Consider the following 144,179-nt stretch of genomic DNA (forward strand, 5'->3'; position numbering starts at 1 on the left):
ATCCTGTATTATACGTAATATTCGAACGTTTCCTATTTCATTTTTTAGATTTAAAAAATAACTATAAAATAACTTTTGTGGTAGTTTAGCCACTAAACTCTAAGCCGTCAATTTCCGGAAGAGGTTTTTATATCATCATTTCCTGTTAAACCTTTTTCATTATACACCAACGAGCTCAGTAGAAAATGTCGTTGAATGGACCTCATTCACCAAACGTAAACAAACAACATTTAGCCACGTGGTTCTCTATCTCTTCTATACAAATTACGTAATACACACAGGCTGTCACGTGACCGTTTTTTTTCATTGTTTTATCAATACTATCACGTAGCTAAATGTTGTTTCTTTACGATTGGTGAATGAGGTCCATTCGCAGCATGCTATGACACCAGATGTAAAATGTGTGAATTCAATAACAGCAAGAGGATTAAACAGAGCAGAATTCATAGAAGCCTGGGAACTGATCGATGTGGAATATGGTGATCTCATCCTTCAGTGCGAGTTGGGCTGACGTTCTAGAGGCACGTTCAAACTTGGATTTATAATAATAATGACAATAAAAGTTTGTTCCCCTCTCCCATTTTTTCAGGTCATCTCGCCCCCCCCCCCCCCTTGAGTAGAAGGGGGCGAGGCTCCACAGGTTGAGAAACGTTGTCGTATACTGTTAAAAAGCATTCAAAGTGGATCTAAAACTATTTCTTCTAGGAAAATGAATGCATGTCACACAAAGTTAATGAAAAGTACATCTTTCAGCCTAGTATATAATTACTACGAGTAATAATATAAAACATTCACGTTAAAACTAACGATATGTATACTAACCATAGACTATATATTACATGGACTGCCAACACTAAGGAAACTAAGCATAAGTTCCATTCACCGAGGCGTCCTTGGTTGCGTGGTAAATTGACTTCCGGTAGAATTTGTTACTATATAAAGAAACTATTCCCGAAGATTTTTACCATCACTTTTACAGCAAATCATAAATGGAAACTTAATTGTCATATACGATGTTACAGAGGTAAGTGTGCACAAATCAATTTGTGACTTAGATCTATGACTATAAAGCTTTGTAACTGATGTTCTTAGCCAATATAGATAATTAGCCAAGCCTGTATTTCGTGTATTCTTGTTTACGACATTAATTGTCTGCTAATTGGTGCTGCCAGTTTGGATTATTTGTTTTTCTTTTTTTTTCATCACATTTGATAATTATTATCATTATTTTTACAATGTATATTTTAAATGTGATAAGCGATTTACTGAAAGAGTCAATACATTTCTGAGAGTGTCATTTATTAATTTTGTATATAATGGGTGATATAGGCCTAAGTTAAGTCTGTGAATGAGTCAGTCTAAATAAAATAACAATATAGTGAGTCAATAAGCCTACAATCTTACATCTTTATCAACTTTTGTTCAGATCTACAAATATTTTTTTTATTCAATTTGATTTTAATGTCAAGATAATGTGCATTTTTATCTATAGTAATGGAAAATCAACCATAAAAAAAAATCAACGATGTATGTATGACTAACTGAAAAATCTGCATAAAAATTTCGGCCTTCAAGTTTTTAGTGTTTTTTTTTTTAACTAACTAGAATCCCAAATAACATCCAATTCTTCTAAAAGCTATAAAAAAATCTGATATTGTTTCGAATATATTCGCCCAATAAAATTTTAGAATCATTAGGCTCTACTTCACTAGAAAGTGATTGTACACATAAACATGTAGACTTTCACCCAGATGTAGTGACCTATGGCTATAAACTTTATCTACAAATACGAACTTACACACAACACACTACTACACTACTATATTAGTCTATATATATAATAGAACACTAAACACTATTTATGTAAATGCCCATTTTTAAGTTTGTAAAATAATAATTTGTTTTTATAAAAAATCTGGCTATGCCTATAGTACTCTTAACAAAATTATGACTAAAAATATTATGAACGTCGAGTCTCTAGATTCATCATCTTTGTGTGTCTGATAAACCCAGAGAATGAAGATATAGAATCTATATAGGCCCCCTATTATATAGAATCTAGCTCTAGTTGACTCTAGACTAGATCTAGGATAATTTCAGGTCTAGATGTTCAGCTTCATCTTACCTTGATCATGATGATTAATTTTAATCTGACTTCCTGACTTGTTAACTTAAACTTCGTCTTACTTAGCCTTAGGCGCCTTAGCCTTAGCTTCTTCATATGTGAATCATGAATGGAAGTGCTTGTCTCACAGTGTCACAGATCGTTCTTTAAACTATTTGAAGATCTACTTTATCTTTACTAACGACTCTAATCTATATCTAGTTTATATCTATATTTTATATGATAATAATAGACCTAGACTCTTATACTTATAATAAAGACAAAGTTATCATCAGTAGGTAGTTCGATAAAAAATTCAAACTCACAATATACTAATAAAACCTATATGGTTGAATAGGGCTTGAAAAAATATTTCCAACCATATTAAATTTATCATTGTATGACAAGTGGAAGGGGAGATATTAATTTTTATTTGAGAGGGGGAAAGTCTTGATTTTTTAGATCCATGTCATTTCTGTTCACTACCGGAAGTTGAATCAAACTGGGAAATAGGTCAAGAGTATTTTTTTGTTTGTGCTGCCAATTTATCTAATTTTGTGACAAGAATGATCCTCAATTTTTTTCTAATTTTGTTTTGAGTTTCTCTTTATTGCATGTAACATTGAATCAATTTTGAATGTATTGATAGGATTAATAATTATTATTTAAAGAAATATAAGTGTACTCTTAATGAATATATAGTAAAACACTATTTGTAATTGAAAAGTACTTATGTTTGTTAAAAATTCATTTTGAAAGATTTAAATCTTGAAATCATTTTTTATTTAAGTGTCTGGTATCTATACTTTTAAAGTATGAATTAATTATTATGCTGAAAATATTATTTAAAAAATTGAAAAGTAATGCTTTGATTTTAAGTAATTTTTGAAGAATGAAGTAAATTATTTTTAAATCTATATCAAATTTGCAACACAAGTTAATGAAGAACATAATTAATATTATGAAAAGAATAGATGCATTCTAAATATTAATACCTAATGCATGATTTTATATAAGAAAATGTCTAGATATTCTATTTTATGGGTTGATTATTAATCAAAATAGATTTTTTTTTATTGCAACAAATGTTTGTCGTTGTTTTTTTGGAAATAAAATAGCATATTTACAATCATAACAGACATCAGCAAATCAATCAAATAAAATTAAAATACATTTAAGGAAATGTAAAATAGTATCACAATTAAAGAATAATTATAATCTCAACATCATCCATAATTCCATAATTTTTCTAATAGGCTATTATGGGTAATCTCACAGATTCTTAGATTATTTGCTGTTGTAAACAATATATTTTATTTAAGAATAGGCACACCAACATCTTTCAAAGCAGCTTTTATTTCATTTGCCATTTCATTTCTTGCTCATCTGTCCACACTAAATTAATTAATCCATAATAATTTCCCCACATCTTTTTCTTGGTAAACAAAAAGAAAATTTATCTCTTGCTCATTTCTTTTTTAGTGCAAAGATAATGCAAGCGTTGTTGCCATTGACTTTTGTCTTACCATCTAAAAATAGCCATTTTAGCATTTGGTGCTTTTCATGATAATAAATTAAAAAACCTAAGATTCTTTCAGCCCAAGTATTGTGGTGAAGCACATTTTTTTATACATACTAATGGGCCTGATAAATCCCTTTGTAATGAGAAACTCATTAATATGCCCAGTGTAGACTGAGGTATAGTTTGATTTAAAAATTGAGTGGAGTTTACTAACAGTAGAGATATCATGATTTGATAATTAATTTAGAGGACAACTAAAAGCATTAATCTGAGAGTTAAATAGAAACTCTGGTGCATCTAGCAATTTTTAATGCAGTGTAAAGTGTCCTTGATGTTTCACCTAAATGTGAAAAACAAACCTTAGTATTGCCTTTAAAAATGTAATTCAATTTCTTATATTTTTGTATTTAACAATAATAGCTATATAATATTTTAATCAAAAAATCTTAAAATTAATAGTAATAAAATATAATAATAATAATAGTAAAAAAAAATTATAGTGAAATAATAATAACCTAACTAGAGTAGTTGATAATTATATGATGCAAACAAAGCTTAAATTCTATGAACATTACCAACGACTAGTGGTACAAACTTATTTAAAAGATAACTAAGAATTTTTTAAAATTGTATAGATTACATTAAATCATATATTGTATTGAATTGGAATAATTAGAAAATTATTTAACCTTATGTAAAAATAATTAATTTTATATTTAGATTAATCAATTGCTTTTAAAAAGAAATTATTCAAATCATAGATGGTTATAAATAGGGGGCCGATTGAGATGGATTTAAATACGTACTGACAGTGATGGATGTATATATGTTTTAGCAAAGCTCTTGTTTTCATGGATAATTTTGTTTCTGCCAACTTGTCCAAAAATATAGTGTTCAGTGCTGAAAAATGTCAACTATCGATAATTGGTCACATATTTGAGTGAATCGAGAGGACTTCACTCGAAGACGTTTTTCTAATTAAATCTGATTGAAAATATGCTTCTAAGTTATCAATTACGAATCTTTAAGTAATTACCCAGATGAGCCTCTTTTAAAAAGGATGAAACACGGATTATTTCAATTGACAAACATAAAAACAAAAATATGCAGTCATTTGATCTTCATTTTAATAAAAACAAGCCAACACTGGAATAATCGGGACATGCCATTTGAAAATATTAACATTCTAGAGCACATTGAGCACAAATTGTGTACAAAAAAAAAATAAAAATGTAATTTTACTATGAAATTCAAAATACCAACGTTTATGGACTTATGCAGGTTTTATATGAAAAATGGAATACTACTTCCGGTGTTTATACGCGGATTTCGAACTCACTATTATAAGATCTAGAATCTGTATCTAGATCTATTCCCATTTGTCATGATTTGTGATTTATACACTGATTATACACTACAGATTTAATGTTTCTGATGAGCAATACTACTATCTACAGCCATGCCCATTAACATAGGCCCTACTCGTGTACTAGATCTAGCTCTTTTGATCACAACTCATATCTTGCCTAGATATAAACAACTGTACTAGATTGGACTAGACATTCTAATCGGTTCTATTTTCGTTTTTCATTATTCTCACATATTCTAGTAGGCAATAGGTACCAAATTGTGCTATTTATTCACTGTAGATCTAGAATCTAGATCTTAACTTTTCTCTTAACTACCAAAGAAGTACACAAAGGATGTTGAAAGGTACCCAAAGGGCTCTAATTGCTACCATTCAATGTGTGGAATCAAGTATTTACCCAGATACTGCCACAATATGCTCTTATTGTTTTCAAAGGAGTTTTCACACAGTGCCAGAAGCTGTATAATTACATTTAACAGTAAGTTTTTAAGTAATTAATCATTTATTTTTAAACGTTATGTAAGTCTATTTTAATTGTAAGAATCCATGTGCTATTTTATTTAAAGCTAACTTATAGGTGAATATTTACACAATATTGTTGTTATGTTGTAAATAAAACATATTATATTCCCTCCAGCCTGTGCAGGGTATTTCTAAAGTGATAATTTTCTCATGCAGGCCAATACCACTCTTTTGTTATCTAAGGTGTTTTCCTTCAAATTATACTTTCTTGCATAAGAATTAAATATATTATGCAACAATTCTCAATTAGAAGTACAGATTAACCAGTTATCTTGGTGGAAAAGGATGTCAGATGAGTTGAGAAAATGCTTAAAGAAAGTCTTTAAATAATTCTTTGAACTAAGTCACTATAAATATTTTGGAGATTTTTTAAATTTAATTAGAATTTTATTATTGCTCACATTAAAAGCAATTGTTCTTTTCTTTTCCGCAGATGTATATTTCAAGAAGAAATGATGCTTTCTTATTTCTAAGAGTTTATCAATAGGATGAATGCCACAAAACTCACTTGTTATGCCAGAAACTCTTCCTACGAAACTTCCAGTAAGTAAAAAAAAAAGTAAAGTTTCCCTTTCAGACCTTGTGATCGATAGGGCAGATGATGTAAAGATCATCTGTTTCTGACCATTCTGTTGCCTACGGTTAACGAGGGTGTCATGTGGCCAGCACAGTGACCAACCGCCATTACTTTCCCCAACTAATGTCAGGTACCCATTAGAGCTGAGTGGACTCAGACTCAAATTAAAAATTCCAGTCTTCACCAGGATTTGAACCCCGGTCCCCGGTTCGGAAGCCAAGTGCTTTACCGCTAAGCCACCAGGCCTCCTTCCAGTAAGTAGGGCAGCTTAAAATTTAATACTTTTATCTTAGTGCAAAAAGAATAAAAGCTGTCTTCAAATTCTCCCTTTAAATTTGCAAAGATATGTTTATAATTTAATGTATGCAGTAAAAAATTATGTTTCAAACACTCAGTACAATATTCAATGACTCTCTTTATTTGGGTTACCTCAGCATGCTTGTGCAGAAAATTTCCTGAATTTTTTAAAAAATCTGTTCCCTTCACTTTCAAGTGCATTTAATCATTCATTAAATTTTCATAATATTACTGAATATAATGTCAAAGATTAAATATTGTTATTATTATACTATTCCTTTTTTTTGTAATATTTTAGTTTCATAATATGTTCCCATAGCATTTTTTGTGTAAAACCTCTAATATACTTTACTATACTCCTAATATACTTTTTAAGGAACTGTTTTGTTAGATGTTTTCAGAATTGATTTTATCCGTAAAGGACTTGAACATATGGAAGTTTGGTACTATATGAAACTAAGATTGAATTGGTGACTTGTTATGAATTTAATGTATGTTGTTTCTATTCCATCAACAGTACTAGAATTTGTCCAGTGCCTGTGATCCTCTGAGTTGAAGGAGAATGTGCTCCATAATACCTACTAGGAGCTTGCTGATAGCTGGAAGTTCATGAATACTATGTTGTCCTTGATTTGATGATTCTGAAAACTACCATTTCTGAAGACTTGAGCATTATTTCTATAATTTAAAAAAATCTTTTCAGGAAATATTGTGTTTATAATATTAAGAAAGTGAAGATAATATTGTTCTTACTAATATTATTGACTTATTAAAATAGAAAGCACATCATTACCAATATTCACTTGTCAATAAATGTTAGCATTATTCAATTTTTAGTTACATGTTCAGACTATTAAATTTTATTATTTAAATTATAGCAACTTTCTCTTTCAGTCCAGCTTAAGATACATTCCTGTAAAAAGTCTATGATAATAAGTTAATGTCGATGTAGTATTGTTCAGACACTTACAAGTTTAATCATCTATACTTCACAAAAAAAAAGTGTTTGAATGGTTTTCATTTGTTTGTACATCAAATATGTATTAATATAATTATCATTTTTAGATGAAACATTAAATACTGAAGATGACCATTTCAATTTCTGATGTAGGCCTATTCTCATTTCATGAAATAAACAGAATATTATCTGAAATTTCATCCCTTCATGGTAACTGTAACTGGCTTCATAAAAAAATGGAGTGATGACTGGGTTGACTATACATTTTTGTATAAATAATGCATCAATGAATGTAGCTTATACTGTTCTTTTCCTCATCTGAAATGTGTGGACTGATAATTAGCTGTTGCATGATACTCTAAATGACAAATATCTTCTACTCATTACAATAGCATATTTCCATGCTGTTTGGCTAAGTGGAAGCAGATAAAATTTGTTCCTCTATTAGCTGTAAAATCTCGAAATTCATGAGCAGCTGAGAAAAAAAGAAAAGAAATTCAAACTAGTTTAGACATGTTATAAATATATATATTTGCTAATTAAAAAATGTAAGACTACTTTATGTTACAACAATGGACAGCATCTTTAAAGTTGATTTCAATGCAATCACAAGAAATAATTTTTTCTCTACAATTAGGCCTGCTTTAATGATTTTTTTTATGTAAATAAATTTTATGCATAGGATTAAATATAACATGTACTTAAGGAGATTTTTTACCTATTATTTCACAATTACAAGTAATTTAAAGTGATACATGTATTGATAACACAATGTTATCTCACTTGTAGTAGATCCCCTTCAATTTGAAAGTTAGTGACAATCAAATCAGGTTTGTGGAAGTAGTATGCTCCTTAAGTAAAAAAAACAAAAACAACGAAAAATGCATTATAAAAAGTTTTCGCTTTAAATAAAATTTCTCTTGGGTGACGAGTAGAAAGTAATAGAAATATGAACTTCATTTAGCAATATGCTCACACTAAGCAGAAGTGGTTTTTACTAGTGAAAATTGTCTGTCCAAATAAGCTATTGAAACTACTGTTAGCTTCACATGATATGAACTGTAAAGTTTGACAGTTCTTCCTCTAAGACTTTTAGGTACCGGTATTATCTATCAAGAGCAGGGTAAAACAAGGATGGGTTTTGGCCATCAACACTATTCGGAATTGTTTCGTCTGTACTCTCATAGCGCCTTGGAAGATGGAGTAGGCCCTATATATCCACAGTAGATCGGATGGAAGGCTTCTTAAACTGGCTTGACCAAAACGAGGAAACTACATAACCTGATTAGGGAACTGATGTTTGACGACGATGCTGCTCTCACTATCTTTCGCAGTAATTATTACAAAGGCTAGTCAATACTTCGACAGCTGCAGGTCAATAGTTCAGTCTTACAATAACTCTCACCAAGACAGAAAAAAGGGCAAAAAAAGTCAACATCATCAAACTCCATTTGAGTGAGGGCTTGAGAGGCTCAAATCTTCTCTTGCAAAAGCCCTGGACAGAAACCCTGCTGTATTGCGTAGTGCATACATGTCACCATACAGATCGAGAATTTTTGGTTCTGACCTGTTGAGACGGAGATCAGCAAGTCTGGGGCAGTCAAACAGAAAATGAGGCACGGGGGCACCAGGATTCGAAATTTGGCCATAGCCGTGAGAAACATGAGGCAACAGGACAGTGGCCTGTCCTGCACTGTGTTATAATAACTTGCCATAAAACATCACAGAATGTACCTTTTCTATTTTATCAACGACAGCATCTAAATGCCAAACATATTTTTCTTACATTTTTCAACTCGGAGAAAACTTTACATCTAGACTTATTACTTTTACTTTAGGCCTACACATAATATAGGACTTTTTTACAACTTATAAACGAAAGGTCATTTTAGCCTATTATAGTAAGAGCATATAGATCTAAATTTACCGGGTTATCCTTCTGAATAAGTCTTACTATTTGGTTTATATATATATATATATATATATATATATATATATATATATATATATATATATAGGCTATGCTCTCACAAGAACCTCAATTCAATCAATGTCGTAAACAAGAAAATACACGAAATACAGGCTTGGCTAATTAGTCTATATTGGCTAAGAAAATCAGCTATAAAGCTTTACAGTTATAGATCTAAGTCAGAAATTGATTTGTGCACACTTACCTCTGTAACATCTTCTTTAACAATTCAGTTTCCATTCATGATTTGCTGTAAAAGTGGTGGTAAAAATCTTCGAGAATGGTTTCTTTATACGTAAAAAAAAAATCTACCGGAAGTCAATTTACCACGCAACCAAGGACGCCTCCGTGAACGGGACTTGTTTATTGAAAAATATAGGCTTAGTGCGTAGAGTTGGCAGTCCATGTAATATATAGTCTATGATACTAACTAATGATGCTGAAATTGATGTATCACGCACACAGAAAGTCGATCTATTTTTGGCCCAGTAGTTCCACGTAATTTAATATTGAAAGGAAAAGAAAACAAACAAAGGCGCATACTGTTCTAGTGCAAAGCGTTAACACTAACGATGTGTATGCTAACTAATGATGCTGAATAAGATGTGTCACGCATACGATCTATTTTTAGCCCAGTAGTTCCACGCAATCTAATATTGAAGAAAAAAAAATCAACAAGGCTCATACTGTTCTAGTGAAAAGCGCATGCAACAGATCGAGTCATAAAGCTTTCAAAATGTGTACCGGTACTTTCTTGGTTCAGAACGGTCAAAGTTCTTCCTCCGAGTAATTACCTTGTTCAGTTAAAGCTTTTTACGTAAACAATAAGAAACTCTGCCATTTGTCTTTCAGTCAAGCCCATTACAAGCAGACAAGCAAAACCTACTCAACTGCCTCGAATATATTTCATAATTATGTATCATTCCATCCCGCCCTTTCTAAATTGAACTTTGACTAAGAGAAATAGTGTGGTACCGGTATAGACTAGAGATGGGAATCAAACCCAACATTTAAAGTTCGGGTTCGGTTCGGTTCAGTCAAGTCTAAATTTCGGGTTCGGTTTGATGTTATGAAATTAGGTAATATCAAAATTAGGTACATGTAATAATGTTTAATTCAATTATTAATTTGATAAAACAGCGGAATGAAATCTTATTCGGCTGGTGGGCCATTTTAATTTCCAACATTCGTGTAGCGGGCCAATAACAGAAAAGGTACAAAAATACCATTTTTTTTAAATCACTATTATTAAAAACCCGTTGATATAATAAAAAAAAAGTTTCGCTTTCAAACCTTACGATCAATAGGGCAGATGATGTAAAGGTCATCTTTTTTCTGTTTTTCAGGGTTAAAGAGAGTGTCATGTGACCAACACAACAACCAAACTCCTTTACTTTTCCCCAACTAACGTCAGTTTATCATTAAAGCTTGGTGGACTAGATATGACCCGAAATTAAAAATCTCAGTATTCACCAGGATTGGAACCAAGGACCCTTCGGATCGCAAGCCAAGCCCCGCCGCCTCCCACGTGAATATAATATTTACACTAATTTATGGGATGTGAATAGTTTATCCAAAACCAACTTCTGTAGATCCCACTGCATTGATAAGACACCAGGTTGAACCACTGAATCTAGATGCTCGTCTGTGAGGCGATTATGCCACATTGGTTTCGCCCCTTTCCGCCTGCCAAATGAAGAGTTGCTATTTCGTTTAGAATGCGCATTTAAAAAAAAAGGCCATGCGCAAGGAGCGCATCAATCTGATTTTGGTGTCGAGGGCTATGCCTTTGTCTTTCTATATTGCTTTGAGTTTAGCTGCTGTGGACTGTGGAATTCGGGTCAGTAGTTCAGGTTTGGTTCCCTCATCTGAGACAATAACTTCGAGGTTTTTAAAACTACCGATAACTGCTTTTTAACGCCAATCCCGATGCCCATTTTAAAGCCCATTTGACTATTGGTTAAAATTTGAGTTTTTCGGCATTTATTTGCATCACTATGCTGCAGAAGTCTTGTCTATGTGCATCACCAAGTCAGCTAGTTCCTCTCCTATCCATGCTAGACCATGTATGTCATGTGCGGAGCGCAAGTTAGTAATTCTTTTTCCTCCAATGCTTACAGTACCTTCGTAGCCATCGAGAGCACCCTCCATTATCCTTTCAGGAAATTGTCGAAAAGAGTTAGTACGAGAAGACAGCCTTGTCTTACTACAACTGTGGATTTAAACCAGTCCCAAATGCTATTGTTAAAGTACACCGCCTTAGTGGCCTCCTTGTAAAGGTTCTGAATTACTTTTATAAATTTTTTTTTTATTTATGTTGTAATTTTCCATTTTCGCCCAGAGTGCCCCATACCATACACTGTCGAAAGCTATCTCGAAATCAATAAAGACATTGAAAAGATTCTCTTGGTGTTGGAGATATTTTTCTCAGAGTATTCTGAGGTTTAGGATTTGTTCTGTTGTGCTACGACCTTGTCTAAAACCCGCTTGTCCTTCTGATATAATTTTGTCTGCTATAGGTTTTAGCCGGTGTAGCATAACTGTTAACAGGACTCTGCTGGGATGGCTTATGAGACAGATGGTGCAGTAGTTTTGAAAGAGTTATAAATTGACTTTCTTTGGAAAAGTGATGATGATTGATTGGGTCCAAGGTTTGGTCCATTTTTTTATTTATTTTTATTGTCATTCCTGTTTGGTCCCTGTTCAATTTCTTGACACTTATTCTCTATCCACTTTTTCTTCGCTTCTTTCATCTTATGTTTAACCCTTGTGTTGACACTTTTGTATTCGTGGACATATTTTGAGTTGGGTGGGCGGAGCTTCCCTAGTACTTCCAGGGCTGTATCTGTGACATCTGTGTTTAGCATATTGACTTGTGTACCAATATCCTGGTCATTGGAGTCCAAGATATTGAGGGCTGAAAAGCGTTCTCCTACTCGTGCCTCAAAGCTGGCATCTATTTGGGGATCTTTCAGTTTATCCAGGTCAAATTTTATCCTGGTAGGTCATTGTTTTGTTTTGTTACCTTTAGATATAATTTAAAGTTCCTCATTACAAAGGTCATGGTTGCTTTCAAGGTCAGCTCCAGTTTACAATACCTCTATTAAACTCATAGCTTAATGGAGCCTTGGTGGGTGGGAAAAAAACAAGACACGGATCTCGAAAAAGGCTCTTACGATTTTCCTAGAAATTTGGCAGTTGAATTTCCTAGAACTTTGACAGTTGCTTTATATCGTTGGGAAAAGAATTAATAGCTCCTTTGCCACAGAGGCGTAGTGAGCCTATCTGGCTCCCGGTGCATGGCACTTTATTGGCGCCCCCCTCCACGCCGTTTTCCAGAAACATCCATTAATTAAGTAGGCCTACATATAAAACGTATTTTAAAATAAAAATACATTACAAATAACAATATAGTGTACTACCGAAATAAAATATCTACAATATACATGCATTGAAAGCGACAATCGATTGCAAGGTGGCCACACTTTGTCATCAGTGTATATATAACAATGAGATGCCCTTGTACCTTAGCGAACTAATTACTCCATATGTCCCCCAGAGAGTCCTGCGCTCAATGGACTCAACGCTTTTAGTAGTGCCACGTTTCTCCCTCAAAAGCTACGGTCTGCGGGCTTTTTCAGTGCACGTTTCAAAGGTTTGTAACTCACTCCCCATTGATCTCAGACAGACAACATGCTTAAAAAAATCTTCAAGATGCCTACAAATGTTGGACATTGTTACTCTTAGTTTAATGTGATCACCTACTACCAGCTCATTTTTTAAATGTCAAAGACCTTTTCCAAGAAGTTTCAGACATCATGGAGGTTACTTTCCTTTGGGAGATATTGGTTGGAGTGGCTACGTGATATCAGCAGAAGTCTGTCTGGATGACAGAGCGAACTGACAGCAAGAGTTAAGAGAATTGTCAAGTCAACCTGAATTTCTGTGGCGATTGCAGAGCTAGAGAGGAGAATCCCAATAGAACTGAGATGTTACAGAAGGATCATAGGTATTGCATTTAAAGACCGCATCACAAACAAAGAGGTTTGAAACTGGGTTACTACAGCGATTGGACCCCACGATGATTTGCTAACTATCGTAAAAAAAAAACGCAAACTAAAATTATGGCTATATTAAAAGGTCTTCAGAGCTCCAAAGACCTTTCTACTGGCAAAAAAGAAGAGGCAGACAGATAAAGTGATGGGAAGACAACATAAAAGAATGGACTGGCATTCAATTGAAAGTAGTCATATCGACAAATCTTGTGTGGTGCCCCAACGGTTCAACAAATGGTTTTGACTATAAAACTTCCCCTTTCGATATAAAATCTAAAGCAAACTACATTTAACAGAGTATGTATTGACAAAGTTCACCACCATAGTTTGCTTTAAAAATTAGAATATTTTGACATTGATGGTCCATCCCATCAGTGGATTCAGGATTTTCTGATAGGGATAGAACAAACTGTAATAATAAATGGCTCTAAATCAACACCAATAACAGTAAACTCAGGTTTACCTCAAGGAACAGTTTTAGGTCCACTACTGTTTTAAATTTACACAAAAGATTTACCAAACTGCATTAGTTCAGGAACAAAAGTCAAATTATTTGCAGACGATTGCATAATATATAGAACAATAATAACAACACACGATACAGAAATTTTACAAAGAGAATAAGATGAATTACAGAAATGGGAATCAAATTGGTGAATGTCTTTCCATCCAGAAAAATGCCAGCTATTATGAATAAAAAAAAAACAACAACATCCGTGTTAAAATGGTAACACAGACTAAAAACGCAAAATACCTAGGTGTTATAATAAATGAAAAACTGTCATGGAATCCACATATTGATGAAACTATAAAAAATCAAACAAGACATTAGGGTTTATTAAAAGAAATTTCTATAAATCAAATAAAAACATAAAACTAAAATGTTATTTAACCTTGGTTAGGCCAATATTAGATATTCTGTTTGGAACCCCTCAACTCAAGAAAACATTAAGAAACTGGAACAGACACAAAATAGAGCAGTGAGATTCATAACAAACGATATTCACATTTGACTAGAGTAACACCTTTAGTAAAATCACTTAATTTTAGAAAGCCTTCAGGACAGAAGACTCAAAAGTAAAGTAGCAATTATACATAAAACACTGAACCATAATCTTCAAATACAAAAACAAAATTTAATAAATACTCAGACACAAAGATAAAGGCACATTTCTCGTTCCATATGCTAGGACAAATTTGTGCAAGTGCTCCTTCTTCCCTAGTGCTATTAGAGCATGGAATGGGTTGCTTGAGCTAGCCAGGAAAACCAGTGACTTGGCAGAATTTAAGTCATTGGTTAATATGCATGACTAAATGCATGACGCGTAGGAAGTAATCATCTTTTTTTGAAGTAACGTCTGTATTATAGGCTATAAGATAAGAAGATAAAATAGTGGCGTATGCTACGCCGTGGGTCGACTAGTCATACACAAAACACTGACCCATAACATGAACCATAACCTTCAAATACAAAAACTAAACCTAATAAAATACTAGAATGACACAAAAGTTTGGGAAAATTCCATATGCTAGGACAAATTTGTAAAAACGCTCTTTCTTCCCTAGTGCTGTTAGAGCATATGGGTTGCCTGACCAAGCATGTTATTGGTTAACATGCATGACTATACTATATTGACCTAGGAACACGCGTAGGACGTAATTATCTTCTTTTTTGAAGTAACGTCTGTATTTTATAAGATAAGAAGATAGAGTATAAAATTTTTTTAAGATCTATATCTATGTCAGTGAATGCAAGGCAATTTAGGGATAGAAAATTTATAGTTCAGTGAAGGAAACACGTTTCTTTTTTTAAACTTCTTAAATGTCTTCAATATAATCATAATGGATAGTTTCGATAAAACTGAAAAACAAGCAGAAAAGGTTGGTTTTAAATTAAAAATTAGATCTTTTTTGAGACTTTACTTGTGTCCGCATTAAAGTGTAATAGAAATCTAGATACAGTGTCTCTAAGCTTATTATTAGATCTAGGATGGCTGCCTACTCGTGTGGTAAAATGGTCACTAATTCAACTAGTAATTGTCACTATTGTGACTAATCTTGAAACTAGATTTAGAATTTAGTCAATTTAGATCTATTAATCAAGTCTAAACTCTAAACTGTCAAGAAATAGTTCAAATACTAGTAGATCTAGATCTAAGTCTTAACTAAGTCTTAGACTTATAGACTAGAGTTACTCTAAGTTATGTTGAAATCAATATGATACGTATATTGACATTGAGAATGAATATATTTTATTTTTATTATTTATGATAATTTATCAATTATTGAAATCTAGATATCTGATATCTAGATCTACTTGTAACTTGATCTAGATTCTAGATCTATAGTAAAGTGCGAAGTTCAAAATTATTAAGCCCGCAGGCAGCAATTTTCACGTTTGGATTTTTATAGCACCGTAACGGTCTGACCTATGAAAAAACTGATTCAATGTGTATAGTGTATCTCTGGATTCCTCGTCCTTTTTTCTATAAAAATAGATCGAATTTAATGTATCACTAGGCTAGGTTAAAGTTAAAATTAAATATGAGTTCAAAGAGGTAGGGTAGGTATCGCCAAGCGTACTTTACCTCGAGCGGATTTTTCCCCAGTTATTAAGCTCGAATGGGTTGATGGAAGGTTCGAACAGATCAAAGAAAAATCTAAAAACATGTTTTAATATTTAATTTTCACTATAAAGTCATTTTCTTTTTACTTCAGTGCAAGAACACCATCCATTGCACCATTTCCCACCCTCCACAACTTCAAATAGTCTCTTTAAGCTGATGAGCAATCAGACTTTAAAAATAGCCTTAAGCCCATTACCCATTTCCTTCACTACCGGGTAGTAAAAAGAATAATTCCACACTTCCTGAGTTTGACCTCACCATGAACTTAGCCTTTACAAGGAAAAGGAAATAGTATGTGTCGGAAGTAAAGAAAAAAGGTGCATGCACAGTAGCAATATAGTAGTAATTTGGTAAACATTCAAATAAAAAAGTTTTAGCATTAAAAAGTGAACTGTTTGAACCTCTTGACAAATCGGGACTGATCGAACTTCGCACTTTACTCTAGGTCTATTATCATTTGAATTTTTATTTTAATTTGGCCATTTTGGCATGATTTGGGGTTTAATAATAACTTTAAAACAAAAAGGTTAATCAATGATTCACAATGTCATGTCAATCATAATTATTTCATAATAATTGTAATGAAATAATGTTATGTCTATGTTCAAAAATGAAATAGATCTATAGTATTACTTTCGACTGTGTCAAGTGTGTCACTGTTGTAGTGTTGACACTGTGAGTGTTGAGAATTTAACTTTAAATATTTTCACTCAAGAATTAGTATAATATATATATATATATACTTTATATAGTCACCTATTAGTGACAGTTGTGACATATATTTGATGGCCTGTAGTATTTAATATTTATCTAGAATAATCTAGATCTATGCTTGTTTTTTTAATTATCTTTAGAATATATGCAGAAAGTAAGGTGTATGTATGTATTATGTATGTATATCCCAAATAAAAATCAAAACCTTTTGACCAATAGTGATAAAACTTGGCATAAATGTTCCTTAGATCATGGCAGAGACCACAGTGTATGTTTAATGTACCTTTAGAATTGTATCAACACAGACTATCATTCTACTGCTGACTATTTAGCTCATTTCTGAGATGTTGAAGATGTTACTTTAAATGTTCTAAATAAACCATTGTGTTTCCTAGTTGGAAGAATTATAATAATGTAATATTGCTTGATCATTAGTCAGAACGACCTATTGAGTTTTTTTTTTACTAGATGAATAATCAAGTCTAGCCACACAGTCGTCAGCTAATTAGCTAAACTGCTGAAATATTTGATTTGCCTTGAAACAGAATAGTAAAGTAGAGGGGAAGGCCGCATAGTCTTTTTACACTGCCTAGAATTGAATAAACAACTAGTGATTAAAATACATTATTATTTTGAGCACAAAACAAGCCACAAGTCAGACAATATTATTTTTTTAAATAATTTATTTTATTATTAATAATAATACTGGAGAGATCTTGAAAAAAGATATTTCAAGGATTTATATAATTCACAAAATCAATACTAAAAACACTGCTGTGCAAAGATTTCTTTTCGGTAACTATTATAGTAGAAAACATTTTTGTTTGTTTTACAGCTAGTTATGGCAGTAACGTTGTTTAAATGTTTTTTTAACTCAGGATTTTAATTGATTTTATACATATCTAGAAATTAATTTTATTCCAAACAAAAAACAAAACAACTGAATGGTGTCTTGACAAGTTGGATGAACATTTCTGTACTGACAAGTCTTTTTATTTATATTTGTGCATTGTGCATATTTATTTATTTGTTTAAGCCAATTAGCATTGGTTTTTTTTTTTTTTTTTTTTTCTTTTGACAGACTAAAATCAGATACTTTGTTCCCAGGGAACCTGATCCTAATGGAGGAGGGAAATTCAGCTTTGTGCGACGATCAAAAGTAAATTTTTTAAAAATTCTTAAACTATTTATTGATATGTACTTAATTAACACACATGCTGAAAAACTAGATTGAAGTAAATTTGAATATAATCACTAGGAAGTGATTCAAGAGAAACCAGTTCCTAAAGAGAAATTGAAGAAATGGAGGAAAAATGAATCTCTAAAAGTAAGTTGTGCTCAGATTTTGTTAATTAGGTCATTGTTATAAAAAAAAAATGTTGCAGTACAAAAGTCTAGTCTTGCTATAAAGAATGCTGTAGTATTCAGAGTCCAATAAAATGTAGTTTGTCTTTGTTGTACACTGGGGCAGGTCTAGTACTGGAAGATAACTGCTGGGATAACTATGTAGTGTAACAATGGACAAAGAATTTGTTCTTATAATGACATAGTCTTTTTGTAAAGTAGACTATTTTAAAAGCTCAAACTTGTTTTTATTAATATTTTAAAAATTAATAAACTTTTTTACCTATAAATTAATTACAATTCGCTATATGTAATAATTACAACTGAACTAATCTGACTGAAGGGCAAGACAAGGACAAAGTTTCATACCCAGAAGCTCAAAGATAAAAAGAAAGTTCTAGATAATGTGATTGAGAAGTCTGCTAGAAGTGAGTTTCTGCGTACTGAAGAAGCTGGGTAAGTACCACTCTCTGCTTCTAGACAAGTATGACATCTTTAAATACATTTAGAATAGCTGTTTAATGCTCAGTTATAAGTATGATGTATAATACTAGTGATATAAAGTGTATTTGTAATAGCTGTTTGATGCTTATTTAAAGGTTGTTGAACTGATTCAGATCTTATAAAGTGGTTATGACGATAAAAGTTGTTAGAGAATTAGCCTGCTTTCATTGCATTTCACTCTTGGAAAAGAAATTTTACTTTGGACTTTGTTGAGTTGACGCAGTGTTGAGTAGGTTGACAAGATTTAGAAAAGTTTCCACGTGCCTTAAGAAAGTCTGTTGGAGAAACTGACTAATAAATCTTTAGGTCTTGAAGGAAAACTTAGTCTTTGAACTAATTTTAAGTCAGTTTTACTGCCTGTATTTCAAAGCTTGGCTGATCTTTTAGAGGTTGTGTTCAGTTGGAAAGAATTAATATCTTGTAAATACTATTTTCATTTCTTGACTTTTTTTTCTTCTAACTAGCATTTTTCACTCAACTGCTCTGTTGTAATACCAAGTTATGAAAGGACCATTCTTAACACCACTTACCAGACTTGATTATAAGTGACTATTGAAGAAATAAAACTTTTGGTTACAATCTAATAATTAATAGTTTTCTTTCTTAAAACTACTTTTATGACATAGTATCCTTTTTGTGTGTGTGTGTGTGCATTATTTCTACATGTTACAGTTACAATGACTTAGTAGAATGTTTTGTCCATTTTGTTTTTGACTGTAGAGAGATTGTTGGAGAAAATGTCTATCAAGTAACACAGAATGATATCAAGGAGAAGGCAGACGAAGCAACTCAGCAGAAAATATTTGATCTAAGACTTAATCAGTTTGGTCCTTACAGAATAGACTACACACGCAATGGAAGGTTATTATTTTTTGCTTTATTGTACTAGTGTTTGTTTTTTGTTATTGTGTGGAGCTGCACAAAAATGTACACTTTTGATTATGTGATATTTAACTCTTTATCTCCATAATTATTTTCCACATTCTAACAATTTTTAATTTTTCACATTTTACCCTTTTATGATTAAACTTCAATAACATTTTGTTTGAAATCAAAAAACGTTACTTTTGCTATAGAATTATAGGAGAATGCCTGATCTTTTTATATAACACAAATACACGTTTATGAAACCAAAAATTAATTCATTTGGGTAAAATCAACTATGGTTTTGCTAATTAGGAGAGAAGATTTAACTAGATATGAATGAAGCTTGAAGTTTCTATATTTTTAAAATTAATTTTTATTTACTTTCATAATGTTTAACATATTCTATAGAATTACCTTTCATCTTTTATTGTCTCTTTTTGTATGCCTGGCTGTAATATTAATGTATGTAAAAAAAAAATACTAGTGTGTATATCTCTCTCTGGCAAAATATGGATTTAAATGCATTCTTTCACTGGCCCAAGTAATAAAATAGTAAACACTCTGGATTTATATTTTATGAAAAAAGATTTTTTTATGTTATTTTTTCTTTATCAATTTCTTTTGTTCTAAAACTATTTCAGACATTTGGTTATTGGTGGGGCTAAAGGTCATGTTGCAGCTTTTGACTGGCAAACCAAAAAACTTCATTGTGAGATCAATGTCATGGAGACAGTAGCAGACGTCAAGTAAGTGTGTGATTGTAACATATTTGTGTTGTCTGTGCCTTTACATTTGTCCTATTTGTACAAAGAATTATTTTTTCATTGAAGAGCTAAAAAGGGAGGGTAAGGATTGGCTGCTGTTTAATATGTCTCTTGTTAGAGTTAAGGAAAAATTAAACTTGATCTTACTGGAGATTTTTACTTTTATCCCTACAAGTATCACCTCTAGTACTCTAAGATATTCTTTTGTATTGAAGTTTTTATAAGATAGAGTACACTTGCTTAAATAATAACAATGTTCTGGCCCTCTGCTAACTTTCTACAGATGTTAATGCTTTCACTTTATGATCTCATGAGTAAAACTTCAGTAGGTACAAAAAGAAAGCAAAGTACTCACACACACACACACACACACATTTGACAAGTTTATCTGTAGTTCTTGCTTAAAGAAAAATATTTAAAAAAAAAAAAAAAAAATTTTACTTTGATACTTAACAATTTCTGGTATAGAACTGTTCTTGTGTTTTTATAGTTAATCTACACAATTGTCAACCAATATTTCATTTATTCAACTTACCAAAGCATGCTGATGTGATTAAGACTATAATGACTTATTTCAGATGGCTCCATCAGGAGACTTTGTTTGCTGTGGCTCAGAAGAAATGGGTTTATGTTTATGACAATCAAGGAATAGAAGTTCATTGCTTGAAACATTTGGACTCTGTCTTGAGATTAGAATTTTTACCATACCACTTTCTGTTGTGTTCTTCTGTAAGTTGTTTGTAGTAGTTTTACCGTAACACTTTCTGTTGTGTTCCTCTGTTTATTACAAATCATATACATCAGTTTCTACAATTTTGTTTTTCTTGGTGTGGTGGCTTACTGGTAAAGTGCTCAGCTTCAGAACTGAAGGCTATGAGTTAGAATTAAGGCAGAGGCTAGGACAGATAAATTAAGATAATCCTGTTTACTTGTCTTTGTTTTATACTTGATATTTGCCAGGATATTTCAATGGCCTTTTACAGGATATCTATGTAATTTGTTAGTAACTCTTATTGGCATGATAATGTTAAGTCTTTGGTTGAATTTTACATAATTGGTATATTTCTATTTCAGAGTTCAAAAGGTTATCTGTCCTATTTAGATGTGTCTATTGGTAAAGAAGTCTCTGGTATTTGTACAAAACAAGGTCGTCTAGATGTCATGGGGCTCAATCCACAGTCAGCTGTTGTCTATTTAGGACATCCTAATGGTAAGAGAAGTCACAATACATTATGCCTTGGAATAAGCTGGAGAGCTAGAATTACTTTCTCTGAGCTGAAAGTTCTCAAGTCTCTTAACATCCTTGTACCCAGTGAATGAATGTTTAATGACTTCACAGATTCAAAACTTGTGTATTCATTAGGCTCAGATCAGCTTGAGTTCTGCAGTCAAAATGTAATCATTTTAGTCCATGCATAGTAACAAAGATATTCTTAAAAAAAAGTGGAATCCCAAGAATGACAAAAAGAAACAGTAATGGTCCATCATTCTGAAGGAGGATTGGCAATCAATAGATTTTATTTAAAGTATTTCTGACACGGTTTTATCATACAATAAACTCAGCATATTGCCAGAAATAACATAATTTATTACTTTACATATCTGCATTGAGCATATTTTTTGTATGCCTTATAGTTGGTGTATGAATGCAGTGGTAAAGTCTCTGATTTATTTCAACAAAAGTTTAAATTAAAAGTTCTAACTTTTTCTCTCTACAGGAACTGTCTCACTGTGGACACCCAGCAGTAAAGAACCTGCTGCCAAGATCTTGTGTCATGGAAGTGCTGTCAGGGATGTTGCCATTGATTCCTCTGGAGTGTAAGTTGTACACCTTTGGTCTCTTTAATATGTAAACATTAGATCTTGACGTGATAGACATTGTTACACCTTTGTTTACTACAGCTACCCTCTTTTAATTTTTTTTAAAAAATCAGATACATGGCTACCAGTGGAATGGACAGGCGTATTAAGATCTTTGATTTGAGAATGTATAAGGAACTGAGTAAATACCAGTACCACCATAAACAGTGTCCTGGTTTGTTAGACTTCAGTCAGAAGGGACTGCTGGCTGTTACCAGAGACAATGTGGTGGAGGTATGGAAACACTTGCATACAAATCTGTTTGTTTTATTTTGTCTAAGGTTAATATACTTTGATCTAATCATGAGTAAAGTTCTTTCTGGAGGTCAATGAGCCAGAGGATTTGATGTTGACCTGCTGCTGTGGCTAACAGTTGACAATGGTGTTAAAAAAAAAAGTTATGTCTATTAAATTTGGATCGGCTCCAATATGGCTGAATAAATTAGATGGATTTGATCCTTGATATAAGAGCCTAACACTTAACCACTCACATTCCATGTTCCGAGCAATGTTTGACCATAGTACATTCAACTTCTTCACTAACTCTTCTGTAACATAAAAAAGGTTACATAAATAGGCCTACATCTGAGATGAACTGCAAGCTGGTTTCGAGGGCAAGCAAATTATTTTTCAATTGGGAATGCTAGTGGATCTACTTAAGATAGTCTTGACTACTTTGGTGTTTCATGTCATGCTTACATGTAGCTTAAGATTGAATGATCTGCCAGTTCTCCTGCCCTCCATTATTAAATCACCATAGAGTGTGTCCTTTGGAAGTCAGACTGTGTCAGTGTACATGTCCAAGCCAGCCAAAGAATCTAGTGCTGATACCAGTTGCAGATGTCATGGCGCCTTGCTCTTGACAGGACTTCCTCCCAAATTAGCTTCTTGTCCAAATGTGTATTAAATATTTCTGCATAATACTGCATATAAAATCAACTCTAGTGTCTGAAAAAGCTTTTTGATTTGTGTTTTAAGAATGTCACTATATCACTGTACCCAGGTGTTTAAAGACTTTACCTCACAAGCTTACAGACCTGAAAAGCCTTACCTTTACCACAGGTGTGAGAGACTTATATATGATGTGAAGTTTTGTCCATATGAAGATGTTCTTGGCATTGGTTATCAGTTGGGATTTTCTAGTATTGTTATACCAGGTAAGATCTTATCAAACATTTGTTTCTCTGGATTTTTAAATTATAATTTATACAGCCAATTTTTTTTATATGATTACTTTAATTATGAGTGTCTAAGTGTGTTTATTAAATATACAAATCAAACTTTGTATAGTAACAGATCATTAGTTTCTCAAAAAAATTTCGAGAAAATTTAAGCAAGCACATCCTAAGTTTGAGTTTATTTTTTTTTTAGCATTTTTTTTTTTTTTTTTTTTTTTGTAAGGGTTTATTATTATCAAGAGGTTTTATTTCAGACTTCTTCAGGGGATAGAACTTGTGCATAATAAAGCACTTTGATGCAGGGCGCTTTGGTTTTGGGTTATTGTATACATCAGGATATTTATTCAAAATTTGAAAATAACTTGGGCTCATTAAGTATAAGTACCTGACATTTGTTAGTAACAGCTAATATGGTTACTTTTTGTAATGGTAACATAACAAAATCATTTCAAGATGTAATGGTACTCTACTCTGTCAAGCTGTTTAACACTCAGCACATTAGCTTTAGAGTTATTCAAAGTTTTTATCAGGTTCAAACAATGCTTTGATGCTTTAGACAATCACTCATGTTCTAAATGTTGTCCAGGTGCTGGGGAAGCCAACTTTGATGCCTATGAAGCTAACCCATACCAGTCTAAAGCTCAGAGGAAACAAGGGGAAGTCAGATTGTTGCTGGATAAAGTAAGTCACATTTTCTATGGATGTTTGTGTAGTGAACTTGGTGAAGAAAGATTTACTTGTTGAAGAGAGACATTTTAGTGAAGTGAGATCATCTTGTTATTGGTTCCTCCTTGTTATCAAGTCTGACACTGCAATACATTTCCTCATTAACTTAGCATGCCATCTTAAGTTGATATTTCATTGCTGTTTGTATATTGTTTTGTAATTACATGTAGAAATAAATCATTAGATTGGCTAACTTTAAAAAAAAAAAATGATTCACCAATTATTGCTGCATGAATAGCATTTGTATTCTAAATTGTGTTGTATTTCAATCACAAATATTTATGGTACCTACTTTCTCCATTCAGGTTAAACCAGAAATGATAACAGTTGACACCAACATAACAAATGTTGACTTAGAAACTGCCAAAGAGTTGCAGGCAGAAAGAGAGAAGAAAAAGGTAACTATTTTTTTGTATTTTATATAAAATGCTTTATTTGTAATTGTGAAGTTCTCTCTTTATTCAAACCTAGAAAGCAGATTACACACTATCATGGTCTGTGGTTCAGCATCATTGATTAATAGGCAATACTTAAGGGAAAAACAAAATTTTGTCATTTACTTTCTAACACTTTTGAATAGTTTTTTTTTATATGTAACTGTAAACAAGAGGTCAGTAGCAGAGATTAGTTTATTATGAGTCAGCTATTGTCTTTGAATTATCAAACCCATATTTTTATTTTTAAATTAGCTTCTGGGTAAATAAATCCTCCTTAAGATTTTATTCTATATTAATATTTAATACTTGAACAATATAATGTCATTTAGATTGGTTCTGTATAGACAAGTCAAATATATATCTGCATTTTTTTTTAATAGTATTTGAAGCCCAGCAAGATTGATTTCACCCCCAAACACAAAATGAAAGGAGGCAGTAGCGGAGTTAAGCTTATTCAGCGTATTAAAGGTGTGCAAGAGCAAAACTTGAGGCAGGCTGTGAGAACCATTGTAAGGACCAAACAAGTTGAAGGCAAACTGGACAGTCACAACCAAAACAGAAAAGGGTTACAGAAGTCTGCATTGGATAGATTTAAGAAGAAAAATTAACAAAATTGTTTACTGCTTTATTGTAATTTTATGAAATAAATCACAAATGTTGAAAATGTTTTGTCATGATTTTAAAATTTTACTTGGCCTTTGGATTTATTTATTTTTGTACTAACATTACTAATCATTCAAGTCGTACTAACACAAGATTACAAACAAGATTAGTTCTGCCAGCATCTTATTGATGTTATCTCTGTTAAAATAAATAATTACAATACCTTCTATTAACTATCTCTTCAGGGTTGTAAACTGGAAGCTGTATTTCAAAAACAACGGAACAATTTTCTATGAAATAAGACAGTAAATGTATATCTTTGGGAAGCTAGTTGACCACATAAGAAAAACTATGTCTGTGTAATGTTTCAAAATATAATCATCTTAAAAATTAAATTTGGCTTACAATGGTTTCAGCAGGAATTACTGCACTCAACGAAATGTTTTTATATTCAGTAATGGGTTGAATAAATAGACATACACATATATGAATATTTTGAAAAGCAATTCACTTGAAGAAGAAATAAAAAGAATGAGGTATTATAGACCATCTTGGGCTTACAGGAATTGATTTTTCAAATAAAAAGTTTGTGGAGTCCAAATGTAATGGTGAATAAAATGTCAATGACTATAATCATACAATAGAATTCATATATGGTGGATCTTGCTAAGTTATTTATGTAAACCTTCACATTTTGATGTATTGGTTTTAATCAGTACCGGTATCTAAGAGATTTAATGTATTGATGGCTTTTTTTTTTCCATACATTATAATGATCAGGGAAGTACTTTATAGCTTTTGATAAATATTTGTAAACAAAGTTCATAGAATGAACTTGAAAACAAAGAAATAAAATTAAGTAGCAATGGTACTTATACCCAATAACATGTAGGGAACAAATCTAATAGCTTAAGGGATTTGGTTAGAATGTATGCAAATTTATAAAGGTTTTGTTGTGATAGCTATTGAGAACAAGGTAGGAAATAACTTTGTAAAATTTTCATTTCTAAATATTTAATACAAGATGTTTAAATATAATTGAAATTATTTTTTACTTAAAACAAATCCCAATTTTCACATACATTTCCTTTAGTAGAGCTAAGAAACAGCCTGTGTAGTGTTCTGTGAGACCTCATCAATAAATTATTTGACAAACAACAAAGTGAAAAGTAAACTGTGAAGAACACGTTTGTAGCAAGATACATTTTATTTTCCAGCCATTCATTAGAATTATCAACAAGCTCTGAATACATTACGTCAATTTCACTACACTTGATTGTGATGAAGAAAATCATGAAATATGGTCACATCAAAGCATGTCATCTAATTTAAACATTTTTATTACAACATATTCCATTTTGTCAATAACAGGTATACATACTGAATTGATACACAATACTAAATGCTACCCACAAATGCTTATATTACATAATTACATGTGTGTCAACAATATGAGACAAATAAATTAAATGAAAGAAAGGATAAGCTAATATGTACACACGAAAAAAGACCAGCAATTTTTGACCATGACAAAAAACTTTTCCTATAATCAAACAATAATCTAACCCAGCCGCACTATGCCTCCATTTGTACAACTCATCTCAAAAAGGAGAAAAAAATTACTTCCCTTTGAAGTGCATATATAATGTATCAGGAATTTAAAACAGAAATGTCGAGTGTGAAAAAAAAAAAGTTACACAGGAATTTATCACAAAACCAAACCATTTCTACAGGAATGGATTCAACTTAGTGAACAAGTTAAAATGTAGGTTTGTATTTCTTCACTTCTACCATCACATGGTGAATGTTAATGAGCTCATGTTTGATCTGCAAGTTGCGGAACACTGGCTGGGAGAGAATTTTCTGGAACCGGTGATAATACTGGATGAGTAAGGTCAGAGCTCCCTGTTGATAGAAAATCACAGGATTTAAAATACATGGCAAAATATATTGGGTTTCAGTTTTATTACAACATTAATCATTTTAAAAGACTAGATTTGTAATAATTCATTAGAGAGGGTTAGACAAGAAAAGCTCATCTAATGTGGAGTTTTGTCATTTCTGTGATTAACAAATTAGGAGAGAAATACATATTTGCATTCTATAATTCTGAAGTGGGGGCATGGTGGTTGAGTGGTCAAGTGCTTGGCTTCCGAAACTGGGTCCCGGGTTCAAATATTGGTGAAACTGGACTTTGAATTTCAGGATTTTTAGGATGACCCTGAGTCCACCCAACTCTAATGGGTACCTTGGGAAAATTAAAGGCAGTTGGTCATTGTCCTGGCCACATGACACCCTGCTCATTAACCGTTGGCCTAAGAAACAGATGACCTTAACATCATCTGCCCTTTAGGTGGCAAGGTCTGAAAGGGGAACTTTACTTTTTTTAATTTTTTTATTCTGAATTAAAACACAGACTTTAGATGTTTACATTGTTACCTGCAGTATTTGAGTGCCATTTTTAAAATTAGTAAAAGCTCTCATGACATCTTGGTTGATATTCTCTAGAGCCCTCTTCCAGTCATTGTTAAATCCTCTCACGATTTGTAGAACTCTTTCTGGAAACAATATGGACAATGAATTAGTTCACCACAGACATTATTCCCATATTGATATATTCTGACTAGTTAACAATTCAATCAGTACAAGTTGACACAAGACAGATGTGTTATTTAACAGTACACTAGGTCTTGTATGAATATTTAGGAGGATACTAATCTGGTATGATTATATAGATTCATCTGGGACCCACATACTTTGAGTTTTGATAAAAATTTGGATTCAATGTTGCTATATGTATTATTGTATTACTGTCACATCAAGTGGATAGATTTCAAACAAATAGAGTTGCAGGCAATATCCAGGGAGAATACAAAAATAAAGAGTGTTTAAAAGGACATGATTACTGACTTTCTTCTGCCTGGAGCTTGTCAGCTTGGTTTCTTTCCAAATAAACTTCTGAATCTTTGACAAACGTAATCAGTCCACCAAAGTGAGGGGCCAGGATTTCTTCCACAAACTCCTGAGTCCGAGCTGCCAGAAGGTCTCGATACATCTCAGCTTCTTTGGAATCATCACTTGTACGCTCCTAGAGATAGACAAAATAGAATTACAAAACCTGCCTTTCATTTTAATGTCTTTTAGAAATCTAAGCATTCATGGTAATAAAATGACATAATTTAAGTAATAGTATTGTATTGAAAACTCAAAGGTTTGATCTCAGATGTCTTATAACTTACAGGTAAGTCTTACTGTCTTCATGAAGTTAACAATCACTTTGAACCTACCACTAAAACTCCCAGCATCATGTCATAGTTGTTGATGAGAAAGATGAGCTGCTCCTTCCGCTGGGGAAACTCTGCTGCCATTTTGAGGATAAAATTTTCCACTTCTGCTTGAAGCTGACCAAGGACACGATTCACCCGATCATTTGGAAATGAAGCATTGATGCCAACTATTGCAGCTGAGAACTCAGCAAATCTACGAGTAATCTATAAAAGAATAATAGAGAATAAAGAATTATAGAGAATCTTAAAAGATGCACAAGAACATTTATTTACTTTTTGTGATAAAAGCTAAATGCTAAAGAGGATTTTAAAATTTGATCAACCAAAATTTCTACATCATAACAGGATGAAATTACATTGGTTTAGATCTAAGTTCAAAGGTGACTGGTTATCAAATCAGGTCAGTGTGAATACTAGGATCTATAGGATGTAATTATCTTCAAATATGAAGGAACATCCAAAACATGTACAACAAAAAAAAAACAACAAGAAAACTGGGGCCTATTGTAAATGTGACCTAGTTTATTTACATAGTGGGGTATATTGTCAATGTGACCTAGTTTACTTACATAGTGGGGTCTATTGTCAATGTGACCTAGTTTACTTACATAGTGGGGTCTATTGTCAATGTGACCTAGTTTACTTACATAGTGGGGTCTATTGTCAATGTGACCTAGTTTACTTACATAGTGGGGTCTATTGTCAATGTGACCTAGTTTACTGGGCTCACATTCTCTTACACTCTGGATATTCATAGACACAATGTACTCAAACCTTGGCCATAACAAATTCAAGATGGTGTCCCAGTATCTGAAACATAAGCAGCAAGAAAACTGTCATGGTCTCCCTTAACAAAGAAACACACCCAAAAAAAAAAAGGCATTTATAATGGTGTTCTTTACCCTAGCCATAAAATATATTTGGAGAAAAAAATTTGCTTCTTGTCTTAACATCTCCAAAAGCAGCTAAAGTCTGCGAGAGAAATGAAATCAAACAAGTCGAACCTGTTCAGAGCAGGAACATTTCTCTTTGACATGATGCTTTGATATCTGTAGACAACATGTGCAGATAAAAATATTCCAATGGAGTCGTAAGAGTCTTGAATATTTTCTTCCATTAATTTCTGAAACAAACAAGTGCATGTTGTTGATTTATTTTATTTAGTATAAATATTTTTTTTACTAAACAGTAGGGATAAATATGGTTATTTTTTTATAAAAACCAATAGTCACAGTAGAAATAGGTAGCACTGTTGAGTTGACAATCCTAAACTTACAATAAATGTGGCCAAAGTTTTTCCCATGATGCTCTCAAACAGATTTTGTGCTCCACTTCCTGACACCATAAAAAAGTCTGACAAAAACAAATACTCTCTACAACAATTGTCCATCAAAGCAAACTGAAGGCTGCGGAATATACTCTCAAAGGAATACTGGAAGAAAGCAATAAAGACCCATTAGTTTCAGCAGGAAACTTTTAACTAAACTATTACAGTAGAACTTTAACATTTTAAAGAAAGCATTACTCTTGTTTCATTTTTAGCAGCAGCATGAGGAACAATGACTGGGGCCTCTAGCTCTGCTGTTAAAATTTCCCCTCTGTTACCAAGTGTAAACACTGTTGATCTATTCTTCAATGTTGGTTTGGAAGAGAAAAAACTTAACAAAAGTTAAGGAAAAACAAATTCAAATATCACTTGTATTCAGTAATGATACAGATGAAAACGAAAGTAATATTTTGATTGTAAAATTTTTTACTCTAGGTTTCACTGTTTTATTTGTGGTTATGTTTTTTTTTTTTTTTTTATAACTATTAAAGTTTAGTTGTTTTGTTGCCATTTTTAACAGAGGCTTCATAGAAAAACATATTATTGAAATAAATAACACCACTTATAGATTCTGTTTGAAAAATACAAATTTAAATAAAAGTATAACTAGAATTTTAAAATATTAAATTAGGAATAAGGAAAAGTCATATATTTATATTTTGATGTGTGAAGTTAGGTATAAGGTAAAGAAAACATTTGATACAAAGTCATGTATATGTAAATTTTAGTATGTATACAATAGATGTTAAGGATATTTTTCTTGGCTGTATCTTCCACTCCCATCAAATCATCTCGGGCTGCAGCTTCTTCAAACTAAAACATAAGAAAACAAATACATCAGGATGTAATTTAATTTGTTACAGTACAAACATACCATCATACATAGAAGGTAACAATAACAATATAATAACAACAGACAAAACTAATTTAAAACATACTGCTAGTTTCCTTTAACTTAAAAAGTTAATATTCTTTATGTGAAAATCTCAAAGCATTGCCATAAGCTAGTAGGATTTTTACTGTTCCATAAAATATTTGCAAGTTGAAACCTATATATTATTTGTATGAAGTTTATTCTTATGTGCTTACTCTGTAGTGATGAAATCCAAAGACAAAAGTAAAATAATACAAAGAAAATAATACAGAGCTTAAGTACCATTTATCTCATGGGCGAAAATTCATGAATAAAGCTTGTAACATAGACGTCTACACAAAACAATGTCAACTGCATAACAAGCCATGCATGTAAGAAACCAAGAAGCAAAACACCCAGATAAAGTAAATAAAACTTCTTTCACTATGTACAGCACGACAACTAAGTCTTACCCTTCATGAAACATTAATTTACACACCAAAAACATGATACTTTAGACAGTGTGACAAGAAATCAAAAGGTAAGGAAGAGGGTTGGTTTGACAAGAACAAAAAACCTAGAATAAACCCATGCAAGATAAACATCACCAACAGCAAGTAAAACATTTCCAGGCTTCGAGAAGTTGGTTTAGTTTTTAGTCAAATCAATTTTTTAGCTGACTATTTTGTAAGGCAATTAAAAAGAAAACAATGGTTTTAAAATTTACCAATTTGGATAACTCTTTCTGAATAAAATAAAAAAAAAATAAGCATCATGATAGTTATGATAAAAGACTACATTGAATACAAATGATAAATAATCTAATCTTATTTAATAAAACTTCAATGGAACCAACTAAAACTGTTTAATAGAGCAGATGAATGGCTATGGCAGAACAAAGACCAAACTTAAATACAATAGAGTTCAACAGGGCCTACAGAAAAACAAGTAATATAATACTTCTATGTAACAAAGTTCTTCATAATTTAGTTTCACAAGTTGCTATATTTCTGACAATACTATTTTTTGTATGCTTTCAAAATTCTTAGCATTAATATAAAGTCGTAAACTCCATCTATCAAAACAAACTCAAATGTATTCTTCCTTGTCCTCAGTTGTCCCCAAAGTTGTTCTATCAATCAAGCTTTTGCTAAACATGGAGGATTTTTTCCTTTCATTATGACTGGTCTAAACCACAGTCCGTTTGGAATGAGGACGTCACTGCAACAGTGCAGCACACCCTTTGGAAACAACTGTTCTAAATAAACTATTTCTGATAACAATGCACTACTATAAAGTAGATATAAAAGTAAAAATATCCAGCATAAGGTATATAGAAACAAGACACCTGGATCCAAGCTGCAGTATTTGTTCAATGAAAATAAAAAGATTTCTAGATAACACGCCAAAGCAAAAAAAAAAATGAAACAAAAAATCAGATGTGCCATCCTGTCAAATCAAAATTCCCTCTTTGGCATTCATTTGTGTTTACCACTTTGGAAATGTATCTGGCACGGACTGAAAAACAATGCCCCAATTTAGTTCCCATAGTCTGCTTGGTCTCCTCACTAGGAACCTGAAATTGAGCAGTACTGTAAACCAGTTCTTAGATGACAATCAAAATCATGCTCAAAAGAAATGAGAAAGTAACAAAGAACGAAACAAAATATTTACTTGGGTCCAACATTTAATGTATTTGTGATAAAGAACAGTGGTTCTCAACAATTTTAGACTCTTCCAATTAATAATATATGAAGACTATCACATACAAATTTTATAATTATGCTTTACTTATGGATTTTACTTGCAGAACATAAAGGAATTGGTAACAGAGTAAAATTTGAGAAACACTGTTACATAGAATACATTGAGAGTGTTTTGATGAATGTGAGAAACACTGTTATATACAATAAATTGACACTGTGTTGATCAATGTGAGAAAGACTGTTATATAGAATACATTGAGGCTGTTTTGATGAATGGGTGTTTTGAATTTTTATGAAATGGAAATTATAGCCTAGCGATGTCCCTTTTAATTCACTACAAAACTTATTGATTACTACAGAGCTAACTAGAACTCAAAGAACTATGATGTTTATTTTAACCATACTTAATATATGCTTGTCATTTTTATAAGTATTGCTTTTTAACTGAAATAAATGTTAGTAATATAGATATTGCTCTTTAATTAAAATAGATGTATTCAAAAAAAAAAAATGTCATCTGCCCCAGTACTTGAAGAGATCAAAATATTTAACTTTTCTTTGATAGTAATGATGAGAGTAATTTCCAAAGTAGTTCAACTAAACAATATCCAGAAAAAAACAAAAGGATCTAGCTACCCAATAAAACATCTAAGTGGAGCATATGAACACATACTTACAATCTTACACGATAGTTGGGAGCAAGAAAGTTTTTTGTGTTTGACATTGAATTATTGTTTTGTATTGGAATATTTGCTTCAAAATTTAAAAACAACCCCAGAAAACCCCCAGTTTAAAATTACATAAAAAACTTGGTGAAACATTGGCTCTAATGCAAATAGTAAACTAAACAAACAACTAATTTATTAAGGGGCAATAGCACAAAGTGATTTGTTGGGCATACAAAAAATAAAAATATTATTTTGAAAGGATTAATTCTGAATGAGTTTTTATAACGGTTCAAAACATTGTATAACTATACAGCTAAATTACTTTGGCTAAATATTAAATGAATTGAACTTTGTTATAAATCATTCATTAAAACATGATCATAATTGTAAATGGTAGAAACTTTACTATCATATTATTTAATCTAAAATTGTGATCAAAGATTAAATTGGCCCTATCTTAATTAGCTCTGTAAAACAAAAATGCAGCAAGTCCAATTTAAAAACAAAAATAAATAAAAACAAAGTCAAAAAAAAAAAATTTGAAAAAAAAAAAAGTCTTATTGAGTCAAATTCATCTTAGTTTCAACATAGTCGATTTTCATGTAGTTTCAAATTTGTCTTAACAAGTCTAATATAGTTTCAATTTAGTCCACTTTTAATCAGAAATGCTAGAAATGCCTTGTCCTATACCAGCAATCATAAAGGAAGAGTGTCACATGTATCCACAATAAAATAAATGACTGACAGCATTGCTTTAACTAAACCCCAAACAGCATACTAAACCAAAAACATCGCAGCTCTTATCAAACTAATACCGAACTTCCAACCAAATACAGACATCTAGGTGCACAACCCCTTTTTTTAAATCCCAAAAGGTGAAACTCTTACAGAGTCTCAAATTATACATCCTAAAATCTCCAATCACTCAAACTAGAAGATATTATTTTATTTGTCCAAACAAATGTAAATTCAGTTTGACTACAATAGTCCACCTAAATATCACTACTATAGCACTAAGTCATGGAGCTGTTTCTTGAAGTCATCGTGTTGAATCTCAAAATGAATAGTCTTTACTGAGCTTTCATGAAACTTTAAGGAGCCACACATTAGAGCAGACTAGGTTATGATCAAGGAACTTTGTACACAAAACTTTCTTAGACATGCACAGAGTTAGCACACTAGTCAGTAGTCACACTACACATTAGTCAGTAAAAGGGATTTTTTTTATGAGCCTTTCCCAAACAGGAATGTTCAAAGACAAAACTTCTATGGCCCAGTACAATTTTATGACTGAACAAAAAAAAAAAAGCCTTGATGCTAGATATGAAAAAGCAATATATTATTTACAAAATGGTTAATTAAACTAGAAGGTCTTTAATGAGGTGGTTATTTTATAGTTATCCTAATGAATTAGATTCTTATGACACTAAGCCTTGTGTTATTTAATGTGAAAAGTCAGGCTAATTGCAAAGTTAAGTACTATAAGTCATTGTTCTTCAACCAGTTTGAAAGCATTCCATTGAGCAATTTGCAAAAGGTTCATTCAGATTAGGTGAAAGCATATAATAATTGAGACAATATTTTTTTTTACCTGAAGTTTGGTCAAGCGGCTGGAGTAGCCTTTGAAGTAGGAATAATAAATTTTACTCATAGTATCTATGTACTCATCTCTCACTTCCTTAGCAACATGCCTCTCATTGGCCATCAGGAATTCATTAAAAATCCTGGTTGGAAAAAAAATGTAATTCATTTTTTCACAAAGTGTTTAAAAAAATAAAAAATAAATTGAACGAAATTGTTAAAACTAATATTAAACAAGGGATATCAAAATAAGAGTACCTAAACTTGAGCAACGTATTCTGAGGAATTTGATAATTGCTCATGGGCTTTCTGAATGCATAAATCTTTTGAAGTAAAAATTCTCTGATTTTGGAAATGGCCTAAAAAAAAAGGTATATAAATTTAAAATACAGATATTTATAATTAAAATAAAATCTTGTTTTTACAACTTAACTAAATACTTTTCAGTGATGTACTAAATCATAACAAGGCAAATGTTGCTGTGGTAAATCATATAGCTCCAGGACATCCCTGAGTTTTAATAGTTTTCGACACATGCGTGTTTATTATGTCAAGCTTGAGGGCATACAATCACAGACCAGCCGAAAGTCAAATGCCCTTACTTATTCAGGTCACATTAGGTGTGTGTGGGAAAATAAAGCAGATTTTTCTGGACAACCTTGATTGCGTAAACTAGTTAAAGGCTCAATGGGGCAGCCTGGGAAGGTGATGATTTTCAATGATAAGCTATCAAAGGCAGGTTCATCTATGGAACAACCAGATAGACCTGTTAACTACCTCACCCTAAGGCCAATGTTAGTCAACAATCAGAAAGAGGAGTGGCTCAACCAATGGGCATCAGGAAACACAGGTAGAGCCATGTACAAAGAAATGACTATGCCTAACAAACTGGACAGTATTAACTTCCTCCCCTGCAAAGAACAATCTACTAAGAACAGGACACACACCACTATTAAATTACCATCTGAACAAAATAAACTCCACACAACTCTCCCTTTGTAGACGCTGCGCCCACCCTTATGAAACCGTAAACCATATCCTCTTTGAATGCCCCTTCCTAACCCTCCTTAGGCAGACCCTACTTCCACTACAGCCCAACATAACCAACACCCTGTACGGCAGTGCTGAACAACTGAAGAAAACAGCACACTTTTTTTCCTTGGCACAGTCTGCAAAAGAGCTCACAGCTCGGCAGCAATAAAGTTGACTAGAAGAAGAAGAAGAAGAAGAAAGAAGGTGATCATAAAGATCAATATATAAGGAATCTGAAATGAGCTATCAGGGTTGCTAGTCTTTGGCCATTATCCATTGTTTCATGTGAACTATTTAGTGTGCTCATTCTTTATTGAGTTACTGTTTGATCATCTGTATTTCACAGTGTATTATTTCGACTAGAGTATTTTATTTCAGTCAAGTCATTGTACAAGCAAAACCTATATTTTGAGTGACTTGTTTTATTCTTAACTGAGTTTAAGGGCATTGAACTCAAGAAATTATTTCCAGGGCTGTGTTTCTTCAGTGTATCAAAGCAGCAAGTTGTAATAGATTTTAAAGCACCTCCAAATCTGCACAAGTCATGGAGTTGTGGAGACAAATACAAAGCCCTCTCTTTAAAAAAATCATGACATTTATAATAGATTAACTGACATTTTGTTGCAGGTGTTCTGCTCTTCAAATGACACGCTTAGCCAAAGGCCACAGAAAAAGATCAAATTACACACCTTTCCTCAATCACTGCTAGGTTCATTCAATTTTTTGGGAAATAAAATTTTGGTTACTTTATCTTTACAAGAATTAAAGTTTTCTTTGTATGACTAAGAAAATATGTCAAAAGTTTATTCAAAGAATAACTTTGTGTTGGTACTTACTTTGATTTTGAGTTTTTCTAAAATATCTTTCACATCAAGACAAGCTCTGGCATCTCTAAAGGACTGCTCTTTGACAAAGTTTATTTTGTGGTTTAACTCATGGAGCTGTTCCTTGAAATCATCTTCCGTCACTGGACACTCTAGAATGGACCTGATGGAAAATATACACATGTAGTTTAATGGTATTGGCAATGGCAGTATGAAACTAGTGAAATGCTATGCTGCAAGTTGCCTCAGGGTAGACTCCCGAAGCCTTTACCATGTTTGGGAATAGCCGCAAGGTAGTAGTGGCTTAAATTCATAGTTTTCCCTTCCCCTCTTAACTAGTATTTTCTGCCTGAAGTTAAGTGGTTTAGGCACCACTTGCCCACCTTTGCCCCTTCTCCTGACGGTAATAACCATTCCCACGACCCAATATCTGAGCCACCCAATACCTGCATCTGAACTTGTGATCGTTATATTGGGAGATTTACCAAAATATCAATCAAACATATATACGTTCACTTTTTTTTAAGAGACTATAACCCATGAATTAAACAAGTAGCATAGAAAGAAATGCAGATTAAGAGAAAGAAAAGCTAGATACATGATAAGCAATCATAGTGACTAGATCAAAGTCTTTTTTCTTCTTCTTCCTCTGTGTTAGGTTGGAAGGTTTAGATAACTAGTCAAATATCTGAGGTCAACTGCGCAGTGGTTTCCAATCCTGATCAGGCAGCTCTCCACACAGTTTTAAAATAATTTTGAAATTAGATCAACGATTGTATTCTAAAAGGTAATGGTACTAACTTGATCATAGTTTCTGGAATGACCATCTCATCAACATACTGACTTAATTCACCACGTATCGACTGTAAAGAAAAAATCAAATTGATCAACCCTACTTTCAATTTTTTAATGTATGTAAAATACATTATAGACATAACTAAATCTAGAACAGTAGTAGATAAAGAACTATCAAAATTGTATTCATCAAATGTCAACCTAATGATAAAATGTCAAACTCAAACTCTGACCATCAATAACTACAATTATGGACACATTCATGAGTTTCTATACGCCCCATGTCACGGATGAATGTGTGTATGTATGTATAATCTATTTTTACATTCTGCGCGAATGACCGGAAGTGTGTTTTGTTGTCAGAGGTTGATCAGACAGAGACCAGCGTGTGTGATATGCAGTAAAGCTGATTAGACGTATCGAGACCTAAGGTAGAGGCTATCGAGTTATAATTATAAATATAATAGGAAAGCTGTGACACCCCACATCATTCTACTTAAATATGAAGCACTTAACAAGAGAGAGAGCAAACAGTACGGGTAATTAGTGACCTCAAGAGACAAGAGATGTTAGGTTTAGTTAACAGTGCTAGGTTGGGGAAATCCATAAGATCAACAGCCTCTACTTACTTCAGCGGATGTGGAAACTAATTATAGCTAGACAGAAATAGAAGTGTCTTTAAATGTTTACAACTGATTTTTTGATAGTCTGATCCTTAATAATCTGGCACACTCTGTAATCAGACAAAAGATGAAGTATGCATCAGACACAACATGCATGCCTCACCTCTTTCCAATTATTTCTTACTGTGTTAAACTGTGATATGTTCTTAAGTGTCTTTCTGTGATTACTACCTATACATATTTTTTAGAGTCGAAGTTTTGTTATGTCTTGTATGATACCAAACAAATTGGCAAAAAAAAAAAGAAGTTAGTTTTACATATTTCGGATGTTCCTTCAGAGTTGAAGATAATTTACTTCCTAGACCAAGCCTCCCACAGGATGATGGGAGATGGCAGGGGGCAGAGTATGAACTCGGGACCATGGAGAAGTCTGAACAACTGTCCAGCACGCATACTGCATGACCAAGCAGATATTGAAAATGACACCAAGAGAAAAAAATCCAAAATCTAGTAAATATTCCCAATATGATAAAGCTCTTTCTCATCTATTGTTGAAAGTCTAAGAGAATATCTTTTTACATCATAATCAGGCCTATACCATTTAATATCTTTGAAGTATTTAAAGTTAACTTTTGGTAATCTGACATTTTCTGTAACACCCACTCATTCCAGTAACCATTGGACTATCAAGAGTCAACTATATTATTATATAATGAAAAAATGTTTAACCTCCACTGGGATTTAAATCAAGATTTTGGTAAAAATACCACATAGCACACAATACTTTTGTCATACAGTTAATAATGCAAAATAGTTTTAAAATAATAATTGAACAAATAGAGAAATTCCACAAGAATATTCTATTTGTTCTCATGCTGACTTGATGATATACAGAGGGAAAAATGTTTGTTCTATGTAATAATGCAATAAAAATGCACTTGCTCAGGAAGACCTTACAGAGTCATTAATAAAAGTAAAATTGATTACTTGTCTGTTTTTCAGTTTGACATTCATGGCTATAGACTGATCTTGTAAGGACTGTATCTCTGTGCTGATGCTGCTCAGATCACCTTGGAAACCATTCAACATCTGTTCCATTCTCTAAAGAAAACACAAATATACAACAGCATTGAAATAATGTATCAACATTAATTTAGAGCAATTAATATATGATTAAATATATTTATTTATTTATATAGAATCAAAATATTTATATTTTATACAATTCAAGTCAAAGTTTGTAACTATAAAGAAATGTATGTTTTTTATTATTCTGTAAAATCTGACTTTTAAATATCTTATCAACTGAATACATGAAACCTAGATACATTCTCAAGCCTTAAAAATACAAGAGGTAAGCTAAGTTGGATGTGTGGCTAAGTGCATTAGTGATTTAACTACCAATCAAGGGGGCTCAAGTTCAAATCCTGACTTGTGTTTGTTGAACAGACAGCACAGAAACTGTCTATCACATACCTGCCCCCCCCCCCACCTCCACATGTCCAAAAAAAGATATTTGACCATAGCCCACAAACAAGGCTATATGCTATAAATTTATATTCATGTTTCACTGCCCAATGATATTCCTGGCCAGCACAAGGACCCAACACCTTTACTTTAATGCAATGATAAATTAGTCGTGTATGGCTTATCTTTTATAACATTCCTAGAAAGAAAACATGTTAGCTAAGTAACATCAAACTGACCTCCAAAATGGTGTCACAGGCTGCTATCTGTCTGTGTAGACTTGCAATATTCTGACTTTCTTTAATATCTTGAATATCTTTGTAAGAAAAACTTATAGCTATATTATCAAAATGCATTCCAAACATAATACAAACAAGCTTGGTCTTAATTGTACAGTTAATGACTAGAAAATATGTTGGATACAATCTTGCACAGATTCATTTTCAACTTTCAGCAGTTCTTGTTCTATTTCTTTAGAATAGTGTCGCAAGTCCACTCCCTAAAAAGAAATTAAAACATGGATACAGTATTTATGTGCAAGAAAAGAATAAAAATAGAGATATATACTCAAGATTTTATTAGAGACCTGAAATATGTATAGAGTTCTTAATTTCAACAAAATCTACACATGAAATGATGTAGTTAGAAGAAAAACAAAACTGATTGAAGCTTTCAAAATTCATCCATTCAAGAAAACATTTTTTAAAATTGAAAATAATAATAATAATAATAATTTTATTTATAAAGCGCTGTTAACAAACAAAATGTAGGCTCAAGGCGCTGTAACAACATTACAAACAAAAACACAACAGCTAAAATGACAGTTAATCTAAAAAAGTTTTAAACACGTAGGTCTTAATGTTCTTCTTAAAAGTGGTGTAGCATGTTGTCTGTCTGAGATCAATGGGGAGTGCGTTCCAAGCCTTTGGTCCGTGAACTGAAAAAGCCCACAGACCGTAGCTTTTGAGGGAGAAACGTGGCACTACTAAAAGCGCTGAGTCCATTGAGGGCAGGAAAAAGTTTTATTTTATTTTTTTCAATAGCATGTTGAATGTTTTCATCAGACATTTTTTTTTTCTGTTTACCTTTTTTAAAGCTTCTTTCACTATTTCATCTTCCAGATTCTCTTGTATATGTACTGAAATTTACAAACCAATAATCATTAGTTTTTATAGACAACATAATAACATACTTCAAAACTGTGTCATTATACTTATTGCAACCATATTTTGTTAGTTGTACTGTTACTTAATGCATCTCAGAGTTTGGCCTCAATCAGCAGTAATAATTAGCTACTTCCACAAAGCTGACCAGCACATCACAAGACATAAAATCTGATTTCAATTCAGTTGTTACTATCACAGAAAATTTACTACTTATGTTGACCAAACTAACTAATTAAAACAAAGGTTTAATGTCATGGGACGCTAATCAAAGAAAAATTTAAAAGTCATGGGCTGCTAATTGACGACATTTGTTCATCTTTATAAGCCATGTGTGATGGGTGGCAGCCTCTGTAGGTGGTATGCACTTTGCACTCTTTTCCTGATAGTCCAAGTTTGATTCCTGACATGATCCTTAGTACATACTATTTTACTAAAGGAAAGTCAGAATGTTATATAAAACAAAAGAAGACAGTTTTTTTATATAAAAAGTTTCTACCATTCTTCTTCTGCTACAGTGCAACAGTAGAATTTAAGAAAAGCAACATAAATTGTAATTATCATTTTACATTACCATCCACTTCATCCAGCAAGAAGTCTTCTGATGTGAAGTCTAGCTCTCCAAGTTGAAGGTTGACATCAGTCTAGACACGCACACATAAAAGAAAAGGAAAAAAGAAAAGAAAATAATAGAAGAACAAAATGGATGCAATAAATTTTGTTTAAATAATGTTTAAGACTGTAGACTAATCAAAATACAAATTTTTAACTTTCTCTATTAGTTTCAGTGCTTTTTCTTTGCTCAACCTATAAAACTCTGCCCATTAACTATATCATAAATTAAAAATCAAGATTGTAATTTTTTAATTATTACTTTTTTTGCAACAAAATTGAAGAGGTAGCTTTTATTTCCATAATCTTATAAAAATTAAATATAATAAATAGTAAATGAAAGTAAGGAATTTCTGATAAATAAAATCTTTTAAGTTTACAGTTTTGTGGTTGATAAAATACTCATTTTTAAAAAAATCACAAAGAAAAAACATTGATGCAAGTTCTTTTTTTTTTTTTATATTTTTATAGCTTTAATTAAAATTTTTTTTTGATCTATTATTTTTAAGTATGGTGAGTAGGACAATATAATTATTTATGTTGATAGAAAATGCCTCTAAATGCATTTTTCAAGCCCTTTTGGTTGGTTAGGAAATTTTATTCACTATTCACAAGGCTTATAATGATTAACATTCTATTGCTCTAATTGAATAGTCATTGAGACATTTTGGATTTCAATTTGCAATTTAAGTAATTTTTTTTTTACATTTTGCTATTTGCAATGAAAGTTAACTTTAAAAAAAAGTGCTCTTCATGTGATAGTCATAAGACTATCTTCAAGTTATGTAACACATCTTTTGTTGACTTTTTAAATACAACATAACGTTGGACAAATAATTTGTGACATATTCTGACATATGAAAGTCTAATGATCTAGTTGCAGTCTAGACACTAGATTCTCTAAACATTATCTAGAATCTTAATTCAAACACTTATTTAACAGTACATCAAGTAGAAGTATGGTAGTGCTATGATTTTAGTTGAAGAGAGACGTGCTTAGTATTTCCTCCAAATGTGGATATGGAGATGCTGTAATTATAGTTCAAACCACTTTGAGAAAGAATGACAACAGTGATGACATACTTTTCTTGAGTTTAATGCCTTTAAACAATGTCATAAAACACAGCTTATGCACAAAGTAGATACAGTATACAATAATAATGATAGATAAACTAACCAGCTTTTTAATTAAAACTAGTGACATCTAGAACCAACTTTCTAAGCAAATAACTCCAAGCTCACGCTCTCTAACTAAGAGTCTGTCATCTTTTAAACCTCTTTCATAGAATTTTAGATTCTAGATCCATATATTATTACTATAAATTATTACTTTTAACTGTGTCAGTGTGTGTGGTTGCAAATTGTTTATATGTATTATTAGATCTCTAGATCTATAATATAGACAAGTTATATGGTAATTTCCCACTTATGAACAGGTTAAGCGCTGCCGCCGCAATTTTTGCGTTTGAATTTTTATAGCTCCTTAATGGTTAGTCCTAGGAAAAAACTACAAACATCTATAAATTTGTCATTCATTTGTCAATAAAAATAGCTATATATTTATATATTGTTTTGTTACTCTATGCATAATTACAATAAAAAATTATATTGAAGAGGGTCAGGTCAATGAGGTCCAGCGCAACATTAACGAACACCATTCTCCGCTATGTACACTAACGAACACAATTTGTACACTAACGAACACTTCATGTTATTTTATTTAAAAATAATATTATCTTCAATTTTTTTTATTTCAATATCAATTTATTTTTAAACCAACTCAAGATCGACAGATTAGTGTCACTTTTCCCACTTTTCATTGCTCCCTTCTCTGCTAAACCCTCAACTTTACAAAGGGCCATAGACTGTGACCTACCTAGATCTAGTTGACCCAAAAAAAACAGAACAAACAAAAACTGTGCGACCCGGCGCGTCTAGCCCGCTCACTCCACTCAGTGAATGTGACCTAATTTGGTACCTGATTGATCAATAATTGTCCCTCCCACTACTTGTTTTTTCTGGTACTGTGTAGATGATACCATGCTAGATACCTATCTAGGCTGGTCAACCAATAATTAGAGTGACAAGGATGAAAAAAGAGAGAGAGAGCAGGATTGTGCCACTCATTAAAACATTACTTTTTCATTCACACTATACCCAACTCTCCCTCATAAGCACTATGTTTCGCGATATTCCCTTTCTTTTTACTCATTCACATAAAACTTGGTTTAACATCTAAAACAAAAGCAAAATTAAGTAAGAAAATGTTAGACCTATACAAAATAAATCAAAGAAATCTCCATTTCCCGGCCTTGAGTTACATCCCTTTGATATGCATTTTCAACATTAAAATAGCGTTCGTTAGTGTCATTGATAGTGATAAAGACCGTTTGTTAGTGTCATTGATTGTGACAAATGAATATTATGGAACACCCCATATTTACTCAAAGACTATGACGTGTGTTTTAGGCCTATTTAGATCTAGATGCATTTTAGATAGTTAGATACTTAATCTTCACTCCGGACCTACCCTCCTTCTGTCCTAGAAGAAAACAACTTGCATCGTCCTACCAGTGCTGTGAGTGCTTTTTGAACCTGTGTAAAACCCTTGTCCTTGTTTTTCAGAGTAAAGGAAACTAGAAATGTCAGAAAATAGGGGGTGTTCCCTAGATGAAAATTACTCTACTTACTACTTCGTTCTTATTTATGAAAGTTAAATTTAAGTCATTTAAGTTATTTCAATTAAAAAAAAATCAATCGTTGACCATGTGACCCATGTCAGTCGCATCGGCATCGTTTAGGCCATTTAGGGGGAGTTTAGTGACATAATAGTTACCTGTAAGTAACAGTATACTATAATAGTGAGTAGTTTAGAGTTTTAAAGTTTAGTGATTAGTCATTTTTAGTGACACTGACACTGTGACAGTGACACTTGACAGTCATCACAGTCTGACTCGTCACTCTGAGAGTGACAGAGTGTGAGTCTCTAAAACTTAGTCGACTTAGAGACTTACTTAGACTTCTTTAGTTCTTATCGTACTCGACTCGTAGTTGTTTGAACTATAATTACAGCACCTGAAAATCCGCATATCTCACATAATTTTGTATAGACTACGTAAGTCTCTCTTCAAATAATAATCGTGACATATTTGGCACTTTATTCATAGCAACATACATCATGTTCATAGTTAGTAGGGGACACGTCCAATAGTTCTGCCATTTTTGTTATTGTTTTTATATCAAGATCTAGATTAGTACAAAGCTGGTTTGGAAACAAAAATAAAATATTGATATATTCTAGAATATAGATCTAGACTTCTAGATCTACATTTCTGGATTAGTTTTAGTGTTAAATGTATAAATATGTAAAAAAAAAATAAGTACGGAATTCTTTATTTCAATACAGTAATTATTTTTTTCTTTCTATACATTTATTAATTTTATTAGAATTTTCAGGTAAAAAGTGTCCATATCTTTATTTTTTCTGCTTCCGGTTTGGAACTTCCTTTTTGCTTCAGCAGATAAAAATGGTAGGTTCTGAAAACATTTTGTTATCTATTTTTATCGTGTAATCATTTACTTCCTATGTGTCTTTTCGAAAATTTATATACTAAAATAAACACTTTAAAGAAACATTGAAACTCTTATTGTTTTTAATTGAAAATGGTAACAATATTTCTGAATCAAATATTATTTATGATAGGCTAAAACTTTTAGATTCTAGATCTATCTACTTATCTAGATTTTATTCTATTTATGGTACTTTTTTGCAGTAGTACAATATTAGAATATAGTATAGTTATAAGCATTCTGTCAAGCTTGTGTACGTTTAACTGTTATTTCATTGGTATTTTTTAATAAACTTTTTATCTTTATTTAGTCTCTAGTTCTGCCTGAAAAGTTTCAACACATTCTTCGTGTTATGAACACGAACATCGATGGACGAAGAAAGATTTCCTTTGCCATCACATCCATTAGGGTAAGTTATAAGAATTTTTGACTAATGTGATATTCTGATAGACCTATTAATATTAAAGACCAACTGAAGAGGTTTTGGGGTCAATCACAGAAACCGTTTTAATACTTGTTTTCTGTAATATAATGCTTAAAAAAACGTGTATGCAAAATATTTTCTATAACTTTTCAGCCGTTAATGAGATATTAGCGTTTTAATGTGGGTTTTAGGGACACTAAAAAGTCTTCGTCTCGTAGCCATTCGAGATGTCTTTCTCCCTCACTACACTGGTCCGTGACGTCATAGTATGGAAACTAGGTCACGCTACTAAATTTAGAGGTAAGCGAATTAATGTTCGCCGGATTAGCCTAGATCCAATCAAGCGTACTAGTATCGAGTTTTAGTCCACCGTACAACGTGGATCAGTCTACTATATCTCTTGTTAAAGTCCACGTGTGGTTTTTTATGACTATGAGTGTAAGCTAATCACAATTAGCAAGCCGGTTTAACTTAGATCCATTCATGCGTACCCAGTATTTGACCACAACACAGTGTTTCTGTCCACCATATCGTGCAGTACACCTGCAATTTTTTTGTATCACCAATTCTTTCAATTACCGGTATTTTTCGTTCTGATAACGATGATAGTAAAATAATAATAATCTTTATTATCCGTAAGGAAATTTGTCTAACAATTTGTGCATTACACCAAACAAAAAACATTATAACTATAAGAAACCAAAGTGTACATTCACACCAGACTCACTCATAATTTACATGTGACAAAGTAGATCTATATGCTAGAAACTAAGGTTGCAGAAACAGCTCCTTGACTAATGGAATTCACTTATTCAAATGCCCTTGGAATGATAATGTGTGTAATTGTGTGTAGAGATGGGGTGGGGGAGAAACAAGTCAAAGCTTGATAGTTACTTACACACTAAGTACAAATTGAGCTTCCTTAACTTATATGATTTAAAAATTTAAGAGTAATCCCCATATTGGAAGCAGTTAGCTCAATGAAAAGCTGATAGCAATGAAGAGCTCAATTTGTTTTTCCTAATTCTGTTATAAAGCAGAATTGCTAACTAATAGTTCACTTTTACTTTTTCTTATATTAACATATTTTCAAAGTAATAATAATAATAATCTTTATTGTCCAAACAAAAAACATTATGACTATTAGAATATTATCAGAATACTTTAATTTAAATAAGATAATAAGAGCAGAAACAGCTGAGGTAATATATTTGATCAGTTAGGTTCAAGCTATTAAATATTTCAAGTTCTAATATTAAATTATTTATCTGGCTAAATAACTTTTGGGTGCTAAATTTTCTTTAAAATATCTTTGTAAACAGTGTCTTACTGGAAATATTTACATTTCATTAACTAATTTATAAATATAAACAAACTATGCATTCCGCATTTATAATAATTTAATTTTTTTTCGTCGTCTGCGTCTGTCTTTAGCAAGCTCGTCAGAGCTTTTCAGCTGTTTCTTTCAAATGCAATCTGCTTTCCTATATGCCATAGAAACCACTGGTTTGTCTGTATAATGAATTAGATATGACAAAATATACAAGTTGCAACTGGGTTTGTGTGATCAAGAGAAATGCTGCATTCATCCTTAATCTTTGGAATCAAAGATAATGCCTTATAACTTTATGTTTGCATTAAATATAAAGGGCATGTCCCACAAAGTTGAAATTTATCCAAAAGAATATTTTTTCACTTTTGAGTATTTATAAAGAAAATGTAACAAATTTGTTAATTCTAAAAATTTAAGACAACGTTAGCTTAAAACAAACCAACTGAAAATATGATAATAATAATAATAATCTTTATTGTCCTTGTATAAGACTTATTTATTAAAGATTATTGTCATAACCATATAAAACTGACAGGATTTCTTCTAAGCCATTGAGTGTCATAGCATCAGCTTTTAGATTCGTAAGTAAAAGATGCTCAACAGTCTTATAAAATAACAGTCCAGCTGGCATAACACACAATCAGGCAGCCATCCACTGTTGGATGCGTCAGATCATCTTTTAGTCAATGTCAGGTTTCTACAATAAAATAAAATAAAATATATTTATATATATATTTAGTAATAGATACATAATAGATACATAAATGAAAAATTAAGTAATATTAAATGAATATTGGTGGGAAGCGTGGTCGAGAGGTTAAGTGCGCTTGAACTTGGCTACCTAGAAGGGGGCTCGAGGTTCGACACCGGACTCGGGCGGAGTTGCGTTTACTGAGTGCCTAAAGGCAGCACGGAAAAGCAACTCCTAGATTCCCCCTCCCCCCCTCCCACCGGTCCACAAATGAGATTGGACCAAAGCGCTCTGAGCATGTTATAAGCATGAAAGTAGCGCTATATAAAAGCTATAATAATAATAAATAATATGAACATTAATATCAGCCTAGAGGAATCTAGTGCTACTTTACCAGAATATAACTAGATTATATACTATAAAGGTCTATAGTAGATCTATCTTAATTCTTATAATTCTTGGAGTCTAATGATGAAAGAGTTTAGTAAGTCTAGATTTTATTAATTTATAAATCTAGATCTATACCTTCCTTAGATGATATGTAAAAATTATATATGCTTTCTAAAAACTATTGTTACTATAGACACTATAGTGACTATAAGTGATAATAGTCTTCTAAATCTTGTAGTAGGCCCTATTATACTACAAAACAAGAATAGACTTTTAATACTTTTTTTTATAGACCAACTAAAGATTTAGACAGAACCTTCCCCAGGACATAGAATCTATAATACTATATATATTAATATTACAGACCACTAGTTAAGTGACCTAGCCCTATAGCCTAGGCTAGTCACTATATAAGTCATAAGACTATATTTTTATATTCCTATATTATTGTTTTTTGTATTTATTTTTATAGTAATTTATTTAATTTATTTATACTAAATTAGATTTAGATCTACGACTAGATTTAGAATAATTTAGATCTAGAATCTAGATCTAGATTTCTAGATCTAGATCTAAATATTCTAAACTAAGACTAGTAAAAAAAATATATCTAGCTAAAAATCTATTATTAGATATCTAAATCCATATCTAGTTACAATCTAGTAATAAGACTAAATTGTCTACGTTAAGCTGGTCTTAATAACAAAAAACAAGATCTAGACTCCTCTAGGCGGTCTAGCTAGATCTAGTGTCTTGAGCTCGACATTTTCCCGTGATTTCCATACTATAACGTCACTTCCGCTTTCGGCCATGACAGAGCCATTTCAAATCTCGTTAATTTTTTTACACTTTCAAATGACTTTTTCTAGTATAAATATGTATTTCTTTTAACTCAAATTTTTAGGATCTATATTTGATACCATCTACTATCATAATCAATAGTTATCTCAATTTCGATAAAAACCTCTTCAGTTGGTCTTTAAGTGTAAGCGTGTATAGTATACTTTTTTTAGCAATAAAATGTTGCTTGTTACATTATGTTTGAAGATGTTTTTTTAAATTGCAGGGTGTTGGTCGTAGATTTGCAACAGTTGTGTGCAAAAAGGCTAATGTAGATATCAGAAAAAGGGCAGGAGAGTTGACAGAAGAAGAGGTAGAATATATTTATTTTCTTTAACAATCTAAAATCCTAAATAGATGTAGAACCACGGCCAAGGTTTATTAATTAATTTTAAAGGGAAACTCCGATGGTTTTGACAATTTTTGATATAATATGTGTTTTGATTTACAGTTAATGAATATATTCTTTTTTTTTTTAATTTGCAATAATAACTTAGTAATTGATGTTTTTCCGACGTAATTTTCCTGCGCATCCAAAACAATCAGACTTTCGCCAGGTTTCTATGTGACGTCACAAAGGTGTTTTAATCTACTGACTTATTGCATAACAGGAGACCATACAGCAAAGTTTACATTCTCGTAAAAGAAATATATCTTTGTCTATGCAGTTAGATCTAGGATCTTGTAAGCAACGAAAAAATGCGTATTAAAAGTATATTTACATGCTTGACTAATCACGGCAGTGTGTATTTTCTCGCCAGACCACTCAACACACAACAAACACTATCGCTTGGTTGTCTTGTCATGACCGACTACACGTAGTCTCGACTAGCCTTACACTGACCAGCTTGTTCGAATCATTCAGACACACGATCTATTTACTTCTTGGGATAGGGAGAGGCTTAGATGAAAATGTAACTTTTTTTTCTCGAGTTGGTTATCATAATGCTTTTGGATCTATCTATACATGTTTATATATAACTGTATCATAGCTCTGGACTAGGCCGTCACTAAGCCTAACAGCTACTGTAAGAATGAAGCGATACGATTGGTTAAATCAAGTTTCTCTTTCAGTATTGTTTAGGGAAGTGACGCATGAAATAACTTAAAACAAAATCTCGCAGAACCCCGTTTTTTGGGGGGGGGGCGTGAAGAATTTTCTGTCTAATTTATTAAATATAAAATTTTCTGAGCATTTAAATAAAAAATGATATAATGTTTACTATTTCAACTTTTTACGCAGAATTTAAATAAGTAAATAACTAAAATTTGAAAAACTATCGGAGTTTCCTTTAATAAGTAAAAATTAAGTTATTATGCGTATGCATTTAAGATTATCTGCCTAATCCTAATTGAAATCATGTGATTTCTAATAATTGTTAAATTACAATGGCTCTTTGCCATCTTTGATGTAAATAGTCTGCAAGCATTGATTTTGATAGATCTAGTTGGCATTGGCTTCTTTTAAAGGGAAACTCTGATGGTTGTGACAATTTTTTATATAATATGTGTTTTGATTTATAGATAGTGAATGTATTATTCTTTTTTCTTTTAATTTGCAATAATAACTTAGTAATTAATGTCTTTCTGGTGTAATTTTCCTATGCAACCAAAGCGTTCAGATTTTCACCGAATTTCTGTGATGTGACACTAACCTATTAATTTAATTTATAGACTTATTGTATAACGGGAGACCATAAAGTAAAGTTTACATTCTCGTAAAAGAATTATATCTTCGTCTATGCAGTTAGATCTAGATCTTCTAAGCAAAGAAAAAAATGCATGTTGAAAGTAGATTTACATGCATGACTAACCATGGCAGTGTATATTTTCTCGCCTGACCACTTAACACACATAAACACTATCGCTTAGTTGTCTTGTCAAGACCGACTACACATATTCTAGACTAGCCTTATACTGGCCAGTTTGTTAGAATCAGTCAGACACATGATCTATTTACTTTTTAGGACAGGAATGGGCTTAGACGAAAATGTTACCCTTTTCTTCAGTTGGTTATGCTTTTAGATCTCTCTCTCTATATATATATACCATAGCTTTGGACTAGGCAATCACTAAGCCTAAAGGCTACAGAAACAATGCAGCGATACGAATGTCAGTAACTCAAATTTGAAAAACCATCGGAGTTTCCCTTTAAACACAACTTGCTTATGCTTAATGGCATAAGAAGCCTTAATTTTTATTCACCAAATTAAATTCTTTATGATTGAGTTCAAATGTTAGATGCATACCATTCTTCTTATCTTATATAATATAGACTTTACTTCAAAAAAGAAGATGCATCTAGTCATGCATGTTATCCAATGACTTAAATTCCTTACTCGTCTACTTATTCTGACAAATAACATCTTTGCTTCATTTGATGTTTTCATTTTTTTTGCCCTTTAGGTTGAACGCATTGTGACAGTCATGACCAATCCCAGACAGTACAAAATTCCAGACTGGTTCCTGAACAGACAAAAGGATATTAAAGATGGTCGTTTTAGTCAGGTTCTTAGCAACGGTTTGGATAACAAACTTCGTGAGGATCTTGAAAGGTTAAAGAAAATCCGTGCTCATAGAGGTCTCAGACACTATTGGGGGTAAGTTTTCATTTTTAAGCTTGGAATCATTTGAGCCTAGCTTTTTATTTTTGAAATCTGGAACTGAAGTATTTGAATAACATTCCACTACCAGTACAAAATTAGGTACTTTGACAAAAAATTCAAAATAAATATATATGAACAGAAGCTATTTAGTTATGTAGAGCTTGCTGAGAGGGTTACAATGATACCACATTTATCGTTCTATGTTATATAGGAGCAAAGTTATGCCGTTTTATGTGTAGAAAAATGGACTATAGAAAATGTCCAAAAATCTGTGATCGAAAAAATGAATTTTCGTCTTTATCTCATTATAACTTTATAACCATAATAGATAAAAGCTTGAAATTTGGAACACAGCTACCCCATTATATGATTTTGAATTTGAATGTTTCATCTCACATGTAGCTAACATTCATTCACAGCTAATCCAATAGTTTGAAAATTGACTTCGATCCTTTTTCTAGAATGCCGTTTGGTAGAAAATTCCTCAGCTTTATAATATTTATAAATATAATGTAAAATAACACCTTGATAGCATTCTCTCCACTAGGTTGATCAAAGATAAGCTGTTAAACAATGCATAAATCATTTAATTTCATATTATCTGCAAGAATTACTAATGTCTGGCGCCACATGTCGCTGCATCATGGAGTGACTTCATTTAACATCGTCAGGATGGACCCAAACTTGCCTTAATTAGCTGATTTCCTTTTATATTTTGTGTACCTAAATATAGAAAAAAAATATTTCTAACACTACTCTATAATAAAAATATTGATTGTGATACTATAGTCATAGATTGTTATGGTAGTTATAATTTTTCCATGTACCCATTTCAAAAAATAGCCTAATTTGGCATCATTTATAGCATGTTGGGGGGAGTTTTTTTAATTTTTGAGGACAAAATTTCATAAAAAGATAATGGAATAACAAACTTTAAGCATAAATCTAGGTCTAAATTCAATAAAAAAATTCCAAGCTTGCTTAAAAATTATATTAAATGCAAAATCATTCTTACCTATGACTTAACTGTAAATTTTCTAAATAAATACGACTTTCAGTTGTTGACAATGTGGTATCATTGAAAAGCTCAGGAATCCTCCTTTAAGATTAGCATGAGGGTTTTTAAAACATGAAGCAAATGTAAAAACAACAATCAATCAACTAACACCATGGTTTTGGAAGTCTAGCCATGGTGTTTCAAAACTATATAGCAGCTAGTCTAGCAGTTTATAGGTCAGTGGAGTAGGGATGTCAAAGTACCTAACAAAATAGTGAATGCATTTGATGTTCCCTTGCACACATGTAGACCAGTTTTCACTTATTTGTGTTGCTCTTTAAAAAAAAAACACCTATAAAACAATATTTAGCAGATTATGTTTCATTCCAATCTCCAGACAATCTATACTGGATCTAGCATCAATTTTTTTTCTTCTTCACTATCTTATCTAATTCACTTTCTCCAATCATTATTTCCTTAATCTACAGCTTAAACATTTAAATAATATTGAATTATAGCATAATCAATGGCTTAATTGTTCCTTTTTTTTTGTTGGCTATAAAAAAACAACAACCTTATGTTTCAAAATATAAAAAATCCATTTCAACATGCAATACCAAATAAACCTAAAAAAAAGATTCTTTGTCACTCTCTTAGGTCATAGTTAATAAAGGTATAGTTATTTAAAAACTAGCAGTGAATATACAACTCTGCCTCTTTTACAATTGTAAGGGTTTGACATTTCTGTTTTGTAATTACTTGATTAACTTTTCTATATTTATTATATGAAACACTTCTCCAAATTAGATATGAGGGATAATGTGAAAATCTGATTGAACATAGCTGTAAGTAGCGGTTGGCTTTGTAGGAGTGTCTATGGTAGGGTTTTTGAAATCTGATGTGTCATACAGGCAATCATTTATTGATACTCCAACTTGTAATATATATGTGAACCCTCAATCACTAGTTGAATTTTGGAGTTCAAATGTGGTTTGGTAGCTTTCTTGATGACACATTAAAATTGCACCAACAAAAAAAAAGTAATGTTTGAAATTATTAATAGTACCCATATAGCTGTATTCCATAATTTTTCTTCTATCATATTTAGTTGTAGAGGAAACTTGATTACAGCCACAGTAATGTCTTCCTTCACACTTGTAACTTTCATTATAAAGTTAGAGGGTCAGATGAAGACTACATGACAAATGTTAATGTTTAACCGAATGTTGACAGAATTGATAATGATTCATTGTTTTAATTTCATTTCAATTTTTTTTTTCAGCCTCCGTGTTAGAGGTCAACACACTAAGACTACAGGTCGCAGAGGTAGAACTGTGGGTGTGGCCAAGAAGAAGTAATTTTTTCAATGAGTACTTTGTTGCAGTAATAAATCTGTGAATTATAATTTCATTGCTTAATTATTTTTACTTGTGTGTCTTGTTTGGATTGTAGTTTTCTGGAGCAATACCATTTTAAAAAAACAGCACTTTTACTACTGGCAAGTTTATTCAAAGTGAAAAAAATGAAATAATGGAGAAGATAAAAATTTTAAGTTGAATGGTTAAAATTTCATATTGATGTTGGTGTCTACAATTCTTTTATTAACCATCTTTTGTAAAATTATGAGCTAGTCTACTTAAGTCAATTTTAAAAAGTTAAAACTCTAAAAGCACCTAGCTCTTGATGGCCTTCCGGGGGAAGTGTTACAAATTGGCCTATTCACAATATGGTAAAAATTTAAGTTGTATTCTGACCTTCCAAGTATATCTTTATAAATGGGAGGGCTGAGAGCAAGTAGTATGATACTAAATTTTAGGACTGGCAGAAGTAGATCCAACATGATTTTTATCCTCCAAGGAAGATAGTCACCTAAACATTCTAGAAGTGCAATGGCTTCTTCAAGATTTAACGCCAACTCTAGAAATATGATAATCCAAGATGAAAATGCTACCGGTATTTATCAAGAATACTATTTTTTTTTATTGTATACTATAGACATATAAATAATATACCAACAGATTTGTCTTTAATTTTAAGAATAGTATCCTACTATGGACTACATTTCATGACTAGATGTTGCAGCCAAGTGAGCTACCGAGACTTTTCATCTTATAAATTACAGATTGTCTATAAAAATATAAAGATAATTATATCCTATGCATACCGTTTATCTAATGTTGCATGTTACACCTACTGTTTGGTGGTGAACAGTAAAGTATTGTAATAAACTCATAAAGACAACAGTTAATTTAACCAAAAAATCATTTCAAAGTTTTATTAGAACATCATCACATTGACATGTATCATTGGATAAAGTTGCCGGTTAAGACTGCATGTAAGGACACTTTGATGTTGAAACTATCCACAAATCTATTGCACAAGACAACTTTTTCTATTTCACTGCTTTGATCTAAAAACATGGAGTTTCACAAATTTTTCAGGATTAAAAATAAAATGCCAAATTTAACACATTAGAAGTACATTTATGTATCTACTTTGGATTCAATAAATATGATACAATAAATAAATCTGTATTTTTAACTAAACTTTCTAACACAGTTTTAAATATACATGTGTAAACATAAATATTTCATTCGTTTTTTTTTTTTAATGTAATCCTGAGATTCACAGGCCAACATGAATATTTATCTGCAAGATAAAAAACGCAATGCACCCATCTTGAGAACAATTCAACATCAAGCATTTGCTTATCAATGATAGAGTTAGGGTGAAACTTTTGAATGAAGGAAAAGATTCATTGGTGATGAAAATGTACATTTGAACCAAAATTTCTCAGCCATGTTAGCTCTGCTGAAATTTGTCAAATGTCTCAAGATAGAAAATATGTAGACATTAAAAAGGTGTTGCACTAAAAGCATTCATCCTCATATGTTCTGCGAAAAATGAGCAGATTCAACAATCACACTGCTGCTTAGATCTAGATACAGTACTACTTGATAACTCATGGCAGTGAAACAATCAAATTCGGAATGTAATGTATCTCATGCAGGGATTAACTATGATTTACAATAACCATACAACATTCATTTAGATGCAAAATAGTGTAGAAATCGTCAAACTAGAAAGCAACAAAAAAATGTTTTCAAAAAAAGTTAAGATCAAATTGAAGCTTAAAACTGATTATTATTTAAATTATTATCAGTATCATTTGTAACAAATGAGCGATAAATATAAAAATAATATGTACCAAATATGAGAATCAAAGAATATCTACAGTCATTTCATTTACTCAGTGCATTTGAAACATTGTACAGTATCTACAATTTCAGTAGATAATTTTAAAAAGTGATAACCATAACTAAGTTTCTAATCCCTTTGGCAGCATTCAATGATAGTGAAAGCTCTTAATGGAGAAGTGCTATGAACCTCCACTAAAATCACAAACCAATCCAGATAAAGTCTAGATTTGTATAGAGAGTACAGCATCAAATATAAATAAAACACACAATACAAAAATAGTGTCAACAGTCTGTTAAAAATCAATATTTTGCCAGATTTCTAAATACATTATTTGGCAAACCAACTTCGACTTATGTCATGTACCACATACTATACCAATGTTAGTACATTTTATTTTTACTAAGCATATGACATTTCAACAGCTTGTTTGTATGAACTGCCAAATAGTGAGGAACAAAGAATGAATCCCTCCGTGAAAGTAATCTCGTTACTTCATTTCTACTAGCACAATTTGACAATATTGGTACAAACATGAACTTCAAGAGGAAAAAATTAAGTGTTAATATCTGACAAACATTTTTTTTAAATATTAAAAAAATAAACACCAAGTGCATTAATAGTGAAAATATTTTGAGAGACATTGAACAATAATAAAAAAAAATATTCAAAAAAAAAAGCATATGGCTTACAGACAATAAATCCACATGAATAAAACATAGCACTTAAACCCATCAATGACACAAGTAAAGTCATAGTTTATAAAACAACTCTCATTTATGTACAAATAGAAAATCAGCCAGATAAGGGTGAGCCCTGGTTTAAAAAAAAAGTCATTATGCATTTTCTCCGGCTAGTTTATTTATTTGATCTTTGAAGTTTTTCCCAGTACTTCTCGGACTTGCGACCCTGTGGGCGTGTGCCATTGTTACTGGCTGGCTTCTCTTGGCCACTCTCAAAAGCAGTTGAATTGAAAACGGATTTTTCTGGAAAGACAGAGCGCTGTACCTGGATCAGATTTGTGTTGAGTATCTCGCAATCTATCTGCATCATTCCAACACTATCCCGAGAATCACCAGAACTACCTGAAGAATAAATATAAAACATGGTCACTTATGTACTTCAATAGGCTCTCAAAAATATTACAGGGAGTCAAATCAACAGCATTTTGAAGATATTGAGATTTTGTGACTGAGAAGCGAAGCAGCTGACATTTCAAAAGTTAAAAGTTGAAGCCTAATACAACCTGTCAGAATTTGAATCAGACAGAACATCGTTCTCAGCAATCAACTGGTGCACTATTTAGGAACTAGTCTAATGCAAAGAGAAAAAAAAATTAAAGTTAATTTATAAAACTTTAACCTTACCATTGACTAAAGGTGTGACCACTGGCATTAACAATGACATCCGAGGTCTCATGGTTTTATTATGGGCTGTGGCTGGCACTAGGAAATAATCCTGAGCAAGAAAGTAATTGATTAAATATTTTTATAACTTTTTGTTTGTTATTAGAAAATGACTGATTTAGTATACTTTTATATACCACAAATTAATGCTAATAAAACAATAAATTACCGGTATTTAGTATTAATGTATAAAAATGAAAACTGTGAAAAAAGTCTCCAGGAACTAGACCAGATATAGGAAAAATTTTAATATCCAAATTGGGGAAAAACATTTTTTTAATATTTATCCATATTGTCACAAAACTTTATACATACAATAGACAAAAAGGAAAATCTTGAACTTGCTACCATAAACAATGATAACTCTTAGCTGTAGGATAATTATAAGTGATTTTAAAAAATTATTTAAATTATGATATTTATTCATAAAACTTTATGAATAACATTAAAAAACACCTAAAATGATAGTTTTGAGATCATCCCACATTGCTAGTATCGGGATAAATATAGGATAAGCAACACACACACAAAAGTGTATGTGATGTAGGAATAAACTGAACATGGAACCAATGTAACTTTAGACAAATATTTACAAGTCTTTAAATGTTTAATTAAAGAAAAAGCATTTTACTTACGGTGCTGAAAGAGAGTACATAGAAAGTATCATTACGCCTGTGTATAGCATTCAACAATCGCTGCCTGGAATCATAAGCTCCACTGAACACTTGAATCGGATATGTGTTACTGTTCACTGCTGGCCCATTGACCTCACTGTTGGGAACTGACTGTGTGTACCTCCCGAAGGAATTGCTTCCGAAATGTTTCACTGGAGGGTAGTTTTTTCTTCTTTTTGTGCTTCTTTTCTTTGTTTTTCTTCTTCTCTTCTTCTTGGCTAATCATCCAACCTCGAAGTTGTTCAGCAAGCCTGGAATTAAGTCAAATGTAGCTCTTGTCATTTTTGTTTCAGACATATATATATAGGTTCTAACTAAATGCTTTCAATTTCAAGCTGAATAGGACCTTAAAAGTAAAAAAACTTTTATTATTGCTTCAACTCAATTTGGGTGAGGGCTTTAGAGGTTCAAACCCTAACCTTTAAAGTTATAATTCATAAAACCAATAGACAACCTCAATAATTTAAAATGTGATGAAAGATTAAGTGACCACCATGAAGTCTATGGCGACTATTGATCATCTCATGGAAATGAGATGAATGCCTGGGCATTAGCTGTGGTCAGAATGATGTTGCTCACACATCAGTTCCCCCCCCCCCCCCTCTCCACACAGACCCTACTTCCACTACATCCAAAGGAACGGCAGTACCGATACAGTTTGGGGTCAGCGGCATTGAAAGTTCTACCAGGGTGTAGCATTGGGTGCTACAAAATGCCTTAGGGTCACCAGCTCCTGATTTTTCCTCAGGGTTGACTCCTGAAGCCTTTCCCATGATTGGGTATAGCTGCAAGGTAACAGGTTTGAATTCAGAGTTTTCCTTCACCTAGGTGGGTAGCCCCTCCTGCCCAAAGCTTACTGGGTAAGGCGACAGTTTCTTGCCTTTGCCCCTTCTCCTGTTAGTGAGAACAGTTTCTGGAACACACATGAAGTGGCGCTGCTTAAATCCAGACATACAACTTTCCTGCAAACAAAGAGCATTAAGTACAGCAGCTTGAATTACACATGTGTATCCATGTCCTAGGCAGGCTCTTTTATTTCATTTTAAATGAGTGACTTCCCCTGCTTTGTTTTCTATCCACAGTTATTTACAAGCATATGTCTCCTAAGGAAATCATTGGAGTATTTTTTAACTACCATTGTTACTGTACTTCTTAATTCTATTGAACTGCACCTCAATGAAAGAGTCTAGCATCACTTTCAGTTCAAATGTCATTGGTTTATTGAACTGTTGGGTTGCCATAACTGCTCCATTGACCTGTTTTCACTTCTTGTTCAAGTAGTTCCATCTTTTTTTTTTACTTCCTTTCCTCTTTTACTTTATCATGTAATACTTTCTTATCTTCTTCTTCCTTTTATCATGTAATACTATCTTATCTTCTTCTTCCTATATAAAACAGATGTTACTTCAAAAAAGAAGATGATTACGTCCTACACGTCATGCATATTAACCAATGACTTAAAATTCTGCTAAGTCATTGGCTTTCCTGGCTGGCTCAGGCAACCCATTCCATGCTCTAATAGCACTAGCATTTGTACAAATTTGTCTTAGCATATGGAACGAGGAATGTGCCTTTATTTTTGTGTCTTTCGGAGTATTTTATTAGGTTTTGTTTTTGTATTTGAAGATTTTGGTTCATTGTTTTATGTATAATTGCTACTTTACTTGTAAGTCTTTGTCTTTTTATCTAGGTATAACTGAATGTGCTCTACCAATTGTGTTGAGAGTTAATAGTTATGGGCCTTAATGTTTTATTTGTATTATCACTTAGCTAGTTTCACTTTAATAGAACAAAGTTTGTAAAAATTAAAACCTATGGTTATTATTACCTAACAGACTCTGTAGAGTTAAAAAACATTGGACACATATTGCCTATCCTGTCAGTTAAATTGAGACGTTCAGCCAACAGGCTCAGCTCCTCATCAAACCTCAGCAAACTGGGATGATAGTTTTCACTTCTGCCGCCACCACTTCTAAAAACAACCCTATCTGGATCTCCATCATCTGGTACTGACAACAGGTGGCGTCCAGAAAAACCTCCAGGTGAACGTAAATATTGGGCAGAGTTCAACGTGTTGACATTATTTAGAATACTGTAGACAAGAAAAAAGCAACCATAATAAAAAAAAAAAAATGATTAAAAAAACAATTCTGCTAATATGTAAATTTATGTTTGTAAGACAGCATGTGATTATGAAATGCTGTGGTATAAAAGGTATCTGCATTTATTTTTTTTGTGGAGGGAATGTGTTCCCCAACACCACTCATGATAAACCAATATTCACGAAGTACAGGAAATATATATTTTTGTGTTCATCAAATATTAAGATTTTCTTCTTCTTCTTCTTCTTCTAGCCAGCTTTATTGCTGCTGAGCTGTGAGCTCTTTTGCAGACTGTGCCAAGGAAAAAAAGTGTGCTGTTTTCTTCAGTTGTTCAGCACTGTACAGGGTGTTGGCTATGTTGGGCTGTAGTGGAAGTAGGGTCTGCCTAATGTGGATTTGGGAGGTGCATTCAAAGAGGATATAGTTTACAGTTTCAAAGGGGTGGGGGCAGTGTCTGCAAATGGGGAGTTGTGTGGAGTTTATTTTATTCAGATGGTAATTTAGCAACTGTTTATAACCCAAACCTTGCATTTAACAGTCCTTCTGTGATGTTTTCAGCTGGAACTAAATGTGATACCCTACCAGTTTCTTTAATAGAGTAGTTCCTAAGTTGTGATTTAGCCTAAGTAAATTTCACTTGCATGTGGACATGAACAATACAGTACCACAGGTACTGTGCGTAAGAATACTTATAAATGAAATATTTAGTCACCTATTTTTTTGTAAAAGATTTATTTTGTCATTACCTACTCAGTTCAATATATGTAAATAATATTTTTTTAATACTTACAAACTCTAAAACCAAGGGAATGCATAGGGTCAACTACATTATTTAAATTGATAACATATAGAGTAATAAATGAGGTAAAGTGTTCAACAATGAAATTATAAAGATTTTTACACTAATCTTCTACTAATAATTAAGTAAAAAAATACAGGGACACATGAAATTTGAATGTATTTAATGAAATATTTTAACTATTCATCTTTCACAGTTTACTTAGATTTTCCCTCAAAATAAATAGCGGTCACAAGCACCCTTGAAAAAAAAAAGTGAGATGCGAATCCGTGAAAGATGAACAGCAAAGTAGTGAGGGATGAAATGAATTTTGAAGTAGTTTTGATTTTAACATAACTTATGTATTTCTAGAATGCAAATTTTATTCCAATGTATGACTATAGAGAATATAATAACAAAGTAAGCATAAACAAAAATGTTGTGGCTCTATACCTTAAAGGAGACAAATTCAATGTGAGTAGGAGACCAATACACAGCAGACACATTTTTTTGACTGGGCTTAAACCACTGGGATGTTTTAATGTGACATTCTAAAAGAGAAAACAATACAATTAATGTGATAGCATGTCTTAAATAATGCTTAATGGGCTGGTTGAAAAATGCATAAAAAATAGTTACATATTTAGGAAACAAAGTGTGTTTAAATATTTTTAGCTTTATGACTTTAAAAGAATGTTGAGAGATACTGCATAGACATGAAGATGTAGACATGAAACTCTTTTCTCAGTCTAATCATTAAAGCTACAAGTTGAGATTAAGATTCCTTTCATTTCAGACAGTTTTATCCAATATTGTCAATAGAGTAATACTGACCTCATTCTGTAAGTATTCTACTTGTCGTCTTAATGTTTCATTTTCTTTGAGCAATCTATCATTCTCCTCTTTACACTGCTGTAATCTCTCCTCAAGGCTGTTAAGATACTGGAACATAGAATCTAGTCAATTAGCACTTCATATAACATCTAGTCATAATTTTGCTATCCTAACCAAAAATGTTAATATGATAAAAGTATAACTGTACAAAGAGGTAAGACATATTCATTGAACTCAAGACAGGAAATTATTTTTTTTATCTGGGATTGATATTTACTTTAAAGAACATCATTAAACTATTCAAACTTTCAATTATTTGATAGATTTCTTTAGAAGCAATGTGAGCTCCTATATTTTATATGCACAAAAAGTAAACATGGACAAAGATGTTCTGTTATTTTAATGACTAGAGGTGAGCTAGAAATGTCAGAACAACACCTACTTATAATAGAAACTCATTCTAAATGTAAGCAATAGCTTCTAACTTGAACATACAAGTGTAACTGAAGATAGCTCAATGAGACAATAAATGTACAGCTAATAATGTACAGTTGATTTTTTGTTTGCTTTCAAAACAGATCAGGATGAATGTTGCTTTTCTACATTACTAAGTGTTATAAATGGATCCACATGAAAGACATCCAAATATATGATTTTGATTGATGAATTGATTAACACAAGTTGTTGTTTTTTTTAATGAAAAAAGCTTTATAGAAAAAAAATATGTGGAGTTTGAAAAACTTGGTTATATACCTATTCTAAGTTATATTTCATATAAAAAAGGCAAATAAATGATAAGAAGTATTTTACTTTAACAAAAATATGAAAGATGAAATTTAGTAAGCTATAATTTTTTTTAACTTACTTCCTTCTTTCTTTTCCGAGATAAACTGGCTGATTCTCTATTCTTTATAATTCTTTGTGCTCTCTTTAAATTTTTTTCCTGTTCACAAAAAAAAAAAAAAAAAAAGAACATACTAATAAAAATGAATGCAGTAATTCAGAAAGAAAAATAGAAAATATGCATCCAAAAGATTGTCTGACACCAACGTATTTATTTGTTTCTATCCCAGACAGGGAACAAACATCAAACTTACATCAGGTACTGCAGTGACTCCGCCTGATATAAGAGACGACGATGTCATGACAGGTATAGACTGTGAAGTGAAGGGCACTTGGCTGGAGGTTGTAGTGATCCAATGGACACCTGCTGATAACATATTCAATTATAAGGTCATAGTATCAGCATCAAATAACAACACACAATTATAAGGAAACAAGTTCAGCATAAACAATATGTGTGGATGAACTTATCTTAAACAAAAAAAAACTCTTTTTGAGAATTAAATCCTTGATTAAAATCCTACTTTCTGATATAAACTTCACATGCAATGTTTTAGTGAAACTGTAGTATAAATGTATATTTCCTTTGCTACAGTATAATGTTTTGCTAGGTGCATTGCACAATTGTAAGACCAATTTCCTCAAAGACAATAAAATAATAAAGATATATTATTATTATTATTCAATACAAATGCATACATTTATTAGATCATATGTATGAATGAAATATTGGTAAACTTGCAGTTGTAACACATTATTTCAAAAGCTTTTAAATTTTTTGTTTCACAAGTTTTGGTCGCTCCCTTAGAAATGATGATTATAATGTCCTGACCTAGACCTCCTGCAGGATAGCAGGGAATGGCAGTAGGTTGTGATCAATCTCTGGACCACGGCAAAGACAGCCCAAAGTGTATAGGACAGGAATTGAATCACAGAATGTTTACAATTACTAACAATGATAGCTCAAACTTAAACAAAATGTTGAATATAAATGTGATGTTAGTAGAAATATTCAAAACAAATCTATAGCCTTTTGAATAAGTTTTGATTAGAATTATTTCAAAATTAATATATGTTTTCTTGAACTATTTATACTACTGTCAGCGTACTGATTTCAATATTCCTAAACAATCAACCTACCAGGTGGACTAACAATTTCTGAGCCAGGCTTTGGTTTGATTTTAATTTTACTACTTAATATTGTATCAATGTTGAAGGAGGATGCAAGCTTTGTGTCACTGCCAGGTTGGATCACAAAGCCTGGTCGAGGGGAGAGAATGGAGACAGATGAGGTCACCTCCCTTTTGACCTGTGGCACATGAATGTTTGGCACCACAATATACTGAGGCGCCGGTGGAGATGCAGGCTGCTGCTGGCCATATGCTGTCACGCTAAAAGGACTGGAGCCATCCTGTTTGGGCTGATGGACATACTGGGTGGCAGGGGGGGAATTGGGGTTGGAGTATGAGGAGGAGGGGGAAGAGGGTGAGAGGCTTGGGGAGGTGGAGGGCTCCATGATGTAGCTCTGGTGAAAGGAGTACACTGAGGATGGGCTGGAGCTGCCATCATGGTCAAAGTGTTGGTGGTGGTACATCGGCAAAGTCAGAGGACTGCCTTCCTCTTTGAGGCTCAAGTCATTGTGATAGCTGAATATGTCAGGAGAGATGGGCTGCTGGAGAGAGAGAAAAAGGTAAAATAAGTGTTAATAATTCAGAAAGTGCCAAGTGTTTAAGTACATTATAAGTTTCCTCATACAGAGAAGACTTGAGATAGAAAATAAAATACAGTAGGAAATGCAATGACCATCCAAACAGTCCCACTCCATTGGTGTAAAACTATGATCACTTCCTGTGTACAGGAAGAACAGATTTTAGTCACTGAACAAAACACAAAAATGACCTAAGAAACAAAAGATTTCTCAGCCAAATGTATGACCAATGAAGATGAAACATACAAGGAAGGATAGCATAAAGAAGATGGTCAGTGAAACAATCCATAGCAAACCTAAGACCAATCCAATAAATATACAGGTTTGACCATCTAGATCAAGATAAGAACTTAGCCAGCATATACTACCAGGCATTGAGAGTCAAGTAAATGTGTATTGATATGTGAAAGAGAAATAACAATATGAGAATTTTCACAGCTAACATCAGACAGTCCCTCCCCCCTATACACTGTTGTATGTTTACTGTATAATTCAGAATGTCCTAGGTTTAAGAGGCAACATTACATTTAGCAAGAAACAAGGGGCAAGTATAACAATTACACGGAACATGTAGTTTGGGAAATACTATCATAGACCCAGTCAGAATTATATTATATTAGTAATAAGCATTTTATTTTTTAAAAATACATTTAGAATTACAAGTACCAGAAAAATGTCTTAAAGTAATAGAATATTTGTTACGATGTGCTGTTCTACAAAAAAAACTGATAGCAATTTGCAAGAAAGAAATCAAGTTAGGTCATAAATAATGGAGCTTTTTAACATGAAAAAGCAGCTCATGAAATAAATGCCAATCAACACAGACATTTTTCAATTATTAGATGGTCATAATGTAAAGTTGTATAAGTGTTAATAAAAAAAAGGCAAACAACTAAGAATGAGGTCCGGAAGTGATTTTATGAATTACAGGTATCTAGTAGATAACAGATCTATATATTTACAATGTTATTGTGAAACACTGAATCCACATAGCAAGCCCATTCTGAATAGTTCATCTTACTTCTGTGCACATCAAGTGACAGGGGCAGTAAACAAGTGTTGAGTTGGGTCATCCTGCCTGATGCTACATAACAGTGTTAATGACTGAAGTCTTTCCTTAAATAAACACACAACACCAAGCACCACACTCCATCATCTTACTGTAAACACTATCACATAGTGAACAACAATTAAGTGCTGAGAATGTGTAGCCAGGGTGACACAATACAAATGCATTTCTTAAAGATTTTTAACTTTACATAAAGCAACAATAACTGGATCCCAACTTCTGTACAACTATTTGCTCTAGCATTGAACAATATTTCAGGTAGAAACAGAAGAAACTTCTTTTCATATGTTTTTGTTTCTTTCTTAATTTCCAAACTCCATTCTTATAATGTTTAGAGACTGTGAAACTGTCATTAGTTTGGATTTAAAACAAAAAACTAGCACAAGTCTGATAACAAGATCATTATCAGTTAATGTTTTCAAAGAAATGTGAAGACTTAAAAGAATATTACAACAAAAACTGTCATGATAAGAGTGTTTTTATTAATTAATGCATTACTAAAAGAATACATGAAAAAGAAAAAGATACTTTGTTTTTAAAAAGATTTCCAAAAGCTTTAGTTGAAGGATATAATAAATAAATGTGCATGTCATTGATCTGTTGAGAGGAGAGCACATAATATAAGACAAACTCAATCATCTAAACTGTGACAGCAAGAAGTCACATGAAAAGATTACTGCCATATAAATCCAGACCAAATGCTTTTTCTGAGCCATAAGCTCTTGCACTGCATATAATTGGAATGGTTTTTATCATGAGAAGTTCAACATTAACTAGATTGTAATTATTTAAAATGTGTTCTTATTTCCTACAGCCTTTTGTGATACAAGTTTACAGTATAGAGTGGCAGTATGCCCCTTCAGCAATTCAACAGTTTAGCAAAGCATGCCAGATTTCCTTCATCACCCTGAACATTTTGAAGGAGTTAATGAACACTTTCATCAGTTTGCGGCAGGCGTGAGGTCGACACTCATGGCAGTTTCATAAGGAATGTAGATCTCTTAAGTTAGGTATGTGTGTTTCTTACCACAGAGGTGAACACAGAGATATGAGGTTGAAGTGAGACACAAAAGGCTCTCAAACTAATGTCAACTACGAGAAGAGGATCAACAACAATTTTTCCATAACTAAACTAGCTGACTAGATTGAACTAAGAAATGACACATTTCAGACTACCATTTAGACTATTTAAAAAAAGGCTCTCCATTACCAAATGTACAGTTTTTATAAGACTCATTGTTCTATTTTTATTTAACTTTATAGTAAAAAAAAAGTAAAGTTCCCCTTTCAGACCTTGTGTTCTATAGGGCAGATGATGTAAAGGTCATCCATTTCTGTGGCCTATGGTTAACAAGGACCAGCACAAGGACCTAGCGCTTTTACTTTTTCCCAAGTAATGTCAGATACCCATTAGAGCTGGGTTGACTCAGAGGCGCCCAAAGATCCCGAAATTAAAAATCCCAGTCTTCACCAGGACTTGAAACCAGAACCCCCGGTTCAGAAGCCAAGTGCTTCACCACTCAGCCACCGCGCCTCCATTTAACTTTATAAAACATCACAATTGACAACATTTTTTTATGACAATATTTGATATAGAGGTGTAGCCTACAAGAAGAACTAGGAATCATATTAAAACCAGAATGAACTCATGTAACTCTAACTGACCATCAATTAAATCCCAAACCATGTGTTCCAGACAAGTTGAGTGTTTTACCTGTAAACAACAACCAGTGTCTTACCTGTAAACAGCACCCATCAGGACTAGAGCTCAGGGTAGGTGATGGTGACTTGGGCTCTTTCTTTACCAGAAGGTCCACTGTAAACATAAACAGTTCAATGATAGGGTAACAGACTGGTAGATTTGTATTGGGGTCAAAGGGAGACAATGAACAAAAAAAGTAAGGAAAAAATCAATACTATAATTGGGATGTCAAAATCGTTTAGTTTTTATTATTGTTTTTCCCTTAAAGTCTTACAAATGTTTGATGTATGAAAGGGTCTAGCACCGATTCCAGTCCAAATTTCATTTTTATTTTGTATATTAAACTGACTTTGATATTTTTACAATGCTTTACTTGTTCTGTTCAGGATTTTTAAAAAAGGCTATATTTAATCTTCCAGTAAACAACATGTGTGAACTAACACTACTAGTCTTTGCACAGAGAAGAGAACAAAGCAAAATAACAAAGGAAGTTAATGTCACACAACTTGTAGGCTCAACACCTGCAGCTCAGTTGTACTCACACACTGCTCACATTCAATGTTGGGGAGGATTTATATTCTGTACAAATTTAAATAACAAAACTGCAGTTTGTTTTTAAAACTCTGTGCATTCAATATTTAGTTTAAAAACATCCATCCATCCATCCCAGTGGTGCTACAGAACATGGAGGGCTCTGGCCAGCTTCAACACATCCATGCATTTACATCTCTCCTGTGCCTTTCATCTCCACACCCTAACCCCAAGCTGTTGCAGATCTGCCTCCACATCATCAATCCATCGCATTCGGGGTCTGCCTTTGGGTCGCCTGTCTTTTGGTTTTTGCCTGTATACAATTTTCGCTCCTCTGTTATCTGACATTCTTTCAAGGTGACCTGCCCAACCTAGTCTGTTCTTTTTTATTTCTGTCACTATCTGCGGGTCTTCAAAAGACTATCTGTTCTATCTATGAACATACTTGAAATATGATGAGGGCAGTAATTAAATTGAATTTACCGTAGCATGACTTGTATCCATGACAAGACAAAGCAAACAATAATCTGCCTTTCAAATCTTTTTTTTTAATGGTATAAATGCATTTAAATAAAATAAGAATATTTACTACTCAAAGCAAAAGAATATGCTTTTAACAGATCATACATAGCCTTTACTAATCTTTGAAAATAAAGGAAGAGAATGGTAGCATTGATTTTACAAGAGTTTATTTTGTTTTTGATATACAAAAATGTCTAGTACAATGATTTGTATCTATGTGCATAAAAAAAAAATAAACACAATTTTTTTTTTTTTTTAAATAAACATTTACTTTTACTATATCAGTGGTGTAGCAAGGTAATACGGTGTTTGCCCAACCATTCAGTACTTGGAGTATAATTGAAACCAAATTGAGTCCTCCTGTGTGTATCATTAAATCTACAAATGTACATTCTTATTTATTACACTAACTTTTACAAGTATGAGTGTCATTTCTTTCAAATCATACTTTTATCAAGTAATATATGATATCAATTTGATACATTTAAATTCTTGGTGAATTGTTTTCTTTCATAATGATCTCTTACACATCATGGCTACTGCTCTTTACTACAACTATCATACAGGATGAAAGCAAAGATAAAGTGGAATTATCAATACCTAACCTAACAGGCAGAAAAAAAAAACGAAGGTAAAAAAACATACTAAAAAAAAAAAAAAACACCTTTTGTACAAAAAGTAATTGCTTTTATTTATATTGCATTTTCTTTTAGAGTCAATGAAAGAAAAAAAAAAAAAAGACAAAAATTAGTTCTTTTCCTTTATTTAAGTTTTGTATTTTAAAATTTTATTTTCAATTAAGACTAAAAGAACATAAATAAATGAAAGTATTTACTTTTACTGAATAATATATGTTACTAGTTAGCTGCTTGCTAGGAAAATAGCTTCATCACAAAGAATAGGCAGTGTGATATGTAGAAGTTTTTTTTTAACCAAATAAATAAATAAATATATATATAATATAAACTGTCAAATTTCTAGGAAAATCATTGGAGCCAGCCATGAAGAAAATTCAAGTAGAAGGTATTTTAAAAAAGACTATGTCTACAAACCTGGATCGAAGACATCATCCTGGTCTAGCTTTGATAAATTGAAATCCAAATTGAAATCAATATCTTTTAACTCTGATTCCTGGTGAAAGAAAAAATAAGATTAATTTTGTTGGCACCTTCATGGTATCATGTATAAAGTTAAATTTACACTAGATTCATCTACAATAGCTTAACTTTAATTTGACAATTATGTCCAACTTTAAACATGATGCACGGCAAAGAATCAAACAACTTTTTTTGGTTTAGTGTCAACGCTTATATTTAATTTCTAACATTTCTATTAAAATTTGACAGAAAAATTCATTTCAGAAGTTTACACAAATAAGTTATTCCTAATGTAAAGATGAGTTATTCATAAGATAAATGACATATTGTGTCACCAAGGAACTAATGAAGAATGAGACATGAACCAGACTAATTCTTTTCACTTATCAAGCTGTTAAGTCTCACATATCAGTTTGGTCTATATGTTATATGTTTGTTTTGATTAACTTGTAAACTTGAAGCAAGATTAGATGATGTCTATAAGGTTTAAAGATTAAAACTAAACAGTTTACCATGACTGACGTACAGATACATTAAGAAAACCTGAACTCATCAGCCACCACAAGTCACAAGTAGTGATTTAAGTGGGACATAACCTTCAAACAAAATGAAACAGTTCAATAGTTAAATAATCTGTTTGGATGAGCTTAATTTGATAGCAGCCATTTCTAGTTTAGTCATGTTGTTATTAAAGTAAACATACACACTGGCTTCATTAACTTCAATCATATTTATATTATGTAACATATAATTTAACATACAACAAATGGTTATGTTTTGTCTACATTATTTACTGCTATTAAAAAAATATATAATTTTTTGATGATAAATATTATACTTTGAATTTGCTTGTATAATTTACTACTAGTTAGATATTTTATACAACATGTATTGATTTATTTATATTTACATAAAGAGATTAAATTCCATTAAAAAAACACAAAAAAACAAATGAGCATGTATAACTGACAGCTAGCACTAGAAAATAATAAGCAATGAATAGTGACTACCAATCATGAATGTTTCAAATATAATTCAGTCAAGTACCCCTTTTAGACATTGCAATCTCTAGGGCAGATGATGTCCAACAAAAGTACTTTAATCTTTAATCGATCGATTGAATTCCACATTAAATAAGGTGATTACTTAAGCTTTTGTTTCTCAAACTTTTACGTGTGATGACCCCCCAAAATTTTTTGTAAGTGCCCCCTTAGAAGCTAGGGGGCCAAAGGGCCGCCATAGGCTGCCAAACTGGATATTTTAAAAATGTAATGAAAAATAAAAGAAACTTCAAGACATACAATAGTAACACAATTTCCCAGTTTCTCTTTGCATAAACAGGCTATTAGCCAAATGTTTGGAATCATAATTTATATGTAATAAATGTTCATAGAAGCTAGTACATTAAGTCTTTTTTTTCTTCTGAAGTTGTGTTTTGTATAAAATTTAAAGACATTTTGCACACTAGAAAAGGTTCTTTCTGGCATTAATATTGGAGCCCAATGCATTTTCCAGCATTTTGGGCATCAGACATTCATTCACCTGGCATTTACAATGCAAATTTTCTCATAGTAAGAAGACCACAGGTTAGTTAAAGTAAGATGAGGATGGTAGAGCCAATTTTGAAGTGTTTTCCTTCATTCTGAGCTGAAAAATGCATTTTCCTGACATCTACAACACAATATTTAACTAAATAAGAAAAAAAAAATTATGGCAGCACTGGCCAATAATACCTTCAAGAGCGATATAATGCACATATATCTTGAATGGGTGTGATAGTAGATAGATAAATCATGTTAAGTAAGACCATTTTGTGACACAATTCTCGTGAAAATTGGTACACATTCAATTCAAGCTCCCGCTGGAATAACCTACCCAGTGTGAAGTCCAACGTTCCAAGCTAACAGGTCTTACCAGCAACTTGAGGAGGCACACAAAAGCCACAGTGCAAAACCCTCAACCCCCGGATGATAAAAGTAGTCATCATCAAACCATGATGGGCAAACTATATATTTTCACAATCAACTAAAAGATCCAACTTAAAAGATGAACAAATGTCTCTAACTCAAAATATTTTAATTTTTAGAAAATTGCTAATAAAATCATCTGTGTTACATATTACTATTCAAACATAGATTTATAACAACAATGAAATTACACATTTTTGTTTGAAAAATAAATTGAACAGTTTGTTTTGGAGAATCGTTGACCAATGCTGTGATAAAAAAAAATTTAAATGAAAGCCCTCATTATTTAGTATTTCTCTCTGGTACAGCATTTTTTTTTTGGAGATTGTAAGTATAGCCACTGAAAGTGATTATAAATTGCTGATACAATAAAATGGTTAATATTAATATTTTTTTTTAATATGGTGTAAATAAATAGTTCAATATATGAAGAAACATTACAGTATAATTTATAAGTTATAATTCAAGAATTGTTTTGATATTTTTTGAGAACTACTGTTAAGCTAACTTGTTTGTAGAATGTTAAAAATTCTGCAAAAGGCTTAACATAATTTGGTCACATAATTTTAGAAAGTCTTTAAAGAAGTTAAGATCTTATCTTATACATTACAGGCATTACTTTAAAAAATGAACATAATTATGTCCTAGGCATTTCATGTGTCAAATCTAGTCACGCATGTTAATCAATGACTTAAATTCAGCTAAGTCATTGGTTTTCCTGTCTGATTCAGGCAACCCATTTCATTCTCTAATGACACTAGGGAAGATGGAGCACTTGCATGAATTTGTTCAAGCGTATGGAATAAGAAATGTGTCTCTATCTTTGTGTCTTTCTGAGTATTTCATTAGGTTTTGTTTTTCTATTTGTAAGTTATGGTTTAGTGTTTTATGTTTTATAGCGACTTTACTTTGTATTCTGCAGTCCTGAACCTGAAATGTTTAGTGATTTTACTAAGGGTGTTACGCTATTTAAATTGGAATATTCATTTGTTATAAATCTCACTGCTCTATTTCATATTTGTTCTAGTTTCTTTATGTTTTCTTGAGTTAAGTGGTCCCAAACAGAGGATGCATATTCTATTATTGGCCTAACTAAAGTGAAGGATACAAAGGAAGAAATGTGCAAGATGTAAATACAAAAGAAAGTCTAGTCCTATACTATGACTACAAGGCCATCTTGAAAAAAAAAAACAACTTAGAGGTGTGTATGTAGTACGTGACTGAAACCAGAATGGGAAAGGATCAAAAATAAAAACAAACAGCTTCAAGGACCAAAAGAGGAAAAGGAAACAGCTTCAAGGACCAAAAGATGAAAAGGAAACAGCTTAAAGGATCAAAAGAGGAAAAGGAAACAGCTTCAAGGACCAAAAGATGAAAAGGAAACAGCTTCAAGGACCAAAAGATGAAAAGGAAACAGCTTCAGGACCAAAAAAGGAAAAGGAAACAGCTTCAAGGACCAAAAGATGAAAAGGAAACAGCTTCAAGGACCAAAAGAGGAAAAGGAAACAGCTTCAAGGACCAAAAGATGAAAAGGATACAGCTTCAAGGACCAAAAGACAAAAAGGAAACAGCTTCAAGGACCAAAAGAGGAAAAGGAAACATCTTCAAGGACCATAAGAGGAAAAGGAAACAGCTTCAAGGACCAAAAGACGAAAAGGAAACAGCTTCAAGGACCAAAAGACGAAAAGGAAACAGCTTCAAGGACCAAAAGACGAAAAGGAAACAGCTTCAAGGACTAGGAAATCAAATTGCTTACAAACCTACAAAAGCCTGAAGTCAGACATGGATAAAAAAAAAAAAAGAATACATCTAAGTCTAACAGAAAGACACCAAGTGAAGCAAACCATTAGTGTATAGAGTTGATTCTAAAAGATTTGTGTTCAGCCAGATTTTCTTTGTGTACCACCATTAGTAATCTTCCATGTTGAGGAGTGTTTCTCTTCCTTTGTACAGTGAGATATCTACATGTGCACCAGACCGGTCTCTGCATGGAAATCCTTTCTATCGCCGAGAATGTGTTCAGTGTTGATATTCTAAAAGATAACCCCCTTTGCACTATTGAGGAGATCCTGTTTATCTAACAAAATGAAAACGTTTAGTATGGTAAAGTCTTTTTTTCCTTTCCCCCTGCCAACTTAAGCCAGCATTTATTCTCAGAGACTTGAGTTCTTTCAGCAGCACTGATGATTACAATAATTGCCTTTCTTCTATTACAGCTTAATTTTAGATCAATCTTCAGGGGGGGGGGGGGAAAGATTGAATTACCTCCCTCTAAACAGTTTTGCGTGTAATGGAGATGTGTTTTCAATCTTCTGTTGTTGAACTAATAACTATTGTGTGTTTCTATGTGTCCGTTCATTTCAGTGTGAAACTTTCATTCAACATTATGGCTTGTAGACAATATATCACACTAGTTCCATTCACCAGAAGACATAGTGATCTAAGATTGCATCTATGTCTTGGCACGTGGAAGTTTATGCAATATTCGCCATTCATTGGTTTGCCGTCAACTTATCTCCGTACCATGACCTACAAGTGCAGCCACCGAAATCTAGGCCACGCATAACCGGCACGTGTGCCTACACGTGAATCCTCCGCCTTCACCCCTGCACGGAGATAGGTAGTAAGTAAACCACAGGAGGGGCTTACCCAACAGAGTCTATGACACGAAACTTACGCGATCGATGACACTTATATTTGTACACTCGCTAATTTACCAGACAATGAACCTATAAATAGCATGCATTGACATCCGGGGATCGACCTATGTTTGACAAATAGTTGGTTCAATAAATATGCATTTTAATATAGCTAGATAAGCCTAGATTCAATTTGGATGTTAGCTTTGTATTGAACGCATACGATCAAATGAGTAGAAGAAAGAGAAGGTGTTTCTTTGAATTTTTTTAAAAAAAAGGTTACTGTTGGTATGGCGGCGGTCAGGTCATTGAAGGTCTGCCCCTCCCCCCCCCCTTTTTTTAAGAAACCGAACATGACCAATACAAGAAGATAGTTTGTTTAAAAAAAAATACACTAAGGTTTTTGATTGCATTAATTTATATGAACAACGAACTTGAAAAATCACCCCCCCCCCTTTTTTTTTTTCTTCTCTTAGGAACAGCTATCTACCAATTTAGTTAAAGACAAGGCATGGAAGAAAAAAACAACATTATAAGATAGATTAGAATTGTTGAACTGTTGGGCCATATTACAAGATCTTCGGGCCGCGCTAAGACCTTCGTTCAGGAAAAAGAAGAAGAGGCAGACAGAGAAAGCGATGGGAAGACAGGGATGGACGGGGCTGCCATTGAAAGACAGAAATGGAGAAAGACGGTTGACAAATCCTGCATGGTGCCGTAACGTCCAACAGACTAAGGCATAGGTCAAAGGTCAAAACTGTCACCACTACTAACGCAAGACTTTATTATGAGGATTATTGTGCTTAGCTGCTTGCTTATGCTAGGTTATGGGCCCTTCAAAATTAAATTAACAAATGTTCATGCGTCTAAGTATAATCAGGGCCGGCCTTGGATAACTGGAGGCCCTAAGCGAATTGAGTTTGATGACCCCAAATGAAATAAAACATCTATAATAAACAGCGAAAAAAAAATAGAATTACGCAATTTAATAAAAACCTAGTGTTCTCCAAAAATAGCATTGGGGACATGTTTCTTCATGTGGGAGGCACCCACCAATCGGAGGCCTGAGACAGCTGCCTAGTTTGCCGATGCCTAAGACCGGCCCTGATAAAATACATACACATTTTAAAGTGAAGCCATCACATATTTATTGGGAGACATACAGAAACAGAACAGAACTCTTCTGGTTCCTACAAAGTCTGTACACAGGGTTGCTCATGGAGTGAGTTCATTAATGACATCACTAAGTTCACATGCCTAGCACAATGAAGTAAACAAAAAATAAATGTCTTGACTACGAATCTACCAACTCACCATTAAGCTGGCCAGGTCGGTGACGTTATCCATATCCTGGAAGTCATCCAGTGTCGAGAATCCAGAATCTGAGGATGAGGAGGCATCCTTGCTGCCCACCAGGTCCGTCAGATACAGCTCTTTGGGATCTAAACAAGTTAAACAACAGAGATCTTAGCATACAGGAGACCATAGAAAAAGTACATTGTTCCAAGGCCAAACATATATTGTTAAAACATCGTTATATCAAGGTTTTGTATATTGCTACAGCCAGCTCGATAGAAACATTTCATAAAAATAAAGATATTTTTTTTTGTTTTAAAACCGGTAAACGGCTGGTATTGCTTTGCAAAAGGAACGGGTATTGAATCAAGAAAGTCTGAATTTAAAATGCTCATGATTTTTATGGTCGGGACAAGGATCATAGCGTATTGAGAAAGCTAAAAGCATGAAATAGGGCTAAACAAAAACAATTGGAAAAAATATTTTTAATAGCACAGATTTAATGTTTTTGATCTAGATATATTACAAATTTAATTACACGACTGATCCAAACTATTTGACACAATTACACTTCGTATCAGCTTTTTTTTCTAAAGTATTTTATAGGTTTTTCTTGTAATTACCGGTACTCGAATTGCTCAGTGGCAAAACATGTCGGCCTTCAGGCTTAAGCAACTTTTTTTTTTCTGGTTTCTATCAAAGTGTGAATGGCAAGCAAGCAATCCAGCAGAGGTGTATACAAGTCGCAAGACCAGGAGAGTAGCTACGTAATTGTGTACAGTTAGGATTGATTCAAACTTAGTGATGCAATGTTGCTCAAAACTAGAGGGGAGTTTTTGTTTTAATTTTTAACTTTTTTTTTTTCTTGATGCGTGCTCTGCAAGGTTATAATGAACTGTAGCATCACAGATAACTAGAAGGCTGGGGGATAATGTAAATACATAGCAACTACAAAAGGTTTATCAATAATAAAATCATCCCAAAATCTCAACAAACAGTTACTGTACAACAGATCCCTATAAATGTTCAGTAAAACTATAAATTGATTCTGTTTAATTAAGATATATAGAGTTGACTGAACATATGATATGCTATCATTAAAACTGCAAACACCAGTAAAACATGTATTGAATGGGACCAATGCACGAATACGCTATTGTTTTAATTTCATAAAATGTTAGTAAAAAAAAACAAACAATAGTCGTAAAAAAAACTTCTTGCTAAAGCCAGACGATCAGATGTTGCAACAAGTCTCCAGCTCAAGTAACAAGAGTCGAGCTGTGTGTGTGTGTGTGTCCAGACTTGAACGTTTGGTGGAGATAGAGGGAAGACGATAGCGTTCTATAGGACACGATAGAATAATATCATTACATGCGATCAGTTGACTGTCAATGATATCAGTAAGAGATACTGAGGAGACAGAGAGAGAGACAGAGAGAAAGAAGGAGTGAAGTCAAGCCTGTTTGGTGTGAGATAAACATTTTAAAAGAAACAGATCTAACTACTTCTGTGTACAGCGACGTTTGCTGTGTGATAAACCTACTCTAAAAGAAACAGATCTGACTACTTCTGTGTACAGCGACGTTTGCTGTGTGATAAACCTACTTTAAAAGAAACAGATCTGACTACTTCTGTGTACAGCGACGTTTGCTGTGTGATAAACCTACTTTAAAAGAAACAGATCTAACTACTTCTGTGTACAGCGACGTTTGCTGTGTGATAAACCTACTTTAAAAGAAACAGATCTGACTACTTCTGTGTACAGCGACGTTTGCTGTGTGATAAACCTACTTTAAAAGAAACAGATCTGACTACTTCTGTGTACAGCGACGTTTGCTGTGTGATAAACCTACTTTAAAAGAAACAGACCTAACTACTTCTGTGTACAGCGACGTCTCAGCTTCCTCGCTTCTATTTGTCTTAATGTTTCTCTAAAGAACTCCGCGGGAAAGATGACAATAAAGTCATTATAAAGTATGATTAACATATTAAGGGTCAAAGTTAAAAAGGATCTAGATGTTATCGATACCCCCCCCCTCTTTTTAATAGTGACGTTCTAATTTGGTAGGTTTTTGTTTTTTTTACTGCACTCCATGTCAATAAAGTAGGTCTGCCTATCTCACTAGTCCTCTTAGATTCAATATCTACTTATCTTTACCTTAGTCCTAATGACAGATCTTTTTATTTGTTCTCCTGAAGATTTAAGTGAGACAAAACTATCATGTCAAGGCTAATGTCTTTGGTTGCTCGCTACATGACCTTAACATTGATTGCACATTCCAGAAATAGATCAAAACTCGAGGCTACTAAAAACGCGCTAAAAGAAAAGTAGACAATAAAATAGAAAAAAAAATAATCAAAACGTTTAGTGTGAATTTCACTGGAGCTCACAGCCAAAAGTTTCTTTTTTCTCTCCTACTTTCTAGTGTATTTTAATACAAGCGTTTTCTATTTTTTATACCTTTTTTTAAATATATATACATACACATATTTATTTTTCTTGTATTTATTTTTTTCTTTTTTATTCTTAAACTTTGGCAAACCTTTCGACGACTCTTGCTACTCAAACAACCTAACAGTGTCATCAAGAAGGTTTATGACCGAGACATTGGAATTCACTCAGCTGTGGAAAGGTCTTGTTATATATCACCCGCGACTTATCTCCCCTCAGCTTTGCGCATTTTCTTGATAAACACAAATTTAATGAATTACGACTAACTGATTTGATTGGTTGATTTTTTTCGTTGATTTATGTGTTGTCACTGAGCATGTAAAATTTGATTGGATGTGTGGAAACGGTCAAAAAACGACTGCAAAAATTCTAACATGCAAGAAATATACAGAGCGAGCGACTTATATAAGCGCTGTAAAAAAAAAAAAAAAGGAAAGAAAACCATCGAAGTGTAGGTGTACTATTTCTTTTGATGGACGTGATTTTCTGTCGTTCCTAGACGGTCACTACTTATACAAGCCAAGACTCTTTATTGTACAAGTCTGCTCCGTATTCTACCCATTCCTAACGGTGTACTATTTCTTTTGATGGACGTGATTTTCTGTCGTTCCTAGACGGTCACTACTTATACAAGCCAAGACTCTTTATTGTACAAGTCTGCTCCGTATTCTACCCATTCCTAACGGTGTACTATTTCTTTTGATGGACGTGATTTTCTGTCGTTCCTAGACGGTCACTACTTATACAAGCCAAGACTCTTTATTGTACAAGTCTGCTCCGTATTCTACCCATTCCTAACGGTGTACTATTTCTTTTGATGGACGTGATTTTCTGTCGTTCCTAGACGGTCACTACTTATACAAGCCAAGACTCTTTATTGTACAAGTCTGCTCCGTATTCTACCCATTCCTAACGGTGTACTATTTCTTTTGATGGACGTGATTTTCTGTCGTTTCTAGACGGTCACTACTTATACAAGCCTACTACACATTGCCAAGACTCTTTATTGTACAAGACTGCTCCGTATTCTACCCATTCCTGACGGTGAAGTCCTCAACCAGAATGGAGTGGAGCTCAACATTGACTTTGCCAGGGTTTCCCAAACTTTGTCCTTAACGAAACACTCCACACATTCTAAGTATTTAGCGGAACACTTTGTTAGAGAGATTAATTCACGTGGTGGCCTACTAATTAATTCTTCCAGTAGCTCGTGGAACACCTCTTCAGGCCCCGCGGAACACAGTTTGGGGAAACACTGGACTATGCCATCCAACCATTCCTAGATTATATAACCAACTAACCAACAATGTCAATACAATCAAAGTATTCAAAACAATTCTAAGACTAATTTAATGAACGCGAGGAAAGAAAAAAAAAGTCTACATGCTTACAAGCCTTTAGAACTGAGCAATGGAAGCGTAATACGATGAAGAAACTACTGTCAATGAAATGAATATCTTTAAAAGTTAATCAAACCTTGATACTTTACTAGTATAAATTGTGCAGTACTATAAATGAAAATATTCAGATGTCCCTGTTAGACCATATCAATTAGATATGTAAGGTAGACCAAAAAAATAAAAATCGAAAAGTGGTTTGAGCGACGGGAAAAGTCCCGAAAAGTCAGAGGAGTCTGGGAGCGCATGAGGCGCCCTGACCGCACTTCCCCGTGGTGGAGGCTGTCCAGGCCTGAGCAAGTTATTATAGCATAGTGCAGGACAGGCCACTGTCCTGTTGGCTCATATTTCTCAAAGCCATGGCTAAAATTTGACTCACGGTGCCCCCGGCTGCGGGGAAGAAGAGGAAACCGTGTCTCTTCTTGTTAAACCCAGACTTGCTGATCTCCCCCTGACTTGCTGATCTCCGTCTCGACAGGTCTGGGAAACCAATCATTCTCGACCTGTATGGTAACATGTATGCGCTACGCAAGACAGCAGGGTTTCTGTCCAAGGCTTTTGCAAGAGAGGATTTGAGCCTCTCAAGCCCTCACTCCAATGGAGTTTGATGATGATGATGATGTAATCATGTAAGGTATAAATAGATTTAAATTCATCCGTCTGTATATTTAGTGGAAAACACTTTTATGTACAAACGTCACTTACTTTTAAAAAGTGCGTCTAAAATGATTAAAGAACAAAGGGGGACACAGGAGAAAAAGAAAAGCCGAGGGTGGCCTGTGGGTTAGGGCTAGTGAGTGGCCTGTGGGTTAGGGCTAGTGAGTGGCCTGTGGGTTAGGGCTAGTGAGTGGCCTGTGGGTTAGGTCTAGTGAGTGGCCTGTGGGTTAGGGCTAGTGAGTGGCCTGTGTGTTAGGGCTAGTGAGTGGCCTGTGGGTTAGGGCTAGTGAGTGGCCTGTGGGTTAGGGCTATTGAGTGGCCTGTGGGTTAGGGCTAGTCAATTTTCCAAATCTAGTAAAGGACGAGATATTTTTGACGTCCTTGTCGTTAAAAGAAACATCCAAGAGATATAGAGCACAATGTGGAGGTTGATCTGAAAGCAACACTGTAGCGCATTATATTCGACATCTCGACCAGCAACAGGAGATTCTATATGATATAGCAGACATAAAACAAGCTTAATTTTTTTGTTAATGTTAAATCAATAATTGTATAGTGGAGTGGCTTGCTGAAAGGCACGGCAGCCACTAAACAGGATCAAATGGTTCCAACATTATCTGATAATGAAGGTGCTTTATTCTAAATAGTCTACAATACCCACATAGTTATACAACGAAATCGATTAGTTCCCGGGGGCGTTGTTGCTACAGTAGAGACAGTAAAAACAAAATGGGTGGATGGCAATCAGGTTCATCAGAATTCTCTAGAATTCCCTATCCTTTGCAGATTCGCTGTGAAGAACAGAGGACCAAAACAGGTGGCGTTAAAAGTCAAAGCGTCATCATTGCTGCCTCACTCAACTGCCCAGGCAGGTTATGAGTTAGTATAATATTCCTTTCCACTGCCCTATCAGGTAAAAAGCTGACACCGCAATATGATATTATAGGACAAAATTTGTATAACAAGCAAAATATTAAGAAATCCTTCTTAAAAAAAGCTTATCTAAGGGGAAGAACTCCGCACTAACAACTATGTCTCTCAATAATGTTTAAGTTATTTCCTTTTGATTAGATTTGATTTTCCCTTACTAGATATCAAACAAAACAATTAATTACCAATAACTAATTGGTTATTGTATTTATTGATTCGTGTTTTGTTAAGAGCAATAAATAATTGTTTAAAGTTTTTAAGTACAAACTTGATTCGAGAATGGATGTGGGAGAAATAGCGTTAACAAATAGCCAAGGGGACAAAACCCTGCAAATTTAAACACATCTGTGAATACTGAATGATTAATTTACCATGTTGGTATCAAACAAGATAATTAAATACAAGCAATTAATTTACTAATTGTTTTGTTTTTTTACTGATTCATGTCTTGTCTACGCCAATGAATAATTGTGCAAAGCTTCAACTTGATCCGAGAATGGATGTGTGAGAAATAACGTGTAATAACATTTTACCAGACAGACAGACAGACAGAGTTGATATGTAAGCTTTATACAAATGTAATCACAGTATGACATGAAGGACTCAAACAAACAAATTGCAAAGTGTCACCACCCACTTGTTAAAGCTAGGTGCTCATCTTCCATCAGGATGACGGTGTCATAATGGCCAGACGTAAACATGGTCACTGGAACGAAATCTCAGGTGAAAGGGGTTACACTCGAGAGTATCCCATGCAACGTTCAGGGTGTGTGGAGATATCACAGCGGGAGCAGACGTGACCTTTTGTTCATCCAAAAGGACAGTCGTGAATTGTTAACCACGTGCTGATATTTCAAGCTGTTTCATTGCATTGTCCTAGATAGGTTGGAAGCTTTGTGTTATTGGTGTCTGGCTATCGCTCGGGAGGTCTATAGAAAGTTGTGACATCTACTTTGATGTGTTAAAAAGACGCTCTTAAACTTTAGATAAGAAACCAAGCCACAATTGCTATGACCAATGTTTATAACGTGCGCGGCTTCAAGCACTTCTACAAAGAGAATAGGTTCGAACCGGGCAACCCAATTTAAATACATTAGTAAGACATCAAATTTAAAGGAGCAACATTTCTAAAAAAAATTAAGATTCCATTATTCATTTGTTGATTGCGTGTTTCGTTTCTAATTGCTACTATACAAACTAATAACACAAACACAGTGTACTTATAGAGAAACTGTGTTGTAAAGTTCAAGAAATGGAGTGTAAAGTGTAGCAGTTTAAAATCTGCTTATTTCACACGAACTAAGATCCAATACATTTGACCACTTTTCAAAGAAACAAAGTCATAAAGCGATAGAAAAGGTCTACCTAAAACAACAAGACTGGCGACTGAACGTAGTCTAAGTCTGTCAACTAGGTTGTAGATCTCATGAGATTTAGCTTGCTATAATCTAAAACCAACCGAACATGCGGAAGACGATAAAAATAGCTTCAACTATTTTTAGTTGACTATAGATTTGGTTGGATGATCTATTCTCGGTATAGTTGGGCGAAACATTTCCAAGAAATTCATTATACGTTATACATGTCCAGGGGGAAAATGTTAAGACATGTAGATATACCTCAATGCTATCTTTCAAATAGTTTTTTTTTTTTTGTTTACTCAAAGTCACATTTAAACAAAAGTATTTCTTTAATTTTGTTCAATTATCCAATATTTTTGTCTCACCCCATTACAGTCTTTATGTTTAAAGTTCGCCTTTTCTGGAGCAATTGAGGTTTTACATGGTGGGTTCGCTAACCCCACGACAAACCCTCCTCCTTTCTCACCCAAGCACGGGGCCGGCAGATAGCGTATAACTTGGCGCTACACTTTCATGGAGGACCTCAGAGCAGTGGACACCAGGTGGAAAGAGGCTTCAGACATTGCCAGTTGCAGATCTTAATGAAGTCAACTTGCCTCCCAATGCGCCGAAAAGCGAGGGGGGGGGGGGGAGTCTAAGTCCATTGCAGTTATAAATAATGTTAATGGTAAAACCACAATGTGGTAACTGTCCAAAAAGAAAGAGGGACGAAACAGTTCAGTCAAACAGCACATAGCTTGCCAATAACTTCGAGTTCTCGTTTCCATACATCACACATGTCAAGCAAGATATAGGTCAAATCAAACCAAAAAGTGGGTAGACTATCATAGAGAAATCAACATTGAGTCTAGTGATATAAGAAATGCGTTTTACTATTAGGCCTACATAACAAAATGAGGCAAACAAACCGAAAAGTTTCTAAAAAGTAGCCAAAAGATTGTTCAATTATTATCCCAGTGCTACAGAAACAGATCAAGCTCTTGTATTAGGAAGGGCAGAATAAAAACTGAAAGCACTATGACGAAACGTGAATAAGAGAACTATTACGTCGAGCAAATGATTGAAAGTCTAAGAGATGCAAGAGAAGAAAGTCAAATAAATAGTACTGGAGAGATGTCTACTTATGTGTGTACGTAGCACGGAGAGGCGGCAGTTCAACCATCGGGTAGATCAACTACCACAAATGAAGTGAAAACACTAGCTTTATCCTTCTATCCTCCGTTAGTCAAACTGTTATTGATTTGAACTTTGAACTATAACAAAGAAAGCAACGCCATGTCCCATACACCACCACAACATAATCTCAGAGAGATAAAACGGATCCTATAATTATGCTGAACACAGACCGATTGAAATCTTGTTAAGTGGTCCCAGTGGTAAGGGGAGAGGGGAAGGGCTGGGCACATCAATACACTACTGGTAAGACCACGTGGTCTGATAGTTTTACGACATTGTACGAAGTCGCCTCTATTCGCCGCATCCCTCATTTTCCTGGACACAGCTAGGTGTGTGTCTAAGGATAGAAAACCAGCTCGTCTTCTCACTGTCAACTAGATCTAGTAGTCACGTGACTAACTCACGAAGGTATCTAGAGACAGAAAATAACAATGACTATATAGATCTCTAGCTCAGCAGATACTGTTCTTATATTACCCTCTGGATCTCTTTAATTACACAATTAATCATTAGTTGAGCTGCAATAAGTGGAGCAGGAGACGTTGACCCAAACATTTCTTAAGGCGGCGTGACCATAACGTGGAAAAAGGGGGGGGGGGACAAGAATACACCGATAGCAGACATCCATATGGAAATGTGGGGGGATGAGAAAAATCAGCAGGCCAATGCTTGGAGATCTAAACCAAACTAGCAAGCAAGCGTGTTGTGTCTGTCTGTACACTGCCGTAGATGTAGACATAATCAAGTACTAATCCCTTCAACAGGGGAGGACACTCTCAAAGAGGTGACTGAACTTGGGAACGTGTTCCACCCAGATTCCAACCCACGATCTTATCCGAGCCGGCCTTGGGTATTTGGAGGCCCTGAGCGAAGTGAATTGGGTTGCCCCAAAGGAAATGAAAAAACAAAAATTAAGACCGAAAAAGACGCAATGGATTAAAAACTTTCGTTTATCTACACCTACATCAATAAATAAGTTATATTTATAGAGCGTCGTACTTTCATCATCACCAATGTAGAAATGAGGTCTCGACATTTCACCAAAAGGAAGAAACAAAGGTCTTCTAACATATGTAATCTAACAAGTAGATCTAAACATTTGTGAATAGACATTGAATCAACGTAGAGACTCAGAGCTAGGCTAGTAGAATTAGAGCCAGAAAGTTCTGCTATGTTTGAAATTTGATCCATATTTTGCAATTTTTCTCCAAAAAAAATGTTTTCTTCGAGTCCTGAGCAAGGCCCCAACTAATCGAGAGGCCATATGCGGCTGCCTAGTTTGCCTATGCCTAAGGCCGACCCTGACTCAGCATTCATGCCCTAGCTAGATAGCAATACAAAATATTACTATTTAATATAAAGGTGACTATAATCTAGCATGAAAACACTATGTCTTAAGCCCAATGTTTTGCAATACAAGTGCATGTTTGTCTGGAGCATGCCTAACTTTCAAAAACTTCCACGTTTAGTAGTCAGTTATGAGCACACCATTCAAACCACAGCGAGTCACAAAATCGATGCTAACCAAATAAAAGAAACTTGAAGTGTAACAATGTATCCCTATCCACACAGATACGACCACTGTTTTACTAAGTCCAATAAAATCTATACGATCAAACACATGGCTGTTGTTGGTCTAGGTCTGTGCACAAAGCACACAATCAATAGTGTTGGGACAAGTAAACCTTTGAAGACCGTTCAATTACTGTGTTGGTGGGACAGAGTTTCAATAAGACACACAACAGCAATGGCCCGTAATAGCGATGTGATATATGTGAATAACATCTTTGTGATTCCCGATCGTTTCTAAAAATAGAATTCCATTCAACTTAGGTCAAAGTAATCGGAGGTTTAGCAATCTTCGTTTAAGTCATTAGAGAATGTCTCAATGCTTTGTTTAGTTTTGACCTGGCCTAATCTATTAGTAAAATGTGTACCGGCAGCAAGACAGTGGTATAATAGCAAGACAACTTGCCTGAATAAATTAGAGGCCTACAGCTTAATTTCTACAAGACGGAGACCTGAGTCAAAAGTCTGTGTTGAAAAAAAAATCTCCTTTTTTTTTCATGATCAATTCCAGATACCAATTATTTAGTTTAGTGTAAAAACATTACAAAAACAAGGTTACAAAAGACAGTTTGTGTGGAAACACAAACTCAAAATCGGCCCCCGAAGTAAAATGTTTTACATAATTCGGATAATCCTTCAGAGTTGAAGATAGTTTACTTCCTAGTCCAAACCTCCCGCAGGACGACGGGGGATGGGAGCAGGCAGGGTTTGAACCTTCGATCGTCGATAAATCCAAACGACAGTCTAGCGCGCAAACCGCACGACCAGTGGTCCACCCAGGTAGGCTTCAATATTTTCAGAAAGAAAATCCGAATGAAATGATATCAAAGACAAATGAGAGATAAGAATGGAGAAAGAAGGTTAACAGATCTTGTGTAGTGCCCCAACCGTCCCGCAGATCAAAGGATAGGTGAAAGTGAATGTAAAGTTAGATGTGAACCTGGCCTAAGTAGTTTGTGGTCTATAGGGCAGATGATGTAAAGTTCATCTGTTTTTGTGGCCTACGGTTAACGAGGGTGTCATGTAGCCAGCACAACGACCAACCGCCTTTGCTTTTCCCCAACTAATGTCAGGTACCCATTAGAGCTGGGTAGACTCAGATGTTGAAAATCACAGTCTTCACCAGGATTCGAACCCGGGACCCTCGGTTCGAACTAAATAAGTTAATTGTTTTGAAAAGGCTCAATCTCATATTCGAATCCTCAAAAAAAAAAAAAAAAAAAAAAAATTCCGCTATATAGAAAAAATGTTCACTAAAATGATGTTTATAAGATTACTATTCGTCTTAAATTAGGTCTAACATATAATGCATACTAATTAGCTTTTTCTTATAAAAAAACTGCTTGCATAATTAATTTTAAAAATTAGAATTTTCGCTTTTAGGAAAAAAAAAGTAGCCGTTGCATCAGAACTTTGAATGGTCTAAAATATTGTGAAGTCGGATTTTCAATATCTCTTCTAGTTTACGAGATCTAAACGGGACGGACGGACAGACATTTCGCACAAAACTAATAGCGTCTTTTCCCCTTTCGGGGGCCGCTAATACACCTAAATATGCAGAACCGAAGTCAACGGAACTTGACTTTTGACTTCCCCAAACCCCCTTAAAGTAAACTTTTCAAGCATCTCCCCCGTCAGCTTTTTTTTTTTTTTATTTGGCCTTTTTTTTTTAACATTCTCCTTCGTTACTTCCATTCTTTACCTATCTGATAGCCTTTAAGAAAACCATACCACCGTCCTACAGTGTTTGATTACTCGAGAAACACAGAGTTGACACGCCATACAAGCCTCAATTAAAAACGAAATTCTTGCTACTGGTAGATTCAAGAACTCATTCTCAGAATGTGAGTTTCAAGCTGTAGCGTACACTGGAGAACTCAGCTACTACTTTCATCTTCTACAAGACAGGAAGTGGGTTGTTTGAACGTTAATACTACAGTTACACGCACGACTTAAGGTCACACAGGACATCACATCCTTAATGTTGGACAGGGGATAAAGGACGCACAGGACATCACATCCTTAATGTTGGACAAGGGATAAAGGACGCACAGGACATCACATCCTTAATGTTGGACATAGGATAAATGACGCACAGGACATCACATCCTTAATGTTGGACAGGGGATAAATGACGCACAGGACATCACATCGTTAATGTTGGACAGGGGATAAAGGACGCACAGGACATCACATCCTTAATGTTGGACAGGGGATAAAGGACGCACAGGACATCACATCCTTAATGTTGGACAGGGGATAAATGTCGCACAGGACATCACATCCTTAATGTTGGACATAGGATAAATGACGCACAGGAATCACATCCTTAATGTTGGACAGGGGATAAAGGACGCACAGGACATCACATCCTTAATGTTGGACAGGGGATAAAGGACGCACAGGACATCACATCCTTAATGCTGGACAGGGGATACATGACGCACAGGACATCACATCCTTAATGTTGGACAGGGGATAAATGTCGCACAGGACATCACATCCTTAATGTTGGACAGAGGATAAAGGACGCACAGGACATCACATCCTTAATGTTGGACAGGGGATAAAGGACGCACAGGACATCACATCCTTAATGTTGGACAGGGGATAAAGGACGCACAGGACATCACATCCTTAATGTTGGACAGAGGATAAAGGACGCACAGGACATCACATCCTTAATGTTGGACAGGGGATAAATGTCGCACAGGACATCACATCCTTAATGTTGGACAGGGGATAAAGGACGCACAGGACATCACATCCTTAATGTTGGACAGGGGATAAAGGACGCACAGGACATCACATCCTTAATGCTGGACAGGGGATAAATGACGCACAGGACATCACATCCTTAATGTTGGAAAGGGGATAAATGTCGCACAGGACATCACATCCTTAATGTTGGACAGAGGATAAAGGACGCACAGGACATCACATCCTTAATGTTGGACAGGGGATAAATGTCGCACAGGACATCACATCCTTAATGTTGGACAGAGGATAAAGGACGCACAGGACATCACATCCTTAATATTGGACAGAGGATAAATGACGCACAGGACATCACATCCTTAATGTTGGACAGGGGATAAATGTCGCACAGGACATCACATCCTTAATGTTGGAGAGAGGATAAAGGACGCACAGGACATCACATCCTTAATATTGGACAGAGGATAAATGACGCACAGGACATCACATCCTTAATGTTGGACAAGGGATAAAGGACGCACAGGACATCACATCCTTAATGTTGGACAGGGGATAAAGGACGCACAGGACATCACATCATTAATATTGGACAGAGGATAAAGGACGCACAGGACATCACATCCTTAATGTTGGACAGGGGATAAAGGACGCACAGGACATCACATCCTTAATGTTGGACAGGGGATAAAGGACGCACAGGACATCACATCCTTAATGCTGGACAGGGGATAAATGACGCACAGGACATCACATCCTTAATGTTGGACAGGGGATAAATGTCGCACAGGACATCACATCCTTAATGTTGGACAGAGGATAAAGGACGCACAGGACATCACATCCTTAATATTGGACAGAGGATAAAGGACGCACAGGACATCACATCCTTAATGTTGGACAGGGGATAAAGGACGCACAGGACATCACATCCTTAATGCTGGACAGGGGATAAATGACGCACAGGACATCACATCCTTAATGTTGGACAGGGGATAAATGTCGCACAGGACATCACATCCTTAATGTTGGACAGAGGATAAAGGACGCACAGGACATCACATCCTTAATATTGGACAGAGGATAACATTAGATCGTTGAATTGTATCATTAATATCAGTCTAAGGGACATGAACATATATGCATCAACTTTCTATTTTCAATAAGGTTTCCAATCAACGAATACTTAACCAAAAGAAATGAATTAATACAAACTCGATAAACTGCTAAACTAGTCAACCTAACTTGTGATTGTCAGTGGATAAGACGGTACACTGTACTAACCCTAGTAACTGTTTAAGAGTTATTAATTGAAGAGAATTCGCTAGTTCGACTAATCTTGAGCTACGGTAAAACGTACAACCAGATCAGACCAATACAAGGAACTTAGAGCGTCCTTGAACTTTAACAAAACTCCCAAATCGACACTAGATAGCATTTTGAAAATGTAGACCTGTGCTTATAGATCTAGATCCTATTATTTCATCAGTTTTCAAACCACGTGGTCGCAAGTACAAACGAAATGTCCCAACAGTCTGTCGCCGGGATTTCCTAGCTGCAAAACGTACGACAACAAAGGCCCCACTTACGCGCTGATAATGAACATGTGGGGAAACTGTTTTGAAACTGCTGCCTGCCGACACGTGCTGCACTGACCCAGACGAGTAGTATAATTGAAGCGGACAAGTGAGGTATTAGTGACAAAATATTATATTACAGAGCTTGTCATCTCAATCTGTACACCTTGGGATATTCACCCCGTCCATTCTGTGGTAGATCAACTTAAAATGGGTCTCTGCGCGAGGTCAGGACATTTTAATATATTAGAATAAATAATGTCACGTCTTGCATATCCATTTGTTCCCCAAAACACAAGGAATACTTGATGGTGAAACCTGCTGTCTGATGACGTACTAGTAGGCTGATAATAATTTCCTATACGACCAAGAAGAAACCTCAAAAGAACATAGTCTAGTAGAAGACCATGTCCAAAATTAGCACAATGAGTCAGAAGAAAGGGTTCCTCGCAACGCTTGGTCGTATGGTATGCTCTCTGGACTGGCGTCTGGAGGGTCCCGTGTTCGAGCTCTGTCCGCTGCCATCCCCCGCCGTCTTGCGGGAGGTTGGGGCTAGGATGTAATCATCTTCAAGTTTGAAGGCACAACCGAAATGTAAAAACAAAAACTGAATGGAGTCTGGAGAAACAGAAAGTGTGACTTGAAGGACTTTGGTTACACATTGCCTTTATGCTACCAGGGTTAATTGTTTGAACTGATGGGATTACAAACTTTTGGCTTAAACCACCATTTAGGGTTGTTGATATGATTTTCAATTTAATTTATTGCTGGTTGGAAATAGTTGTAATGTCACGACATTTAGCTTTATTAGAAGTTTTTTGCCTTTTTTTTTATTACAAAGCTTATATCAACTCACTCTGTTAAAAAGTGTGCACATGTTATTTCTCCTGCACCCATTCTTGGATCAAGTTGAAACTTTGCACAATTATTCATTGGCCTAGACCAGACATCAATCAACTTTTAAAAATTAATCGATTAGTCAATTAATTAATGGTAATTAATTGTTTTGTTTGATACCAACAGGGGAAATTAATCCCTCAGTATTCATGGCTAAAATTTGTATGGTTTAGTTCCCTAAAATAAATGCTATTTCTCCCTCACGCAGTTACAGATCAAGATTAAACTTAAAACAAATATTTATAGCACCTAACAAAACATGAATCAATAAAAAAAATAACCAAATAGTCAATTAATAATTTTGTTTGATATCAAATAAGGAAAATAACTTCTACATTATTGATATTTATAGTTGTAAGGACAGAGTTCTTCCCCTTAGATAATCTTTTTTTTTTTTTTTTTTTATATTTTGCTTGTCAATATTAGAGCTTCATTATAATGAAAGATATTTAATAGCTTTAGGGGTTTAAATTCCAACATTGGACAGATAAGGTTTAACTATTTTCAAACTCTGTGTTTAATAATGTGTATGTTTAGTAGTCTATAGCTGATTTTGTTTTGGTGACCTAACACAACCATGAAAATGTAAAAGAAATCTGAAGTCCCATAATATAAATGTGCAACTATCTATGATATATAAAAATTTAAAAAAATATATAAAACTTCTACTCTAGGTAAGACTGTATAATTATTAAGATTAATTTTGATTTAAATTTCTATTCAGTCTATGAAGTACTAGAACTACACACCAGCTACACCCAATGATTTGTTGTTTATTTTGTCAAAACTCCCTGTCCTTTTTTTTGTTTTGCACTTCTAATAATAGGGGCTGCAACATATTTTTAACCTGTAAATTCTAGTATCTGTGACCTTGAATTGGTACAGCCCACTCTTCCTTCTTCTTACCTTACAACATATCAGATGTTACTTTAAAAAAAAAAAAGAAGATAATTATGGCCAGGCACTTCACTTTCTTTCTCTCTCTTTCCCACTTCTTCAATCTGTCTGTCTCCTTCTCTACCTTCTCTGTCTCCATCTCTCTCTCTCTCTCTCTCTACCTTCTTTTCATTAAATCTCTGTCTCCATCTCTCTCTCTCTCTAGAATTTCCCCCCCCTTTTTTTTTCTTGCACCCTGCACCTTGCATTGAAAAGGCTGGTTCCCCTTCTCTCTCACTTTCTACCTCTGTTTCTCTCTCTCTCTCTCTCTCTCTCTGGACCCCTAGCCCATTTTTTTTCACTCATCATATTGCTTGGAATGGCCTGCTTTAAAATGCCCCCATCAAAAAAAAAAGTTATTCTTAAATACAATATCAAACATTTCTTCGGCTTATAAACTTAATAATGAAATATTTAATAGGCACTATGTTGCTTTTCAGCCTCACCCCCACAAATAAAAAATCCTCCTCAACATTCTTAATAAACCCTAACAAATATTTGGTAATATTGAGAAATTTTAATTTTTAAAGTGACTGCAATGTCACGTTATGCACCAAAGAATTCTTGATTCGATTTTGTTTTTATAACTTTATGGAGTAAACAAACACACACACACAAAAAATCATTAACACAGCTATTTCCTTTTTAGTAAAAAAGAAAAATATGCTTTAAAAAAACAACATGGAAGTCTATTTAAGTGCTATTGAACATTTGTACTTAAGCTTTATATTACAGTACTCATATAATAAAGACTGACCATTTGGGGAAATGCCAAAGATTAAATATTAAGGTTTAACCAAAAGTTTGTAAATTTCCGCACTCAGACTGCAAATCTATTTAATAATCTTTTTAGTCGGCACCAAAGAAGTAAAAGCCTGTGTATATTATATGAAATTTCAAATGAATATGTTTGACGGTTCCAGCGATGAATGAATGAAATTTTGCAAATATAATTATAGGAAACAGTACAATAATAGTATATAATTTATGAGAATACTTACTCATTAATCCTCCAGTTATGAAAATATCACTGTCGTTATTCATATCCAGTGTATCAACAGCACATTCATCAAATAAAATGTCTGATGCCATTTTAAGCCTAATTAACGGCCTTAAGTCTTAAGGCATAAATTTTAAAATGAGTTTCAGTTTATGAGTATGATTTCAATATGAATTAGATCCAGATACAGAATTCTAATATAGATCTAGAATTTTAGTAGACTGTAAGACATAATGATAAGTACTATAATAATAATTATGACTAGATTTAGTCAGATAAATCTACAATTATTCATGGCTTTAAAACATAATGATAAATGACTAGAATAGATCTCTACATATAGAATATAGTCATAGTAATTAGTAATCATAGATATAGATATTTTGTATAGACTCTAGATTCTAGCTAGATCTAAATCTAGAAATCTTTTCTCTAGACTCTAGTAAACCCTAGTTTTACTCTACTCTCTAACTCTACTACTCTAGCTAGCAAATAATAAATTTTATCAAAACATAGATCTAGAATCTAGACTAGATTCTAGATCTATGCCTGTCTATATTCTAGTTAATGATTAATCATCTACTAGATCTAGTAACTAAATCTAAGTCTTAGATTAGTACTTATTCTAGATCTAGAATCTAGATCTAGATCTAGATTATAAAAAAACTATTATTTTTTAATTTAGTTAATTTAGACTACTTAGAGTCTTAACGGTTAACGTCTTAACTTAGAGTTAGAGACTTACGACTTGGTGTCACTTAGTGAACTGACTTAGGACTGACTTCTTAGTAAGTTAGCAGTCTAGTAAAATAAGTGTTTTAAGTCTTACTGAACTTAAAGTTAAAGTCTTACTGAGTTACTCTAAACTCTAACTCTAGTAGTAGATCTAAGTAGTTACTCTAGTTTTGTCTAGTACTAAGTCACTAAGTTTAGTAGTTTAGTAGTACTAGTACTCTAGCTAATTAATAATTCATTAGAGATAGGAATAGCCTACAATTAGAATGTAGATCTATACAGAATATAGATGTAGTGACAACTATAGAGCTTGTCTAAAACATATAAATTACTTAGATCTAGATCTACAACACAGCGAGATCAACACTGGCTACAGTCATAAACGATCAACAAGGAACAGAAACAACAAAAAAAAACCCTAACGACAGGAAATAGACTTGCAAGTTTTATCGCTTTTCGTTTTAAATTAGTTCTACGATGCTGCAAAATTTAGACAGCTTTTGATTATCATTATTTCAAAACACTATTTCTTTTTAAATTAGAGATATCAAACGGATAGAAAAATGTTTCCTTTTTTTTATTAACATATATTTTTTTAAATGTTGATGACGTGTAAATTTACGACATTTCGATGTTGGTGCTCCTGATAGTTCTAAGTTGTTTTTTTTTAAAGACTATTTTAATTAAACCATTTGTTCTCAGCATGGGGATCGCGACTTCCTTACGCCTTAAGGGGTGGGGTCGAATGGCGATTTGCCAGGGGTCACATAAAATAATTGGAAAAAGTTTTTTTTCTGTCTAGTCTAATGTGTAGAGATGACATTGTTTACAGGCCTACAGAGTTGTTTTTTTTTTATTATTATTATTTTTCTTTTCTCAACTAGCAAAATCTTCATTGGAAAAAAAAAACTCGGAAACAAAAACCTTGATGGGTGGACACAGATCTTGAAAACGGCTCTAACGATTTTTCAAAAAGAAATTTTGACAGTTTATCTTTATTTTAAGAAAAGAATTCTATCCACTTTTTTTTTACCACACTGTGAAAACTTTGGTTTGACCGTTATAATTATTCAAAAAATTAACTTCTAAAAGTAAGCATCTCCTGGTTGGAGTTCTAGACAGTATATCTTAAACACAAGTATTTCAGATGGTATTCCCACAAGTATTTCAGATGGTATTCCCACATGTCTTCACCAACAGGTTCTTATCTTATATAATACAGACGTTACTTCAAAAAAGAAGATGATTACGTCCTACGCGTCATGCATTTAGTCATGCATATTAACCAATGACTTAAATTCTGCCAAGTAAGTGGTTTTCCTGGCTAGCTCAGGCAACCCATTCCATGCTCTTATAGCACTAGGGAAGAAGGAGTATTTGTACAAATTTGTCCTAGCATATGGGACGATGAATGTGCCTTTATCTTTGTGTCTTTCAGAGTATTTTATTAAATTTTGTTTTTGTATTTGAAGATTATGGTTCAGTGTTTTCTGTATAATTGCTACTTTACGTTTGAGTCTTCTGTCCTGAAGGCTTTCTAAATTTAGTGATTTTACTAAAGGTGTTACTCTAGTCAAATGTGAATATTCGTTTTTTATGAATCTCACTGCTCTATTTTGTGTCTGTTCCAGTTTCTTAATGTTTTCTTGAGTTGAGGGGTCCCAAACGGAGGATGCATATTCTATTATTGGCCTAACCAAAGTTAAATAACATTTTAGTTTTATGTTCTTATTTGATTTATAGAAATTTCTTTTAATAAACCCTAATGCTTTGTTGGATTTTTTAATAGTTTCATCAATATGTGGATTCCATGACAGCAATAGACGCTCAGGTTAACATTGTGTGCACCGTTGTCTACGTCTGGAGATATATAGGCCCATGATTAAAATTTTTATACATTTTCTGGGAGGGGGGCGAGGTTAATAAATGTGCCGGATAGTTAAGCTTCTTCTTTTAAAGTAAAGGTCATCTGTTTCTAAGTCACACGGTTAACGAGGATGTCATGTGGCCGACACAGCGACCAACTGCCTTTACTTTTCCTTAACTAATGTTAGAGGCACCCTTAACCTAAAGATCCCCAAATTAAAAATCCCTGTTTTCACCAGGATTCGAGCCCGGGTCTTCCAATTCGCAAACCAATTAAGCGCCTTACCGCGCCTCCTGGCAAAAATGTCCAATTTTTCTTTTAATTATTAAGATCAAAATAATCTCTTACAATTAAAAAAATAAAAATAAAGGAGTAATTGCCGTTATATTTTGTTTTGTTATTGTTCAATTATTAGTTACTATAATGGTATTGGAGAATATGTTGTAGACCAGTGCTTTTCAAAACTGAACTGTGATACACGTACCACTGGTGCTACTTCAAGCCGCGTCAAGTGATACTCGCATTGTCCCTCATTCCCTACGAATCAATGTCTCGGTCTCGATCTTTCCGTTTTTTGTTTTGTTTTGTTTTTGTTTTTTTGTTTTTTTTAGCGGGGTCCGAAAGGGGAAATGGCGCTATTAGTTTTGTGTGGCCTATTTGTCCGTCCGTCCAGTTTAGATCTCAGAAACTAGAAGAGAAAATGAAAATCGACATCCTTTTATTTTAGATCATTCAAAGTTCTGACGCAAAGGCTATTTTTTTTTATTTTCTATAAGCGAAAAATCTAATTTTTAAAATCACTTATGCAAGCAGTTTTTTCATAAAAAATACACCACTTTTACAACTATTCACTATTAATAGTAACAAACACGGGAGGCTCTTTGGTTAAGGAGATAGGCATAATCTGCAATGTTTTAAACACATTTATGCAAACGGTTCTTCGTTTTTGTCAAAAAAAAATTTTTCTACATTTGTTTTGCTAAGTTAAGTAAGTTGTTCTATCATACTAACTACTACATTTACACACCAAAAAAAAAATGTTTACTATTTTTTTAAAGAGGAAAAATTATTTAGTATGTATATAACTTACACAGAACTTAAAACAACAATAAATAAGCAGTTTTTCATATTACCGCGTGAACTGCAAGGCTGCACAGCAGGTATAGGACACTCAACCAAAGGGGATTTTTTTTTCTCTCGTATTATAGATTTTATAATGGTAAAATTAAAACAAATATAAAGAAAAATATCTACGGGAAAATGCTGGGTATCAGATACCAGGAAAAGATGCCAAATGAGTTTGGCTGGCAAAAAGCAGGGACTCCATAATACTGTGAAGATATTATGTGGTAATATTGGCTATATGGGCATTTGGGCTAATGTCCGTTGGGCCGGTAGGGCCACCTAAAGGGCCTTATGAATGAGACTATAGAAAGTGTTACATTAAATTGTTAAATGTTTTATACTATTCTCTTGTAAAAGGACCCTCTGAGCTTCGTGTTAAAAAATCTTTTACAGACTCTATAGTGTGATTAATACTAATTTAATCTAACACATATTCCCGAAATAATGTAATAGCCTATATCCGTTGGCAGTGCTACTAGTAGGCTTCATCCTTTTAGGGCCTACACTTGACGATTAAAAAGCAACATAAGGCCTATATATTTCTTACTTATGAAGATTTATTGTATGCATGCGTTCAGTTATCGATACATTAGGTAGACCTAGAATTGAATGCCTCTCGTATGATATAATTTAAGCCTACAATTTGTGGGCCGGATTGTATAGAAATGCCCCGGCCGATCTTAACACCCAGTCTGCCCCTGAGAGCCACTCAACTGCTTTCCCCTATGCCAAGGAGGACATAATAGCGCCTGCGTTTATAAGGCTTCTCTGTTAGGCCAAAAAACAAAAGTCACCGTTAATGACAATCTGGTATACAACTCACTAGAACGGTATTCGAAATAATATGCTCAGCTGTCAAATGGTAGTGATGATGTGGCCTGGCCCTATGTTTTGATACCCCCCCCCCCAATACACACCCTCCCTAACAAACAAAAAAGATTAGAATCCACCCATGGTTTTTGAATTTCTGCTCATTGCAAGAGTAACAAGTATGGTGCGTTTGTAATTTTTAAAAACAATGTGATTTATTTACCAATTAGTGCATGTTCTAAACATGGAACGTTACACATCAGCACCAATATTGCTCTGTAATGAACTGACATACTTTTTTTTTATTGACAAGACCATAGTCATCGGTATAAGGAAACAAAACAAAACAAAACTCTCTCTACTCCGCCCTCATAGCTATAGGCCTATCAGTCAATGCTTTGGTATTTTTTCCTCTTTCTTAGCTAATTTTAATCGGACTCCATTAGGTAAGAAACACAAGAAAGGACTACTAAAAGTAAAGTAAACAAAAACACATAAGAACACTCAAGTTGTCTAAACAATAATTTAGTCTATAGTCTATTACAAAAACACAAAGTAAGAAACTAGAGTTAGGCCTACTTAAACTTAATTAAATCCTCCAGCGCCGTTTGGCGCATTGAGCGCAAGCTGTTTCCATAAAGATCTGTCACTGATAATGTCTGAAGTCTCTTCCCACCTGGTATCCATTGCTCTGGGGTCCTCCATGAAAGTGTGGCGCCGAGTTATAAGAAGACGTCCCTGTTTGCGCTTTCCTCGTATTGGCCTCCATGTCATCGCAACTCTTGGTATGCGTAGTTCATTTTGTCGGAGAACATGTCCCACAAACCTCACGCGAGTCTCTGTCACAACCTCACTAAGACTAAGTGTTCGACTCCCAAGAAACTAGAAAGTAGAAAGTAACAAAATTGTTTGACACAAATGCACATTTTTATTCCATACTACTACTGATACAAAGTCGTACTTTATAATTTTGAAATAAGATAAGTGCTCCTTCTTACACAGCGCCATTAATTAGACCAAGGCATTGGCTGCCTGAATCAATCAGCCAAGAAAACCAATGACTTATCAGAGTTTCAGTCTCTCATTAACATGCACGACTAGAATAACACATGGCTACTTGTAGGACGTAAGCTAAATATTTTCTGTTAAGAAAGAACGTCTGTTATTTGTCAAGATTAAAAGATGTATTTTCATATTTCATAAACTTACTCACACCCAAACTTCGATTCGACGATTGATTAGCCGGTTTTCTTTTTTTTCTTCGTATTCTTCAATAGAATAATCCACACTCTATAATCTCTCTTCACCTCATAAAACAAACACATCTTGTTAGATCAGACTTCTTTGTATTTGTCTTCTTTCAATGGAAAAACCCGCATTAAAATCTCCCCCCCCCCTTTTTTTTTTTTTTTTTTTTGGGTTCGTCCGTGAATTCTAGAATCATTTATCACAGCGATGCCCAACCTAATTCAAGCTGCGGGCCATTTTAATTTCCGACACTGGTGTCGCGGGCCACGCACATGACCAAAAAATGTTAAAAAAAAAACAAACAACAACTTGAAATTGACCTGAAACTATTTCATTAAAACTCTTGGATCTAGTAATGACATTAATAATTTGGTATATTTGAAGTTTAACCTTAATCTATTTTTTTTCTACGTGTCTGGAAATGGCTTTAGTTCTCTACTTCAATTGTGAGCAACTTAGTAGTTATCTTCGCCATTAATACATGTTCTTGACTCTTTTTATGGATCCTCCACGTCATGATTGTTTTTTGATGCTGTTGTTATATGTTGTGTATTGAAACAGCTTGACTTTCTTTAAAAAAGATTCGTTCAATGGTTCTGGTAGATTCTCAATTTCCTTTTCATAAAGGCACAAACGTTAAAGCTCTTGGTACCAATTTATCAGAGAAAAAGTGAGGGCCATAACGTAGGTAAAGAAACATTTTTCAACCTTCAAATTTTTAAAGGGGTGGGGAGATTTTCTAAACTTTATACCGACGTTTCGGCGGGCCGGATGGAACCTCGTCACGGGCCGGTTCTGGCCCGCGGGCCGTATTTTGAGCATCACTGATTTATCACATAATGATATTTATTTGATTCGTCTTAAATTCATGATCTAGACTCAACACAATTCGTTTAATTCTTTATCTGTAGCTGCCTCTTATATACACTCAATTTGTGTGTGTGTGTGTGTGTGTGTGTGTGTGTGCTTCTTATTAAAACACAAACTCATTGAGCATTCTGAAAAAAAAAAGTTTTTCTTTAGCGTGACTCCAAAAGCATTTCATGTAAAAATATTAGCTATTGGCCACGTGGGAAAAAAATCTAGTTTGACCGTTATAATTTTCAAAATATAAACTTTATAAAATATAACTTGGTCTGAATTAAGAACACGTTTCAAAGGAAATTTCCGCATATAAAATACACTAAATGCGGAATTCAGTCTAGCATATAAGTTTCTTATAGTTATAATGTTTTTGTTTGGTGTAATTTCCACAAATTTCCATACGGACAATAAAGAGTATTATTATTATTATTATACTTTCTTTTTAACTGTGTACCGGTAAGTATGCATCTATATCATCAAACTAGAATATCCTTTAGGCTTACAATATCTCTAACTTGATCCAGTATTCAAGTATACTGTATAGATTTTAATAATTTCAAGTCTGGAACTATATCACCAAGATAAAATTTTATATAGGCCTTAATTTGAGGGCGTAACCATAAATAATTTCGGACCCTGTGTGGGTAGGGGGGATATGGTTAATAAATGTTCCTTTTTTATATCAATAATTCATTATTAAGAGCAAATGTAAATGATAGCTTTTACAAAAAGTCATCAGCTTCATAAATGATTGTCTTTAAAAAAAAATAATAATTGTATGTTAATTGTTCACCTTATTTTTTAAAAGATAATTTTTATGTCACACACACTCCCTAACATATATCTAGATGTCTAGGTATAGTTTAGATCTTTTAAGTTTATTTAAAAAAAAAAAAAAGCAACATTATCATTACACAACATTATTTTTTTTTGTTGAGTCATGATGATACATAGATATATAGATTAATTAAGATCAATATTCATAAGATCCTGTGATACAAAATTGCTTTATTCCTTGCATAATAAGTAAATTATTAAAAATACATTTGAAATATTATTTGGATTCTAAATCTAGATCTAGTAGAATATGTTTTATCTAGATTAAAGAGTTATGAAGTTGGAGGATTCCTTTGCAAGCATGTGAACTGTTTACGGCTCTTCCTACACTTTTTCTTTATAGAGTCTCAAGACACACCCACACGGATACTAGGAACTACAATGTCAACAAAAAGCATTAAAAAAACAGACACGGATATTCTGACGAATCAATTTTCTTCAATTAGATCTAGTAGCTGGAGTACAACTAGAATGGCAACCGATAAAATACCACTATTTCCAAAGGCAAAGTCCATGCTCATACACAGTGGGAACATAATTAATTGGAATCGGCTTAAAAGAAAGCCCAACCAGAATTCAACTGATGAGGTTTGTTAAACGTATTAGTGCTAAAACTAATTTAATATTAATTTATTTAATAATTATTATTTAAAAGATTTAGAATGAAACGATAAGTATTTTAAGTAAGTTACTAATTTAGTAAGTAAGTCGATAGTGTCGATTAAAATAACTTAATAAGTCGATAGTGTCACGGTATACGTATAGTGGCACTGACAAGATAGATTAAACTAATTTACACTTACTTCACTTAAACTTATATTTTAGATTAGATTGAAGATTCATACACCGCACAGTCACACTAGTCACTAGACCACTACTACTACTAGTCTAGTACTTGCATATATATTGATATTTTTCTATGACTAATCACTTCATTGCTAATTCATTGTTTGGCAAATGGCATTTAAACTTTGAATTCTTAGCTTATTTTTTTGGCAAGTAGTATCATTATTGTTGCTGAGTCATGCTTGAAACATAACATTAAGTTAGATCTAGATCAAGATGTCTAATAAATACAGAATATATAGAATTATTATATCTTGTCCATTTATTATCAGATCTACATAATCAAGAATAACTATACTAATTATATTAGTTTAATATCATCAGCATCATTGATGCCATCAACAATACTCAAAAGGTACAACTTCTGACTATTTGATTAATTTGTACTAAATAGATAAGTCTTGAACATCATGTTTTTCTTTACTATAAGATTATTTTCCCTTTTTATGTGACACACATTTTTTGAAAAATTGATATTTATTATAGTTCAATACTTCTTTTTATTTATTTTTATTTTTTAAAGTGTCATTTCAACCTGATAAAAAAATATATCAACTGTAACAGCGTCATCACATTTTGACTTAAAAAAAGAATTTGTTTCCTATTTTTACTTCACCTGCTCCATTCCTCTACTAATGAAAAAGTAAAAAAAAAAAAAAGTACTCCTTTCAGACCCTGTGATCTACAGGGCAGATGATGTAAAGGTCATCATTTTCTGTGGCCCACAGCTAACAAGGGTGTTATGAGGCCAGCAAAATGACTAATTGCCATTACTTTCCCCCAAAAATGTCAGGTATCCATTAGAGTTGGGTGGACTCAGGGGCAGCCTAAAAATCCAGGAATTCAAAATCTTAGTCTTCACTGGGATTCAAACCACTCAGCCACCACACCCCTTTCTATTAAGGACAAACTCATAACATTATTTTTTTTAAACATAATAAAATCTTTACATTTAATTACTAGACTATTATTTTTTTAAATTTTAGTGCGCTCTGGTTTCTTACTTTTTACAGTTTTTTTTTTTTTAATACCCTTCACTTTACTCTTTAAGTCTCAAATAGGAACAGTATAGTTTAATTTCAACCTTAAATGCCTTCACTCATTATCAATTGTTAGTCTAAGATTGCTCCTATGTATTATTAGGCAGCCTTTTTGCACTCTGTTAAGAGTGAGTTCATTGTAAGTATAAACAAAGTATGACTTTTTATTAATTTCTTAAAATTTTCTTGGTAATAAATATTTATAGTCTTTGATTGCAGTATCTTCTTCATTTCTTTAGGTGTTTATGTTATTGATGCTAATATTTGGTGTTTTGGATTGCAATATTCAATCAATAATTATGTCCTTCATTTTTCACAGGTCCTTGAATGTATCGGTAACACATTGGGAGCTTACCTGGAGTCTGCAAATAAAACAGATCTACAGTATGTTCAGGAGATCTACAAAGTCAACACAGAAAATGTTCAGGTCCTTGATGAAAATGAACGAGATGATGTCAAAATTACTGGTATGGTCATTTTATTTCATATAAAACAACATTGATAATTAGTGATTGATTCTGCCCAGATAATTTAGTATTGTCTATATTATCATTAACCCTGTGCGAGTAACTGGGAAAAATGGAATATGAATTAAGTAGTAACTGTAGTGTTTGAATTCAATTAAAATGAAATTTAATATGTGAAAAATTACATTATTCATGAAAATATATTAGTGGTCTTACAGGCTGCATTATTTAAACCATTTTCAAAAACTATTATCAATATTGATTACCTCATGCCATCTTTGCACCTCCTTTCCATGTGCTCTGCAAGTGTCGTAATGGGGGAAATCATTTTCTCCACAATACAGTTTGATAAAAAAAAAATTAAAAGATCGACCACACGTATTTCAATTAGAATTGGAAAAAGAACAGTACTTGCACCACAGAACAAATTATCAACCAAATACATGAGCTTCAAACCTATTGAACTAATGCTTAGCTAGTTTCAATCAAACTAAAACACTGAAATCAGTATTAAAAAAATCCTTAAACATTTCATTTTCACAGTGAAAGTATTTATTTGTTCACCTCAGCCTCCAAAAGTTATCACAGAAGTTGTGGATAAAGGTGAGTACCAAAGATTGATGCCAAAAATATACTTCATTTAGTCAATTTATTCTAAACATATTGTTATTTGTTAGTTCATACTTCACTCTGCACTAGATGTTGAAGATCTCATCATGCTCTAGTACCTGACATCTGCTTGTGTTCATATGATTGAACAACATTTGACTAGCAGTCTGTAGAATTAATTTGCTTTTATCATATCATCTTAGAAACTATTGTATTTCGACTAATTGCTGCCTGACTGCATGGAAATGACAAAAAGTTGAAATCATGTTTGGTCCATTCCATATTATGTAGCATGAACAAAACTCAAACCCTTTGGCTAGCATATGAGTTCTGAAACTTGGGAAACAAAAGAAAACAGATAATAGTTCATTTTATGATTATTTCCCTTACATTAGAGTGATTACCATTCTTCTTAATTAAAACATTGTTCAGAAAAATAAAATCTATTCAATTTTGTAATTGCAAGAAGAATTAGGTTTCAAAGAGCACAGAAAAATTGAACTAAAAAAAAAGAGTAAAGGGACGAGGGAACCGACTACTCAAAGAAAACCTCATTTGTTTTGAAAGATTAAGCATAACATATGGCCTAAGGAAATCATTTTCTCGGTTATTGTATAATTCTGAGGTTGAGTAGACGAAAGCTTAATTTTATTTTGAAAATTCAAGATTTTGCTACTATTAACTAAGCTTATTCCAGAATTTCAGTGTTTAAGCCTTCAGTAAATGATAAAATAGGAAACAATTAAGAGTTTGAATGATTAAAAACTTGAGTTTGAAAGACATAATGTATAATATATATAACTCTGACAAATGCTCTTCATTTACTGAGCAGTGAATTGTTCTTTTGTTATGCAGTGTTAAATGAACTGGGGACAAGCTTTGTGGAGACACTTCTCTTGTCTATAGCTCCATTCAGTGAAGAGGAAGAAGCAGACTCATCAGTTGTAAGTTTTTTCTGTGTTATACAGTATCATTTAAAAATGTGTTGTGCAAACATAGACCAAGTTCTATATGTTATATGTAAAAAAAAAAAGAAAGTTTTCTAGCAATACTTGTATGTCTTTGCCATCTTTTTGTGCTAGAGAACTAGACCTAAAATTCAAAATACAATTTACTAAATTCACAGTGACGGATCAATAATTTTTTATTTTCAGTGATGATTAAATTTTAAGAATCCAAAGTAACTGTTATTTACTTGAAATTGTAGTAAAGAGGAATGTTAGACTTAGTGAAATTATGTTGTTGTTTTTTTAAAACTAATAATATGCTACTTTATCATTGTTGTTTCTCAGCCAACTTTGAAAGTTATCCAGCCCTACTGGGAAGAAATGGAGCAGTTGGTAGCAAGCGACAAAGTTCTCTCCCTAGGTGTGTGTGATCTCAACAAAGATGCATTTGAGGACCTTTACAACTGGGCTAAGGTAAAGTGTAATCCTTTCGCCTATCGTGGTAATTGAGGTATTAGATTAAAATTATCATAAGAGATCCTGACCTCCAACATTGTAACCTACTTACCCAGAGGATAAAAACATCTAACCAGTTTTTGAGTTAGTAGGATCAAACTATTTTTTTATGAGTATGACTGTCCCTCAGAATCATCGACTAGTTTGATCTGCTGAGATAAGATTATTGTCCCTGAAAGAGCCCTTTAATGTACGATACAGTGTCTATTGTAGCGAAGATTTTCACATTCTGTTTCTTCCATTTTGCAATCCCCTCCCACCCCCAACTTAAATTACAAATGAATTTGAGTGATTCCCTAATTCCTATTTATAAGATATAAAAAATGTGTTCATAAAAGAATTGCTGTCATATAAATTTAAGCCTTTAAGGTTTAAGTTTTTGTACATCATGTGCAGCATATGAGAAGAGGGTAAATTAAAATTGTTCCTCTTATGCTGTGTCCACTATATCTTGAAAGTTACATGGTAAGATAGTGTAAGTAAAGCTAAGATACTTGCTCAGATGGAAATGGAAACAACAGGCATAGCGCCATTGTTACATTTTCATATTGGATGAGACTCTTTAGACATGTAAACGACAAAATCACAGTTTATAAATACTTTAATCTTTATTAACACTGAAAACACTTTCTTGTTCATAGTCCTCCATTTCGGTTCTTCTTTCCTTTCAACACGCAATCGTACCATTTCACATTCACACTAAGATGCGCACGTAACACCCCCCCCTGTTTAACAAGTTCGATGCACATCGAACGTCCAAAATACAAATCACTGAATATATTATCAGACTATTCCAAGTTAAAACAAATCGGTAACATATAAAACCATAATGTAATAACTACACAAAATCAAACACAATGTCATGTTAATACCAATACAATTCCAACATGGAATAACAATTATATTCATCACAATAATAACTGTTATTATGAGCAATTGAAACCACTTCTGTTAACATATATCTATAAGTAATCATATTTCTATTAATACAACTCCCCACTCATAATCGTATGCCTGTACAAAACACCATCATTCCAGTCGCAATCAAATAGTTAACAAACAAAGTCTATCTTGCTCCATGCATATTGTAACAACAATATTCAATTCATTACACATATATTTATTCATTGTAGAATAGAACAATAATTAATGTCCATCATTCCCACCTTTTCTAATCCTATCTATATAATTCTAACATTATTGACATGCCATCCTTTCCGCTTCCCTCCTTTGCAATGATGTCCCATTGTGATCCCACTACCTAATGATCTAGCTGTACTGTTTTCTAGGCTGCTAATATCCATCTCTTTTCTCGTATACGCCTCTTCACTATTGTACCTTGAATCCTTAATTCTAATTAATTGTTGACACTGTCTTCTAATATGCCCCCTTCTCCCACAATTAAAGCATAAGATGTATGAACTTGTACGTCTATATGTGGGTTTAAATCGCTTTCCCTGTACCACTGATTGCCTTACTTTACTTTGATTTGGACCCATTCCTATTGCATTGCTTTCTACCTTATCTGTTAATTCTTTTTTCTCGTGCTCTCTGCTACCCATGTCATCTGATGTATGAGATCTTATGTCTTCTTCCACATCCCCATTTCTACCTCGCGTAGACTTTATCCCATAATATTTCTTCCAATTCTCAATCTCCCTTACTGAACATATTTTCACCCCATGGATATTCCCAATAATTAAATCTATCTCACCCTGATCTACAACACAAGCTTCCACTGTCCCCTTAACATACGGTGTGTCTATACTAACTTTAGCAATCGGTAATTGTACAATATTCCCATTAAACATAACACACTTCCTAGATTCGCCTGTATATTCATGGTCTTCCACTAAATTCTTATTCACTCCAATAATAGTGCTCCCAGTAACCCTGATGGTCTTGGCTGCCTTGTTCCCTACGAATGTCTGAAAAATCTCCAATGTTCCAGTATCAGATGACAATGATAAGCCTTGCTCTATTCTACCTTTCTCCCAGTCCTTTCTTTCCTGTCTGTTTCCTTGATATCTTCCGTTGCGGCTATCATTTTGTCTTTCATATGTACCACTTCTATACTCTCTCCTGTGTCTCCCTTGTTCTGTGAGAGTTATTCTGTGTCTCACATGTTCTGTTAAAGGCAACTATTTCTTCTATATCACTGCCTCTAGATAATTTCTTCTCGGGATGTGCCACTTTATAAGCCCTTATCAGTCATACTATGTCTTCTATGGATTTCGGTTTCCTCTCCAACAGAATTATTTTTAATTCCTCCTGACACTCGTACATCACTTTGTCCAGCATGAGAAATGTCTTAAGACTGTCAAAGGTTTTTTCTACCTCAGCGGTTTCTATCCAGTTATCGAAATGGCTGCTCATTTTGTCCAAGAAGGTCTGCGGGTCATCCTCTGGTTCTATCTCACAATTAACAAACTGTTGGCGATAGAAAGCTTCTGTTTTCCCGAAAGTTCGAAGTAGTTGTTCTTTCACAATGCTGTAGTTACTCTGGTTCATACATATTTTTGAAGGCACCTCCGCTGTAAATGATCTTGACAATGAGAATGTCCATTTGTCTTCAGGGTACTCCAGTTCTCTCATTTCTATTTCGAACTTCTTCAAAAAAATGTCTATGTCCATTTTGTCTTCGTTGAATATCAAACCTTTATATTTTGCCAGTTTATTCCCTGTAGATTCACTCTTTCTTTTATCATTCTCTTTTCCTTGGTCTGTTTTTAACTTTTTCTCTGCTGTCTCTTTTTCAAATGCTAATCTTTCTCTTTCAATGGCGACCAATTCATTTTTCTTTTCCCTTTCAATTCCTTTTCTCTTTCTCTTTTGTCCTCCTTATCTAATCTCTCCTTTTCTTTGTCTCTTTCCATTGCTAATCTCTCCTTTTCTTTTTCCCTTTCTCTTTTGTCCTCCTTATCTAATCTCTCCTTTTCTTTGTCTCTTTCCATCGCTAATCTCTCCTTCTCCATTAACCTTTCTTGTACGTATTTTCTTAGTTCTGCCCCTTCAAGCTCCAACAACCTTCCCTCTTCCTTCAACGCTGCTACCTCAGCCCTGTCCGCCATAGTCTATTTCTAATAATATCGAATCGAATGTTCACCTGTCTCTAGATCTAGACTTTACTATCTCTACTGTCTGCTGACAGGAGATCCCCTGTGTATAGAGGGATACGTGGGTTTTACCTTTGCGTTGGGCGCCACTTGTTACGTTTTCATATTGGATGAGACTCTTTAGACATGTAAACGACAAAATCACAGTTTATAAATACTTTAATCTTTATTAACACTGAAAACACTTTCTTGTTCATAGTCCTCCATTTCGGTTCTTCTTTCCTTTCAACACGCAATCGCACCATTTCACATTCACACTAAGATGCGCACGTAACAGCCATTAAAAGATGAACATAACATAATGATAATGAAACTAAAGCAAACATCCTAAACAAATACTTTGCATCAGCATTCTCAACCCCAGGAGACAAAGACATATTACTGAATTTGAACCAAGTAGACAACATAGAAGATATAGTAGTACAAGAAAATGGAATTCAAAAACTATTAGCCAACACCAAACCAAATAAAGCTTCTGGACCTGATGGTACTCAAAGAACTAAGCAATGAGCTAGCCCCAGTGTTCAAAATACTCTTTCAGGCTTCACTTAACCAGGGCAGAGTACCAAAGGACTGGAAAGAAGCTAATGTCACCCCCCTATTTAAAAAAGGAGAAAAATCTGACCCAGGAAACTACAGACCAGTATCACTTACCAGCATCACATGTAAAATCCTAGAACACATAATATGTAGCAACATTATAAACCACTTAGACAAACATAATGTCCTCACACCATACCAACATGGCTTTAGGAAATATAGATCATGTGAAACACAACTAATATGACTAATTGATGATTTTTCAAAAGGTTTAGATAATAGTGAACAAATAGATGCTATCTTACTAGATTTTTCTAAGGCTTTTGACAAAGTTCACCACCATAGTTTGCTTAAAAAATTAAAATATTTCGGCATTAATGGTCCACTGCATCAGTGGATATAAGATTTTCTGATAGGGAGAGAACAAACTGTAATAATAAATGGCTCTAAATCAACACCGATAACAGTAAACTCAGGTGTACCTCAAGGAACAGTCTTGGGTCCACTACTATTTTTAATTTACATAAATGATTTACCAAATTGCATTACTTCAGGAACAAAAGTCAGATTATTTGCAGACGATTGCATAATATATAGAACAATAAAAACAACACAAGACACAGATATTTTACAAAGAGAATTAGATGAATTACAGAAATGGGAATCAAATTGGAGCATGTCTTTCCACCCAGAAAAATGTCAGTTGTTAAGAGTAACAAAAAAACTAAAACAAATTAATTCCACTTATCTTATTCATGGCAAACCAGTAACACAGACTAAAAACGCAAAATACCTAGGTGTTATAATAAATGAAAAACTATCATGGAATCCACATATTGATGAAACTACAAAAAAATCAAACAAAGCATTAGGATTTATTAAAAGAAATTTCTATAAATCAAATAAGAACATAAAACTAAAATGTTATTTAACCTTGGTTAGGCCAATAATAGAATATGCATCCTCTGTTTGGGACCCCTCAACTCAAGAAAACATTAAGAAACTGGAACAGACACAAAATAGAGCAGTGAGATTCATAACAAACGAATATTCACATTTGACTAGAGTAACACCTTTAGTAAAATCACTAAATTTAGAAAGCCTTCAGGACAGAAGGCTCAAAAGTAAAGTAGCAATCATACATAAAACACTGAACCATAATCTTCAAATACAAAAACAAAATTTAATAAAATACTCTGAAAGACACAAAGATAAAGGCACATTCCTCGTCCCATATGCTAGGACAAATTTGTACAAATACTCCTTCTTCCCTAGTACTATTAGAGCATGGAGTGGGTTGCCTGAGCTAGCCAGGAAAACCAGTGACTTGGCAGAATTTAAGTCATTGGTTAATATGCATGACTAAATGCATGATGCGTAGGACGTAATCATCTTCTTTTTTGAAGTAACGTCTGTATTATATAAGATAAGATAAGGCCCATTTCGGGCTACCTTGGGTGAGTTTTTTTTATCTCACTCGGGGAATAGCCCAGAGATCCAGTCCAAAAAGTCCACCACGCTGTTCCACAAAGGGATAATAAGAGCAAAAGGAGTGGTGGTCTTTGCATGGAACATTGTGGTTACAGTATAGGAATATAAGGTAAACTCCCCATGGTTGCGGTACCTCCGGCTGCAAGCAGGTCCATTCCGGAGTGGGGTGTGCCAAGTACTCGGTAGTCACCTTACTCAGTCCATGATTGTTAATTGATTTGACAATCTACTTTCAGGTCAAACCCAGCATAGACCAAGTAAATTTGGAGTCTTGTTGTATCATGCCAAAAGATTTAACAGAATATGCCAAGTCCATTAATGTTCAGTTGTTGACTCACAATGACAGGCCAGGTAAAATGGATTAAAATGCTAACTTAGCTTTAAAAAAAAATCATGCAACATCTTTTGCAATTTTACTTTCAAGGGATGTTGTTGTACATTTCTTAAAACGTATCCATTTGATGTCAAAAATTATATTAGTAATGATGGTTCAAGAATAAAAGGTATAAAAGTCGGGTTATACTTATCATCTAAATAGTATGCAATGCAAGTGGTCTTTTCATGTGTAATGCATACATTTTCCATGATAGAATGAGCTGGTGATATATTTTTATTATTAAATTAATGTCACATATCCGTACAGTATGTTGAATTATATTGTATGTCATATCAGCTAGTAGAGATTTTCATTAAACTACTTATTATTTTTAAATGAAATATCCTTACCTAAAGGAGCTGCAGTGGCTGGGTGGTAGAGCGATAAGCTTCTGAACCCAATTCAAATCCTGGTGAAGACAGGGATTTTTTATTTCAGGATATTTAGGGCGCTTCTGAGTCCACCCTGCTCTAATGGGTACCTGAAATTAATTATGGAAAAATAAAGGCAGTTGGTCGTTGTGCTGGCCACATGACACCCTCATTAACCGTAGGCCACAGAAACAGATGACCTTTACATCATTAGCCCTATAGATTGCAAGGTTTGAAGTGAAACTTAACTTAGCTATCCTCATATAGTGTTGGTTGTTAAATAGCCGGATAGGTTTTAAGTTATAATCTATTTAAAAAAGATTTTATCACCAAATGCATTATTTTGAACTATTTACATCTGTGAAAGCAAAAAAAAAAAACAAAGAAAAAAAACTTAGAAATTGATTTGAGTGTTCTCTGCCATCCCAACTTATCTTCTTTGTATGCATCCTTAACATTGAAGTGGTCCAATTATTAGTTCAGTATCTGAATTGAATTGTCTAGTCATTTACAGGTGGTTTATCATGTAGTCTTTCTTTGAGCAGAGCATCTTGAAGGCTTGACTGCTTGTTGATAAACTACACTGACTTGAAGTATGTGAAACATGATAAGCATTGTCAAGCGTAGCATGCGTCTCTGGTTCCAATTTTATCTTATGAAATTTGTGTCACTTTCTGCCCCTACCAATTTTATCTTATGGAATATGTGTCCCTTTCTGCCCCAACCAATTTTATCTTATGGAATATGCATTGTCCCTTTCTGCCCCTACCAATTTTATCTTATGGAATATGCATTGTCACTTTCTGCCCCAACCAATTTTATCTTATGGAATATGCATTGTCACTTTCTGCCCAAACCAATTTTATCTTATGAAATATGCATTGTCACTTTCTGCCCAAACCAATTTTATCTTATGGAATATGCATTGTCACTTTCTGCCCCAACCAATTTTATATTATGAAATATGCATTGTCACTTTCTGCCCAAACCAATTTTATCTTATGAAATATGCATTGTCACTTTCTGCCCCAACCAATTTTATCTTATGAAATATGCATTGTCACTTTCTGCCCAAACCAATTTTATCTTATGAAATATGCATTGTCACTTTCTGCCCCAACCAATTTTATCTTATGAAATATGCATTGTCACTTTCTGCCCCTACCAATTTTATCTTATGGAATATGTGTCACTTTCTGCCCCAACCAATTTTATCTTATGGAATATGTGTCACTTTCTGCCCCTACCAATTTTATCTTATGGAATATGTGTCACTTTCTGCCCCAACCAATTTTATCTTATGAAATATGCATTGTCACTTTCTGCCCAAACCAATTTTATCTTATGAAATATGCATTGTCACTTTCTGCCCAAACCAATTTTATCTTATGAAATATGTGTCCCTTTCTGCCCCAACCAATTTTATCTTATGAAATATGAATTGTCACTTTCTGCCCCAACCAATTTTATCTTATGGAATATGTGTCCCTTTCTGCCCCAACCAATTTTATCTTATGGAATATGCATTGTCCCTTTCTGCCCCTACCAATTTTATCTTATGGAATATGCATTGTCACTTTCTGCCCCAACCAATTTTATCTTATGGAATATGCATTGTCACTTTCTGCCCCAACCAATTTTATCTTATGGAATATGCATTGTCACTTTCTGCCCAAACCAATTTTATCTTATGAAATATGCATTGTCACTTTCTGCCCCAACCAATTTTATCTTATGAAATATGCATTGTCACTTTCTGCCCAAACCAATTTTATCTTATGGAATATGCATTGTCACTTTCTGCCCCAACCAATTTTATCTTATGGAATATGCATTGTCACTTTCTGCCCCAACCAATTTTATCTTATGAAATATGCATTGTCACTTTCTGCCCCAACCAATTTTATCTTATGAAATATGCATTGTCACTTTCTGCCCCAACCAATTTTATCTTATGAAATATGCATTGTCACTTTCTGCCCCAACCAATTTTATCTTATGAAATATGCATTGTCACTTTCTGCCCCAACCAATTTTATCTTATGAAATATGCATTGTCACTTTCTGCCCCTACCAATTTTATCTTATGGAATATGCATTGTCACTTTCTGCCCCAACCAATTTTATCTTATGAAATATGCATTGTCACTTTCTGCCCAAACCAATTTTATCTTATGAAATATGCATTGTCACTTTCTGCCCAAACCAATTTTATCTTATGAAATATGCATTGTCACTTTCTGCCCCAACCAATTTTATCTTATGAAATATGCATTGTCACTTTCTGCCCCAACCAATTTCACCCTTGCAATTTCTTCTTATTACAGAAAATTTTTTTTTTTTTTCATCCTCAGTTTTTATTCCAACTGACAAGTTGAAGGAAACGCTACTGTCAGTTTCCACAGAGCGTGACAGTGAACACTGGAACCCTGAGTGGGCTGCCAGGTATTCAGGGATCTTGAAGTGTCGTGGGATCATATCAATGAAAGGTTACATCTTCCATGCGACAAGAAACAGGAAACATTAAAAAATATGATCTGAATTGTCAAGAAATTTAGATATTACATATTTTTTTTTAAATTTATGCCTTAAAAATTTGTGCATAGCTTTTTTTGTAAAAAAGAATATTTTTTTGTTGAAATGTCTAGATTATATAGATCTACTTGCAAGTTTGTCTCTGTCAGCCTTTTAGATATGAGTTATATTTTTTGAAAGTAACTGTTTTTTAGCTAAATAGAATAGTTGGAAAGCAAGTATTTTGAACATATCAAAATGTTTTAGCCTGTTTAGAGAAGCTGAATTTTCAAACAATGTCAAGAGAATGTTAAAGACTTCATCATTAAGTTTTTTTGTTGATAAAAAAAAAAGTTTAAAAAGATTAAGTCACAATAAGATCTATTAAGTTTTTCTATCTAAATTTTAGCAGACACTGATAGTTTTATTGTCAAAAGTTTTCCACAATTTTTTTTCAACTTATGTGGGACCAAATAAGGTGGGCAACACTCATTAAAGGTTGAACAAATTCTTTTAGAGTCTGATGTCATGTTATTGGCAGGTATTAGTCAGGTTGACCTCTTGACTGATTCTCAAATTCTCTTAATGAGGTCAAAGGTTCATGTAATTAAAGTCACAAGATAAATATGGGCATCATCTTGTTGTTTGGTTTTCCTTTTTTTTTTTTTGAGGAGGTGTCATGGTAAAATCAAGAAGTTGGCTAGTTGCCAGATGTGTAAGAATGACCTAAGCATTAAGAAAAGGTTTCACGAGGTCAATTTTCAACTTTCATAAAATACAAATTATTGAGCAGGATATTAGTATGATAAAAAAAATCACTAACAATGGACTACATTGCAAAATGCTACATATCAGACAAAATATTTTAAAATACAATTTATATTAATTTATCTAAGTAAATCAATGTGCTAAAAGTCTGTACGTTCTATTTGAGACATTAAAATTATGATATTAGATATTTAGATATACTAAATAATATTATATCTTGAACTAACAACCTAGACATATATTAAAAGGTTTATTTGTATGAGGATGATTCAACTGCTGTTTTTTTTTCCCAAATTAGTCAGTTTCCACTTGATATGTCAGTAATTTTATTCTAATTCATATAAGTCATTCATTAGGAAAAACAACACTATAGATAACATGCACACATTTCAGGATTGAAGCAACATAAAAAAAGGGGCAATAAGAATGTTCAGCATGGTTATCTTTCCATTTTTTAATTCAATCAATGAGGGCAAAAAGAAAAAGTTTATTTTTTGAAACAGAAGGCAATATTTTTCTCAAAATCAAATTAAACAGGATTAAAAAAAACAACTTAACTGTATATTTGTAAAACAAGGCTTAGGAAAAGGAATGAATGCATGACTTGATTATTTGTAATAGCACAATATGTTGCTTTTTTTTTTAAATATTAGATAAATGCACCAATATCATGATAATAATAGGGTCAGTGCTTTTATCAAGAAGATAGCTCTCTGTCAATAATGTTATTTCTTGAAAATTTTATCTTTAATTTAAATACATATTTTATGTTTAAATGTTTTAGTTGAAACAGCTGTTAAAAATATTTATGTTTCTCTTTATTTCTCTTCTTTTCTCTTTATGTTTATATTTTTCTCTTTTATCTCCATGGTATTAGTTTTACCTTTTGTGATTACAATTCTCAAAATGTTTTTAATTATACAATATATATTTTTCAATATACTGGTATATTTTTCCACATTTTGTTGAGAGGCTTAAGGTCAAGGTTGCTGCAGTATAGCAGTATATTTCGTTTCGGTAGAGGTGTCATGACTAAAATCTGTGCTTTAACGTTTCACTGTGCTTGTCAGATATATTTGATTATACCTACACCATTATAATCAAGTTTAGTTGTGTTTACAATCAGCTTTATATTCTTCGGAGCCTTTAATTTGAAAAAACAAAATGTGAAGGCACCTTTTTTATGTATATATATATATATATTAGAGCTGCTCAGGTTCCATGAATACTTTGTTAAAAATCTAGTTTCTTTGTTGTTCTCAGTTCTGTGTGATATCTCCAATTTATAAATGTATTTTGTATATATTGTTTCAAAATGCTGAATGAAGATCCAACATGTACTCAACTCATACATTTATTTTTTTCAAATGTTTGTTTTTTGTCTTTCACAAATATATATATAGGTCAGTCTAGTTTTCATTCCACATTTCAACTTACATCTTAAAATGAAACAAATGTTTTGACAAGGAAAACTTGCAGCCATTCCAATGACTAACTGCATTGGCTAAGTTAAACTACCTTTTGATCAATAGTTTTCAGCTTATAATAAATCCTTTCTATGAAAAGAGTTTCCGACCACTGTTTTCAAATTAACACTTAATTTAGAAATACGTTTCTGACCACCGTTTTCAAATTTTCCCATCTTAATTTTGTATTGATGTCTTGGAACAGCAGGTTTAGAAACACTGGCTAAGAATGTCTTCCAACAGTTGGTTAGGTGACCATTTGAGCTTTATTGTGTTTTATTATCTCTGGTATTTGTCCCTCGTGTTATTATGAAACTACAGCTTTCTCTGCATTACACTGTCTTTGAATGATGTACGCTACAGATAGAAGCTGTAAGAAGTTGTATATAGTTTACTTACTTTGATTCAAATGCTTTAGTGACCAAGAGTTTAATTTTTCCTCTGTTATTTTATTGTCAGACAAGGAGTTACACCTATTTATATATTATTTATTGTCAGTTTGCTTCATCATAAGTAAAGTTTTCATCTAGTTCAGCCATTTTCTTTGCTGAAGACAATGTTTGTCCTATTAGATTGACATAGTGGTGTGATTTCAATATCACACATCTGTAAAATCAGTTTTTTTAAATAAATGTTCACACTGTAGAGTGTAGACCTAACATTATCACACATTTAGTAAAGAAATAAAGTACAAAGTAAATATTTATACACAGTTTTTTTTTGTTTGCTTTTTGTTTTTTCACTTTTGTATCATTTAGGAAGCCATCTGATCTGAAGTCTATGTTATGATATGAAGCTACCAGATCTGAAGTCTATGTTATGAAGCAACCAGATCTGAAGTCTATGTTATGATATGAAGCCATTTGATCTGAAGTCTATGTTATGAAGCAACCAGATCTGAAGTCTATGTTATGATATGAAGCCATTTGATCTGAAGTCTATGTTATGAAGCAACCAGATCTGAAGTCTATGTTATGATATGAAGCAACCAGATCTGAAGTCTATGTTATGATATGAAGCCATTTGATCTGAAGTCTATGTTATGAAGCAACCAGATCTGAAGTCTATGTTATGATATGAAGCAACCAGATCTGAAGTCTATGTTATGATATGAAGCCATTTGATCTGAAGTCTATGTTATGAAGCAACCAGATCTGAAGTCTATGTTATGATATGAAGCAACCAGATCTGAAGTCTATGTTATGATATGAAGCAACCAGATCTGAAGTCTATGTTATGATATGAAGCCATATGATCTGAAGTCTATGTTATGATATGAAGCCATTTGATCTGAAGTCTATGTTATGAAGCAACCAGTTCTGAATTCTATGTTATGATATGAAATCATCTGATAAGGAGTCTATGATATGACGCCATCAACATGAAGTGTATGATATGAAGACATTGATATACTCAATAATGTATGACTATGTTAGAATCTATAATTTATGATATCATCTGAAGTCTCTAATGTGATATGAAGTTCTTGTATCTTATTGTCCTCATTTAACATTCAGGGTGTGAATTAATTTTAATAACAGATTGATAAGTTTAAAAAAAAATCAAATCTTCAAACAAAAGGTTTGTACTGACTAGTTCAGCAAAGCCAAACAAAAATTTTTTTTTTTGTTTAACTTTTCCATTCATAAGAATGGTGTATGTCCTAGCTATGTCAAATACAACATTTGGCTAATTAACTTGTACACAGAATAGACGTTTGAAAGACTGAATTTTATTGTGGGGTATACATTTTCCTTTCACCCAGTTCAAAGCTTGGCTACGCAAGGTTTTCATTGTTATTGTTATTGATATAGGCACTCCACTATCTATAAAATGCTTCCTTATGGCATGCGTCTCAAATAGTCTCCTGGCCTTAACGTGTCGCTCAGTTAGTGAGTCCTCGGAACTGTTTTCACAGACGGAGAAGGGTGAACGTGAGTAACAGTATCCCACTGTCACTGACCACAAACTTTATTGGAACTTGCCGTTCCTTTGAATAGATTAGCTGTGTAGAGTAAGGGAAGTTCTGTGTGGGTGAGATCATTCTGGTCATAGCTAATGGCCCCATGAGGGATCCACCAGGGCTTCATCTGGGGCCCCTAACTGAGCCCAAACTCAGTCCTAAAGGTGCCCTTTTGGGCCAACGTTCATCCCCCAAATGGGGCCCGTGTGGTTAGCCCCTTCGATTCCCATCAATGTTTGCCCCATACTGGCCCCATCAGGGCTTCATCTGGGCCCCCTTATTGCGCCCAGACTCGCCCCTTAAGGGCCCCATTTGGGCTTTCATTAATGCCACCCAAAGGGCATAGTATCTTTGGCCCTGTTGGGGCCCACAAGTCCTTCCCCTCACTGACCCCACACGGGTTTCCCAAGGGGATTTTCTGGGCCCCCTGACTGAGCCGTGACCTAAGGGCACCGTTTGGGCCAATGTTCATCCCCCATTTTGGGCACATACGGTTAGTATGGGCTGGCCCAGTTGGGGCCCTAACTGGGCCCAAAATCTTTGCTATCAGGATCTCCTTTCTATGAGATGATCCATTGTCGTTTCCCAACCGAAGGAGGTCATAGAGATAATATGATTCAAGTGTATACAAATAAAAGAGTGATTCAAATGTATACAAATAAAAGAGTGATTAAAATGTTTCTTTATATGACACCTTGTAATTCAAAACTTTTTCAATGAAAAATATTAACTTAAAATGTACTTTATGGTGATAGAAAATTAAAATGGATAAAGAAATAAATATGAAACAAGAAAAAAAAAAATATGTAGTCAACTTCCCTGATTTTAACAAATGTGGATGCTCTCCACATATTTAAAATCATGTATGGGACTTTATTTCAACAATGTATTTATCACGAGGCTGCAGGGAGCTTTATTCTACCACTGAAATGTTACAAGGCTGTACGGTACTTTATTTTACCACTTAAGTGTTTCAAGGTAACCTCATACCATACGACTGAAATGTTGCTAGGCTGTATGGAACTTTATTTTACCACTGGAATGTTGCAAGGCTGTATGGAACTTTATTCTACCACTGACATGTTGCAAGACTTTACAGATTTATTTTACCACTGAAGTGTTGCAAGACTTCGCAGATTTATTTTACCACTGAAGTGTTGCAAGACTGTATGGCACTTCATTTGTACCACTGAAGTATTGCAAGGGATGTTATTCCCAAAGTATATTTAATTTAATTCATTGATTAACACGCATGACTAGATTACCTAGGACATAATCATCTTCTTTTTGGATTTAACGTCTGTTTTTTATAAGATAATATAAAGTTAGGATTAAGTGACATTAGAACTTTGGGAAAATAGAACATATAAACATAGATCTAGAGGTAACAACACAGGTTTTTTGTTGGTTAAATATTTTACATGTTTCGGATGTTCCTTTATAGTTGAAGATAATTTACTTCCTAGTCCAAACCTCCCGCAGGACGACGGGGAATGGGAGCGGGCAGGGACTGAACCCGGGACCATCGACAAGTCCGGACGACAGTCCAGCGCGCAAACCGCACGATCATGCAGCCATCCATCTATAGGCCACCGGCAAGAACGAAATAGAATTCCTCGAATTTTGTCGTACAACGGATAATCTTTTTAGTTGTGTTTCAATATTCGCATCAATTTAATTCAATGCATACATAAAGTATGACATCTCCATTTCGCAGAAATTGACTTATTGCGTTTTTTTTTGTCTGGATTGGATTAGAAGTGTGATAAGTAGACTGTGTAATGAATCAGTAATGATATAATTTAACTTTAAAAATAGCCTAACAGACAGGCTTAAGTAGATGTGTCCTCACATTAAATAGTCCCTATCAAATATTACGTTGGGACTTGGGTCGACCTTCAGAATAACCCCACAGAGCACAAAGTAGTTAATTGTATAGTTTAAGCACAATAAGAACCAAGCCACAGTTCTAATAATGATAGACTTTAAGTGGGTAAAATCGATTGTGACAGGACCTAACTCTGTATAAATCAGGAGCTATCTAGGCTACACCAATTAAATTGCTAATGATCTGTACAAGCGGCAGAAGAGGGAGTTAACATTTACCACTATTTGAAAGTTGTCATGTGTGACCCACAGCCAAGCGACCGAATTCACGCTAAACCAGTGTTTTTACAAACTCTTTATTTAACGGAACACTTCGCACATACGAAGAATTTAGTGGAGCACTTTGACTTTTTTATGTCGGATTATTTTCTTTAAAAAAACTATAATTAAATCGTATTCTAAAATTTAGCATTATTCTTTATTTTCAAGTATAAAACTGGGAAAGATAACATAATTTTTATTGATCCGACTACCTCACCTTAACTACTGTAACAATAACAATATATAAACAAATACGAACAGCATTCACACACGATACATATACATACCTACAACCAGCGCTTTATGAATTAGACTTCTATGTACTCCTCGACGACGACAGATGACCTTATAACACACTAACCGAAAGTGGGATAAAACTATAATTAAATACAAACACAAACATATGAAAAAACAAGGTTACAAAGACAGTTTGTGTGGAAACACAAACTCAAAATCGGCCCCCGAAGTGGTCCACCCAGGCAGATAAAAAGGCAGGTATTTTCAGAAAGAACATCAGAATTAAATTCGATCAAAGACAAATGACAGATAAGAATGGAGAAAGAAGGTTGACAGATATTGTGTGGTGCCACAGCGGTCCAGCAGACCAAAGGATAGGTAAAAGTGAATGCGAAGTTAAATGTGAACCTGGCCTAGCTGACGTCTTATAATGAATATCTAATTGCTTCGTAAATGGTTAGTCCTCAAAAAAAAAAAAAAAAAGAAAATCAAAACTTTTCCTTTAGTTAAGTGTTCTATGATTCTAACCCAGTGCTGCAGTTTACGCGATAACATGAAAAATTACTTAGGCTATTAATTGTTGTTTTAAATCATGTCCAACTTATATGCATATTAAATAGATTTTCTCTCTTTAACAAAAAGTTTAATTTTTGTGTGTGTAAAGGTAGTAGTTAGAACTTACTTAACTTAGCAATACAAATCTAAAAAAAAATATTTTTTGACAAAAATCAAAAACCGTTTGCATAAATGTGTTAAAAATATGGCAAATGGTCATCTAAAGTGTTTGTAAAGTGTTCTACATGTTTCGGATGTTCCTTCAGAGTTGAAGATAGTTTACTTCCTAGTCCGAACCTCCCGCAGGACGACGGGGGATGGGAGTGGGCAGAGTTTGAACCCGGGACCATCGATAAATCCGAACGATAGTCCAGCGTGCAAACCGCACGACCAGGTGGACATCACCCCTAAATAAAGAGCTTCCAGTGTTTGTTACTATTAATAGTGAATAGTTGTAAAAGTGGTGTATTTTTATGAAAAAAACTGCTTGCATAAGTGATTTAAAAAATTTGATTTTTCGCTTTTAAAAAGAAAAAAGTAGCCATTGCATCAGAACTTTGAATGGACTAAAATATTATGATGTCGGATTTTCACTATCTTTTCTAGTTTACGAGATCTAAACGGGACGGACAGACATTTCACACAAAACTAACAGCGTCTTTTCCCCTTTCGGGGGCCGCTAAAAATGCACACGACACTACTTATTTTTAGCGGCCCCCGTAAGGGGAAAAAGCCGCTATTAGGTTTGTGCAAAATGTCCGTCTGTCCGTCTGTCCGTCTGTCCGTCTGTCCGTCTGTCCGTCTGTCACACTCAGATCTCGAAAACTAGAAGAGATATGAAAAATATTATTTCATCATTAAATCCGGCTTGAAAAGTTTAGGTGCAACGGCTACTTTTGGTTTTCTAAAAGCAAACCGTTTAATTTATAAAATTAATTATGCAAGCGATTTTTTCATAAAAATACACCAATTCTAAAACAATTACGTAAATGTAAGGGAGGCAATGTTACAATATGCTAACAAAGATGGACAATTTTTGTGTATTTTCAGTATCACTAAGTCAAATATATTTTTAAAATGTACAGGAAATGTTTACAACAAATACAAATAATAGTTAAAGGCGTTTTTTCTGGTCAACTAGCTGCTAAAATTAAAAGAAAACATTTCTGTTTGTTTATAAAGGCTAATAATGCACTTTGTATGTAAATATCACGCACATTTTTTTAAATGGACTTTTTATGCAGCGATTTTCGTGCAGTAGCGTAACGTCGCAACATGATCAGGTGCTAAACCAATTCCTTAAACTTTTTTTAAAAATCAGATTTTATTTATTTTTTGTTTAGTGCCCCCATCCGAATAAAAGAAGCTTATTTTTGTGCGTTTTGTCTGTTGGTCGGTCTGTCCGTCACGATTAGATTTAAAAAACTAGAACTCTAAAAGCTATTGAAAATCTGATTTACCCTTTAATGTTCCTTCCATAACATCTCAATAGTTTTAAGTATCTAAAATTGATTGTTCCGGATTTTTTTGTGCAAAACTAATCAACGCCAACAAATGTTTGTGTGCTCTTCTAACTTATATTACATTCAATTTCCATGCTTAAACGTTGCAAAAACACATTATCAATAATATGTTGTTCCGTTTTTTATGTAAATAGCATATTAATGCTAAATCATAATCTCTATACTGACTTATATTTCATTAAGTGTAAAAATGTTCCGGATATTGTTTTATAAAACATGAATTATGCCTAATGATTGTTTGAAATCGCATAAGGCTTTAAAAAAAAAGTAATTTACTAGAATTGATTACTGAAAATTACTTTTTAGACATTTAATTTTCTTGTAAAACATAACATAGAAGTTTTGTAATCGATAAAGAAAGTTCCGGATTTTGTTTCTTACAAATCGTCGCCAGAAATTTCCGAATTTATTTAAAAATCTACTAACGCCAAATAATTGTTTGAACTCCCTCTTCTAATTAATAAACAAATAATCTTCTCATTTACGAAATAATGTTTTTACGGATTTTTATGAAAAATATTTTAACTCACTACTCTCTTACAGTACATTTAACTTTCTACCTAAAACATTAAAAAATCTAATTATCGTTAATATTATGTTCCGATTTTTAAGGAAAACAGAATCCAAACACCAAAGTAAGGTATGAAAATCTCTCCACGTGGCTGTAGTACATCTAATTTTCATACGAGACCATCCAAAAAATTTAATTAACGGTATTACATTTATCTGAAATTCTCTTTTTCTTTTACTATTTATACAAACATCCGGAACAATCTATTATATAAACTTTTCAATTGTGTTCATACCTAAAAATTATTGCGATGTTTTGAAACGTAAAATAAAGGTTAATCAATTTTTAATAACTTTTAGTTGTTTTTTTTTATATCAAGATAACGGACAGACCGACTGACAGACAAAACGCAAAAACAAAGTGGCTTTGATCCTTTTTAAATAATATCTATTAGAACTCAGTGCACCAATGTCTATGAACCCTCTTTAAATATCTCGTGTAAATAAAGACATTTTTTTTATGGTACCGGTACTAGCCTATTGTGAGGTAATGGAATTTTTTTTCTTTGACGTCATATGAATGGACTCTTTAAATGTAATGTTAAAAGAACGCACTCGGTGCACCAATGTCTATTAACCCTCGAAAAAATTGCTTGTATTAATGAAAACATATTTTAGTCTAACTAAGCCGTGTGACGTAGTGTTTTTTTTTCCTTTGACGTCACATGGAATGAATTCTTTAAATGAAATGCTAAAAGAACGCACTCGGTGCACCAATGTCTATGAACACTCGAGAAATGGCTCGTGTTGATAAAGGTGATTTTTAGTCTAGCTAGGCCTTGTGACGTAGTGTTTTTTTTTTTCCTTTGACGTCATATGGAATGAATTCTTTAAATGAAATGCTAAAAGAACGTACTCGGTGCACCAATGTCTATGAACACTCGATAAAAGGCTCGTAATGATGAAGGCGATTTTTATTCTAGCTAGGCCGTGTGACGTAGTGTTTTTTTTCCTTTGACGTCATATGGAATGAATTCTTTAAATGAAATGCTTAAAGAACGCACTCGGTGCACCAAAGTCTATGAACACTCGATAAATGGCTCTTATAGATGAAGGCGATTTTTAGTCTAGCTAGGCCGTGTGACGTAGTGTTTTTTTTTCCCACTGACGTTATATGGAATTAATTCTTCAAATGAAATGAAAAAAGAACTCGGTATAGTAATGTTTATTAAGCCTCGTTATGTGACTCGCGTTTAAAAAAGGAATGATATCTTGATTTAGATCTAATCTAGATTTTTTAAACTAGATCTAGATTTTTATTACAGTATATCTAGATCTGGATTTATATTCTAATTAAAATTATTTTAGAGTCTAGATCTAGAATTTCTAGATCTAGTTTAGACTAAAATAGACTAGATTAAGATGTAGAATTTCAATTTCTAAACTTAAAGTGTAAAAAAAAAAGGGTAGATTTTCATTTCCAAACGTTTTGATCAATATTGTAATGTTTTAATATACTAAAACTAATCTACTATTTTTTTATTAAATTTAAATTTAAATTTACGGCAAATGAATCTTTGAAACATTATTACTTTTGACCATCCGATGGCTGCCTGGTCGTGCGGTTTGCGCGCTGGACTGTCGTTCAGATTTATGGATGGCCCAGGGTTCAAACCCTGCCCGCTCCCATCCCCCGTCGTCCTGCGGGAGGTTTGGACTAGGAAGTAATTATCTTCAACTCTGAAGGAACATCCGAAACGTGTAAAACATTTTACATCAAAATTAAATCACCTCTTGAATATCATTTGCGAATATGCAGATCCGACAGGGATCCGACTTCGACGGGGGCCGCCTCTGAGTTTGTGTAACACAAACTCTCTTTGTAATCTTGTTTTAAAAGCATCACTTCGTTATATTACGCACGATATTGTAAAATGTTTGACATGTTTCGGATGTTCCTTCATAATTGAAGATAATTTACTTCCTAGTCCAAAACTCCTGCAGGACGACGGGGGATGGGAGAGGGCAGGGTTTGAGCCCAGGACCATCGATAAGTCCGAAAGACAGTCCAGGCAGCAAAGCGCACGACAATGCTGAATTCTAATATCCGGTATGGCGTCAAGTTTGTTTCAATATATACTTTGAATTTTGATGTGACACAAGAACATCCTGCTACGCAATATATGTTACTGGAAACTGACGTAGAATTGGAGTTTTTCGAACATGGCGGATAAACAATAAATAACCTAGCCTTTCGGTGCATCCGGTGTACAAAAATTAAGGAAGAGTTGATTGTTGGGGTTGTATTTGACGTCTGCCCAGTCCCCAGTCTATCAACTTTATACATTGCTCTTCCTCTTCCAACGCCTCACCCTAGACTGTGATGGATGTGTCATTGTACGCCTTCATCTTGAGCACCTTGGATGTGTCATTGTACGCCTTCATCTTGAGCACCTTGGATGTGTCATTGTACGCCTTCATCTTGAGCACCTTGGATGTGTCATTGGTCGCCTTCATCTTGAGCACCTTGGATGTGTCATTGGACGCCTTGATCTTGAGCACCTTGGATGTGTCATTGTACGCCTTCATCTTGAGCACATTGGATGTGTCATTGTACGCCTTCATCTTGAGCACATTGGATGTGTCATTGGACGCCTTCATCTTGAGCACCTTGCTCTTCCCTGTGTTAAAAAGGGAAACTCCGATAGTTTTTCAAATTTTAGTTATTGACATATTTAAATTCTGCGTAAAAAGTTGTAATGGTAAACATTATATCATTTTTTATTTCAATGCTCGTAAAATTTTATATTTAATAAATTAGACATAAAATTCTTCACGCACCCTAAAAAAAAAAAAACGGGGTTCTGCGAGATGTTTTTAGTTTTTAAAAACGTGACGTCACAAGGGTGCTAGCTAAATTTAGATCTAGACCTATATAACCGATAAACTCTCTAGTCTAGATCTAGACCTATCGGATCGCATTTATTGTTACGCTTCACAGCTAGATGTAGTCTCCACGTTGATTTATAATCGGTCTTTGTTTATAAATAATATTCTAGATCTAAACCTCTAGTTCTACTTGAAGAAAATGAAATACTGTAACGTTCTTCAGCTTGTTGCAGTAGTTCCAATCACAAAGATAAAATCAGCAAGTATGCTGACACAGAAATTAGTGTCTCTTTTCATTTGTTTCCAAGAGATGAAGTTTTAAAGGGAAAATGGGAAAAATTTATTCGTCTGAAGAGCAAATATTTTACAAAGGCATTAGCTAATTCCTATTTATGCTCAAACCATTTTGAGAGAAGCTGTTTCAGCAACTTCATTGCTGTGGAAATGGGATTTGAAAAAAAAATGAAGCTAATACCAGGTGCAGTACCAACAATACATTGGATTTCCAGGCCAAAGAATTCAATTATAGGATTTGATTGCACCCTCGTGACGTCACACAGAAATTCGGTGAAAATCTGACCGTTTTGGATGCGCAGAAAAAATATGTCACAAAAATATCAATTACTAAGTTATTCTTGCAAATAAAAAAAAAAAGAATAATATATTCATTATCTATAAATCAAAACACATATTATATCAAAAATTGTCAAAACCATCGGAGTTTCCCTTTAATAGTCTAGTTGAGCTGTCTAGTTGAGTTAACTTGTTGAGTTGAGTTGTCCAAAACAGTGTCTATTTTTTTTCCTGCATCTGCTGTTATTTGTGAGATAGAAGAGCCAGGTCATCTGTAAAGTCGAAGTAGTCCAACTGCTTCCACAGAGTTCACTGCAAACCGTTCAGCTTCTGGTCATTTGATGTCTTCATGATCCAGTCTATGGCCAGCAGCATCAGGAAGTACCTTGCGGCACCCCTGTTTGGACTTCGACTTTGTTGGTCAATTGTTTGCCATGAACTATTTAAAGTTAAAATCTAGGTCAGTAAAATATTCATGATTATGTTATTATCGAAGTTTTTCCCGTTACCGAAAGCAGCCAATGAAATCAATTTGTATTTTCTTTTCTTTATTAATTAATGAGTTAATGCACGTGCTAATTTCTCCAATAGCTCGTGGAACACCCATCCAGTGCCAAAGTTTGGGAAACACTATGCTAAATAATTCTTTAATCATTTCACAATTCAATCCATTTAAAATGGACTATCCAGTTAGTTTTTATACGATTGAGATTACCAGATGGAATTGACTAATGCTTAACCCTTTTGCCTAGATAACAGGAACTGGAAGAACTGTTGATGTGTGTTTTATATAGGTTGCACCACTCGGTGTTTGGGAGTAACATCCCTTGTAACTGTTGTTGTCAACCAAGATGGCGCTAGATTAAACAGCTTATAATTTATATCCAGAGTCTTGTTATTATTCGTTCATGATACTTTGATCTATAATTTATTCATTGCATCTTAGCAACACTGGCAAGCCTACAATCATACATAACAGACTCTAATAGAAATCCTACCTAACGATCCTTAAAAGTATATAACTAAGTTGTCATTAATTATTGGTGAAACAAATTGTGACAATTATATAACATCAAAGCTAGTCATATTGTCTGTATATTTACGAATCACATCCTAAATGAAGTATTTTTAAATAATTGTTTTCAGTATTGTCTTCGCCAATGAATAATTTTGCTAAATTTCAAATTGATCCGAAAATGGGTGTGGGAGAAATAACGTGTTCAAACCTTTTACTATTCAGTGTGAAAAAAGCAGCAAAAAACAACAACAAAAAACAACAAAAACAACTTCATTGTGCTTTTTGACTTGCCTTCAGTGACAGTTATTTCCCTACAGACAGTTGATCTCATGAGAAAGTCAAAACTTGTTCCTGTTTCTCTTTTGTTTTGTGTTGATATTGATTTCATGACTTGCTACACTGGCACCCGAAATAAAACGGACCTTTTTTTTTCACTCCCCGAAGTCGTAAACTTCAATGTCACTTCCATTAAAACACTTCTTTCTTCTACTGACACTCTTACGTTTCAATTTCTGTTTGTTTATTTCACATGTTGCAGGTGTCCTTTCAGATTGGAAGACAATTGGGACCCCCCCCCCCTCAACTCAAGAAAACATTAAGAAACTGGAACAGACGCAAAATAGAGCAGTGAGATTCATAACAAACGAATATTTACACTTGACTAGAATAACACCTTTAGTAGAATCACTAAATTTAGAAAGCCTTTAGGACAGAAGGCTCAAAAGTAAAGTAGCAATCATACATAAAACACTGAACCATAGTCTTCAAATACAAAAACAAAATTTAATAAAATACTCTGAAAGACACAAAGATAAAGGCACATTTCTCGTCCCATATGCTAGGACAAATTTGTACAAATGCTCCTTCTTCCCTAGTGCTATTAAAGCATGGAGTGGGTTGCCTGAGCTAGCCAAGAAAACCAGTGACTTGGCAGAATTTAAGTCATTGGTTAATATGCATGTCTAAATGCATGACGCGTAGGACGTAAACATCTTTTTTTAAGTAACGTCTGTATTATATAAGATAAGATAAGATAATTACATCCTAGCCCAAACGTCCCGCAGGACAGCGGGGGATGGCGGCGGGCAGGGTTCAAACCCGGGACCATTTAGACTATCGAACCACAGTCTAGATCGAATAACACACGATTGTAGTCATCCAATTTATGTTTTATTGCATTGATTGTGGTTGTTCAATTCTGCTAGCGACTTTTTAGTTTCTTGGACATTAAATAGCTATTTGTTCGTTTGATGTAAAGAATATACGAAGTAAATCTATATAATTAAAGAATTATGGATGGCTGCCTGGTCGTGCGGATTGCGCTCTGGACTGCCGTTCGGATTTATCGACGGTCGAGGGTTCAAACCCTGCCCGCTCCCATCCCCCGTCGTCCTGCGGGAGGTTTGGACTAGGAAGTAAACTATCTTCAACTCTGAAGGAACATCCGGAACATGTAAACATTTTACAAACAAACAAACATTTTAAAATTATTGATTTTGATCAAACTGTCTCATAACTAATTATTATAACAATAAGATACATTGCCAGTTATTTATTTTTTCCGCAATAAAAAGTTATCCGACAAAAGTAGTGTGATTTTTTTTATGTCTTGCCTAGGTCCTAGGTGGGCAACGTAGATACCAAAAGTGGGTCCACATGTGAGTCGATGTGACCCTCAAACAACTAGTTGCCGACCCTTACGTCTTTGCACATACTAAATACATGTACAAATACAAGAAAATAAATAATAGTCTGTGTTTTGTGTTATTTCTTTAACTCTTTCTCTCCGTAATAATTTACCACATTCTGGTGGAATCAGCGCTGGTATCGTTAATTAGGAGAGAAAGAGTTAAAGAAATGATAATCCACAACATCATTGACAGTTGGTAAAAAAAAGAAAAAAAAAAAAAGGCCAAATGACTTTGAGATCCCTGACCCTTTTTTTTAAGGATACCTCAGCTTTTGACTTCAGTTGTCGAGTTGTTTACATCCTAGAAATCCTTGGGCTTTTGCCTCTTTCCTTTGCCTCTTTTTTTGGGTATTTCATTCACCTCTTTTCTGGGCTTTAGCCTCTTTTTTGGGCCTTTTTTTCTTCGAGCTATGCCGTGGGTGTTACAGGAGTTAGAGTCCTTGCCAAATCTAACTTTGTATGGACAAATGTAGGATAAGTTTATAGTTCTTAGCTGCTTGTATATTCGTGCTGGAAATATGTAAAACAGTCTCTTTTTACTTGCAATGCTTACTAAAAGGTAGACCAAAAGGTGAAACCGTTGTCTGAAACACAGAACTTCTCTGTTTAATCCTTTTATTTTGTGTATTGAGATACACAATCATTACTTCATGCTGGCCCCAGACCTGTTGAATAACAAAGGGGCAGTAAATCCAAAGCGTAGGCAGAGACAAAGCTTGCTACCTGAAGAGCCAATGTCTAACAAATGAACTATAATAAGAGAAATAGAGCATATCGTTCGAAGACTTTAGTTGCGTGATGGCGGCAAGCTTTGGTAGGGGGAGGGGGGGGGGGGAGGAAGGGTTGGGAGGGGGATGGGGGGAGAGGGGAGGGAGGGTGTAACACTTAAAAAAAATATAATTAGTATACAAATGAAGTAGCGCGAGAATGGGGGATTATGGGCCAGGTGAGGTTATATACATAAAAAAAAAATTCTCTAAGGTTGGGGTTTGCAGATATAACTTTATTTTTTTCCCTTATGGAAATAAAAAGGTTTAAGGACATGTTTGATACAGGTTGAAACAAGTTCGAATCATTCCCTCGGAAAACTGATTTTCTGACAATAGGCATTGTTAGTTGGTTACCTCATATAAATAACACTTAACAACAGTTAACTCTTTTTTCTCTCTCTCCCTCTCCTTTCTCTCTCTTTTCTCTCTTTTCTCTTTTTTCACTCTCCTCTTTTTATCTCCATCTGTTCTCTTTCTCTTTGTCTCTTTCTCTTTCGCTCTATATCTCTATTTATCTCTTTCTATCCTTTCTATCCCTTTTTTCTTATTTTTTCTCTCTCTTTTGCTCTGTATTTCTCCGTCTTTCTTTTTTTTGCTTACTCTTTTTTCTCTCTTTTCATTCTTTTTCTCTTCCTCTCTCTTCCTCTCTCTTTCCTCCCCCCCCCCTCTCTCTCTTACACATAAAAACACACACAAAGGTAAAAACTGCCTGGACGTGTGGTAAACGCTCCGGGCTGTCTTCTCGTGTTGTCACGGAGGCAAAACGCGCTAGCCGCCACCCCCCCCACACACACACACGCAAGTGAGGTTTGAGCTAGGATGTTCTCATCTTCAAGTCTGAAGGTATATGGCTGGCAGTAATATGACATGTTGTGCTTACATTTGAGGGACTGAAATTCAAGTAGCAAGATAAGATAAGATAAGATTGTTTTACTGGTCCAAACAAATGGAAATTCAGTTTGACTACCATTGTCCACCTCAGCATTGCCTCTATAGCAGTGATGCCCAACCTAATTCGACCTGCGGGCCATTTTATTTCCGACACTCGCGTCGCGGGCCACAAAAAGTAAAAAAAAGAAAAGAAATTGACCTGAAACTATTTGATTAGAAACCAGTGTATCTAGTACTTACATTCATCTATAGCACATTTGAAGTTTATCGCTTTTTTTTTAATAAGAATGCCGAAATATTTTGTTTCATAATGCCGATTTTATGGTGTTTTTTTCAATAGCTGAACTTTCAGCATAAAACAAATATGTAAGCTTATTATCATGTTCCGAAACAAAAAAAGAGAAGTTCACTCTTTCTGGTAGATTTTACATTCAGAGTCCCATTTCATAAAAGAACAAATGGCATGATAGCAACCAAACAGATCAAAAGTGAGGGCCATAGTGTAGGTAAAGATACATTTCTGCACTTTATGTCGACTTTTCGGCGGGCCGGATGGAACCAGGTCCGGCCCGCGGGCCGTATTTTGGGCATCACTGTTCTATAGCAATAAAAATATAAATGCAAAGACGAGCAATATGCAAGCACGCGGCCAGCACTTTATGAATTAGACTTCTATGTGACCACAAGTGACCACGAAACACCCCGACTGAAAGTGGGATAAAGGCGTTTATCTTCAAATTGGAGGGCACTATACATTTTATCCAATTAGACGTGTTACCTAACATCTATGACTCTATGTCGATACATTGTAGCTGCATTATCATACCACTGAATTAAACACATCAATAAGTTGAGTTCATTCCAGTCCGTGCAGAACCGGGTGTAGTTTTTTCTGAATATGTGGCAAGATCTTTCAATCATGGTTACTGAAGCTTAAATTTTTTTCTTTTTTGTTTCTAGGATACCTCAGCTTTTTAGCTTTTGACGTCACTTGTCGAGCAGTTTACATCCTAGGAATCTTTGGGCTTTTGCCTCTTCTCTTCGCCTCTGTTTTGGGCTCTGCCTCTTTGTTGGGCTTTTTTTTTTTTAAACAAAATTTTATTTCTATAAATTAATATATATTATTTGATACTAATGATAACATAGATATACACATATCTAAAAAATGGACAGGAAACATTTCAAAGACCTATATTCCAGCACTTTCTGTATGTTTGAGGATTAGACCGCAGCCAGCGTCCCTTAAGAAAGAACAAGGTTAGTGTCATAATAATTTATTTCTTTATTATTTTTTTTCCCTTCCCTTCATTTTATTATGTTGAGTTATCCCCCTTGAGACTTGGAACATTACTTCCACATCGTCAAGGTGGCAATCATGTCTGGTAGAGTCACTGATTGGTGAAGAGCCGATGCCTCATCCTGGCCATGGATAAAGGCCTTTCCTTGGTCAAGAGGTCCATAATAGGGAACCGGACGTTCTCGGACCTTAAGGACATCTGAATCAGGTAGAGTCACTGAAGTTTAAATACAAGGTGATCTATTTATGGTGTAGTGTACTATGGAAGGAATACGGAGATACTTTCAAGTATATTGGTAACGAAATCGAGTCTTTTTTTTTGCTCAGATAAAAACGAATCTAATTGGATTGAATTTGATCGGATTGGAATCCATACTATAAGAAAGGATTGCCATTAAAGACATGCAAAATAATTTTTAAAATCTTTTTTTTTTAACACAAAGCTGATCTAGCCACGAAATAACTACCATATATCTCAATACTGCATGAATAAGCTCTCTTGTTCTATATAAAACAAAATTAATTCATTAGGCCTACAACTAATTTATTATTTAATTTTTAGCGGCCCCCGTAAGGGGAAAAAGCCGCTATTAGGTTTGTGCAAAATGTCCGTCTGTCCGTCTGTCCGTCTGTCCGTCTGTCACACTCAGATCTCGAAAACTAGAAGAGATATGAAAAATATTATTTCATCATTAAATCCGGCTTGAAAAGTTTAGGTGCAACGGCTACTTTTGGTTTTCTAAAAGCAAACCGTTTAATTTATAAAATTAATTATGCAAGCGATTTTTTCATAAAAATACACCAATTCTAAAACAATTACGTAAATGTAAGGGAGGCAATGTTACAATATGCTAACAAAGATGGACAATTTTTGTGTATTTTCAGTATCCCTAAGTCAAATATATTTTTAAAATGTACAGGAAATGTTTACAACAAATACAAATAATAGTTAAAGACGTTTTTTCTGGTCAACTAGCTGCTAAAATTAAAAGAAAACATTTCAGTTTGTTTATAAAGGCTAATAATGCACTTTGTATGTAAATATCACGCACATTTTTTTAAATGGACTTTTTATGCAGCGATTTTCGTGCAGTAGCGTAACGTCGCAACATGATCAGGTGCTAAACCAATTCCTTAAACTTTTTTTAAAAATCAGATTTTATTTATTTTTTGTTTAGTGCCCCCATCCGAATAAAAGAAGCTTATTTTTGTGCGTTTTGTCTGTTGGTCGGTCTGTCCGTCACGATTAGATTTAAAAAACTAGAACTCTAAAAGCTATTGAAAATCTGATTTACCCTTTAATGTTCCTCCCATAACATCTCAATAGTTTTAAGTATCTAAAATTGATTGTTCCGGATTTTTTTGTGCAAAACTAATCAACGCCAACAAATGTTTGTTTGCTCTTCTAACTTATATTACATTCAATTTCCATGCTTAAACGTTGCAAAAACACATTATCAATAATATGTTGTTCCGTTTTTTATGTAAATAGCATATTAATGCTAAATCATAATCTCTATACTGACTTATATTTCATTAAGTGTAAAAATGTTCCGGATATTGTTTTATAAAACATGAATTATGCCTAATGATTGTTTGAAATCGCATAAGGCTTTAAAAAAAAAGTAATTTACTAGAATTGATTACTGAAAATTACTTTTTAGACATTTAATTTTCTTGTAAAACATAACATAGAAGTTTTGTAATCGATAAAGAAAGTTCCGGATTTTGTTTCTTACAAATCGTCGCCAGAAATTTCCGAATTTATTTAAAAATCTACTAACGCCAAATAATTGTTTGAACTCCCTCTTCTAATTAATAAACAAATAATCTTCTCATTTACGAAATAATGTTTTTACGGATTTTTATGAAAAATATTTTAACTCACTACTCTCTTACAGTACATTTAACTTTCTACCTAAAACATTAAAAAATCTAATTATCGTTAATATTATGTTCCGATTTTTAAGGAAAACAGAATCCAAACACCAAAGTAAGGTATGAAAATCTCTCCACGTGGCTGTAGTACATCTAATTTTTATACGAGACCATCCAAAAAATTTAATTAATGGTATTACATTTATCTGAAATTCTCTTTTTTCTTTTACTATTTATACAAACATCCGGAACAATCTATTATATAAACTTTTCAATTGTGTTCATACCTAAAAATTATTGCGATGTTTTGAAACGTAAAATAAAGGTTAATCAATTTTTAATAACTTTTAGTTGTTTTTTTTATATCAAGATAACGGACAGACCGACTGACAGACAAAACGCAAAAACAATGTGGCTTTGATCCTTTTTAAATAATATCTATTAGAACTCAGTGCACCAATGTCTATGAACCCTCGTTAAATATCTCGTGTAAATAAAGACATTTTTTTTTATGGTACCGGTACTAGCCTATTGTGAGGTAATGGAATTTTTTTTCTTTGACGTCATATGAATGGACTCTTTAAATGTAATGTTAAAAGAACGCACTCGGTGCACCAATGTCTATTAACCCTCGAAAAAATTGCTTGTATTAATGAAAACATATTTTAGTCTAATTAAGCCGTGTGACGTAGTGTTTTTTTTTCCTTTGACGTCACATGGAATGAATTCTTTAAATGAAATGCTAAAAGAACGCACTCGGTGCACCAATGTCTATGAACACTCGAGAAATGGCTCGTGTTGATAAAGGTGATTTTTAGTCTAGCTAGGCCTTGTGACGTAGTGTTTTTTTTCCTTTGACGTCATTTGGAATGAATTCTTTAAATGAAATGCTAAAAGAACGCACTCGGTGCACCAATGTCTATGAACACTCGATAAAAGGCTCGTAATGATGAAGGCGATTTTTATTCTAGCTAGGCCGTGTGACGTAGTGTTTTTTTTTCCTTTGACGTCATATGGAATGAATTCTTTAAATGAAATGCTTAAAGAACGCACTCGGTGCACCAAAGTCTATGAACACTCGATAAATGGCTCTTATAGATGAAGGCGATTTTTAGTCTAGCTAGGCCGTGTGACGTAGTGTTTTTTTTTTTCCCTCTGACGTTATATGGAATTAATTCTTCAAATGAAATGAAAAAAGAACTCGGTATAGTAATGTTTATTAAGCCTCGTTATGTGACTCGCGTTTAAAAAAGGAATGATATCTTGATTTAGATCTAATCTAGATTTTTAAAACTAGATCTAGATTTTTATTACAGTATATCTAGATCTGGATTTATATTCTAATTAAAATTATTTTAGAGTCTAGATCTAGAATTTCTAGATCTAGTTTAGACTAAAATAGACTAGATTAAGATGTAGAATTTCAATTTCTAAACTTAAAGTGTAAAAAAAAAGTGTAGATTTTCATTTCCAAACGTTTTGATCAATATTGTAATGTTTTAATATACTAAAACTAATCTACTATTTTTTTATTAAATTTAAATTTAAATTTACGGCAAATGAATCTTTGAAACATTATTACTTTTGACCATCGGATGGCTGCCTGGTCGTGCGGTTTTCGCGCTGGACTGTCGTTCAGATTTATGGATGGCCCAGGGTTCAAACCCTGCCCGCTCCCATCCCCCGTCGTCCTGCGGGAGGTTTGGACTAGGAAGTAATTATCTTCAACTCTGAAGGAACATCCGAAACGTGTAAAACATTTTACATCAAAATTAAATCACCTCTTGAATATTATTTGCGAATATGCAGATCCGACAGGGATCCGACTTCGACGGGGGCCGCCTCTGAGTTTGTGTAACACAAACTCTCTTTGTAATCTTGTTATTTATTTATTCACGTATTGTCACCAACTATGAATAATTATTGGAAATTTAAACTTGATCAGAGAATGAGAAATGGGGGTAAAATACGTGAACGAAACGTTTAAAAGGGGAATAACTCCAAATATATAGCCACATCTTTCAAAGTAATATTTATTTTCCTTTATCGATGCCAAAGAAAAAAAAACTAATTAACTAATTTGTTATTTTTTTTTTATTGATTATTGTTAGTAAAAAATAAAAAAATAAATAAATGTGTAAAGTTTCAACTTCATCCAGGAATGGGTCTTGTACACAAACTGTACCAGACAGATAGGCAGAGTAAGTGGATATAAGCTTTGTAAAAATAACGAATTGGATGGCACAGATAGAACACACAACATGCGTGTTTTTAACGCATCACACAACATGCGTGTTTTTAACGCATCACACAACATACGTGTTTTTAACGCATCACACAACATACGTGATTTTAACGCATTAATCTATCAACTCCGCTGCCAGCTTCGAGAATTTCAACTTCAAACTTTTCCAGAATCAATGAAGAAAGTTTCCCTTTTCAGACTTATGGGGCAGATAATGTTAAGGCTATCTGTTTCTATGGCTAACTATTGGCCAGCACAACGACCAATCGCCTTTACATTCCTAACTAAAAAAAGGTACCCATTAACGTTGGGTTGGACTCAACTCAAAGCTGGACTGAAGGGCGCCCTAAAAAACCCAAAACTCAAAATACAAGTCTTCACCGAGATTCGAACCCAGGACTCCAGGTTCGGAAGCCAAGTGCTTAACCACTCAGCCACTGCGCTCCACAACGAAGAAAGCGTTAGCTAATTGTGGGCATTGAAAAACTAATTTTGTTAATCTAACGTTTTCTTTGTTGCCAGGCAGATACGCGTGACGTGGTAATGTCAAGTGAAGATGGGTTAGTGTCATTGGCAGTTACATCAACATCACGTAATTGTAGATAGGCTTGAGGGAGTTAAGCAGTGGCGTAGCTAGGGTGGGGGAGGAAGGGGAAGAATTTGAAAATCTTCCCGGGCCCCCACTTGAGTGTTTTTATATTGAAAATTAATATTCCGCAACATGCAGGGGCCACCAGAGAGTTCAATCTCCATGGCCCTCAAACGATGGAAAATTCCTAGCTACGCCCCTGGAATTTGGGTTATAGAAGCTAATGCTTGTAAATATATCCCTCAAAAAGCCCTGTTTCTAGTGGTTCTAGTGGTTCCACGTTTCTCCCTCAAAAGCTACTGTCTGCGGGCTTTTTCTGTGCACGGACAAAAGGTTTGGAACTCGCTCCCAATTGATCTCAGACAGACAACATGCTACACTACATTCAAAAAGAATATTAAGACCTACCTGTTTAAAACTTTTTTAGATACATTTGTCATTTTAGATCTCGTGTTTGTGTTTGTAAAGTTATCACAGCGCCTTGAGCCTACATTTTGTTTATTAACAGCGTTTTATAAATTAAAATATTATTATTATTATTATGTTAGAAATGAACGAGTAGTCATTCTGTGGCGCTACCAGGGTCGAGTTTCGCTAAAGAGAAACAAAATTCATCGTAGTCCCTTTATCAGTTTCCACTGAGGAATTTTCTGGTGATGTGGCAGGTCTGCAGCAGTACCACCCTCTGACAGGCAACGAGAATGTTCCTAGGAATAACAAGGGCCTGAAGGTATCTGTGAGGTCAGTTGTTATTATTCCCTCGGTTGATATGACAATGGGGTATATTGTTATTTTAGATAATATCCATAAACGCTTAATCTCCAAGCCAAGGTTCCCATATTTTCGTTGTTTTTCCAGCTCAGTTTTTTTTTAAATTATAAGATAGTGGTACGACGATGTCAATAACGGTAGCGGCCTTTTCTTTTTTATCGATGAGCAGCAAATCAGGGCGATTAAAATCTACCGTTTTGTCAGTCAAAATAGGCCTATCCCAGTACAGTAGATGATCCGTAGACTCGAGAACCTCTTGTGGTGAGTATTTGTAATAAGGAGGAGTGTCCTTGCCGATCAAATTATGTGTCAGAGCCAAGTGCTGGTGTATTAGCTTTGCAACTTGGTTATGGCGACCTAGGTAGGCAGATTCCGATAGGGCTGAACATCCCGCCATTATGTGTTCAATTGACTCACCCACATTTCCACATTTTCGGCATTTGTCTACAATATTGAGTTTTAGGATATGTTTGTCGTAATTTTTTGTTCTAATTACTCTGTCCTGTATTGCTGTGACAAAGCTTTCAGTTTCGGGGTAGAGATGACCTGCTTTTAGCCATGCTAAAGAAGCGGCCTTGTCAATGTTGTCCCCATGTAATGAAGCCGGAAATTTTCCGTGGAGTGTTTTTTCTTCCCATTGGCGAATCTCATGCCCGACGTAGTCCAAACCGACATTAACATCTACATTGTTTAGGTTCAGAGGGGTTGCATCATAATCGTATTTGCGTAGGAAGGAAACTAGTTCATCGCTGGAGGCGTGCAGTTTTGATCGTATTTTGGAAACTTGCGTCTTACACAGTTTGAAGATGTTCTGCAATCCACGGCCTCCATCCTTCCGGGGCAGGTATGGCCTTATGGTGGAGGACCTGGGGTGTAAACATCGGAATTTGGTTAATAATTTCCTCGTGAGTCTGTCAATGTCATGTAGGTCGGTATCTGTCCATTTGATGACACCGAATGTATAGAGGAGCACTAGGACGGCCCAGCTATTTATTGCCGTGATGAGGTTACTGCTAGACAGTTTTGTGTTGAGAATTTTATTAACTCTTTGCTTGTATTTGCCAAGAAAGTCCTCTTTTAATTTTTTATGGTTTATCGTGGCATTCTGGTTTATTCCAAGATATTTATAAAGGGAGGCAGAGTTCAGTTCTTCGATGCCTTCAAATGCAATGTTGGTGTTGGCTGCCTTGCCCTTTTTTATGCTTATGATACCACACTTATCCAGGCCAAATGACATGCAGATATCGTCACTGAAGCGTTTTACTGTTTTAATTAAGGTGTGTAACTTTTGCTCGTTCTCTGCATATAGCTTTGAATCATCCATGTATAACAGGTGAGACACAGACTTTGTAAATTTAGTGTCAACCCTAAAACCGTTTGTAGTGCCATGCCATTATTATTATTATTATTATTACTATTATTGCCATTCTCACTCCAACAAAATAAGAGCGAGAAATATTTAAAACTCCAACACACACATTAAAAAAAAAAGGATTAGTCCCACCCTACATTTTGTCTTATGTCTCTGGCCCTGTAACACAAAGTACATTATTCTGTAAGGGGTGCCTGGGGTGGGTGGGGTATGGGAGACAAACTTTTGTCTTGCACAAAACATGTTACAACCTAAGGTAGACTGTAGTCAAGTCAATTAAGTTCCAAGGTATCCATAGATTTATTGATCGTGTCTGTCTCACAAAACCAGAAGATACGTTTCTTCTCATACTTTGGATGTTCAACTCCAAAGTTCATGTGTCTCTTCAGTTTAAAGACTGTATCAGAAACTACATTCACAGTACAGGTAAGAGTATTATATATACTACGGTTTCGTTGTTAGTAACATAGTACTATCAAAATGTTATATTTTCTAATTAATGCTTTTTTTTTTAAATGCAAGATATATACGGTAGAAGTACTTTCCACCAATAGGCGCGGGGGCTGAGCGGTAAAGCGCTTGCCTCCGAATCAACGTCCCGGGTTCAAATCCTGGTGAAACTGTAATTTTTTTAAATTTTAGGATCTTTGGGCGCCTCTGAGTCCACCCAGCTCGAATGGGTACCTGACATTAGATGGGGAAAAAGTAAAGGCGGATGGTCGTTGTTCTGGCCACATGACACCCTTGTTAACCATAGGCCACAGAAACAGATGATCTTTTCATCATCTGCCCTATAGACCACAAGATCTGAAAGGGGAACTTTACATTTTACTTCCCACCAGATTTGGGAGTGACATAAGAATCTCTTAGGGCTCTAGGCCATGAATAGACCAATGATAAGGCAATCTTTCTGTCTGGGACGGTTTCAACAAGATGTCTATTTATCACACACCTTTCTCTGGGAAGACCATTGCCGTACTATTTGTCACCATTGTCTTCAGGGCTCAGGGTTTTCACTATCAAGAGGAACGATTTTGTGATTTGGGAAAAAATAGAAGCACATTTCTTATTCCATACGCTAAAACAAATTCATACAAGTGCTTCTTCTTCTTCCCTAGTGTCATTAGAGGATGGAATGGGTTGCCTGAATTTGCCAGGAAAACCAACGATTTAGCAGAGTTAAAGTCATTGATTAACATGCCTGACCTGATTGACACATGAAATACTAAGACGTAATTATCTTATTTTTTTAAAGTAGCGTCTATAATGTATAAGATAAGATTGATGATGCTTTCTTTCATCCCCACCAAGTGCTATGAACTAGGTTCCATATGCCATAAGATTGTAGGTGAATATGCCATAAGATTATACAGTGTATATTTTAATAAAGTCTTATAAATACGTACAAGTCACCTACCTGTGTGTTACAAGTTTCGCTACAATGCTTAAGCGATATGTCTTTCTTTTCAGATGTGATCGAAGCACTTCTGTTTTAGATATGAATATAATGAAAACGTCTTCTACTGCCTATGTGTGAAACGTCTTATCTTGTATTTTAGCGTGGACGTATTTGAATAAAGTGACTCTATGCTTATATAAAAAAAAATGTGCTGCATCATTGAACCATTCAAAACAAGTGTTGCTGCTGAAGTAGACTATGCCAAAGAAGACGTCGAAGTGAAAGCTATATATGATGCAATAAAATCTGACGATGACAACACAGTAGATTTAAGTCAAAAGAAGAAGGACGCCAACCAAGACGAAGGTTCTGATCAGAATGAAGACTCAAAAGGGTTGTGTGCACTTCGCAAGTTCATTATAGGCCGTGATAAAGTAGAGGTTTCTAATCGTTTAAGAAATTTTTATTCTAGAGCTTCCGAAGTTTACACAGAGGAGAATAAAACTGAAGGAAGCCGAGACAGACTGATACACACTGCTGCATTATTCAGTAAAGATAGCAGCATAATTGAACTCTTGACGAAGTATTGCCCATCATTGATTACCAAGAAACGAACAGGGGGCTATGCGGGACAAACTGCTTTGCATATAACCATTTTTAAACAAAAGTTTATAGCTACAGAAATCCTTTTAAAAGCGGCAAAGTCTAACAATCTCTATAACAAGGTCTTGTCTGCCAGGGCCACGGGGCCCAATTTCAAGAATAACATAATGATGGGAGAGACTGTATTCTCTGTAGCTGTATTAACTCTAAAACCTGAGATGGTAGATCTTCTGCTGAGACACGACGCTCCTATTGAAGAAGTCAATAGCAAGGGAGATAATGTTATTCATACATTAATTAAATATGCGGCTATTAAACCTGACAGTATACCCAAAATTATCAAAATGTTAAAGTACTTGAGAAAAAAAACATTGAATCGCTATAAAGACCAGGACAAAACAGACACGTTAGTTGCAAAATTATGGTTTGGAGAAAATGAAAATTTAGAGACGCCATTAAAGTTGTCCGTTTCCAGAGGGTTAGTAGACGTCTTCAATGCCCTGATGAAGATGAAATCTATATTCTACTTTCCTTGCAAAATTGACGGAACTTTCGACTTACGCTTCTATGACATAACAGAGATCGATCACATCAATCAGCTGGAATACACAAAAAACAAGTTAAAGAAGACACCCATCTCCAGCTCCTGCTGCCCCAGCTGCTCCTTCTCCTGCTACTCCTGCTGCCCCCGTTGCACCAGCTGCTGCACCTGCTGCAGATGCTACTGTTGCTCAAGCTGCTTCTTTGTTAAGAAACGAATTTCTATTACTGAAAAGCTTTGCGATCTTAAATGGGAAACAGCATTGCCTTTTATTGATGACTATGATGTTCCCATAATCAAAGCCGTCTTGTCCAAAAGATACAATAACAAAAGCCTAAAGTTTGTTTACATGCTGTACGCTTTTAACCACTTAATTATGTTGCTACTTTTTACAATCTCCATTTTCTACAGAAAGTATGTTGCCAATACAAAATGCAGCGACAGCTGCAGAAATGAATATAATGTAAGCCAAGTGGTGCCCTGGATTCTTATGGTTTACGGCATGGCAATGATAGCTTTAGAGTTTGTGAGATGTCTGGGTTTAAAAAAAATTGACTTGGTTTTTAAACCTTACAAAAAAAGTCAAGGAAAAGGGGAATTCTTAAAAGAAATAGGCAGACGCCTGATAATGAGATATCATCAGAATGACTTGTACAGAATCGGACAATTAGTATTCGCTGTCTGTTTAGTGGTCGATTGTTTTATGTTTAATGTCCAAAAGGAGGACAAAAATGATCTGACCGTGACCGCTCTCTTTTCTGGCGTCTGGTTCACATTCTTTTTCTTTAAGGGATTGGACAAGTTTTCGATCTACACGGTCATGTTTCAGAAAGTCATTATGGGAGATATGTTTCGTTTTGGTATCTGGATAGTGATTGAGTTCACTGCGTTTTGTTTCGCTATGTACATCGTTCTGAGTGATAACATCAATGAAGTAGAAGAGTTCAGTACATTTACGAATACAACATTAACCATGTTTTCTTACATGCTTGGCCTCAAGGATTTGTCTTTCCTAGACCAAGTGGATGACACAAGTCAGCATCTAGTGGCCATTATCTATGTCTTATGTATAATCGTCACATATATACTGCTGATCAACTCACTGATCGCTATGATGTCTAAAAATGCAGAGGATACTTTTAAACATCGAAAGTCCATGATTCTCTTACAGAAGTTCTCCGTCGTCTTGTTCTTGGACGCCATTTTTTTAATATTCTGTTTACATAAACCGATCAATGAAAGATTGTCTTCCGGTACAATCTCCAATTCAAGAAAAGACAATCCAAAAAAAGACAGATTCTACCTGGCCATAAAAACAGAAAATAGTGGTAAATTTAAACGACAAAATAATGACGGAAGCAGTTTGAGAAATTTAACTTTAAGAGATTTTAAAAACAATTTGCTTCTAACCAAACAAACAATTTCAAAGGAAAGAAAAAAAATGTTTGACATTTTAAAAGATTTACCCATTAAAGCACAAACGCCACATACACCCTCATTTGAAGGTGGTGAAGATTCACAAAGTAAAACGGAATATGTGATTGACATAAGATCAGAGCCCCGGATTCCTGATGATAGTGACCCAGTGCTTGATATAGACAATCAATTTTAAAGAAACAAAGTGTTTTAACGAGGCCGGATTTACAAACGCAGTGCAGACTGAGTGACGTCCCGTGGACAATAAAAATTAAAATTTATAAGTAATGTATTTTTCTATGTTCAAAAATATTAGCTTTTAGATTTAGTCATTAATATTATTCAGTGCATTTTTTATATAAAAACAAGCAGAACAAAAATAATAAAAAAAAACAAAGCTTGTATTTAGTTTAGTTACATCAATGAATCTAAATCTGTCTGGAATAGCCGCGAAATCTGTCATGTAATTAAACTTGTAATAGATCAAGACTATCAATAATAAATCTGCGATTAGAAATAATCTTGCCCATTTTTATTTTGTTTAGCGCAATCTCATGTTTTTAGCTTTCTCACTAAGCTATGATCCTATCACTTTCTCACTAAACTATGATCCTATCACTTTCTCACTAAGCTATGATCCTATCACTTTCTCACTAAGCTATGATCCTATCACTTTCTTACTAAGCTATGATCCTATCACTTTCTTTCTAAGCTATGATCCTATCACTTGTCTCGACCAGTTAAAAAGGGTATGGGGGAGAAAGAAGGAGATATCGGGGTGATCACTTTTAAAATGTATATTTCTTTAAATTGAACGACCTGAATTCAAACTCTGGGGCTAAAGCCTTCTAAGCCTCCTCAAACCACTGCGCCAGGGATGAAACTATGTTAATAACTAGTTATAAATATTTACAACCTTTCTTCCTACAAACAATATAAGAGGCTAATTCAACTTATACTTTCTTATCAGTCAAGTAGAATTTCTTTCCCTTGTTCGAGATACAAAACAAAACTTTAGTTTTTTTTTTTTTTGTTTTATTGATTCTTGTGTTTTCATGTAACAGAAATAAGTATGCCACATTTCAGTGTGGGAAAATTAGTGTGTACAAACTTTTTTCCAGACAGACAGAAAGAGTGAGTTGATATAAGCTTTGCAAAAAAAACAACAACATTCGAAACATTTGAAGTAGCGATACTATCACTTGCATTCTTGGGTACCAATTATTTTCTCTTCTGTGTGTCTGTGATCGTTTTAATTAAATATTTTATTTAGTTATTCTGAGAAGTTTAATGGATTTAACAAAGTATGCATATTAGAGTAGGAATGAGATTAAATGTACACATAGGCCTATCAAGTTCTTTCTTTAAAAAAAACGTCATACTTTAGAGCTATTGATATTTTAAGTGCATTAGCCTAAATTAAAGCTTGTAGAGGTTAAGAGGTCTCAACTTACTAAAGCCACAATATGGCATGTATGGATTTACTAGGCCCGTGTATTAAATATACATGATTTTAATTATTCATTGATAGACTTATATTTATAACCTGGCATTAATTAATTCATTTATATATTTATAACCACCTTATTTATGTATTGATATATGGACAACCGGCTATTATTTTGTGTGTGTGTGTGTGGGGAAATATAAATTGCAGTTTCAGTATCCTGGGCAATTATGTAAGACTCTGTTTGTAAATATTTTTGATAATGTACATGTATATGAATGATAAATAAAGAGTATTCATTTATTTCTCTGTCAGTCTCACTTTCTTTAATAATAATAATATTAAGAAGAAGAAGAAGAAAGAAAATATCATGATGTCGGATTTTCAGTATCTTTCTAGTATACGAGATCAAAAAGGGAAGGACGGACGGATAGACAGACCACACAAAACCAATAGCGTCTTTTCCCCTTTCGGGGGCGCTAATAATAGTAATCTTTATTATCCATAAGGAAATTTCTCTTACAATTTGTGCATTCACCAAACAAAACATGATAACTAAAGAAAGCCAAAATAAATATTGACATCAGACTCACTCATAATGTACAGGTCTAGGGTAAACAATGCAACATCTAAAACTCGTATAGTCTACACATGGGCGCTCCAGGGACTGTGACATTGCCATTGTGGTACATTTGATACAACAAGGAATTTTAATCAGAAAATCCTTTTCGCTGTTTAACAAAATTTACTGATGATGCGGCTTCTCTAGCCTAGTTCTCAAAGTCTGACCTAAATGACTTTCTTAGAGAAATAAAAACATTGAACAATACTGCTATAATAACTTTTTAAATATTAAATGTAAAAAAACAACAACAACAAAGAAATAATAATCGATTATCGTAGGAAAATGACATTGTTTCTGTAGTTGGAGAGAAATAGTGCAAACTTTTAAATATCTTGGCACTGTCTTAGACAATAAATTAAATTTTAAAGCAAATATTGCTTATATCACCAAAAGAGGGCAACAAAGATTAAAATTACTTAAAAAAAATGTCCTACACAGTTGAACAGAAGTAAAAAAAAAGCCACATGACTTTGAAATCACTGGCGTTTGTGGCTCCTGCGGATTTTTTTAGTATGCCAAATTTAGTTTTTGTATGGACAGATGTATGATTAATTTATAGTTCTTAGGTTTTTGTATATTCGTGCTGGAAATATGTATAACAGTCCGTTTTTACTTGCAATGCTTACTAAAAGGTGGACCAAAAGGTGAAACCGTTGTGTGAAACACAGAACTTCTCTGTTTCATCCTTTTAGTTTGTGTATTGAGATACACTATCATTACTTCATGCTGGCCCCAGACCTGTTGAATAACAAAGGGCAGTAAATCCAAAGCCTAAGCAGAGACAAAGCTTGCTACCTGAAGAGCCAATGTCAATCAAATGAGCTATAGAAATCAAAAAGGGAAATAGAGCATATCGTTCGAAGACTTTAGTTTTAATGTTCCGTTGCGGGATGGCGGCAAGCTTGGGGGGAGGGGTGGGGAAAGGGGGAAGGGTGGGTGTAACACTTAAAACAAAATATTATTATAATTAGTACAAATTTAACACTATTGCTACAGAAACGGCAAACTCGACACATAATGAAAACTATACATGCGGCGAGGGCGGCCAAACATGGCAAGCCTTTCAACGCAAGGAAACCGACATTGCCAGTGACAGATCATTATGGAGACAGCTTGCCGCCCAATACGCCGAACGGCGCGGGAGGACCTAAGTCTAAGTAAGTCTAAGTCTACGGTTGTGGTTAGGCAAATAAAAAACTTTATTTGTTCTTAATGGAAATAAAAAGGAGGCTTGAAGGAAGGGTTAAATACAGGTTGAAACAAGCTCGAAACATTTCCTCGGAAAACTGATTTTCTGACAATAGGCATTGTTAGATGCATGGGCGTAGCCAGGATTTTTTTTTCGGGGGGGGGGTTGTGTGGATTTTTCCGCAAAATTGTATGTATGTATTGGTGTGTGTGTACATAATCTTTATTACATTCTGACCCTTCATTCTTTCGGAAGACGTTTATTGTGCCCTAGAATTTTGTTCTTCCTGGAGTTAGTGGGAAAATATTAGATTCTCCGTCATTGGCAGCCAGTTTGTCTGGGGGAGCGCTAGGGGGTCAACACCCTCCCCCCTGGCTACGCCCATGGTTAGATGGTTACCTCATAATACTCATGTAAATAACACTTCACAACAGTAAACTTTTTTTTTCTCTCTCTCTCTCCTTTCTTTCTCTTTATTCTCTTTTCTCTTTTTTTTCACTCTTCTCTCTTCCTCTCCATCTGTTCTTTTTCTCTCTCATTTCTGTTTTGCACTAATCTCTCTTTTACTCTAGTCTCAACTATTCTCTCCCTATCCTTTATATCCCTCTCTTTATTTCTCCGTCTTTCTTTTTTTGCTCACTCTTTCTTACTCTCTTTTTTATTATTTT

General features: G+C 33.9%; 6 protein-coding genes and 4 long non-coding RNA genes across 19 annotated transcripts; 5 read left to right on the plus strand and 5 right to left on the minus strand.

Annotated features, from left to right (window-relative positions):
* Positions 1-825: 825 nt before the first annotated feature.
* LOC129928317 (uncharacterized) lies at positions 826-7,549 on the plus strand. 5 transcript variants are annotated; one of them, XR_008779913.1, is made up of 4 exons: positions 826-1,024; positions 5,317-5,473; positions 5,951-6,060; positions 6,909-7,549. It is a non-coding gene; the product is annotated as an uncharacterized LOC129928317 (long non-coding RNA). The 5 variants fall into 5 exon arrangements; XR_008779914.1 differs by lacking the exon at positions 826-1,024 and adding an exon at positions 1,524-2,100; XR_008779912.1 differs by lacking the exon at positions 826-1,024 and having other exon boundaries at positions 4,990-5,473.
* Positions 7,344-9,761, minus strand: LOC129928318 (uncharacterized). Its single transcript, XR_008779917.1, has 3 exons — positions 9,524-9,761; positions 8,133-8,200; positions 7,344-7,824 (listed from the first exon to the last, which is right to left on the minus strand). It is a non-coding gene; the product is annotated as an uncharacterized LOC129928318 (long non-coding RNA).
* Positions 9,762-15,171: 5,410 nt separating this feature from the next.
* On the plus strand, positions 15,172-25,084 carry LOC106076357 (WD repeat-containing protein 46-like). The gene is made up of 14 exons (XM_056041975.1): positions 15,172-15,254; positions 17,796-17,873; positions 17,973-18,041; positions 18,402-18,514; positions 19,283-19,423; positions 20,071-20,175; positions 20,772-20,922; positions 21,268-21,403; positions 21,912-22,011; positions 22,128-22,287; positions 23,057-23,210; positions 23,818-23,912; positions 24,263-24,355; positions 24,775-25,084. The coding sequence occupies exons 1-14, from the start codon at positions 15,216-15,218 to the stop codon at positions 25,000-25,002; spliced, it is 1,662 nt and encodes a 553-aa protein (XP_055897950.1). The 5' UTR covers positions 15,172-15,215; the 3' UTR covers positions 25,003-25,084.
* A 1,007-nt stretch (positions 25,085-26,091) lies between these two features.
* Positions 26,092-44,251, minus strand: LOC106076589 (vacuolar protein sorting-associated protein 52 homolog). 3 transcript variants are annotated; one of them, XM_056041972.1, is made up of 20 exons: positions 44,111-44,251; positions 40,898-40,967; positions 40,246-40,298; positions 39,584-39,659; positions 39,400-39,467; positions 38,681-38,794; positions 37,077-37,138; positions 36,288-36,438; positions 34,678-34,778; positions 34,430-34,562; positions 31,957-32,040; positions 30,367-30,424; positions 29,810-29,943; positions 29,561-29,716; positions 29,289-29,407; positions 28,971-29,094; positions 28,285-28,488; positions 27,908-28,085; positions 27,437-27,555; positions 26,092-26,902 (listed from the first exon to the last, which is right to left on the minus strand). In XM_056041972.1, exons 1-20 carry the CDS (start codon positions 44,153-44,155, stop codon positions 26,756-26,758), a joined length of 2,196 nt encoding a protein of 731 aa, XP_055897947.1. In that variant the 5' UTR covers positions 44,156-44,251; the 3' UTR covers positions 26,092-26,755. The 3 variants fall into 3 exon arrangements, with proteins under 3 accessions (XP_055897947.1, XP_013092883.2, XP_013092894.2); XM_013237429.2 differs by lacking the exon at positions 31,957-32,040 and adding an exon at positions 31,192-31,209 and having other exon boundaries at positions 26,093-26,902; XM_013237440.2 differs by lacking the exon at positions 31,957-32,040 and having other exon boundaries at positions 26,095-26,902.
* A 150-nt stretch (positions 44,252-44,401) lies between these two features.
* Positions 44,402-53,191, plus strand: LOC106076625 (40S ribosomal protein S18). Of its 2 annotated transcripts, none has more exons than XM_056041978.1 (5): positions 44,402-44,465; positions 44,816-44,914; positions 48,410-48,496; positions 50,590-50,783; positions 53,069-53,191. In XM_056041978.1, the coding sequence occupies exons 1-5, from the start codon at positions 44,463-44,465 to the stop codon at positions 53,142-53,144; spliced, it is 459 nt and encodes a 152-aa protein (XP_055897953.1). In that variant the 5' UTR covers positions 44,402-44,462; the 3' UTR covers positions 53,145-53,191. The 2 variants fall into 2 exon arrangements, with proteins under 2 accessions (XP_055897953.1, XP_055897954.1); XM_056041979.1 differs by lacking the exon at positions 44,402-44,465 and adding an exon at positions 44,579-44,601.
* Positions 46,717-48,320, minus strand: LOC129928281 (uncharacterized). Its single transcript, XR_008779863.1, has 2 exons — positions 48,000-48,320; positions 46,717-46,959 (listed from the first exon to the last, which is right to left on the minus strand). It is a non-coding gene; the product is annotated as an uncharacterized LOC129928281 (long non-coding RNA).
* Positions 53,192-54,047: 856 nt separating the features above from the next.
* Positions 54,048-91,977, minus strand: LOC106076369 (cyclic AMP-dependent transcription factor ATF-6 alpha-like). Its single transcript, XM_056041973.1, is given in 15 exon segments — positions 54,048-56,069; positions 56,352-56,442; positions 57,026-57,263; positions 57,265-57,315; positions 58,893-59,156; positions 60,398-60,495; positions 60,779-60,886; positions 61,644-61,721; positions 61,876-61,988; positions 62,762-63,293; positions 66,138-66,214; positions 68,206-68,284; positions 74,171-74,298; positions 90,821-91,040; positions 91,887-91,977. Coding segments are annotated over 14 exon segments (2,175 nt in total). The 5' UTR covers positions 90,912-91,040; positions 91,887-91,977; the 3' UTR covers positions 54,048-55,842.
* A 3,678-nt stretch (positions 91,978-95,655) lies between these two features.
* On the plus strand, positions 95,656-114,078 carry LOC106071129 (glutamate--cysteine ligase regulatory subunit-like). Of its 2 annotated transcripts, XM_056041976.1 has the most exons (8): positions 95,656-95,802; positions 98,649-98,893; positions 100,511-100,658; positions 101,202-101,261; positions 102,123-102,211; positions 102,560-102,688; positions 108,114-108,228; positions 110,979-114,078. In XM_056041976.1, exons 2-8 carry the CDS (start codon positions 98,687-98,689, stop codon positions 111,149-111,151), a joined length of 921 nt encoding a protein of 306 aa, XP_055897951.1. In that variant the 5' UTR covers positions 95,656-95,802; positions 98,649-98,686; the 3' UTR covers positions 111,152-114,078. The 2 variants fall into 2 exon arrangements, with proteins under 2 accessions (XP_055897951.1, XP_055897952.1); XM_056041977.1 differs by lacking the exon at positions 95,656-95,802 and having other exon boundaries at positions 98,451-98,893.
* On the minus strand, positions 95,861-99,195 carry LOC129928282 (uncharacterized). The gene is made up of 2 exons (XR_008779864.1): positions 99,109-99,195; positions 95,861-96,238 (listed from the first exon to the last, which is right to left on the minus strand). It is a non-coding gene; the product is annotated as an uncharacterized LOC129928282 (long non-coding RNA).
* A 22,460-nt stretch (positions 114,079-136,538) lies between the features above and the next one.
* LOC129928280 (transient receptor potential cation channel subfamily V member 2-like) lies at positions 136,539-142,000 on the plus strand. Of its 2 annotated transcripts, XM_056041962.1 has the most exons (3): positions 136,539-136,717; positions 137,410-137,523; positions 137,762-142,000. In XM_056041962.1, the coding sequence occupies exon 3, from the start codon at positions 137,897-137,899 to the stop codon at positions 140,444-140,446; it is 2,550 nt and encodes an 849-aa protein (XP_055897937.1). In that variant the 5' UTR covers positions 136,539-136,717; positions 137,410-137,523; positions 137,762-137,896; the 3' UTR covers positions 140,447-142,000. The 2 variants fall into 2 exon arrangements, with proteins under 2 accessions (XP_055897937.1, XP_055897936.1); XM_056041961.1 differs by lacking the exon at positions 137,410-137,523.
* Positions 142,001-144,179: the final 2,179 nt, after the last annotated feature.

This window comes from Biomphalaria glabrata, chromosome 9 (genome assembly GCF_947242115.1).
Source record: "Biomphalaria glabrata chromosome 9, xgBioGlab47.1, whole genome shotgun sequence".
NCBI classification, from domain to species: domain Eukaryota; kingdom Metazoa; phylum Mollusca; class Gastropoda; family Planorbidae; genus Biomphalaria; species Biomphalaria glabrata.

Coding starts and splice junctions, on each gene's coding strand:
- LOC106071129 (XM_056041976.1), top strand. CDS start 98,687: ATGTCAACAAAAAGCATTAAAAAAACAGACACGGATATTCTGACGAAT. Junction 100,659..101,201: donor AGATGATGTCAAAATTACTG/GTATGGTCATTT, acceptor TCATTTTCACAG/TGAAAGTATTTATTTGTTCA. Junction 102,689..108,113: donor ACCTTTACAACTGGGCTAAG/GTAAAGTGTAAT, acceptor ATCTACTTTCAG/GTCAAACCCAGCATAGACCA.
- LOC106076589 (XM_056041972.1), bottom strand. CDS start 44,155: ATGGCAGAACTATTGGACGTGTCCCCTACTAACTATGAACATGAT. Junction 34,563..34,677: donor AATACGTTGCTCAAGTTTAG/GTACTCTTATTT, acceptor TTTTCCAACCAG/GATTTTTAATGAATTCCTGA. Junction 26,903..27,436: donor ATGGCACTCAAATACTGCAG/GTAACAATGTAA, acceptor TTCTATCAACAG/GGAGCTCTGACCTTACTCAT.
- LOC106076357 (XM_056041975.1), top strand. CDS start 15,216: ATGGATAGTTTCGATAAAACTGAAAAACAAGCAGAAAAG. Junction 20,176..20,771: donor GAGACAGTAGCAGACGTCAA/GTAAGTGTGTGA, acceptor GACTTATTTCAG/ATGGCTCCATCAGGAGACTT. Junction 23,913..24,262: donor TCAGATTGTTGCTGGATAAA/GTAAGTCACATT, acceptor TTCTCCATTCAG/GTTAAACCAGAAATGATAAC.
- LOC106076625 (XM_056041978.1), top strand. Junction 44,915..48,409: donor TTGCCATCACATCCATTAGG/GTAAGTTATAAG, acceptor TTTAAATTGCAG/GGTGTTGGTCGTAGATTTGC. Junction 48,497..50,589: donor GAGAGTTGACAGAAGAAGAG/GTAGAATATATT, acceptor TTTGCCCTTTAG/GTTGAACGCATTGTGACAGT.
- LOC129928280 (XM_056041962.1), top strand. CDS start 137,897: ATGTGCTGCATCATTGAACCATTCAAAACAAGTGTTGCTGCTGAAGTA.